Below are 144,179 nucleotides of genomic sequence, written 5' to 3'. Positions count from 1 at the left end.
TATGGACTTGCAAATGTCTGTGGGACAGGATCCCCTCTGATGGGCATCATAAGACTTGATGGAGCAGGGATCCCCTTCAGAGGACTGTGTATACCAACCCATTGAAAAATTTTGGGCACTCCTTTAAAAAAACAAACAAAAACAAATAAATATGATCGCCCTATATGACCCTTCATCATTCATTACCATCCCCCTCAATTTACACTGCCTATCCAACTCTGCCCACTTGTTTTGTTTTGCAATGGAAATATCCTATTGGATATACACTGTTGATTTTTAAATTGTGTTTATAATGTTCAATAAAGATAGTGAAAGGAAAATAACCCTTCGGTACTTTGTAACATGTCAGAATTCCATAAATATTCTCTGGCAGTGATATGTTGGTGGAGTAAAAGAATCTTTCTCCGGATAGAAGTGGACTGATTGGTCTGCATGTTGTTTATGAAGTGTGGTGATTGTTGTTATGATGGCATAGGTTTACATGTGTATGGCACTGTGATGGGTGTTCACCATACACCAGCACTGAAAATGTTAAGGAAGCTGAAAAAGGGCCAGTTAGTGTGATAGGTCACACATGAGGAATTTAGGCTGGCAAAGCAACTCCTGATCAGAAGATGAAGCTCAGCTGAGCAGGTATGGGCTGGGCTAGTTTAAAGCCAGGCAGCTGGCAACAGAAATTGGTGGCAGGGTGGAAGTCTGCAGCCATCCTCTATACATTAGGGAGGTAACCCTTGGGAGCCTTGCCCTGAGGGAAGGGTGTATGTGGAAGAGAGAAGGATGGAGAAGAAAGCCAATGGGAGCTGGAGTAGGAAGCAGCTCAGGGAGAGAGCAGCAAGATTGGGGATGGAGCAGACCTTGTCTGTGTATTGTAGGGTCCCTGGGTTGGAACCTGAAGTAGTAGGTGGGCTTGGATTCCCCTACCAGCCACTGATGGAGTGGCATTGTATGGACAGTAGGTCTGGTGAGAGTAGATCTGTACCTTGGAAGGGGAAACCACATAGTGACCTGGCTGGAGGGTTGAGTCACAAAGAGGAAGCTTCAGAGTAGCAGCCGTGTTAGTCTGTATCCGTAAAAAGAAAAGGAGTACTTGTGGCACCGCAGACACTAACAAATTTATTACAGCATAAGCTTTCGTGAGCCACAGCCCACCCCATCGGATGCACACAGTGGAAAACACAGTGGGGAGACTCCGTATACACAGAGAACATGAAACAATGGGTGCCACCACACAGACCACAACAAGAGTGACCAGGAAAGGCAAGCCACAGCAGGGGAGCGGGGGGGAAGAACCCCCTGTATTGACAATCAAGGTGGGTCACCTCCAGCAGCCGACAAGAACAGCAGGAGGGGAAACAAACAAGGGGAAATAGTTTCACACCATGCAATGACACCTCCACTCCCAGTCTCCACCCAAGCCGAAGCCAGTTGCATCCAGCCTGCAAACTAACTCCAATTCAGCAGTCTCCCATTGGAGCCCGTTCCTGAAGTTTTTTTGTTGAAGAATCGCCACCTTTAGGTCTGCAACTGAGTGACCAAAGAGTCCGAAGTGCTCTCCGGCTGGTTCTTGAATGTTACAACTCTTGACGTCTGATTTGTGTCCATCCATTCCTCTATGTAGAGACTGTCCAGCCTGGCCAACGTACATGGCAGAGGGGCACCGCCGGCACACAATGGCGTACACCACATTGGTAGTTGCTCAGGTGAACGAGCCTCTGACAGTGTGGCTGATTTGATCAGGCCCCGCGATTGTGTCCCCCGAATAGATTTGTGGACACAGTGGGCAACGGGTTCTGCTGCAAGGACAGGCTCCAGTGTTCTTGCCATGTGGTGCGTGGTTGCCGGCGAGGACCCGCTTCAGGCTGGGGGCTGTCTGTAAGCAAGAACTGGCCCGCCTCCCAAGATCCGCGAGAGTGATGGGCCATCCCTCAGGACAGGCCGTAGACCCCCGATGATGCGCCGGAGGCTCCAGTTGGGGACTGAAGGCGATGGCCAGCAGCGATCTGTCACTCTCCCTGTTGGGCCTGTCCTGCAGTAGGCAACCTCTGGGCACTCCTCTGGCTCTGCCAATCCACCTCAGTAGGTGGGCACCGCAGTTGCAAGAACGCTTGACAGAGATCCTGTAGGTGTCCGTCTCTGTCCGAGGGGCCGGAGCAAATGCGGCTGCATCATAGAGCCCGGCCGTAGACAATGGACCGTGTGGTGTGGTCCGGATGAAAGCCAGAGGCATGCAGGCAAGTACAGTGGTCAGTAGGTTTCCTGTATAGGGTGGTGTTTATATGACCATCGCTTATTAGCACCGCAGTGTCCAGGAAGTGGATCTCTTTTGTGGACTGGTCCAGGCTGAGGTTGATGGTGGGATGGAAATTGTTGAAATCATGGTGAAATTCCCCAAGGGCCTTTTTTCCATGGGTCCAGATGATGAAGATGTCATCAATGCAGCGCAAGCAGAGCAGGGATACTAGGGGACGAGAGCCAAGGAAGTGCCACTCCAAGCCAGCCATGAAACTGCCGGCACATTCTGGGGCCACGTAGGCACCCACAGCAGTGCCGCTGATTTGAAGGCACACATCGTCCCCAAATGTGAAACGGTTATGGGTGAGGACAAAGTCACAAAGTTCAGCCACCAGGTTTGCCGTGACATCATTGGGGACACTGTTCCCGACGGCCTGCAGTCCATCCCCATGTGGAACGTTGGTGCAGAGGGCCCCCACATCCACAGCGGCCAGGACGGAGCGCCACTAAGAGATGGAAATGAGGTGGCATGGTAGTAGACAAGGAAGGATTATGTGGCAGTGGGGATCAGGAAGGACCTCCTGGGCTAGGTTTTCACTACAAAATTCTATACTTTTATAAAATAATGTTGTTTTTCCAGCATCTGGTCTATTTCAAAACAGCTTTTGAAACACTGATCTTTAAACCTTGCTTTGAGAATGAATACACTTGCGCACACACACACAATCACAATTGAAATACAGCAAGCTTGGGGTGGCCGATGGACAACAACCAGCACATACCATAATGTACAGCAATTGGGGGATGAGAAAGTTTGACCAAAGACAACTTTTAAAATCTATTACTAAGTTCCCACTTCTCTTTTTTTCTGTAATCATCAGGGGCCTAAATCTTTCACCACTGAAATGACTTTGAGTCATCAGCTGGTATATATCAACATCACTCCATTGACTTCAATGGAGCCATGCCAGTTTACCCCAAGTGAATATCTTATTTGCTGTTGTCATCCATCAGAATTGGGATGGGCCCCAAAAGTCTTCCTCTCAGTGTAACTTTGGAGTTAGGGATTCTTGTTCGAAGCAATCTGTAAAATGATCTGTTGTTGATGAGATGGGAGCAGGGAGATTTGAAAAGGGTCGGGTGTGAGAGAGAGAGTGTGATACAGGAATCTTTTAAAAATTCTTTCACATGGAAAGAAACTGTCTCTATCTGTGGAATGTAGAAAGTCATGGGATCTTTATAGCTGTGGAATTTACAAAGTCCTGAGGGCTTAGTTAAGAAGTTCCTAATTATCTAAAAGTACTGGGACAAACCTCAGCTATTGTAAATTGGCATAGCTCCTTTGACATCAATGGAGATATGCCAATTAACACTGGCTGAGGAGCTGGCCCACTATTTTTGCTTACCATACATTCTTTCACTTTTCCTTGTGGTTCCAACCCATGTCCCTAAATTATTCACTCAGTATTGAGTGTGGAATATGTTTTGATCTCTTCTGAAAGCAAAGACCTGCAGATGAGTGTTGACTGGTTCCTTGGAGAGAAAACCAATTAAAAAGGAAGTTTGCTGAACCTAGATGGATTTGTTGATCCATTCATAACAATAGGTGGATTAATCTTCCTTTCCCCCACCTCTTCAAACTCCTCCTCAAAACATTCTTTCACAGTTTTTTAAAACCACTGCTACCAATAGAGTTTTACATCACCTCCATGCATACCTGAATGGTTGTGAGCTACTTGTGTCTGATCTGTCCTGTCTGAAAACTAGACTGTAAGTTTGCTGGGGCAGGAACTTTGTGGACTTCTTTATTTTTGAATCATCAAACTTGCTGTGAGCAGTGCGTGAATAATAACCTAGCCAAATTCCAGGCTGGTAACTTAAATGGAATGCTGACCCCTCAATGGAGATTGGTATCTCTGTTTAGATGCACTAGCAGCTGTTAGGTCAGATCTACATTTAAATGAGATCAATGTAGTTGTGCTGTTCAGGGCTTTGAAAAATTGTGCGCCCTGTGCGTCTCAAAAAGAGCGTCAAATGGAAGATAAAAGACAACAAGAAAACAAAATGGTGAAAATCCCCAACAATTCCCCTCTTTGACAGTTAGAATGGCTTTAGACCTTCTATGCTATCATACCTCTAACAATGTTGTATATAGACTTACTAACTTAACCTAGGATTACAATTAACTTTTACACTATTCTTGAAGGAATTAATTTTTAACAGTTATAGTTTACTGCTCTTACCCTTCTTCTAACCCAAAATGTTAACAATATTACATACACAGCAATTCACACTTGAATTATTAATAATACAATGACAGAGTACTGTAAGATTTCCCATCCTCTGCTGAAATTTGTAGGGCTGCCAAAGAGGTTTACCCACCAGTGGGAAGAAGCCGTTTCCCTCTGTATCCTCCTTAAAATTCTTTGGATTTGCTGTGAGGAATGATGAACAGTCACCATAACCTCCTTACTATCTTTCTGTAATTGCTTTAGGTGCCGTCTTAAATCAGGATGCTGCACTATCTGCCTAAGCACCAAAATGTTGACACTTAGATGGATTGGTACAGTATGCTGATACAACAGGTAATTGGCTTGGACAGTTTGTACATTAACCTCATGCATTGTAAAGTTAATATTGCACCCAACGATAGAAAATACTGAACATAAACATATATTTGCATATGGGTCATGGGGTATTTTGTAATAAAAATTTACCACAAATTCTTTACACCAACTTCATAAGCATATCCATTGTGAATCTATTAACACAAGGGCAGATTAGTTAAAAATATATGGTCGGAGCTGATAATAGCACCTTCCCTTTGTGGGGTTTAAACAGATATGTGAGTCCTCTATCACCCCAGAGCCACACGAGTAGCCTATCCCTTTTTCCTCCACACATGATTGCAGATTGACACTAATGTATATACTGTTCTTTTCCCCACTTATTTAGTTCCATGGGAAACAGGATAGAGTCATTAAGGTTTAGCCCAATTGGCACCTATGGATAAAGATGCACCATTCCTTTTGTGCATCGGCTACTGTTAACACATAGGCAATGATGGTCTGGTTGCTGTGGATATAAGAGAAATTTACCAGCTTCCACCAAGCTTCGTGGTGTTGCTTAAATGGGTTTGTGACGTTTCTCCATAAGATGTTTCTGAGCTCAGCCGGAATTAACCTGTTGAGTCCATCCCTTATTATGCTTTTGGCCACATCTAATATCCATGCCTGAGCTTGGGCACAAGCAAGTGCCATTGAGAAGTTTGACTGAAATGTGCCTATTGCATTAATAATGCAGCCACCCTGGTAGCACACTAGCGATTTTGTACTCGGTAACACTGAGCTGGTTGAAGGAGGTGGTTAGTGGGTTGGACAAGGAAGCAATATCTTTTCCTGGCGCTCCTATTTTACTAGCTAGGACTTGCTCACCAATAGTATTTAAAACTCCTAGTCCAGTTCCCACCCTTCTAGAATAGTTGCTACTGTATTGCTTTTATAAATTCTAGGGGCAGATGCTTCCAGCACCACAATTTTTACCCATGCATTCCAACCTGCCGTGAGTGAAACTATGAAAGCTAAGCATTCTAAATGAACTGCAGGCAAAGTTAACCCTAGGGGCATAAAGACTTTCTTGTGATTGGTGATTCCAGCTTATTAGGGTCTTCGAACAGCACTGCACACTTGTAATCCTCCCTGTGAGTTAGCAGCGCATAGGGCAGTGGCTCTCAAACTTTTTTACTGGTGACCCCTTTCACATAGCAAGTCTCTGAGTGCGACCCCCCCCTTATAAATTTGAAACACTTTTTTATATATTTAACACTATTATAAATGCTAGAGGCAAAGCAGGGTTGGGGTGGAGGTTGACAGCTAATAACCTTGCAACCCCCTGAGGGGTCCTGACCCCCAGTTTGAGAACCCCTGGCATAGGGGACTACCTAGAGAGTTTGTGCCTTATCCACTTCAATGCCTCTGTTTAAAAGACTTAAAGTCTAACCAGCCAACCGAGGATTTGGCATCCTACCTTCGTTGATTTGTCCTGATAGTATATAATGGATAGGTGTGTAAATAGTTTTTAATACAAGGGGGGACATACCTATCAGGTCTTCCCAGTGTCTCAATACCCATGTTAATGGCAGCAGTTCTTTTTCACACGGCGAATATCGTTTTTCAATTTTCCATAGTGCCTTTGATCCAAAGGCGACTGGTTTTAGTCCCACTCTGTTGTCCTGCATCAAAACTTTGCTGAGTTCCTTCTCTGTTGTTGCTAATTGGAGTTGAAAGGGTTTGCTGGGCTGAGGTTATGCCCAGTGCTTGGACAAGGGCTTGCTTCAGCTGGCAAAATGGCAAAAACCTCTCCTTTTCACCCCAAGTCCATTCCTGGCCCTTTCTAAGCAAAGCATAAAGGGGTTGTGCAACTTCAGAATACCCCTCAAAGAAGTCCCGGGAAAATCCGGTGAGGCCCAGAAATTACCTCAATGCTGATATGTATTGTGGGGAAGGCAATCTGCAAATTAATTTGACCCTGTTGGCATCTGGTCGATATTCATGTATGCCCAGTTCCATTCCGAGGTATGGTACTTTTTGTTGCAATATCTGAGCTTTGGTGGAACTAATAAAAAAGCTAGTTTCTTATACCTTATATAGGACAGCATCCAGGACTTTTTCTCTCTAGCTACAGTGGCAATTAAGATGTCATCCGTATAACTTATATATTTTTTTTTGTCTTTAAGATGTTCCCACATTTTGGACATGAACTTGTGACACAGTGAGGGTGCGTTATGGTACTGTTGGGGTACCCTGCTGAAGGTAAGTTGATGATTACCGTGTAATGGGATGGAAAAGAAAGCGCTCGCTAAGTCTAGAATGGTGAACCATTGTGCACCTGCAGCAATGGACACCATTATTTCACGAAACTTCGCTACTACTGGGGTTAGCCTTGGTGTTACTCACTTTAGTTCTCTATAATTTACTGTTAACCTCCAGTAACTTTGTCCACTTTTAAAACAGGCCAAATAGGAGAGTTGCAGATGCTTGCAATCTCAACCAATACTCCTTGGTTCATGAGAGTACTGATGGTGTCCTTGATCCCCTCCTCGGCTTCCCAATAATACTTGGACTGCTTCTGGGGTTTGGGATCTGGACCCACAACCACCACCTCAGCCTCAGTTCTTCCACATTGGAGCTTATTGGTAGCAAAAGCGTTAGGGTACTGGTTTGTTACCTTCATGACTGCTTCCTGCCACTTGGGTATTTCCATGTTCTCCAGGGCCTTCAAGGCTGCAACTGTGGGGACAGTGAAGCCTCGTTCTCTATCCTTAACTTGGGTTAGCATTCTGTTGGGTAGGTCAACCACCAAATTCAGCCTTTTAAAGATGTCAGCGCCAAGAATACTGTACCCATCTAGAGCTTGAATTCTGAATGTGGCCTCAGTAATCAATTGGCCAATTGTACACATAATGGGTTTTATAAAAGGGGACAACACTTCCTTTTCCGTTGTACCTTTGTAGGATCTTAACTTCTTGTACAGGAAATTCTTTGGCCTCTGGAGTTGCTTTGGTACAGATGAGTGGCACCCGTATCAATTAACGTTACTTGATTAATCTTTCCAAACTCTCTCTGCATGGTGGCATATACCACTGGCCTCCCCCACACATCATTATTGATGGGTGCCACATAAGAGGGAGGTGGTAGAGCTTGGCCCCGTCAGAGCAAGCTTTCCTTTTGCTCCTGCAGCTTTGGTTGTCTGGATGTACTTGCAGCTGCTGCTCATGAGGTACTTCCAGTGCTGCCTTCATATCTGGCTAATCTTTTGAACAGTTCTTCTGTGGGATTCTGGTTGATTTGATCTCTTTTTTCATAACCGCTTTGATAGCACAATTCGAAATCCTTTCATTTCAGCTGCATTGTGATATTCCGATGTAAGCAGTGTCAGGATGAGCTCCACCCTGACATCTGGTGGTGAGGAGTGGCAAGTTGTGGAAAAGAACTTCAGGGGCCAATCTCATTTGCATAGGCACACCCACCCCGCCTAGAATGAGGCCATAGCTGCCCAAATGGTCACTTTGGCTGCTGTGGGATCCCCAGTGTCTCTGTTATTGGGGCAGGAAGAATAAATTGTTATTACCCTGATTATGGGAACTGCGCTTGGAACTGTACTTGGCCTTTTGTTATGATGGAGGGACTCACCATCAACTAAGTAGCACTCACTAGGCAAGGGTCATGGGTTCCAAAACTCTGTGAATTGAGAGAGGCTGGGGACAAGTATTAATACTTGGTGGCATGGGCCCCTTACATGTTAATTGCACTGTCTCCTCTCTCCACTGTGGAATATCAGAGTTAATTTTGATTCCATTAGGAGTCTAGTTACAGGCTGCTGAGCTCACTGTGGGCTAATGGTGCACCAGCACTGAGGCTCCCCTGCTACAAGCTGAATTCACCAAAGAGCTGAACTGACTAAGAGCTGAAATCACTGAGCATTGTGTTAGGTAGTGGGGGAGCCTGAAGATATATTGTGGAGCAGTTTGCGGGACGGCTGGAGTGCCTTGTAGACAGGCTTGTGGAGCAGTTCATAGGACGGCAGGAGCTGCTTGTGGGACGCGGAGCGGAGCAGTTCGTGGGCTGCAGAGCGGAGCGGAGCAGTTCGTGGGGCGGCTGGCTGAGCGGAGCGAAGGCCTATGGAGCTGTGGGGCGGTCAGCTTCAGATCATGTACGGTGCCCCTTACCTCTCTCTCCCCCTCTCCCCCCCCCCCCGTCTCCAGCCAGGTTGGGAGGTAAAGCTCTGCAGATAAACTTTAGAACTCTGGGGCTGCCCTGACCAGGGACAGAGACTTTTGGGTCATTGGACTTTTGGGACTTTGGGTGATTTGGGGTTGCTGGACTCAAGAACCAAAGGGAAAGGGCATGCCCCAATTTGCTTGGGGTGGGTTTTTTTTGCTCATGGGTTGTGTTACGAATCCTGTTGGTGGTGTTTCCCCAACATAATGCCACATTGTTTCTCTCTGTTATTAAAAGGCTTTTTGCTACACTCAGACTATGTGTTTGCGAGAGGGGAAGTATTGCCTCTTGGAGGCGCCCAGCAGGGGTGGTATATATTTGTCCCAGGTCACTGGGTGGGGGCTTGAGCCGGTTTGCATTGTGTTATTGGAATGAATCCCCTAGATACTGAGCCCGGCCCTTGTTGCTGCCAACTCTGACGGGCAGAAGGGTTACACCTGATTTCTTGTTGACTCATTTGGACCAGAGAAGTTCCTTTCCATTGCTGTATAACTCTTGCCTTCAGGGCTGTGTTTCTTCCCTTTTTGTTCACTGGCTCCATTGATACAGCAATCTTCTTTTTCTGCCAGTGTCTCGGGAAGACCTCTCACTGCAGTTCAAAAGCTTTCTGGATTCTACCCTCTAATTCCCTGATTGTTACAGGTCTCAGGTTGATTGGCCCTAACATTATTTTTAAGGTGGGTGAGAGTCCTTGGACAAACACCTCCTTGAATTTGGGTGTGTTGCAGGTTGCCATCCCGTTAACTATTGGTGACATGTTGACAGCCAGTATAACAATCGTTTCCTGCCCAAGGATCTCTTGGGTATTTCGCCCACTTTCTGCCTTTTCTGAATAGAACTTCTCCATCATGGAGAAAATAAAATTTGAATAGAGCCTCATAGATTTCTGCTATTACTCTTACATTAGCTAGCTGTATTTCCCCAGGCAGTACCCCAAATTCACCCCCACATATACACTCCCTTAGCAGAGCTACTGTATCAACTCAGCTGATTGCAGCCATGCTGCTGATTTCAGCTAACCAATCTAGGGCGGTCTCCTTGTTTAAGGGGCCCAGTGTCTTTCCTTGTTTAAGGGACCCAGTGTCTTTCCCATCGCCCTAGCCTGGTCTGGCTCATATGGGCTTGTCTCAGCTGGTCAGTTGGGATCATAATTTACCATAGTTGTGGTAAAGGGCTCTATTGGGGAGTATCGTCCCCTCCTCCATCTCACCAAAACCTATTAACTCCTCTTGAGCCGGAGGAGCAGAGGTTTGAGGATCTTTATTTTCTTTGTTTCTTTATTTCCCACAGGTTTAAACCATGATCGGACTCTTCCCCCTCAGAATCAGAACTCTCAGATTTGTATTCTTTTAAAGGATCCATGTTTAAAGCAGTTGTCATTCCATGAGCTCTTTTTAACTTATTTTTCAAAGCATCAATTTTGTTGTTACAGGAGGAATGATTAGCAGCACCCTCTCGGCTGTTCTTAACCTCCTTAATTAACTACCTCACAGCAGCTTGGGATTTTTCCATTCTTTTTACAACGACAAAGTTTTCTTTGTCCTTCTTTAGTAAACACACATTTAGTTCCTAGACCTGGGATTAGTTAAGCACTTGGGCTGTTAGAGTGCTATTCTGCATTAACTTCTCAATCTCAACCTGTTATTTGACCACCTGCTCTTTTGCTTGAAAAATCACCTTTTCTTTTAACTTTGTGTTCATTTAATTTCCTTGAAACAGTTCTTAGACCATAAACAAGAGCCCCTTTTCTCATTTTCTTATTCAAATTTGGTTTAGCTGTTACAAAACTTTCCCATTTACTGCATAGCTTTTCAAAAGCATACTCCCCCGAAAACAGATCTTTGGCCCATGGGTTTTTACACTTGTCAAATAAATTCACACTATGTTCCAGAGAGTTTTTATTAACCTCCTCAGTCCATCCATGAATACCAAAAGTTCTAGCAGCCATTTTCCTTCTTAAGCAGTATGTGTCTGGCCCACACAGACACACACTAGCTTCCACAGCACTTGCTGCAGTGCTCACCGGACTCATGAAAGTTGGGGCTGACAGCACTCATCAGACTGTGCTGGCCTGTCGCAGAGCTTCTGAAAGCTCTCTTTCAAGCAGTAGCCTGCTTGCGCTCCCTGGGCTTTGCAGCCAGAATGCTAATCAGCAGCGCTCAGCATTGGTGCTGGCCTGCTGTGCAGAGCTGCACAGCCCTCTTTACCAACAATGCCCACTGGGCTTTCCTTAAGGCCGGAACCTAGCAGTACTCACTGGGCCTCAGAGGCCAGAGTCTGCCTGCGCCCATCAAGCCTATGAAGCTGGGGCTTCTCCACGCTCACCAGGCCTTGCGGCCGGAGTGTTAGCAGTGCTCAGCAGTAGTGCTGGCATGCTACACTGAACTGTCTCGCAGCTCAGGTAGCACATCCTAGTGTCTGCCACAACTCTAGCTTGGGTCCAAAATAAGAAAGCCGCTGACCAGCTGTCAGTGCTTCCCACCCTCAAGGTCTATGGACCTTCAATAAACCTTAAGCCGAGCAGATTATAGTAAACAAAAACAGGAGGGAACTATGACCATCAGGGATCGTGCTGTGGTCGCCACAAACTGTTACCACAAGAACTGAAGAAAGGATATTTAATAAGGACCCCCACCTCCCAGACAGGCCTGATCCCCCAAATTAGGATCTGTCACCTATGGTCACAGCAGAAATTACACTAATCACTCTTAAAGGGGTGAACAAATGAGATTTATTAACAAGGCAGGATAATAAAAAATAGAATAACTCTATGGTTTAAAGACGTAAAAGCAGGCTTCAAGCCTAGCCCCAACTAGAAACCAAATGGGCTCAAATAATATAAAAGAGTTTCAATGTTACTCAATCTGTTGAAAATGGCTGGAAACTGGATGGAGTCAGCTCACTCAGGAACCCTCTTTCTCTCTCGGGAACCAGGATCAGGAACTCGAGGACTATGCCATCAAGGGATCAGGAACCACTCATTGACTGGAACAGGTAAGCCTTCTTCGATGGAACAGGTGGGTGGTAGGTGTCTTCTCTCAATATCACGCAAATGAACGCAGGCTGTCTCAGTGCTCCATCCTGCTGTTTTCCCTTTTCTCTAACCAACTGTCCTGCCAACTACCCTGGAACCTTCTGGGCCAACATTCCTTTAAACTTAGCCAATCAGAATAAGCATCTCAAAAAGAGTGTCAAACCAAGCAACAAGACAGCTAACCAAAATGGAGGGTAAAAGACAACAAGAAAACAAAATGGCTGAAATCCCCAACACGCCAGAGTAGACGTGGCTAGCTCAAGGGAAGAATTCCATCGACCTAGCTACTGCCTCTTGGAGAGGTAGATCAACTATATAGACAGAAAGGGTTTTTCCATCAATGTGGGAAGCATCTACACCACAGTGGCTACAGCTGCAGTGCCGTAGCTGTGCCACTGTAGTGTAAACATACTGTCATAAATATAAAGGGAAGGGTAACCACCTTTCTGTATACAGAGCTATAAAATCCCTCCTGGCAAGAGGCAAAACCCTTTCACCTGTAAAAGGTTAAGAAGCTAGGATAACCTCGCTGGCACCTGACCAAAATGACCAATGAGGAGACAAGTTACTTTCAAAGCTGGAGGGGGGTGGGGGAACAAAGGCTCTGTCTGTCTGTGTGATGCTTTTGCCAGGGCCAGGTCAGGAATGCTCTTCAGAACTTCTGTTAAGTTAGTAAGTAATCTAGCTAGAAATGCGTTAGATTTCCTTTTGTTAAATGGCTGGTAAAATAGGTTGTGCTGAATGGAATGTATATTCCTGTTTTTGTGTCTTTTTGTAACTTAAGGTTTTGCCTAGAGGGATTCTCTGTGTTTTGAATCTGATTACCCTGTAAGGTATTTACCATCCTGATTTTACAGAGGTGATTCTCTTACTTTTTCTTTCTTTTTAAGATCCTGATTGCTTTTTCCTTGTTCTTAAGATCCAAGGGTTTGGGTCTGTGTTCACCTATGCCAATTGGTGAGGGTTTTTATCAAGCCTTCCCCAGGAAAGGGGGTGTAGGGCTTGGGGGGATATTTGGTGGGGGAGGGGGGTGGGAAGACGTCTCCAAGTGGGCTCTTTCCCTGTTCTTTAACACGCTTGGTGGTGGCTGCATAGGGTTCAAGGACAAGGCAAAGTTTGTACCTTGAGGAAGTTTTTAACTTAAGCTGGTAAGAATAAGCTTAGGGGGTCTTTCATGCAGCTCCCCACATCTGTACCCTAGAGTTCAGAGAGGGGAAGGAACCTTGACACATACCCTTAGCCTGTGTATAGCTGAGATGGTAATTTAGTTCCATATATTCTGAAACTACTCAACTGGGAGCCTTTGAGGACTGTGTATAAAGCCTGGTCTACACCTAACACTTAGGTCTACCTAGCACCATAGCTCAAAGCTATGAAAAATTCACACCTCTGAGAGATGTAGTTAAGCTGCCCTAAGCCCTGGTATAGAGACCGCTGTGTTAATGGAAAATTTCTTCCATTGACCCAGCTATTGTCTCTTATCAGACTGGATTTACTACAGTGACAGAAAAACCTCTTCCACTGCTGTAGCAAGCGTTTTCATCACAGCTCTATGTCAGTGTAGCTGTACCACTGTGGTTGTAATGCTTGTACTGTAGACATATTCTTGGTCTATATTTTCTTAAATAACAAAAGCAAAATCAGGAAACTGCATTGAAGCTGTTTTTCTTCTGGGAAATAGTCTATTATGACTTAAAAAGAGAGTTGTCTTACCACAGCAAATGTGTGAAACTATTCATTTTTGTTTTGCCATTGTGTGCTTGCAAAAACTGAAATTTAGTCAAAGGCAACCAAAGTGGGTGTCTCGTTTTATTGTATTTGATTTTAAAAGGTCAATAATTTAAACAAGAAACAAATTACAGATTTGTACATGATGGCTCCCAGGAGAAAAGGAAGAAAATAATTTTGAAAGAATTGTTACCTTTGAAACTGTACCACTTAATTTTTATTTCTTGCTGCCAAAAACCTAGCCTTTATATTTGTGGAGAACAGCCTAAAATTAGAGACTAAAAGGTGTTATGGAGCTAAAAATGTTTGTTGTATGTTAATGGGAATTCCAGAACACTTGTGCAGTTTAATGGTAATGCTTACTGGACAAGTGCTGTTACTGTAATGGCCCAGGATAACAAGGGCTTAATAGTTAGCCTTGCTGTAGTGAGACTTGCAGGAGCCAGTAACTTCCTAAGGGTGTATGTCAAAGGGATAATTTTTTCTAGATTTTGCTCCTAAATTTAGATCTTTAAGGGATCCCAGAAGTTCAGCAAGCATGGAATGTTGTTGTTGGAGATGGCTGAGTGAGCCTTTGAGGTATGTGAGTTACTCCAACTTAAACATCCTGAGATTCAGTGGGCCAAATACTAGAGGAGAGGAGAGGTGAGGTGTAGTTGGGGGGCGGGGGAGGATATGTAAGTTGCATGTAGCCCAGCCAGGAGTTAACTCAACAGTAGAGGACTCTAGGGGAGTCTAATTTGATGTAACATTCACGTTGAGGGATGGGGGCTGCTGGAGAGGTAGAAGTAGGTATGTGTTACATCAGCTTAGGGTTTATCTAGATTCACCTCTGAACTTGGCCCCCAGTCTCTTGATTTTGGCTGCACAGGGAAAAGGCATGTGGCTCCTCCTTGCTTCCCCACTGTTCTACATACCATTCCCCTTCCTCACTTAGAATGCTCCCCTAGGCTCTGTGCAGTTGTGGTGGTCTTTAGCCAGGTGAATCTTCAAGAAATTTGCTCCCTAAAATCTTCTTATGTCTTAAGTTTTGGAAATAAAATTCCTACCAATTGTGTTTGAATTCAGTAGGGCATTAAGTCCCAAGTCCTCTCCTCTCCTCCTCCTCCGTGGGCACAGTGAGCAGCTGACACAGCAGAATTGCATCCTAGAGCACAGACTTGCAGGGACACCCATCTGGTCTGTACAGAGCAGTTTTTATGGGAGTGGGCAGGAGGATACAGTGTGACTGGAGCTGGTTGAAAATTTTTGACAAAGCTTTCTCCAGCCCTGTATTTGATGGGGGTTGAGGGAGTGACTCATGCTAGAATAGCCAATAGCCAGGTGGTTAGGACTCACACCTGGGATGTGGGAGACCCATGTCGCTGTTGCAATAACTATCCAGTGAAGCTGTTCTACTGTGAATAAACAACCAGGAGAGATTGAGGGAGCCCCACATCGGACTATTCCCTCAGCCCACTGGCTAGAGAAATGTCCTGCTATGTGGGACATACAAATTCAAATCCCCTTTCCACATCAGGCAGAGAAGGGACTGGAACTTGGGTCTCCTACATCCCATGTGAGTGTCCTAACTACCAGGTTATTGGCCATGCTGGGGTGGGTCTTTTTAATCCCAATTTTTGGTTACATTTTTCCAAAGGGTGGGTTTCATTCTGAACTGGAATGAAAGCAAATTTCAAAACACAACATATTTTTTGCATAACAGAATTGTTATTTTATGCCCAGCCCTGGTCACAACACGGAACTTCTGGCCTTCCTGCCCTGTAGCAAGGGACAGGGAGCACTGGTAAGTAGATCAGGAATGTGCAAAATATATTTACCAAGCAAGGCTGTATTTCAAGGAATCCCTGTTGAGGTTACAGGGACAAACCATCCCAATGAGTCGAAAGAATAGTAAATATGGCAGGCGACCAGCTTGGCTTAATGGTGAAATCTTAGCAGATCTTAAACATAAAAAGGAAGCTTACAAGAAGTGGAAGGTTGGACATATGACCAGGGAAGAGTATAAAAATATTGCTCGGGCATGTAGGAATGTTATCAGGAGGGCCAAATCAGGAGCTGCAGCTAGCCAGAGATGTCAAGAGTAACAAGAAGGGTTTCTTCAGGTATGTTGGCAACAAGAAGAAAGCCAAGGAATGTGTGGGCCCCTTACTGAATGAGGGAGGCAAACTAGTGACAGAGGATGTGGAAAAAGCTAATGTACTCAATGCTTTTTTTGCCTCTGTTTTCACTAACAAGGTCAGCTCCCAGACTGCTACGCTGGGCATCACAAAATGGGGAAGAGATGGCCAGCCCTCTGTGGAGATAGAGGTGGTTCGGGACTATTTAGAAAAGCTGGACGTGCACAAGTCCATGGGGCCGGACGAGTTGCATCCGAGAGTGCTGAAGGAACTGGCGGCTGTGATTGCAGAGCCATTGGCCATTATCTTTGAAAATTCGTGGCGAACCGGGGAAGTCCCGGATGACTGGAAAAAGGCTAATGTAGTGCCAATCTTTAAAAAAGGGAAGAAGGAGGATCCTGGGAACTACAGGCCAGTCAGCCTCACTTCAGTCCCTGGAAAAATCATGGAGCAGGTCCTCAAAGAATCAATCCTGAAGCACTTGCATGAGAGGAAAGTGATCAGGAACAGCCAGCATGGATTCACCAAGGGAAGGTCATGCCTGACTAATCTAATCGCCTTCTATGATGAGATTACTGGTTCTGTGGATGAAGGGAAAGCAGTGGATGTATTGTTTCTTGACTTTAGCAAAGCTTTTGACACGGTCTCCCACAGTATTCTTGTCAGCAAGTTAAGGAAGTATGGGCTGGATGAATGCACTATAAGGTGGGTAGAAAGCTGGCTAGATTGTCGGGCTCAATGGGTAGTGATCAATGGCTCCATGTCTAGTTGGCAGCCGGTATCAAGTGGAGTGCCCCAAGGGTCGGTCCTGGGGCCGGTTTTGTTCAATATCTTCATAAATGATCTGGAGGATGGTGTGGATTGCACTCTCAGCAAATTTGCGGATGATACTAAACTGGGAGGAGTGGTAGATACGCTGGAGGGGAGGGATAGGATACAGAAGGACCTAGACAAATTGGAGGATTGGGCCAAAAGAAATCTGATGAGGTTCAATAAGGATAAGTGCAGGGTCCTGCACTTAGGACGGAAGAACCCAATGCACAGCTACAGACTAGGGACCGAATGGCTAGGTAGCAGTTCTGCGGAAAAGGACCTAGGGGTGACAGTGGACGAGAAGCTGGATATGAGTCAACAGTGTGCCCTTGTTGCCAAGAAGGCCAATGGCATTTTGGGATGTATAAGTAGGGGCATAGCGAGCAGATCGAGGGACGTGATCGTTCCCCTCTATTCGACATTGGTGAGGCCTCATCTGGAGTACTGTGTCCAGTTTTGGGCCCCACACTTCAAGAAGGATGTGGATAAATTGGAGAGAGTCCAGCGAAGGGCAACAAAAATGATTAGGGGTCTGGAACACATGAGTTATGAGGAGAGGCTGAGGGAGCTGGGATTGTTTAGCCTGCAGAAGAGAAGAATGAGGGGGGATTTGATAGCTGCTTTCAACTACCTGAAAGGGGGTTCCAAAGAGGATGGCTCTAGACTGTTCTCAATGGTATCAGATGACAGAACGAGGAGTAATGGTCTCAAGCTGCAGTGGGGGAGGTTTAGATTGGATATTAGGAAAAACTTTTTCACTAAGAGGGTGGTGAAACACTGGAATGCGTTACCTAGGGAGGTGGTAGAATCTCCTTCCTTAGAGGTTTTTAAGGTCAGGCTTGACAAAGCCCTGGCTGGGATGATTTAACTGGGAATTGGTCCTGCTTCGAGCAGGGGGTTGGACTAGATGACCTTCTGGGGTCCCTTCCAACCCTTATATTCTATGATTCTAATGATTCTATAAGCAAGCAACAGTTAAAATTTGTCAGCAATTTTTTGAATATTTTAAATCAAATGTAGTTAATCCCCACTTCTGCACCCCATGTTTTCAATTTCACTGTTCCTGCTGCACTTCCTCACAGCCTTCTCTTCTCCACTACTGATTTTACTGGCTATCTATAGTCCATGTATGGTGCAGTTTACAAGTAGCAATATCAGCAGCAGAGACTGTCACACTCTGTTTAATAACAAAATAGAAACTGACTGTGCTCTAAAGTGAAGTGGATAGAGCTGTTTATTTGAGAGAAATAATGGGTCAAACCTTCATAATAGAATTAGGAACTCAAAACTCAGCTCTTCTTCTCTGGGTAGTTCAGCACAGCTTGTGGTTTCACTACCAAACCTGGGCTGAGTTTAGGGCAAACCCCTTCTTCCCTGCTAGGTGACTGTGAGGGATTTGTGTTGCTCAGGTGGCTCTATTTCCAGTAGTTCCCACCATGTTGGCTAGGGCCATCCCAACCACAGATGAAAGCATGGACCTTGTCCCATGGAGCTGACAGTCATAAAAACTACTGAAATCCAAACCCAGGGTAGCAAACTCATTTCACTGTTACCAAACCAAGAGATTTGCTTAACACCTGACAAATCAAAGCATCCACATTTTACAGTCTTCATTAAACAAGAATGGGTTGCAGTAACAGGGTGGTTTGCCTTTTTAAGGGCCAGAGACCCACTAATAAGATGCAGCTGAGAAGGGGACAGGTATTCCTTGTAAAGAGCTGCAAGAGAGAGGGGACTAGAAGCCATGCAATCTGCAATGGAGGATGGTCTCTCTTAGGGACACAGAGACTTAATTTTGTGGACTCTGAGTTTGGGAGCTTTGAACCAGGAACTGGAAGTAAGGGCCTTATGAATTGTTATAGCTGCTCCTTCTCTGAGATCTTATTAAAAAGGAACATGGTTACTCTGTGAGTTTGTTTTTTAGCTTTCCACTCGCCCAGATCCTTTGAAGCTAACTTATTGATGCCCCAGTTGGGGGAATTAAGGCAGGGCTCACCTGCAGGGCCACCCCTTGTGCAAGGCAGTATGCGGGTCTGGCAGATGCCTTTTATAGTCACTTATTCCACCAAGCAGAAGGCAGTGATATGAATGCACATAAGCCAGTTTGTTAGTGTCCATATTCCTGTCATTTATCAAGGTCTCCTGTTGATTCAGTGTCCTCTAGTGGCAACTTCTTGTCACTGTCATGAATATTTTTCAGAGTAGCAGCTGTGTTAGCCTGTATTTGCAAAAAGAAAAGGAGGACTTGTGCACCTTAGAGACTAACCAATTTATTTGAGCATAAGCTTTCGTGAGCTACAGCTCACTTCATCGGATGCATTCAGTGGAAAATACAGTGAGGAGATTTATATACACACAGAACATGAAAAAATGGGTGTTTATCATACACACTATAAGTATGCATCCGATGAAGTGAGGTGTAGCTCACGAAAGCTTATGCTCAAATAAATTTGTTAGTCTCTAAGGTGCCACAAGTACTCCTTTTCTTTTTGTCATGAATATATTTCCCAAAGTAATGGTAAATGTTGAGTAGTGCATTGGTCCTTTCTTTGTGTATATCACAGGGGACCAGTGTATTATTGTATTGGATCAAATACGTCGGGGAGGTGACTAGGTTGAATGTGTGCATTATTGTGTGTGCGAATATTCAAATCATGCTCTAATGGCAATAGCTTTTGGCATTTGCTGCTTAAGGATCTAAAGAAATTGCTGAAAGTTGTTAGGACCAAGAGAGTCTCATACCTAAGCAAGCTAGCCAAGATCTTCAAAAGTGGTTTGCCATGCACAGCCCACCTTAGAGCTGCTGGCTTTAGATAAAATAACCTTTTCTTTAAAACCTCTAGATTGGAGAAACATTGAATTGGAATTCAGTGGGGGTAAGGGCTGGTGTATATTTCAATGGGAATGCCACCTATGAGGTTATATGCAGTGTTGATGTAGCTGTGTCAATCCCAGACTATTAGAGAGACAAGGTAGGTGAGGTAATATCCCTTATTGGACAAACTTCTGTTTGGAGAGAGAGACAAGCTTTCATGCTTATGCAGAGTTTTTCTGTGTAAGTGCAAAAGCTTGTCTGTCTCACCAGCAGAAGTTGGTCCGATAAGAGATATTACCTCATCCACCTTGTCATCCATTAGGTTAGTCATTTACTCCCTCTTCTAGCTCCTTCCCCTTGCACTTGAATGGGTAGCTGCTTTTGCCTTTGAGATCTTTCCCCCTAAGTAGTAGTAATAAATTAGCATTTTACATCTTCAGTGTGCTATACAAATATTACTTACCTCACTGGGGAGCCCTGAAGACTAATTAAGGAAGCATTATGACCAAGTTGCACTTGAATCACATCCCTTATTCTTACCTTCTAACTTGTTTCTTGCTCTCCTTTCCTCTTTCATTTACTCTCATTCTTCTGAACTCTTCCTCATTTTATTGTTATTTGTTGCTTCCTGGGTTATGACATCAAATTACCTCATCATGTTTGTCTGAACTCTGGCTAAGCTCACTAGCAGTGATAGGTGGGCATGCTATGCTATCTTGGGCTGCAGTGCAACAAAGCAACTGTATTACGGTAGGCAGCTTGGAAGAAAATGTGTTTTTAGTTCCTATAACCACAAGCTTCCAATTTAAAAAAGAATATTTCATGATATTACTGATAAGGCAGCAGAATGATTTAATTTTTCAGATAAACAGGGAACATGTTTCTCCTTGAAGTTCTTCATTTCAGTGACTGCAAATAAAGACCCAGAACGTTTCCCCGTGCTGTAAAACTTCTGTATCAGACTTCTGGTGTTAGTCAGGAAGAGACAGCAGACCATGACCTAGAATTCTCTTAAAGGTTAAGGAGAATGTCAAGAGAAAAATAATGTGCCATTAATCCTCCCCCAATAAATAATGATCTATTACCATTGGCATTAAAAATAGCAATTGCAGCTGTCTAGCCTACACAGATGGACACGTCTTCTAAACACTTGTGTCTGCATCTTTCATGTGGGATTTAATCCAAGCCTATACTATATTTGATTCTAATATACTGGCTGGGTCCTACAGGTGCTACATATTGGTGTATATGTCAGCCTTTGTATCCTTAGATCTTTTGATGTATCTTTCTAACATAAGAGAGAATGTACTGGGCCAGATCTTCAGCTGATGTACGTTGGCCTAGCTCTGAAGTCAGTGGCTATATGTCAATTTGCATCAGTTGAGGATCTGTCCCATAAGCTGTCCTATGCAAAAAGTTCAAGCATCATAGGGCTACAATATAAATTATGTCTATTCTGGACAGGAGATATTCATAGTCTCCTTAGAGTTTTCCTTCAGTCAGGGTTCATTTGTTGTTGGTTTTTCTTAGGAGAGCCAGTCCTGATGCTATGATGAGAACCATAATAGACATACTGATATAGCAGTAAGAACTCCCTTGTGCTGCAAAAGAAGCTGTCTGTTACAAGTTAAATTATCTAGAAAAAAATCAATGTCCCAAAGAAGTTCTGTTGTGACTGTTTTATCTTGTCAAAGCTTAGATTGTGGGATGATGATCAGCTCTTCAGCAGCCTGGGTGGGGGCAGTGAGGAAGTACCATGTCCCTGAGACAGCAGCCACTCTGTTTTCCAAGGGGAGGCTCACAAGTGATGGACCTAGAGGGTTGGATAGATCAGTCCTTGTGTTATGGCCTGCACAAGTGGAGCAGGACAAGCATGAGCTGAATGAAGCTCTGAATCTTGACTGAATCTGAGTCTTGTGAGGTAACTCTCTTCTCTTCATGTGTCATTATATAATGCCTGCATCTGTAATTTTCACTCCATGCATCTGAAGAAGTGTTTTTTTTTACCTACAAAAGTTTATGCCCAAATAAATTTGTTAGTCTTTAAGGTGCCACCGGACTCCTTGTTGTTTTGGAGCTCTGAATGTCTCTTGAACCCTGGTTGTCTTGGACCAAGAGAGACAATCTGCTAAGGAAAGGGTGTCAGAAACTGATGGGGATGGTCAGATCTAGTGGTTGGACCTAGGAAGTTAGAGCTGGAATCAAGTGTCCAGAGCAGGGTTGGAGCAAGGCCAGAGTGAAAGCAAGGCTGGAGCAGGATTAGGAACAGGGCTAGAGCAAGGGCAAGGCTGGATCAGACTAAGGCTTGGCAAATCTGTTGCCACCATCATGCAGGGGAGGGTTCAAAGTCCTAAAGTGATGTGGAGCAGACTGAGCTGCTGTTCCTCCTGCGAGGCCTATGTACCTTTCCTGAGAGTCACCTGACCAGTTACTGACTTGTGGATTGGCTGGAATCTAGCACAGGAATAACTCCTCAGGGTATGTGACTTAATCCGGCTCTGATTCAGGGATGACTCATCACCTTACAAGAGGAAAATCAGAGGAGTTTATGGGAATATTTCTCAATTACTTGAGGCAAGCATTTTGGCTATAGTGGTAGAGTCCAGACTTTCAGTGTGAAGGATCCTTTTGCCCCTCACTTGATGTCACCTTAAAGGTTCATGTGAAATACTCATTTGTCCAAAAATGTGACATTTTCTGAAGTCTAAATAGTGATTTAAAACATGTAATCAAAACTCTTATTTACTCTGAAGATTGTTTACAGAAGACATGAGGTTTCTTCCTTTATTCTGGGACAGATAAAAAGGGAATTTAATGCACAAGAAAAAGAATAACAGAAAGTAATAAAAGTTTAAGCCAGAGTATAGCAGGACCTTGATATCCTGTGTCTCTGTTATTAGATCAGTGGTGGTGATCGACAATTCATGTGCCTTGTGACAATACTGCTTCAAAAAGCCTTTATATAGTCCATATCAAGTGGCTATTGAGAAAATTAAGTGATATGGCATGAGAGAACTCTCCATCATAGTTATTTAACGCGTTCGGAAAGAGGGTAAGAATGATTGGTCAGTTTTCCAGATGAAAGGAGATTGCTGGGATAACACAAGGATCTATACTATGGCTAATGTTTAATGTTAATAATCCTTTGAATGAGGGAGCAAACGGTGCAATGCAGCAAAACGTGTGGATGACAGTTTATTTACATCAGTCACTTCCAGTTTTGACTAAGGAACTTATAGGACCTCTAACAAAGCTTGTCAATTAGGTGACATGATAGCAAACTAAATTGAATATAGACACATGGAAGATAATGCATTTTGGGAAGGATCATTTGAGTTAAAAATTAAATGTAGCCACTCAGGAAACTAATCTAAATATCATTGTGGCTGGTTCAATGAAAACATCTAGTCATTGCACACTAAAGATAAAACCAAACAATATGTTAGAAAGGGATAGAGAGCACTATTGAAACTATTATGCTGCCATAATATTTGAATCAATAGTGTACCCTGAGCTGTACTCAGAATGCTGAGTTCAGTGTGAGTTACTCTATTTCAAAAAGCATGTAGCAGAAAGACAAAAATGGGTGAGAGAAGCATAATAGAAACAATCGCCTCTTCAGAGGCAGTGTGGTTGAGCGAATTGTCTGTTTGACCTGAGAATTCAGGAGACCTGGGTTCTATTCCTGGTTCTACTGCTGAACTACTATGTGACCTTGAGAAAATCAGTTCACCTCTTTGTGCCTGTTTCCCCTTCTATCTGTTGTCTGTATTCTTCATTCAGACTATACATTCTTTTGTGTCATGAGTTTTCCTTCACTGGATAGACAAGTTTAGACTGGAGGCACAAACTTTTAACAGTGACAGTAATTAACAGTTGGAATAATTTACTGAGGGCTATGGTGGATTCTCCATCACTCAAAATTTTAAAATCAAGACTGGATATTTTTCTAAGATCTTGATCAAATAGGAATTAATTCAGGGAAATCATGTGGTCTGTGTTATGCAGGAGGTCAGCCTAAATGATCACAATGGTCCCTTCTGGTCTTAAAAAAATCTATGAATTTCTATGTGTTTGCACAGTGCCTAGCCCAATGAGGCCTGATCTTGATTGGGACCTCTAGGTAGGCACTACTGTAATACAGTCTTCCCAAGCCGTTATTTGTTTTAGAGTAGCACCTAGAGCGGAGATGAAAAATACTAGGACTATTTTTAGGGCAGTGACATGGCAGAGGAATGTGAAATATTGATAGGCACAGAGAGGTTCAGTCACTTATATTTACCTTTTCCATATTACAGAATGCCTCTTGGCATGTCTTCTGTTGTACACTGCATTACCGAATCGATGGCAATGTTGAATAGGATTGCAGACTTGACACCCCCTGATGTACTCCTGTTTTGACTTCAAATCTGAGCCACTCTGATCAACACTTCATGTAAAGTTGAAATAGAAGCTTTTGATGACGTTGATTATACAGAAAGGAATTCCATATGCCCACAGAATGTGCATAGGCTGGTCCTATGAATGCTCTCAAAAGCCTTCTCAAAGTCTGTGAAATTTATGTAGAGTTGCCATTGCCATTCTAAGCACTGTTCTATTATGTTTTGTAGAGTGAAGATCTGGTCTGTGCATCCATGCCCTTTACGAAAACCAGCTTGCTCTTTTCTGAGAATGCTATTAACTGTCTCTGATATACAATGGACTATGATCTTACACAATACTTTGCTTGGCACAGATAAAAGTGTGATACCATGCCAGTTATTACAACCACTGAGAGTTCCTTTCTTTGGTATCTTCACTATAACTCCATTGGTCCACTCATCTGGCACTTTTTCCCTTTCCCAGATGGATGTAAATAGAGGGGCCAGGATGGATGCTGCTAATTTAGGATTTACCTTGAACAATTCTGCATTCAAGTTATCCTTGCCAGGAGTTTTCCCATTTTTTAAGGATTTGATGGCTTGAATGATCTCTTTCTTAGTTGGGGTGTCTGTTTATATCAAGATCTTCTGTCTTCTGGATGTTTGCTCCCTGTTCATCAATTCTTTGAAATGCTCTGTCCAGCGCATTTCTGTTCTTTTTCAGTTGTTAATAGGTGTCCTTGTTTGTTCCTGATAAGAAGACCTGGACTTCGCAGATGGTGTCACTCTCGAATCACATACCCAACCATATACAAGAAAAAACAACTCGACTCAACGCATTCAGCCAGAAAATTGGACTGAAAATCAATTGCAATAAGACAGATATCATGACCTTTAATATTGCCTCACCATCACCACTACGGATAGAGGATTATGTTCTCACCCACATAGAAACATTCACATACTTGGGCAGCACCATCAGCTAGGACATCCGGAACAAAATCAATAAAGCCAGGAAAACCTTCAGGAGCTTAAATACAGTCTGGAAATCATCAAAATACAACACCAAAACCAAACTCAAGATTTATCAGAGCTGCTTACTTTCAACACTACTTTATAGTACAGAATGCTGGGGAATGAGAAAGTATGACATGTCCAAACTGTCTTCATTCCATACAACCTGCCTCAGCAAAATCCTCTGTTTCTTTTGGCCCAGAACAATCTCAAACCAATATCTATTGACACAGTGCAGCCAACAGGATCTGAGCACCATCATTGCAAGGAGGCATTGGAGATGGATCGATCATGTGCTTTGGATGGAAACTGATTCCATCACCAGAGTAGCAATAAGATGGACACCTGAAGGCAAATGAAAACGAGGCCTTCCAAAAACAACATGGTGAAAAGCTGTGGAATCCAAGCTGAAAAACCTGGGGCACAGCTGGGGAACCATTGAAAGACTTGCCAGAAACAGAGAGGAGTGGAGGAGCTTCGTCACTCCCCTAAAAGCCAGAGGCGTAACAGGAACATGATGATGATGATATTACAGAAACAAGGGGACATTCACAAAGGTTGAAAAAAGCCAGTGATGCTAAAAAGTGTGGTAACTAATTAGCCCATGGAACTCACTGCCTCAAGATATTATGGAGACAAAGAGCTTAGTAGGAAAAAAAGAACTTAGACTTTCTATATAGAGAATAAAAACATCATTCACAGTTCAATATAATTTTTATAATTAGTATTTTGCTCTCATATTTCATGAAAAACCAGCTGCCTGAAGCTAGGGACTAGTGTTCCATAACATAGCAGAGTTGTCTATTATGGAAGTATTACACTTTCATCTGAAACATCTAGTATTGGATAAACATGCTTAAAGACTGGCCAGTGGTCCGATATGGTATGATTGATAAATTTCATGGGACAGATGGGACCATTGTAGTCATTTAGTCTGACCTCTTGCATAATGCAAGTTGTAGAATTTCATGCAGTAATTCCAGCATCATGCTTGATAACTTGTGATTGGTTAGAGCATAATTTGTAGAAAGACATCCATTCTTGATTTAAACTCTTTGAGTGATGGAGACTCTACAAACAAATAAATAATATTCCATCCCTTGTTACGCTGTTCCAGTGGCTAATTCTTATGTTCTCTCCCAATGTTTTTCTTCTTTGCAAAGATCCCCTTATTTCATAAAGGTTGCAGGAATGCTAACCAATCTTTTTTTCACTTTTTAAATAGTGTATCATGCATTGCAATTCAAGTTGGCATTTGAAGTTTATAACTATGTAGTTGGAGAATGTAAGGTCTGTAGTAACTTTTCTCTTTGGTACATTGTTTGGACCAAGCACTGTCCTTGGATGCACATGCATAGCTCCCTCTGAAATCAATCAGAGCTCTTTGTAGGCAGCCAAGGGGCCTGGGTGTGCATATTAATTCTTCAAGGATTACTTCCAAAACAAATTGTTCCCGATCAAAAGTTCTTTATAAGGTAACACAGGTTTACTGCCAAAGAAGTCTTAATTTTACATGAAGTATTTTGCTTGGTATATGCTGCACAATTTATAAATGGCATGTGCAGTATTTGGTGCACTTTATAGAAAACTGGAAATCTACTTTTGCAGTGATGTGACATATTGATCAATGAGCAATGTTAACATGCTGAAGATCAGCACTCTTTATACAGTGGTTCTGTTAGTTTCTTGGCGGACATAAGCCATCACTAATATGTGACTTTGTATTTTCAGTCTGTTTAGACCCCTTTGTGTAAAGGGATCTAATGATCAAAGTGTAGGATGTGCAAAATGGAACAGGCTGCTTGGCTTTCACATCACTGTTTCAGCACTGGATGGCCATGGCCTGATCATATGAAAAAAAAAATCTTTAAAATGAGATTACTACCCACATATGTGTGCGGTGACCAAAACTGTCCTGACAACGTCACAGGCAAAACTCCGGCCTGCCCCTCTCATGAGGCAGCCCAGGAGAGGGCTAGGTACGGAAAATGGCCTTAAATCACCTTCTTGCCTCCTGAATTAAAGGAAGGTGACATGCCCAGAACAGCGACTTATCCTGGCTTTCAACAGCCCTGCTATAGACTGCTCTGAGAATATCCCATCCTGCCTTCAACATGGTCCCTTTCTCTTCTGGCCATGCCCTTATCCTTTGGTTATGGGAGTGGGGAGTGGTGTAGAGTACTTAAATATGGGGATGTGTGGACGCAAATTCAGCTGTGTTGGCTTCTGGGAGCTATCCCAGAGTGCTCCATTGTGACCACTCTGGACAGCACTCTCAAATCAGATGCACTGGCCAAGTAGACAGGAAAAGGCCCGCAAACTTTTGAATCTCATTTCCTGTTTGGCCAGTGTGGCAAGCTGCAGGTGAATGCAGAGCTCATCAGCAGAGGTGACCATGCAGAGCTCATCAGCAGAGGTGACCATGATGGAGTCCCAGAATCGCAAAAGAGCTCCAGCATGGGTCGAACGGGAGGTACAGGATCTGATCGCTGTATGGGGAGAGGAATCCGTGCTATCAGAACTCTGTTCCAGTTTTCAAAATGCCAAAACATTTGTCAAAATCTCCCAGGACATGAAGGACAGAAGCCATAATAGGGACCCGAAGCAGCGCTGCTTGAAACTTAAGGAGCTGAGGCAAGCCTACCAGAAAAAAACAGCCGCTCCGGGTCAGAGCCCCAAACATGCCAGTTCTATGATGAGCTGCATGCCATTTTAGGGGGTTCAGCCACCACTACCCCAACCATGTGCTTTGACTCCTTCAATGGAGAGGGAGGCAACACGGAAGCAGGTTTTGGGGACGAGGAAGATTATGATGATGATGAGGTTGTAGATAGCTCACAGCAAGCAAGCGGAGAAACCGGTTTTCCCGACAGCCAGGAACTGTTTCTCACCCTGGACCTGGACCCAGTACCCCCCAAACCCACCCAAGGCTGCCTCCCAGACCCGCCAGGTAGAGAAGGGACCTCTGATGAGTGTACCTTCTTAAATAGTATACATGGTTTAAAAGCAAGCGTGTTTAATGATTAATTTGCCCTGGCATTCGCGGCCAGTACAGCTACTGGAAAAGTCTGTTAACGTGTCTGGGGATGGAGCAGAAATCCTCCAGGGACATCTCCATAAAGCTCTCCTGGATGTACTCCCAAAGCCTTATCAAAAAGTTTCTGGGGAGGGCAGCCTTATTCCATCCACCATTGTAGGACACTTTACCACGCCAGGCCAGTAGCACGTAGTCAGGAATAATTGCAGAACAAAGCATTGCAGCGTATGTTTGCTGGTGTTCAAACAACATCCATTCTTTATCTCTCTGTGTTATCCTCAGGAGAGCGATATCATTCATGGTCACCTGGTTGAAATAGGGTGCTTTTCTTAAGGGGACATTCAGAGGTGGCCGTTCTTGCTGGGCTCTTTGCCTGTGGCTGAACAGAAATGTTCCCCGCTGTTAGCCACGGGGAGGGGGAAGGGGTTAGCCACACGGTGGGGGAAAGCAAAATGCGACCTTGTAACGAAAGCACATGTGCTATGTATGTAATGTTAACAGCAAGGTTTACTGTGAAAGAGTGTACCCATTGTTCTATAAAATGTCTTTTTAAATACCACTGACCCTTTTTTTTTCTGCACCAGCTGCATTGTTTCAAGGATCACAGGATCTTCTCTTTCTCAGAGGCTAGCAAAGATTAGAAGGTGAAAAAAATGCACTTGCGATGAAATGTTCTCTGAGCTCACGCTGTCCTCACACACTGACAGAGCACAGAGGAATGCGTAGAGGCAGACAATGTCAGAGTGCAGGAAAGCACAAAATGACTGGGAGGAGAGGTGGCGGGGTGAAGAGGGTAAGTGGCAGGCTGAAGAGAGGGCCGAAGCTGATAGGTGGCGGCAGCGTGATGAGAGGAGGCAGGATTCAATGATGAGGTTGCTGGAGGATCAAACTAATATGCTCCAGCATATGGTTGAGCTGCAGGAAAGGCAGGAGCAGAGACCGCTGCTACAGCCCCTGTGTAACCAACCACCCTCCTCCCCAAGTTCCATAGTCTCCTCACCCAGATGCCCAAGAACGCGGTGGGGGGGCCTCCGGCCACCCAGCCACTCCATCCCAGAGGATTGCCCAAGCAACAGAAGACTGGCATTCAATAAGTTTTAAAGTTTTAAACTTTTAAAGTGCTGTGTGGCCTTGTCCTTCCCTCCTCCACCACCCCTCCTGATGCTTCTCTCCTCCACCACCCCTCCTGAGCTACCTTGGTAGTTATCCCCCTATTTGTGTGATGAATTAATAAAGAATGCATGAATGTGAAGCAACAATGACTTTATTGCCTCTGCAAGCGGTGATTGAAGGGAGGACGGGAGGGTCGTTAGCTTACAGGGAAGCAGAGTGAACCAAGGGAGGTGTGGTTTCATCAAGGAGAAACAAACAGAACTTTCACACCATAGCCTGGCCAATCACGAAACTGGTTTTCAAAGCTTCTCTGATGCGCACTGCGCCCTCCTGTGCTCTTCTAACCACCCTGGTGTCTGGCAGCATGTAACCAGTGGCCAGGAGATTTGCCTCAATGTCCCACCCCACCATAAACGTCTCCCCCTTACTCTCACAGATATTGTGGAGCGCACAGCAAGCAGTAATAACAATGGGAATATTGGTTTCGCTGAGGTCTAAGCGAGTCAGTAAACTGCGCCACCGTGCTTTTAAACGTCCAAATGCACATTCTACTACCATTCTGCACTTGCTCAGCCTGTAGTTGAACAGCTCCTGACTACTGTCCAGGCTGCCTGTGTATGGCTTCACGAGCCATGGCATTAAGGGGTAGGCTGGGTCCCCAAGGATAACTATTGGCATTTCAACATCCCCAGCGGTTATTTTCTGGTCTGGGAAGGAAGTCCCTTCCTGCAGCTTTTGAAACAGACCAGAGTTCCTGAAGATGCGAGCGTCATGTACCTTTCCCAGCTATCCCACGTTGATGTTGGTGAAACGTCCCTTGTGATCCACCAGTGCTTGCAGCACTATTGAAAAGTACCCCTTGCGGTTTATGTACTCGGCAGCTTGGTGCTCCGGTGCCAAGATAGGGATATGGGTTCTGTCTATGGCCCCACCGCAGTTAGGGAATCCCATTGCAGCAAAGCCATGCACTAAGACCTGCACATTTCCCAGAATGACTACCCTTGATATCAGCAGATCTTTGATTGAGTTGGCTACTTGCATCACAGCAATCCCCACAGTAGATTTGCCCACTCCAAATTGATTCCTGACTGACCGGTAGCTGTCTGGCATTGCAAGCTTCCACAGGACTATTGCCACTCACTTCTCAACTGTGGGGGCTGCTCTCATCTTGGTATTCTGGCGCTTCAGGGCAGGGGAAAGCAAGTCACAAAGTTCCATGAAAGTGCCCTTTATGCATGCGAAAGTTTCACAGCCACTGGGAATCTTCCCAGACCCGCAACACTATGCGGTCTCACCTGTCTGTGCTTGTTTCCCGGGCTCAGAATAGGCATTCCACGGCATGAACCTGCCCCATTAGCACCATGATGCGCACATTGTCAGGGCCCGTGCTTTGGGAGAAGTCTGTGTCCATGTCCTCATCACTCTCGTCACTGTGCTGACGTCGCCCATGCGCCCGGTTTCGCTTTGGCAGGTTCTGGTGCTGCATATACTGCTGGATAATGCATGTGGTGTTTAATGTGCTCCTAATTGCCCAAGTGATCTGAGCGGGCTCCATGCTTGCCGTTGTATGGTGTCTGCATGGAAAAAAGGTGCGGAACGATTGTCTGCCATTGCTCTGATGGAGGGAGGGGCGACTGACGTCATGGCTTACAGGATTGGCTTACAGGGAATTAAAATCAACAAAGGGGGTGGCTTTACATCAAGGAGAATCAAGAACAACTGTCACACAGAATGGCCCCCTCAAGGATTGAACTCAAAACCCTGGATTTAGCAGGCCAATGCTCAACCCACTGAGCTATCCCTCCCCCCTGTATTCCAGGCAGGACTGAATCTCCATTAAACTTTTCAAGGTGCCCCTGACAGACGTCACCGAAATGATTGTCGGCTGTTGATTTCACGGAGAGAGGGACGGGGGAGCAAATGAATACAAAACCAATCTGGTCTATTTCTTGTTTTGATCCACTCTATCTATCTTTGACATATTTGGCTGGCAGCAGATGGTGCAGTAGGACTGCTAGCCATCCTCATCTCCCAGCTGCTCACCAGAAGACTGTGCAATAGGACTGCCGGCAGGACTAAAGAGAATGACCTGGTTGAGTGACTCCTGTTTTAGTTCCTGCACCCATGTCTGCCCAGGCACTCCTGACCGACCTTACCAAGATGGCCAAGAGCACCTCGGACATGATGACAATGATTATCAGGCCTATTGCACCGTCTGCTGCCAAAAGGCAATGAGCTGCTGCTGTGTAGGAATGCAGGACCGTGTCTGCCAGCACCCAGGAGACGTACGGTGAGCTGAGCGGGCTCCACGCTTGCCGTGGTATGGCGTCTGCACAGGTAACTCAGGAAAAAAGTCGTGAAACGATTGTCTGCCGTTGCTTTCACGGAGGGAGGGAGGGCGGGCATGACGATGTACCCAGAACCACCCGCGACAATGTTTTTGCCCCATTAGACATTGGGATCTCAACCCAGAATTCCAATGGGCGGCAGAGACTGCGGGGACTGTGGGATAGCTACCCACAGTGCAACTCTCCGGAAGTTGATGCTAGCCTCAGTACTGTGGAAGCACTCCGCCGAGTTAATGCACTTAGCGCATTTTGTGTGGGGACACACACAGTCGACTATATAAAAATGATTTCTAAAAAAACGACTTCTATAAATTCGACCTAATTTCGTAGTGTAGACATACCCTAAGAGAAAAATATGCCTAAAAGGTTCCTTGTTTGTCTAAACACCACCTTATTGCATGTGACCTTCAGTAATAACCCCTCCAAAACAGCCAACGTCACGACTGTCTTTTTCTGTGCCAGACCAAATGCAAGATTGGTGAAGTGGGCTAGTCTGCTAAGTATTTGGGAAGAATTATTTTTCTATTTTGTATATGTTCAGTTTTGTCTTGCCTTCACGATTCTTCTTCTTATTTCCTCAGAACTAGTACCATCTTGGCTGATGGTACTTTTAAGATACGTTAAATTGTCCACCTTCTCCAAGTTCTCTTCTTTAATTTTGATTTCTGTCCCTATAGTCTCCATTAACATGACTTTACATTTCTTTGCATTGTATCTCAAACCTATCTTCTCCATTACTTCTTTTACTTGGTTTGTGCATTTTAGTAGTCCGTTGGCATCTGTATTGACAAAAGCGATGTCGTCAGCAAAATCTAAATCAAACAGCCTTGAATTGCTCCATTTTAGGCCATATGTATCACTGTTGCATTGTTTTAATCCATAGTCAATGACTAGCATAAACAAAAAGGGAGACAGGACACATCCCTGCCTTACACCTATCTTGATGCTGAATGGCTTACTCAATCCATTTTCCATTTTAATGCAGCATTTTAAGTTTGCGTAGAATTCTTTCATAATGTTAATTAATTTTGTTGGCATTCCATATTGTCCCACAACTTTCCACATTGTTTCTCTGTTTACACTATCAAGTGCCTTTTGAAAGGCATGAAAAACATCTCCCTCAAGACAAAACTGAAAGTGTACAAAGCAATTGTTATCACCATCATAACATACAGCAGAGAGACATGGCAACTTACCAAGAAAGGTACACAAAAGCTGGATGCATTTCATCACATATGTCTGAGAAGAATATTGGGAATAACATACAGAGATAGGAAGATGAATGAAGAAGTCAGAAAAATTACTGGACAGGGCACCCTCTGACAAATAATCAACAAAAGAAGACCTCACTGTCTGGGACATGTGCTGACAATGGAAAAAGAATGCCTACCAAATACTACCCTTGAATGGAAGCCAGAAAATGCAAGAAGAAAAAGAGGAAGACCACGAATAACATCAAAACAAACAGTTCTGAACTACAGGAAGCACCTCAATATGAAATGGGAAGATTTGGAGAAAAGGGCAGTTGACAGGCAAGGATGGCGAATGTGGGTAGCCCAATGTGCAGCAAAGCATGGGGACAAAGATCTAAGGTAATTTGTCTATTACAATATATGATATAGTGGTTGCCAATAAAAGTCAACTTCCCTTGCACCATACTTATTAAATTTAACCGCGATATTTCCTATAATTAAAATAGGATGTACTGTAGTGTGAAGCCAAATACCAGAGAGTAGATGTTGTGAGTGGTTGCTGGTTTCTTCTTTCGCCATGACTGCTATACTCTCTGAGTGTTGCATGGTGCTGGATTGCAGACTCTTTCCCCCCGTTCTGTAAACACGATTTAAGCATGATTGCTATAGTTTATACTCAGAAATGAGGTCTATAGCTACAACGAATGAGACACAAAAGCCTTTAAAATTCATGGATTATGTTGGTACAGTTCCTAGCAAAATGGGGCCCAACCTGGCAAGAGCCTTTAGGTGCTACTACAACATAAATGTTAAATAATACATTAAACTGATAAACAGCAGAGAGAGTCCCTTTCTTTTGTGAATTGTTCAAAACAGGTGACTCCAGCCACACTGTGTGTGGGAATCTTGTGCTCTTTCCTCAGGAATAAGGTCCCTTTCTATGTGGCCATGGAGATGAAAATCTCAAGCCTCCACTCTTTTAGGAAGGTAATGTTCAGAAGGACTGCTGTGTTTCACCCCAGAGGTAGCTGCATTTCAGTGGTAGGTGAATGATCCCTTCTGATATACCCTATTTGAAGAACACTCTAGGATGCTTCAGAATGAAAGGATCTATATAAAATATTTGCAAATATTGAGCCAGACCATCTGATTTGTTTCCACATGTGGAATGGTTCCAAGCTGGGCATGGAAGTGAGGAGTCCTGGCTTTGTTGCAGCACATCTTTCCCGTCCCTAACTGCCCACCCCAGGACCCCACCCCTTATCCAACTCCCCCTTCTCCCTGTCCCCTGACTGCCCCGACCCCTATCTACACCCCTGCCCCCTGACAGCCCCCCCGGGACCCCCGACACATCCAATCCCCCCACTCCTTGTACCCTGACCGCCCCCTCCCCGGACCCGTGTCCCTAACTGCTCCCCCAGGACCTCATCCCCATCCAACCCCCCCCCCCCGCTCCCTATCCCATCCCTTATCCAAGCCCCACTGCTCACTGTCTCTTGACCACCTCCACCCCATCCAACCACCCACTGTCCCCTGGCTGGCCCCCGGGACCTCCTGCCCCTTATCCAACCCACCCCACCCTCCTCCCCTTGCCCCCTTACCATGCCTTTCAGAGTGGCAGGACAGGCTTATTGGAAAGCCTGAGAGGTGGGCGGGCGCAAACTGTTCTACCTGTGCGGCTGCGTGGCTGTGAGGGAGGGGGGACAACAGGGGAGGCACCGGGGACTAGTCTTCCCGGCCGGGAGCTCAGGGCCAGGCAGGATGGTCTCACGGGCCAAATGTGGCCTGCGGGCCGTAGGTTGCCTACCTCTGGCTTCGAGCCTCTTCACCAGACACACAACAGCAGTGCAGCTGCATCGGTGCAGCTGTGCTGATGTAAATTTGTAGCGTAGACCTGCCCTCTGAATAAATTTCCTAGACATGAAGAGCTGTGTTAAGGTTGAAAGTTTGTGTCTGTCACCAACAGACATTAGTCCAATAAAAGATATTACCTCTCCCATCTTCCCTCTAACATTTTATGGATATTTCCAGAGTACCGGAGCCTTCCAGCAGAGGGGAATATTGTTTCAGCTGCTTTGGCTTTGAATGCTTTTACTAGAGAATTAGGAAAATATACAAAGAGATGATCAATACCATATAAAAATATACAAGAAGACTTAAAGAAATAATCTAGGTCCTGATTCTGCAGCCACGTGTGCTGAACCTTATGCACATGAGTAGATAATGAAATTAAGTATGTGCATAACTGTTTGACAGATCAAGGCCCAAATCTTTTTAGAATGGTAGCTCTGTTAGTCTGTATCAGCAAAAACAATGAGGAGTCCTTGTGGCACTTTAGAGATTAACACATTTATTTGGGCATAAGCTTTCATGGCTAACAAATAACAAATAAATGTATTAGTCTCTAAAGTGCCACAAATCTTTTTACAGTGCAAAGTTAAATTTAAACCAATTTGCCTGAATAAAAGTACAGCAATGGAAGTTGACAGTTCAGTTTAAAATTTTATATGCCACCTAAGTGTTCTCTGGAATGACAGCCAATTTCCTGGGCTTCCATTTGTTCCTTTACTGTTGCTAAAATGTACTTTGTTCAAACTTCCTCTTAACTGATGAAAGACAAATAAAGACTAATGTCAGGTCACAGAGCCATTATGTCCTAGTTCACCTACAGCCTTAGTGGTCACTTGAACTTCCCTGCCAATGGACAGAGGGTGATATGGAAAGACACTCTTTTATTTCTGAATACCGGATACTTGCAAAATGGTTAAAATGGTTAGTTTTAACTCTGAATCTTGAGCTGAGTCCCTTAGCAATTCAAGGAGCTACAGTTTTGTCAGTAAAGGCAAAGTCAGGATTTTAATAGACTTGGATGTAATTGTTCCATGCTTCACTCTCTTTCATGCTACTCATCACAGCAGCAGTTTAAAACAATACAACTTCAGCCTTCAGGCCAACAGAACTTCAACCTTCAGGCCAACAGAGGCGCCCATTGTTCTGTATCTGAGGTCGCCCATCCATAAGACTCTTAGAACAGATTATTTTCTTTGCATCTCAATCAAACAACTGGAAACTGGTCAACAGTAGCAAGTCTGCATGCTGCTCGTGATAAATGGATGCTTCCTCTTTCTCCACCACAGACACATTAAATTTAGCTCAGTCAATGGTGGTCTTGACTTCTGTCAATTCTAAAGAGTTAGAAGAGACACTGTAGGTTAGGGAGGGAGTATGGCGTGTAGTGATTCATGTCTAAATCTTCATTAAAATCTGACTTTTCCTTCTACCTTTCTCTCTGGGGCAGGGGCGGCAGGTTTGTATAATTTTTGGTGGTGCCCAGAATGGGTCCAAGTCCTGCCCCCACATGCCTACCTTGTAAGCCGATAAATATATTTTAAAATAATGTAAAAATGTGAGGGCTCTGGGGTGGGGCTGGTGATGAGAGGTTTGGGGTTTAGGAGGGGCTCAAGCAGAGGGTTGCGTAGGAGGTGAGGGCTGTGGGATGGGGCTGGTGATGAGGGGTTCATGACACACGAGGGAGCTCAGGACAGGGGCAGAGGGTTGGGGTGTGGGAGGGTGAGGGCTCTTGCCGGGGGTGCAGGCTCTGGGGTGGGGCAGGTCCAGGGATGAGGAGTTTGGGGTACAGGCTGTTACCTCAAGGGGAATAAGGCAACGCTTCAGAAAGGAAAACTTTAGAAATGGTAGAGGGGATATAAAGGGAAAGCCCCTTTTCTTAGAAGAGCAGATTTGGCTCCCTTTCGTGTCTGTCACCGGTGGATTTAGCTTACAATAAAGGTGTTCTTCCCTCCCTGTGCGATGTAATAAAAATGAAGAAAAGACAAGGTAATATGGTGCAAACAAAGGTAAGTGTATTAAGGGTAAAGGTACAGAAAACTGGGAAAAATGGGGGGAAAGAAACACAAACTTAACCACACAGTGATTTAGTGACTGGCTTTAGGAGCGTGAAGCTCAGACTCACAAAACCACCCTTGGCATTTAGAAAAACAATAAACAAAACCCCAATACAGAAACCTTTCCTATGATTTAGGTGCAGTGGACACTATGAATGGATGCGAGGCACAGGACCTTTTTCTCTTCGGCTAATTGGAAGCCTGTGAGGAGGGCCACTGGGGAGTCCTGATGACTGCTGGATTTTGTCGCAGGCGGAGAGAGGCTCTGGGATGATGGACACCAGGAAGAAGGACCCTCCACAGGTAAGATGGATTTGGTTCGCTTTGGCGGGGATAGTGATGATGGGCCTCTCCTTTCTCAGCCTTGCTGCGGGATAGATGGTACTCTTCTCTCTAGCTCTGGAGTGTTGGGCAGACCTGACCATGCACGTGCTGCGCTGGAATGGACAGCCCCGTGCAGGCGCTGAGCAAGATCTTATATAATCTCTAACACGGGAAAAGTTTTGAGGGAATCGAATATTGGGGGTTGGCTCTGGTGGGAAAAGCTGGTTGAGTCCGGTTTGAGCCAAAGGACTCCAGTGTCTAAGTTGTAAACAAGTTCGCTTACAAAGATGGAGTCCGAGGGTCATAGTTCATATACTCCATATTAGATTCTTTTAAAGCCAGTGATTTACTTAACATTACCTCAAGATACATTATTAAAACAACTAATTAAACATATTAAACAGTACCAACATTTCTTTACTTCTTTATACCTAACAAGGCAGGCTCCCCACAGCCACACATTCACCTTGCACCACTGTCACTGCATGTGCTCCTAGGGCCCCTCTCAGGTCCAGGAAGCCCCCTCACCTCCCCTGTGGTTGGTGCCGGGGGGCGGGGAAGGGGGCTGCCATCACATGTGTGCCTCCTCCCCTGCTGCTGCCCCTCACTGTAACCTCACTGGGGTGGGGAATGGAGCTGCCCCTTGCCCAGGGTAGGGCAGAAGCAGTTACTATGGGCGGGGTGGCCCCCTGTGCTGGTGGAGGGTCTCGCTGGAAAAGGGAAGGGTCTGTCCATCCAAGGCAGAAGGCCGTGGCCAGCCTGGGTCAGCCTGCCCTGGTGCTAGCGGTTGGGGGGTGATAGGACCCTGTGGCAGCAGTTGATGCCGGGAGCCAGAAGAGTGGAGCGCACCATGGAGCTGCAGGGGGCAGCCACCCGCTGCCCAGGGGAGGCATGCAGGCGTGGCAGGCAGGGCAGGGGAGAGACCCAGCCCTGAACATTGGTGGAGCCGGGTCCCCGTCCCCTGAATATTGCTGGAGAATGGGCACCATGGGCCCATATAACTCGCCACCCCTGCTCTGGGGAAATTACATTTTGTGTCAGCTTTGGAGGCCCCTTGTTCCATGCTTTGTTTAAAGCACACGGTTACACTCTAGTACCAAAACATTCTAGCCCTGGTTGTAGAATAGAACATCCTAAACACAGGATCTGGTCAAATCTCCTGCTTGCTGGAGTGCCTCTATCCTGGAACTCACTGCTATGGCTTTGCTAGCCATTTGTGTGTGTGTATTGACATCCAGTACAGTACTATAGCTGATTGTCTAATCAGTGGGTATTGATCTCTTCCATAGTGGTATCTCCTCCCCTTCCAGCCATCTTTCCCATCTGATGGCTGGAAGATGGGAGTTGGCTGATGTGATAGCAGAGCGCTGATTCACTGGCATGGCGCCTCCTGCTGGTCAGTCCAGGAATTAGCTTATTCAGCTCAGGAGCTCCTTCTTCTGGCCAGTTTCTCCTGCCCTTACCTGCCCCCTGCAGTCCCTTTATCTCCACCACATGTCGGCCCCACATCCCTCCCGGACCACGGTGCCCCTCACCCAGTGAACCCCACTCCTCTGAGCCCACCTCGCCTCAGTGACCCACTGCCAGTCCTCATCCAGCCCCTTTACTCAGGGGAAAATTGCAGTCTGCAATGGTCACTCATCATTGGCTAGGAGGTTGGACCTGTTGCCTTTCCCCTGAAGCCCTAGTACTTCCTAAGGCCTTCCTGTCAGGCCTCAGGTCCCCAGCTCAGCCTCCCCCTCCCCCAGCACTGCTCTTCCAAGGCACCCCAGTCCTTCTCACACCAAGGCTGGAGTGAGACTGCCTGCCTCCTGGTGCACAGCCCTTTTTATAGCAGCCCTACAGGGCCTGGATTGGCTGCTACCTGCCTTCGCCTGATTGGCTCCTCGGGGCAGCCCTTTCGCAGAGCTGGTTATAACCCATTTTTCCCCAGAGCGGGGTGCTCGCCCTGCTACACAGAGCCATTGGCCATTATCTTTGAAAACTCATGGTGATCGGTGGAGGTCCTGGATGATTAGAAAAAGGAAAATAAAGTGCCCATCTTTTAAAAAGAGAAGAGGGAGAATGTGGGGAACTACAGACTGGTAAGCCTCACCTCAGTCCCTGGAAATATCATGGAGCCGGTCTTCAAGGAATCCATTTTGAAGCACTTGGAGGAGAGGAAGATGATCAGGAACAGTCAACATGGATTCACCAAGGGCAAGTCATGCCTGACCAACCTGATTGCCTTCTGTGACGAGATAACTGGCTCTGTGGATATGGGGAAAGCGGTGGATGTGATATACCTTGACTTTGGCAAAGCTTTTGATACGATCTCCCACAGTGTTCTTGCCAGCAAGTTAAAGAAGTATGGATTGGATGAATGGACTATAAGGTGGATAGAAAGCTGGCTAGATTGTCGGGCTCAACGGGTAGTAATCAATGGCTCGATGTCTAGTTGGCAGCCGGTACCAAGCGGAGTGCCCCAAGGGTCAGTCCTGGGGCTGGTTTTGTTCAACATCTTTATTAATCATCTGGATGATGGGATGGATTGCACTCTCAGCAAGTTCATGGATGACAGTAAGCTGGAGGGAGAGGTAGATAACCTGGGGGATAAGGATAGGGTCCAGAGTGACGTAGACAAATTGGAGGATTGGGCCAAAAGAAATCTGATGAGGTTCAACAAGGACAAGTGCAGAGTCCTGCATTTAGGACGGAAGAATTCCATGCACTGCTACAGGCTGGAGACTGACTGGCTAAGTGGCAATTCTGCAGAAAAGGACCTGGGGATTACAGTGGATGAGAAACTGGAATAGAGTCAACAGTGTTCCCTTGTTGCCAAGAAGGCTAACGGCATATTGGGCTGCATTAGTAGGAGCACTGCCAGCAGATCGAGGGAAGTGATTATTCCCCTCTATTCGGCACTGGTGAGGCCACAGCTGGAGTATTGCACCCAGTTTTGGGTCCCCCACTACAGATAGGATGTGGACAAATTGGAGAGAGTCCAGCAGAGGGCAACGAAAATTATTAAGGTCTGGGGCACATGACTTATGAGGAGAGGCTGAGGGAACTGGGCTTATTTAGTCTGCAGAAAAGAAGAGTGAGGGGGGATTTGATAGCAGCCTTCAACTACCTGAAGGGGGGTTCCAAAGAGGATGGAGTTAGGCTGTTCTCAGTGGTGGCAGATGACAGAACAAGGAGCAATGGTCTGACGTTGCAGTGGGGGAGGCCTAGATTGGATATTAGGAAAAACTATTTCACGAGGAGGATGGTGAAGCACTGGAATTGGTTATATAGGGAGGTGGTAGAATCACCAGCCTCAGAGGTTTCTAAGGCCTGGCTTGACAAAGCTCTGGCTGGGATGATTTAGCTGGGGTTGGTCCTGCCTTGAGCAGGGGGTTGGACTAGATGACCTCCTGAGGTCTCTTCCAACCCTAATCTTCTATGATTCTATTATCTAACTGGACTCGAGGTAGGTTCCCTCCCAAAAATGGGAAAGGTTGGGTAGTTACAACTCCCTGACACTTGTTTAGGACCTGTGTATTACACAATTGCCTTCACTCTCCAGCAGATACGATAGGTATGTACAGCAGGTCTCTTAAAAACAAACAAATGGCATCTGGCTATGGGGCCACCTATTGAGGAGATATTGTGGAGGATGACTTTTCTCATTAAAAGGAGGACAGCATGCATCATCTGGCAAGACTAGGACCATTTGGTCTTTCCTTTTAGACTAGAAGACATGCAAATTCAGCTTCTGTGTCAATCTACTTACTCTTTCCTTCAGCCTCACTGCAGGAAATCTCCCCTCCTTTTCCTCCTCCAGGGCAAAAGGTGCAATTTGACTCCTTGTTGAGTCTTGGATGCTCCCCAGCTTGAGAACTAAAAGATTAGGGGGCTAAAGACCTATCCATTTTGTCTGGCTCTTCCAAGGAATTACTATTTGCCTACTTATCTGATTACACAGAAAATTCTAAGTGATATGAATTCAAGTACAATCATGTATATTTCTCCTTTGAAATAAACCTGCTGGGCTGTGTTCTAGCCATCAGGAACTGAACAGGCTCCATTCAAGTACATTTCAAGTACATTTTGTGAAACATTCAGAGGACAAATTCACAGACAGCTGATTACCGTGACCTGCTCTGCTCATCATCAGATCAGCAACTGGGCTGGAGATTCTTACACCCTCCACATGTCAACCAGACTTACAATAAACTAGAAGTGGTATCTTTGATCATACAGCAAACATGCCCTAATGATTCAAAATATCAAACTAGGGAAACAGATTTTGGCTCATCTTGTGCCCCCAGAAAGGGATGCAAGGTAGGGGCACTGAGAACTTGCCCTACACTGGCTATTTGAATCTCACAGTTAGGCAGGATATGGATGCAGCTTACTTTTCTTTTCCCCTCTCCCCCTCCCCATGAAGGGGGCTGCAGAGCTGTGCTGGGATACCAGGTCATGTATGCTGCAGTAGGTATAGGGCTGGCACAGGTTACACACTGGAGCAGGGGAGAACTGGAGTCTGCTTCCCAAACTGCTCCTGGCTTAGCATAGTGACACATTACCCCATACACAGGGCTTTTGGCAAAGCCACAACTTGTCCTTAGTTAGAGGTGGAAAAACCTATTGGATCAAATCTATGTCCCTGCAAATGCAACTGATTATCCCGGATAGAGAACATAAGTGTCAGATATCAAGACTGACAGTACATTTAATCTTACTTAAAAGAGCAAGGGGAAAGTGCTACAGCTTTTCAAACAATAAATCTGGATTTTGATATGTTTTTGAGCTTAATTTCCAAATTTCATCTCATCTTGGCTAGTTTAGCAAACCTGCCTAGTGTTGACTGTATCGGATATAATGAAGTTGTTGCTGTGAATTATTCTTTGATGCATTTTACATCAGTGTATTTATGGCCTCTCACTCATAACATGAGGATTCTTGATGTGTGTGTGAATGAATTTGGTGGACAGCTGCAGAAAAGAGGTCAAAAGCAGGCTGGAAGGTGGCATAATGTTATGGAACAGTGTGAACTGTATCATTCATTCCCATACCCAGATTTTTGTCCAGCAGTTTGAAGGGGACACTTAAAGGGACAGAAGTTCATGTGGTGGCTCACGAAAGAAATTTCTTGCTCGCTCCTTTGTATTGGATATTAGGATTAGATGTCATGTTCTGCAGGAACTCTCAAGCTTGTCACTAGAGCTGTATGACTAACTGATTTTTTGTTTGTCAGTTCCAAAAAATTCAGGGAGGGGAAGAGATTTGGTTCAGGGCAAACTGAAACTGAATTTCTTCAGCAAATCCAAAAGGTTGGAGAGGTCATGTGTCTGGTCAAATGAAACATTTCGTCTCAATTTTAGGTGTTTTAAGTCTTTTGTTTAATAAAAACAAGGAAATGAAGGACTAAATTCAGAAACACAAGGTGGTGGGCACCCTCTTTTGCCCGATAGTCCAGTGGCTGGGCCTTTACCTGGGAGATCTGGATTTGAAGTCCTGTTCTGGAGCATGGACTTGAACACAGGTCTGCACACTTCCGGGTAATTGTCTTAATCACCAGGTTCTTTTGGTGGGAGAGGGGAAAGGTGGCCTTTCGATTTCTCCTGTTAGTACATAGATCTGGCAATCTTTCCTCATGGTAGTGACACAGTAAGCTCTACCTGTAGAAAGAGACATACAGATGTTGTGCAGAGGTCAGTTCCCCATTGAAGACACTGTGGAGCACAAGTTCAAGTGTTGCAGATTCCTTCGCTAAAAGATATCCTCTTGACTTTAGGAGGTTAATAGTTTATATGGAAATATTGTGAGCAAGCAATGCATATTATGAAAGAGCATGTATCACAAAGATCTAATCAGATTGTATAACTGAGAGACATCTTTCCTTATGTCAACAATTACATCTCACACAAGGATAAAATTTACTCCAAAATATGAAACAGCAAAATAATTTTCATAATGACATAGAAAGTACACTTCTAAAGATTGCAGGTAATGCCAGGCTGGGAGGCATTGCAAATGCTTTAAAATTAAATAGGATAGGATTAAAATTGCAAATGATCTGGACAAACTGGAGAAATGGTCTGAAGTAAATTGGATGAAACTGAGTAAGGACAAATGCAAAGTACTCCACTTAGGAAGAACAATCAATTGCTCACATACAAAATGGGAAATGACTGTCTAGAAAGAAGTACTACAGAAAGCGATCTGGGGATTATAGTGGATCATAAGCTAAATGAGTCAACAGCGTAACACTGTTGCTGAATAAGTGACCAGCATTCTGGGACGCATCAGCATGAGTGTTGTAAGCAAGAGGAGAAGTAATCTTTCCACTCTACTCCGTGCTGATAAGGCCTCAACTGGAATATTGTGTCCAGTTCTGGGTGCCATATTTCAGGAAAGATGTGGGAAAATTGGAGAAAGTCTAGAGGAGAGCAACAAAAAATGATTAAAGGACTAGAAAATGACTTATGAGGAAAGGTTGAAAAAAGGCTTTGTTTAGTTTGGAGAAGAGAAGACTGAAGGGGCAAAACAGCTTTCAAGTATATAAAAGGTTGTTATGAGGAGGAAGGTGAAAAATTGTTCTTAATCTTTGAGGATAGGACAAGAAGCATGGCCTTAAATTGCAGCAAAGGAGGTTTAGGTTGGACATTAGGAAAAATTTCCTAACTGTCTAACCTGTTCTTAAAAAGCTTCATGACAGATTCCACAACCTTCCTAAGCAATTTGTTCCAGTCCTTAACCACTTGACAAACAGCTGTCACGAATGGCATATTCTTACTTTGCCCTGCCTTGAATGCAGGGGACTAGACTAGATGACCTATCAAAGTCCCTTCCAGTCCTATACTTCTATGACTCTATATGCAAAGTTGCTTATGCTATTCCTTCAGAGGCTGCTGGTGGTCTTGAAAATGCCATTTCTCTAAGGGAGAGGATCATTAGATGAAAGACATTGTCAGAGGAGGGATTCCCAGAGTTGGGGAAGGGGTCCCAAGTCCCAGCCACTGGCCACAACACAAACACCAGCTCCCTCCTAGAGTTAACTCCTGGAACAAGTACAACATCTAACAATAGAATAACGCTTTTATCTAATCCAGGCAAAGCCGGGAGTAGATCTAGGTCAGGATCTCTGGCAGGAGTTGCATGGACTCCCTTGCTTCTGATGCTCCTAGATCAGTGATGGGCAACCTGTGGCCCACGGGCTGCACATGGCCCGTCAAGGTAATCCTCTGGCGGGCTGCAAGACAGTTTGTTTACAATGACTGTCCGCAGGCACAGCCGCCCGCAGCTTCCAGTGGCCGTGGTTTGCCATTCCCGGCCAATGGGAGCTGTGGGAAGCGGCACAGGCCACAGGGAAGTGCTGGCTGCTGCTTCCCAGAGCTCCCATTGGCTGGGAACAGCAAACCACGGCCACTGGAAGCTGTGGGCGGCCATGCCTGCAGACAGTCTGTGCAAACAAACTGTCTCGTGGCCCACCAGTGGATTACCCTGACGGGCCTCATACAGCCTGTGGACCACCGGTTGCCCACCACTGCCCTAGATAGATACGCACAGGCTCTCTGCCCTGCACTCTGCTGCTGCTGTGTGCTCATCTGGCAGGTCTTTCTGTGTGGTCAGTCTCAGCTGTCCTGTCATCTTCAGGCTGTGCACTTGTAAGAGTCCCCTTTTGCAAGCACCAATGCAGCAGCTGGTTCTTCCACCAAGCAACTTCTAGTTCAGACTCTGTCTCTGCCCCTCCAGCTCAGGGCTGCCGCCGCTCCGTCTCTTTCTTTGATCTTTCTCCAAATCCTCCTAGGCTCAGCCCCCATCTCTGCTCATTGGCTCAACCTCCTCCCATCACCCTAGTGGTCTGTAGTTTATTCTGTGTCCTTGCTTTGGAGTGGCACTCCCCACTGCATCCACAGCCAATCTGGATTTTACAGAATAGCAAGGAGTAGCTCTGCCCATTTCCACAGTTGCAAATAATAAGGGTGCAAAGAAAACATCTTTGAACTATGTGGTTTTTAGAAGTAAGTTAAGTGGTCTAAATTCTTATCTCAATTACACCTGTACAATCTCTAATAAGGATGAAATCGATGGGTATAAATGAAGGTTGAATGTAACTTTCTGCTCCATGTACTTTCTAATAAGGGGGCAACATTTCATGAAATGTTAAAACTTCTCATTTTTGTCTGTTTTTTCTCTGTTCAGAAATCTGCCTGCCAGAGTTTAGGTTGTGTCTGAATTTTGGGTATATCTGAACTGTATGTGATTTAAAGGAGTGTTGTTATAGTCATGTTGGTCCCAGGATATTAGAGAGACGAGGTGGGTGAGGTAATATTTTATTGGACCAACTTCTGTTGGTGAGATAAGCTTTTGAGCTACATGGAGCTCTTCTTCAGGTCCGGAAAAGGTAATAAGGCACAGCTAAATACAAGATCTAACAGGAAGTTTAACATAAGTAGTTAGCACATATTCTAAGGGAACATGAAAGGTGAAGTGGCCTGTTAACACCCCTGTAGTCATAGGACAAGAAGGGGGGTTAGTGAGTTACAAATTGTAAGACCATAAAGGCCTTTATTAAGATCATGACTTTTAGTGTTTCTAGCAAAGTTATGAATTTAAGCGCCCAGGTTCAGCTTTGGAAAGAGTTGTGCAGGTTTTCTCTGAGGATGAGTACTGAGAGGTCAGATATAGAGTGATCGCTTTGTGAAAAGTGTTCACCCACAGATGATATGGTGTTTTTGTCTTTTATTATTATTTATTTATTTATTATTCCCTATAACTCAGTGATAAAGTTAGTAGGATCACTTTGTATGTTTAACTCTCTCCATGCAGCTGCAATATCATACAGTCGATTAAGCCTTATGACACAATACATTTTGGTGGGTTCAGCTTAAAAACTACTCACATTGGCTTCTCAGCGCATACCCTTGAACATATCTGCTTCTTAATATCAAACAAAAACCTTGTTATATTTGTCACAGATCAGTAATACATTGCAGCATAGTTGAATGTAAAATAGAAGAAAAAGGTAAAAGAGTAAGCTACCTCACAACTTACCAAGAAGTTCTGGTTAAGCCTAGCTTGTTAGCTGTTGTAGTTACTCAACCTGTGTAAAACACAAACAGCAACTACTATTAGACCTAAGGCTTTAATACATGTCTAAGTTATGCTAAGATTATGGCCTGTGTATAAATGTGCATGACATTAAGAGGTGCCATATTTTCTGTATTGTCACAACTAGAACTGGGGGTGGGTGAGAACATGGGTTTCATGGCCTGCAAAAATTGGAGATTTTAAGAACTTTTACCATTCCACATCATGACAAACGTAAGACCTTCCAACAAATTTTGGAAAGATCTTGCACCCCACTCCAGTTTCTCTGGCCCAGTGAATATTTATATAAAATGGAACAGCTCCAACAGGAGTGACTGAGAAAGACCTGCCCCAGAATAGCCAGGTGGTCAGGGCACTGACCTGGGAGCTGCAGATTCAAGTCTCTACTCTGAATCAGGTAGATCAGAGACTAGACTCTGCACCTCTCTTTTCCCAGGTGAGCACCCTAACCAGGGGGGCAATTGGCTATTCTGGGTAGGGTTGCCAGTTTTGGTTGGATGTATTCCTGAAGGTTTCATCACATGGCATAATCTTTAATTACTGGAAACTCCAGGTAACCCTAATTGGGGGGTTGGGCCAATCTCTCTCATCTTGACCACGAATTCCATCATGGACCTGAGAAACCTTCCTGATGAAAGTTTGTCAACCATTTCAGTTCCTACAAAAAGTTTCAGTTCTGACAAATTGGCATCTTCTGATGAAAAGTCATTTTGTCAAAAAATTCTTGATCAGTTCTAGTTACTATATGATACTATTTTGAAACAGGGACAGTCTGGTTTTTGCATACTATCCATCAAGGAGCATGTGCATTTCCAAACAAATAGTGGTAACTCTCGTGAATGCATCTCTACATCAGCTTTCTCAAGGGGAAACAGGTTCCCCTCAATTTGTATGCCTGCTTGTGGCTGGATCTGGGAGTTAGCTCTCACCCCATCTGGCATACCTTTCTGTTAGTTGCTCACATTGCAGCCCCTCTTTCTATAACTCAGGGTTCTCCCTCTTCATGATTTAGCCCTCTGACCAGGTCACTTTATAGTCCTTTCCTTCCAGAGTAACGAAGTCCCACCAGACAAGCTGTCTGGACATTGTCCCAGATGGCCTTCGATTTCACAGGTCCTGTGGCACGTCCCAGTGGCTGGTAGGGGAACCTGGGCCCACCCACTATTCCAGGTTCCAGCTCAGGGACCCTACGACTAGTAACCTGGGTCTGAGACTGAGCAGACCTTGTTGCTGTTTCCCTGAGCTCCTTCCTACCCCACCCCTCTCTCTGTTTACCAATCTCTGGAGTTGCCCTCAGAATTTCCTCCACTCCCCAAGGCTATTTTACCCCTCTAAGTCTCTTGTAAGATGCCCTTGTCCTGGGAAGGGCCCCAGGGCTTATTCTCCCTCTGGATCACCTCCTTGTCCCTGTCCTTTCCCTCAAGCGAGTGAGTACAGATCTTATTTCTGCAGATTCTTCCTGGTTTATAATCCTATCCCAGCTTCTCCTCCAGCTGGTCTTCATCTATAGTTAGGCTTTATCAATCCCTGGCTTCCCACCAGGTGCAGCATAAACAGTTAATTGGTCCCTTGTGACCCATATTAATCCACTCAGAGCTTGTGTGGGGTGGATAGAATTCTTGTGAACAAGCAATTGCAATTTTGCAAACATTTGTAAAGCAAAGAAAAGGCATCATGAATACCACTGGAGCACATTTTTGGTGGTTTTTTGAACAAATGTTTAAATACTTTCAGTATTTGTCCAGCTTTACTCATTCTGAACTCTAAGCCATTTAGCTGAAAGAGGGCTGTTATTAAATAATGGGTGTAAAGAATTTTCAGATGTTGTCCCTAAACTAAGGGTCAGATTGTAGAATCCTTACTCATGTTGGTGAGTATTTAATCCTGCAAGTAATCCCATTGATTTAATTGGGATTTTTCATCTGAGTAACTATTCACCAGCACAAGTTCAACAGTTTAGCCCTATGTATTAATAGTTCTAATAAAGCAAATATACAAAAGAACATGTTACTCGTTTGGATTTTTCTTATGGAAGCAGAGGTAAATACGGCCTTTTTAATAGTGGGTTTTTTGGAGACCTCCATTATAGACAGGCTTTGAAATTCTGATTAATAAATGGCATGGACCTCAATTTAGAATGTTAAGTAATAGCCAAGGGCTATGACAGGCCAGGAGGAGCTGACAGAAGAGTTTCCATTTCTATTATTTAGATGAAAGCTAGCTTGTTACTAGGTATTTTTATTGTACCATAGCACACACAACCTGAAAAGCAAAACAATTGGAACTCTGGGTTCCTGCATATTTAATTCTAAACTACAGACTTTTGAATGAACTTAAAAATGTCCCCCAAAATCACTGATTATATTTTTTAAAATTTCCTCCCTATTTCAGAGTCCTGTAGTGTCTTACTTACAGAACTGATTTGTAGGGGTGGAGGGACAAGTAATTACAGGTCTCAGCTCACAGAAAGAGGAAGCCATTGTTTCTAGATTTAACTTACATTGCACTTCATTGTATCTCCCAGTAACCAGAAGATGGTAACACATCACCATGATAAGAGTGGAAATATACAACAGAAACAGTAGTGGGAATGTTCAGACATGCTGGCAATGAGGCTGTGCTATTAAGCTCTTCTTGTAGGAATAGTGCCAGAGTGCTTGAAAAAAGATGTTTATAAAATGCCAGTTTGAAGGCATTATGAATATTTTGCTTTGGTCACATATCACTTTTCATTTTTTATTTTTGTTAGGTGATACATGTTTATGAGCAGTTTTAGGGACTGACTTGTAAAGCAGTGAATATATGACTAGTTGAAATATTAAAGGAGGTCTTCATTAAGCTGTGCAAATTAATCATGTTGTAACAAAACCTGAAACCAGGGAAAACTTTATTACAAACCTGAAAGTCAGGCCAATTTTACCAAATAGTTCCTTCAGTTTCACAAACTTTATGGTGAACCAGAGATGAGTTTAGAATGAACCTGTGCTGATTTATAGTTTCATGTTCAGCTCCATTTAGTTTTGACTCCAAACCAGGCAAAACTTGGCAGTTTCAGTTGGCACTAGTTTGAGATGACAAAATTAATTCCATGTGTGGATTCATGTTGCCAGAGGAGAATATTCGCACCCCTTTTGGGCCCTTCTAATGAGAGGGTTCGATGTCTAGTGTCATTTCACACTCACTATTGAATTAATTTTTTTCATTATTCATAAATCCTTAGAATTAAAACTGAAAGTAAAGATGAAATTTAAAATAATATTCTACGTGGGTGCAAACAATCCAATTTCATTAGCTCATCTGTTATAGGAGACTCTTCTTTTCTTGTTTTAATTTTTGTTTTTTCCACAATTGAAGAAATTTGTCAAGCCAACCACAAACTCTATTAAACTATTCTTACTATTGTAAAATCAATTATCTAGTATGCACATAATTGGTGGGTCCTCCTCTGAGAATGTAGGAAGCTGGTACTGCATCAGAAATGAGATGCTAAATGAAGGCTTTTGTATATATGATTGGATTTCAGTGTTTTAGCAAGGAGGTTATTAGCTTGTCACCGTTTATTATTTGTCACAGAAAGATATATGTCTAGTTATTGTTATTAATCAGTGGCTCAGGACTTCGTGGTTGTCACTATGCTGCACACCTTGGATGCTCAAACTTTATGGTGATTGTGTGGCGTTAACCCAGACCTTGCTGGTCTAAAGTCCAAACCCCTAATACCTGAGTTAAAGGACATGCTTACAAAACTGTTAGTAGTACAGGGCAGTAGTATATACAATTAACTAATTCTGATTCCATACAAGAGAGAGCAGTACTACATACTAATGAAAGAATTACAATACTATTTTTAACGGGAACAAAAGAATGGCCATACTGGATCAGATGAGAGGTCCAGCTAGCTCAGTATCCTGTCTTCTGACCATGGCCAATGTCAGGTGCCCCAGAGGGAATCAACAGAACAGATAATCATCAAGTGATCCATCCGCTGTTGCACATTCCTAGCTTCTGGCAAACAGAGGCTAGGGGCACCATTCCTGCTCATCCCAGCTAGTAACCATTGATGGACCTATCCCCCATGAATTTATCTAGTTCTTTTTTGAACCGTGTTATAGTCTTGGCTTTCACAACATCCTCTGGCAAAGAGTTCCACAGGTTGACTGTACACCGTGTGAAGAAATACCTCCTTTGTTTTGTTTTAAACCTGCTACCTATTAATTTCATTTTGATGACCCCTAGTTTCTGTGTTATGAGGAGGAGTAAATAACACTTCCTTATTTACTTTCTCCACACCAGTCATGATTTTATAGACCTCTATCATATCCCCCCTTAGATGTCTCTTTTCCAAGCTGAAAAGTCCCAGTTTTATTAATCTCTCCTTATACGGAAGCTGTTCCATACTCCTAATAATTTTTGTTGCCATTTTCTGAACCTTTTCCAATCCCAATATATCTTTTTTGAGATGGGGTGACCAGATCTGGACACAGTAGTCAAGAAGTGGGTGTACCATGGATATATACAGAGGCAATATGATAGTTTCTGTCTTATTATCCATCCCTTTCTTAATGGTTCCCAACATTCTGTTAGCTTCGTTGACTGTTGCTGCACATTGAGTGGATGTTTTCAGAGAACTATCCACAATGTCTCAAAGTGGCAATAGCTAATCTAGACTCCATCATTTTATATGTATAGTTGGGATTATGTTTTGCAATGTGCATTACTTTGCATTTATCAACATTGAATTTCATCTGCAATTTTGTTGCCCAGTTACCCAGTTTTGTGAGATTCCTTTGTAGCTCTTTGCAGTCTGCTTTGGACTTAACTATCTTTTGTATCATCTGCAAGTTTTGCCACCTCACTGTTTACCTCTTTTTCCAGATCATTTATGTATATGTTGAATAGGAATGATCCCTATACAGAACCCTGGGGAACATCACTATTTATCTCTCTCCATTCTGAAAACTGACTGTTTATTCCTACCCTTTCTTTCCTATCTTTTAACCAGTTACTGATTCGTGAGAGGACCCTCCCTCTTATCCCATGAGAGTGTACTTTGTTTAAGAGCCTTTGGTGAGGGACCTTGTCAAAGGGTTTCTGAAAATCAAAGTACGCTATATCCACAGGATCCCACTTGTCCACATGCTTGTTGATCCCCTGAAAGAATTCTAGTAAATGGTGAGGCATGATTTCCCTTTACAAAAACCATGTTGACTCTTCCCCAACAAATTATGTTCATCTATGTGTCTGACAATTCTGTTCTTTACTATTAGTTTCAACCGGTTTGCCTGGTACTGAAGTTAGACTTACTGGCCTATAATTGCTGGGATCATCGCTAGAGCCCTTTTCAAAATTGAAGTCACATTAGTTATCTTCCAGTTATTTGGTACAGAAGCTGATTTAAATGATAGGTTGCAAACCACAGTTAGTAGTTCTGCAATTTCACATTTGAGTTCCCTCAGAACTCTTGGGTGATATTTCAAAGCAGTCATACCTGGATCTGGTTATGTGACATCCCCATCCCCATGTGGCCCTGCAGCCCCCTTCCCATTCAGCCCCGGATCAGTCCTGTCACCCCACTGGCTCCTGAGCCCGTGCTCCAGTCTATCCCCCCCAGCCCTTCTGAACAACAGTCTGTGACCCCCCAGCAGCTCCATGTGCCCCACTCTGTGTGTCCTAACCTGGCTCCACAGGTAAGGTGCTCTGATGAATGCAGCGGGCTGCTGGCTATTCTGGTACCACAGCAGACTCTGGTGGGTGAATGGCAGAACTGCAGCATTTCTCCAGCAGAATGTGTTTTCTGCGGGGGGAAAAATTCTGTGCCAGACATGAATTCTGTGCCTGAGCAGTGGTTCAGAATTCCCCCAGGAGTTCAAGGGCAAAAGGGAACTTAAATCATCTACTCTGACTTCCTGCATATCACAGCCTATTATATTTCACCCAGTTACCTCTGTACTGAGCTCAAAAACTTGTGTTTGGCTTATGCATATCATCCAGAAAGGCATTCAGTTTTGATTTGAAGACCTCAAGGAATGAAGAATCTACCACTTCCTTTAATAGTTTGTTTCAGTAGTTAATGACTTACTGTTAATGTGTACCTTATTTCTTATTTGAAATTGTCTGGCTTCAGCTTCCAGCCATTGGTTTTTTATGCCATTTCTCTGCTAGATTAAAGAGTCCTTTGTTTTGATTTATGCCTCTTTATTCCATGCAAAGCATAGACCCTTCACCATTGCCTTCCATCTTTGACAGTCTCTTGCTGCAAGCTTCTTCCCATGCCATTTTGATGGTTTTCAATTCTGCTTCTATTGTGCATTTCCATGTTGTCCCTCATTGCCCTCTTGCCCTAGGGGGTTCCAGTCCAATGCCTGTCTTATGATGTTCGGGTCCTTCCTCCATGTATATCCTAACCATCTCCATTTTTGTTCCATGATGTCCTGTTTCACCCTCCTCCAGAGTTCTTTGTTCTTTGTTTTTTCTGGCTATCTGATATTGCAGAATTGTCTGAGGCACCTGTTTAGGAAAGTGTGGAGTTTATTGACGTCTTAATAAATCCCCACATTTCAGCACCATATAATAAGACTGATTTTACAATGGTGTTAAATAGGCAAAGTTTCATTTGAAGGGCAAAATTTCTGTTTCTCCAGATTGGCTTTATAGTTATGAAGGTACGCTTGGCTTTTGCTATTCTGACTTTAATGTCTTTGTCTGTTCCACCTGTCATACTTACAATGCTGCCAAAATATGTGAAATATCAGACCACTTCTATGTCAGCCCCAGAAAGTGTTATTGGTGGTGTCCTCCAAGTAATTGGAGATATGAATCCTAAAGTAGGGAGCAATAACACTGGCAGGGAAGTAATTATGGGGAAACAAGGCACTGTGAAATGTTTGCTGATTTTTGTGGAATGATGTGCTGGGAATTGATGTCAGGCTGACCTGCCTCTAGTTACCTGGGTCATCCTGCTTGAACTTTTAGAACATTAGCACTCTTGCCGTCTTCTAGAATGCCCTCAGTATTCCAAGATTTATTGAAACTTAGCATCTTAAGAGAGATCAGGAATGTGGGGAAGGTGAGCTGGTAACAGAAGATGATAGGAAGGCAGAGCTGCTCAATGCCTAGTTTGCTTCAGTCTTCACACAAAAAATAACATGTGACAGGACAACTAATGAAGTTATCATAGACAACAAAGGGGACAGATTAGGATAAGTAAAGAACACATCAGAGATCTTCTGACTAATTTGAATGAATTTAAGTCAATGAGGTCTGATGCCATTCATCCCAGAGTGCTTAAGGAATTAGTTGAAGAAATCTTGGAGCCACTAGCAATAATAATTGCAAACTCATGGATGACAGGAGAGGTTCCACAAGACTAGAGAAGGACTAACATAGTGCCCATCTTTAAAAAGGGGGGAAAGGAGGATTTGGGAAACTATAGACCAGTGAGCCTGACCTCGATACCTGGGAAGCTACTGGAGTAAAGTATAAAACATTCAATTTGCAAATACCTGGAGGCTGAAGGGGTGATCACTAGCAAGCAGCATGAATTTACTAAGAACAAATCATGCCAAATCAGCTTGATTTCCTTCTTTGTCAAGGTAATTGGTTTGGTGAATAGTGGGAATGTGGTAGACATAATATAGCTAGACTTTAGCAAGGCTTTTGACACAGTGCCACAAAACATTCTGATAAGTAGTGGGAGAAATGTGGGCTTAGTAGAATTATCATTAAGTGGATACATAATTGGTTAAAGAACCACAAACAAAGAGTAACTATTAATGGAATGATGTCAGATTGGAAGGAGGTCTTAAGTGGGGTTCCACAGGGATCTGTTTGGGGTTCTGTTTAACATCTTTATTAATGACCTGGATATAGGACTAGAGAGCATATTGATCAAATTTGCAGATGACACAAAGCTGGGGATGGAGGATAGAGCTAAAATTCAAAGGGATCTTGATAAATTGGAGAACTGGACTTTAGACAACAAAATGAAATTCAACAAAGACAAATGTAAGGTGCCACATTTAGGGGAAAAAAAGCCAAATGCACAAATACAGAATGGGGAATAGATAACTGGCTTGGCAGCAGCACTGCTGAGAAGGATCTTGGAGTTGTGCTGGGTCACAACCACGATATAAGTCAACAATGAGATGCTGTTGCAAAAAAAAAGAAAATGCAATTTTGTGCTGCATTAACAAAGGCATAACATGCAGATTATGGGAAGTGATAGTACCACTCTATTTGGCACTGGTTAGGCCTCAGCTGGAGTACTGTGTCCAGTTTTGGTCATCACTGTATAGAAAGTATGTAGAGAAACTGGAAAGGGATGGAATGCAAGTCATATGAGCAAAGGCTGAAGGACCTGGGTATGTTTAGTTTGGAAAGGAGGTGATTAAGTGGGGGCATAATAGTGGTCTTCAAATACTTGAAAGGCTGCCATAAAAAAGTTGGAGAAAAATTGTTCTCTCTTGCCACACAGGCAGGACAAGAGGCATTGGGTTCAAACTACAGCATAGCAGATTTAGATTAAATCAAAGGAAAACTTCCTAAATGTGAGAACAGTAGGATAATGGAACAAACTGCTTAGGGAAGTTGTGAAGCTCCTTCACTGGACATTTTGAAAAAGAGGCTGGATAGCCATCTGTCTTGGATGGTTTAGACACAATAAATCCTGCATCTTGACAGGATGACCCTTGCCTTCCTTTCTAACCCTATGATTCTATGATCAGTGAGACAGAGATCTCCTCAGTCGGCTCTTTTAGGACTCTTTGGTGCAAGAAATCTGGGTCTGCTGATTTTTAAAATGTTTATCCCAAGTAAACATTATTTAACAACCTCCTTGGTTATTAAAGGACTGGAAAGTACTTCATCACCTTCATATGCTATGAGTACATCATCCTGCTTCCTTCCAAATACGGAACAGAAACATTTATTGAACACTTCTGCCTTTTCTGCATCAGTATTAACATTTTTACCATCTCCGTCTACTAATGGGCCTGTACCATTGCTGAGATTTCTTTGGTTCCTAATAAACTTAAACTCCTCATTGTCCTTAGTCCTGCCAGACATGGATTTTTCCCTGATGACTAGCTTCCATTATCAATCTGCTGCGCTCCAGAACTTACAATTTCTAAAGTAAGACACTTTCTTTGCCCCAAGGAATTTACATCATAAGAAGCACCAAGCCAGGACAGAACTTCAGGTGAGGGAGAGTATGTGGTCACTGGTCAGGAGAACAAGCCTGGGAAAAATTCTGCATGAAGTGTGAGGGAGGAATTTGAAAGAGGATGATGCCAGAAGACTTAAAAGGGAGAGTGTCATAAACATACAGCTAAGGGTAGCCTAGAATTCCTCCTTACCAGTAAGGGGTTAAGAAGCTCAAATAGCTGGGTTGGCACCTGACCAACAGGACCAATGAGGAAAGAAGATACTTTCAAATCTTGGGAAGGGGGAAGGTTTTGTTTGTGCTCTTTGTTTTGTGTGGGGGTTCTCTCCTGGGACTGAGAGGGGCCAGATGGAATTCCATCTTTTCCAACCCATCCCAATCCAATATTGCAACCAGTACAGGTAAACCAGGCAAGGTGGATTAGTTTATCTTTTGCTTTTCTTGTGCATTTTCCCTGTGCTAAGAGGGAGGTTTATTCCTGTTTTCTATAACTTTAAGGTTTTGCCCAGAGGGGAATTCTCTGTGTTTTGAATCTGAATACCCTGTAAAGTATTTTCCATCCTGATTTTACAGAGATGATTTTTACCATTTTTTTTAAATAAAATCCTTCTTTTAAGAATCTGACTGATTTTTCCATTGTTCCAATACCCAGGGGTTTGGGTCTTTGATCATTTTGTAACCAATTGGTTAGGATATTATTCTCAAGCCTCCCCAGGAAAGGGGTTGTAAGGGCTTGGGGGGATTGCTGGGGGAAGAGGAACTCTAAGTGGTCCTTTTCCCTGGTTCTTTGTTAAATCACATGGTGGTGGCAGCGTTACTTAAACCAAAGGTACAAGGGAGAATTTGTGCCTGGGGAGTTTTTAACCTAAGCTGGTAGAAATAAACTTGGGGGGGGTCTTTCATGTGGGTCCCCACGTCTGTACCCTAGAGTTCAGGGTGGGGAGAAAACCCTGACAGAGAGGATTTTTCATATGGCTTTAATCACACGTGTTTTCTTTTCATTGAATTGAAACTCAATATTTGCTTTACCTAAGTGGCAGATCACAGTGGGCTACTTATTTTTCTTATGTGTATAACTATTTATGGCCCTAATCCATGGGTACTCTACATGCCAGAAAGAGGCCCAAAAAGCTGTGAGTAGTTTCAGTTGTGTATAGCACCAGAGATGTGGAGCTCTGTACTGTGTGTGGAGGATTAGGGGCAATCTAAAGATGAGGAGAATTGATGTTTACACTAGGTGAGTCTACCGTGGGTTTTTGTTTGTTTGTTTGTTTTGACAAGCAGACTGGTGTCCAGACAAAACCTTTATTGTGAACAGGAACTATGTATAGAAATGAGGTAACAGAACTTTCTACTATTCTGTGTAGCTACACCCTCCAATTGCCCTGTCCTGGGCTTTTTATTTTCCTACTTCAAGCAGGAAGTGTCACAGGAAACCAAAGAGTGCATAAAGAGTATACAGGAAATGTGGCATCTCCATGCTTTCTAGAGGACTTACTTGGTAGCATATCTTTTCTGTTTAAGATCCCTTTACTGCATTAAAAAACTATTAAATTGAAGTAATACAAACATTAACAAATAGACTAGAATAACTGAATTACCAGCCCTTCAGGTTGCTTTAACACAACTTTGAATGTGTCTCCATCAGTCTCTTAGGGCATTCCGAAACTGCTTTATTGCAGACCCCCATGAGAAAAGTCCTTATTGTGACAGACTCTTCAGTCTCATGGTCAATAACAGGTTCAGTTTGTGAATTGTTTTTGCCTTGTAAGTCTGCTTTCATTTCACTTATGTTGGCCAAGTTGCCGGGTATCTAGAGCAGATGCTTTTGATTTCTTCTTAAGATTTTTGCCTTTGTCTGTGATAACCTAGTATGAGCAAAGAGATTCTTCTTTGATCACTGTAGCTTTGATGGGCCAGTTCCCATCTTGCCAAATTCTCAGTCTGCTTTTAAGTGCAAAAGAGGTCTTGCTCCCTTCTTATGATGTAAGCAGGATCTGAATGAATTCCTCCCTGACAGCTAGCTGGGAGGTGGAGAGACTTTAGGTGTGTTCATGTAAATACAGTTTGCTCCTGCTGTGCTTAGAGTGATGTTTTGCTCAAAGTAATCAACTTTGGCTGGTGTTGGGTTACAAATCATTTTAGTACTGAATGCAGGGGTAGTGAAATGCTGTTACCAATGTTGTAATTATGGTATGAATAAAAGGGAGCAGAACTGTGCTTAACCTGTCCCAAATGAGGGAGTCACCCTCAGCTGAAAGGACCTCTTTAAGCCAGGGGCTCGAATGCCAGAGTCCTGTGAAAGTAAAAGGGGTGGGGACAGGTGTCCCAGCCAGGAGGTGTGTGGACCCTCCCCAGGCTGGTTTAACCAGTTCCTCCCCACTGTTCAAAGAAAGAGCTAAGTAGGCTTCATTAGGAGCCTCTTTGTTACTTTAAATGTTCAATCAATGCTGAAATCAGTTGTGGTGGGGTAGTGTTTCTGCCCTTCCTGCTAAGAGGTAAAAATCACTGAGAACTGAAATCACTTGAGATGGGGGCAGTGTTTCTGTCCAGCCTGCAAAGAGCTGAAAATTACTAAGAGACCGATGTGCAGAGGTCACGACAGAGAGGCAGGTGGCAGCAGAATGTGACTGACAGTCAGCTGGTGAACAAGTGGCTGGTGAGGCGGTGAGCAGAATGAGCAGCTGGCGAGGCAGCGAGGAACCTTGGCTGGTGGGACAGCCAGCGGAGAGGAGCAGCAGCTGGTGGGGTGGCCAGGTGGCGAGGAGCAGCGGCGGGTGGGGCGGCCAGCCAAAGCTAGTGCTCAGATGCTGGAGCAAGCAAGGTGCCTTCTTCCCTCGTTGGGAGGTGAACTCACAGAGATGCGCCTCTGAACCCTGCGTCCTCGCTGACCAAGGACAATCACTGTGAGTGGGATATGGTGAGGGAGTAGAGAGGGGCACAGAAAAGGAACTTTTGGTTGTAGAACTCAAGAACATGAGGTGGATAACACTGCCTCACACACTCTGGGGTGGGCTTCCTGCTCACCGTTTTATGATTATGAATCCCGCTTGTGGCATTTTCCGTAATTAATCAGCCTCAAGTGTCCATTCCTTCCTCCACAAGGAAACCCCACTGAAATGGCTCAGATTGTTCCCACACCCCCAAATCCTCTTTCATCTCTTTATAACTGTTTTATAAAATGGTGAGGCCTAGATATTCCTGTGGTGGCCTGTGAAAGCTGGGTGCAAAATGCCCACCTGACAAGCAAAGTTAAGATGACCTATAATAGATTGCAGCTCATGAAATGTAACTTTCTCGGCCTTTACACAGCTGCTAATCAAGCCCAGTAGCTCCCAAGGCTTATCCTGAGGGAGTTAAGATATACTCATTAGTGTGTCTAGCTGAATACCCAGGTAGGTCACCTTATAGGACGGCCCCTCTGTCTTTTCCCCTGCTAGAGGTATGCCCAATTTATCCAACAAAGACTGGAAGGAGTCCATCAGTCTCTCACGCTTGTCCGAATCCACCCTGCCTGTGAACAAAAACTAATCTAAATAGTGCATTAGCTGCCATAAACCAGATTCGCAAACCACTGCCCAGTGTAGCATTGAACAGAATTTTTTAAATGCTGAATAAGCTATTGAACATCCCCTGGGCTTACAGTTATCACAATAATGCAGTCCTTAAAAAGAAACCCGAAAGGTTAAAGTCAAAAAGGTGCATCGGCAGCAATCAAAAAGCAGACTTGATATCACATTTCACCAGTGGAACCCTGGGCCACAAGATCAAACCATGTGCACAGCCTCATCAAAGGAGGAATAGCAAATGGAACACTGATGGAAAAGACCCGGCTTTAACTGAGCTGCCCCATGGTTATTGTAGGTGGTCCATCAATACTTGCCTGGGACTGCCTTAGGACCCAAGCCTAGGGGTGAACCCCAAGTTCTTTATAAATACATGATTAGGGTGCTACCAATTTCACGGCTGTGAAAAACATGTCATGGACTGTGAAATAAGCCCTTCCCCATGAAATCGGATATCTCCGAAATCAGCCAGGCTGGGGAGGGACCACCTCACTTCTGCAGTGCAACAGCCCCAGAGCTGGGCTCTGGGCTTCTGCCCCCGCCCCCACAGGTCTTTTTTGGGGCTCGGGGGGCCCAGGCTGGGGGCTGCCACCTCCCCCCGCCACAGCTCCTGCCAGTGCTTGGGGGACCAGGCTCAGGGCACCTGGGCTGGGGCCTGCTTCTGCCGCCTGCAGCTCCTGCCGCGGCTCAGTGCTGCTGCTCTCCCCACCCCACCCATGGCCCCTGCCAGGGAGAGGGCTGAATTTTTAAAGTTTTAGTGATGCTCCAATGTGCAAATCCTTCTGAGCACCAGAGTTTGTAATGCATGCTGGGAAATACTGCAGATATGGAAGCAAGCCTGGCTGATTTTTGTCCGCTAGAGTAATCTTTATTTAATATGAACTTTTAAAAACGTCTTTTATTCAAGCCTTGATTCTCTGAATTTAGATGCTCTGTAAGCTTCATTTTATTCAAAAAGAAGCAATATCACTCAATGTTATTAATCACATGAAATCATCTGTCTATTTGAATAAGCGGCAAAGAGTCCTGTGGCACCTTATAGACGAACAGACGTATTGGAGCATGAGCTTTCATGGGCAAATACCCACTTTGTCGGATGCATATAGTGGAAATTTCCAGAGGCAGGTATAAATATGCAAGCAAGAATCAGGCTAGGGATAACGAGGTTAGTTCAATCAGGGAGGATGAGGCCCTCTTCTAGCAGTGGAGGTGTGAACACCAAGGGAGGAGAAACCATTTTTGTAGTTGGCTAGCCATTCGCAGTCTTTGTTTAATCCTAAACTGATGGTGTCAAATTTGCAAATGAACTGAAGCTCAGCAGTTTCTCTTTGAAGTCTGGTCCTGAAGTTTTTTTGCTGCAGGATGGCTACCTTTAAATCTACTGTTGTGTGTCCAGCGAGGTTGAAGTGTTCTCCTACAGGTTTTTGTATATTCCCATTCCTAATATCTGATTTGTGTCCATTTATCCTTTTACATAGAGACTGTTCAGTTTGGCCGATGTACATAGCAGAGGGGCATTGCTGGCACATGATGGCGTATATTACTTTAGTGGACATGCAGGTGAATGAACCGGGGATGATGTGGCTGATCTGGTTAGGTCCTGTGATACTGTTGCTGGTGTAGATATGTGGGCAGAGTTGGCATCGAGATTTGTTGCATGGATTGGTTCCTGGGTTAGAGTTACTATGGTGCGGTCTGTAGTTGTTGGTGAGAATATACTTCAGGCTGGCAGTGGGTGAGGACTGGCCTGCCTCCCAAGGCCTGTGAAAATGGGGGATTGTTGTCCAGGATGGGTTGTCCAGGATGATGCGTTGGAAAGGTTTTAGCTGAGGACTGTATGTGATGGCTAATGGAGTTCTGTCGGTTTCTTTCTTGGGCTTGTCTTGCAGCAGGAGGCTTCTGGGTACATGTCTGGCTCTGTTGATCTGTTTCTTTATTTCCTCATGTGGGTATCGTAGTTTTGAGAAAGCTTGATGAAGATCTTGTAGGTGTTGGTCTGTCTGAAGGGTTGGAGCAAATGTGCTTGGCTGTAGACAATGGATTGTGTGACTAGACTTCAAAGAGAAAATGCTGAGCTTCAGTTCATTTGCAAATTTGACACCATCAGCTCAGGATTAAACAGAGACTGCGAATGGCTAGCCAACTACAAAAGCAGTTTCTCCTCCCTTGGTGTTTACACCTCAACTGCTAGAAGAGGGCCTCAACCTCCCTGATTGTACTAATCTCGTTATCCCTAGCCTGATTCTTGCTTGCAAATTTATACCTGCCTCTGGAAATTTCCACTAAATGCATCCGATGAAGTGGGTATTCGCACATGAAAGCTTATGCTCCAATACGTCTGTTAGTCTATAAGGTGCCACAGGACTCTTTGCTGCTTTTACAGATCCAGACTAACACGGCTGCCCCTCTGATGCTATTTAAATAAGTTCAGCATTCCTGATTCCATCTGGATAATCAAAGTCTGACTTTTATTTTTGAGCTCTGTGAGCACTTAAGAGAGATGGCTAAATAAAGCATGCGCAAGAAGCAAAATCAGCAGTCAGAGCAATTTCCCTGGGGTGGCTCAGTGATGAAGGTAGACAACATCTATAGCTGAGTGACACATACCCCCACCTTGATATTAATGTATAATGACACAGTGATCCACTAGGCAAGGCAGTAATATTCTCTATGGGGGATGCAGAGGAAGGAAAGGGCAGTATCAGCCAGAGTGCTGCAAACAGGTAGAAGGCAGAATTTTCCCAAAGCCTGATATAAAATAAGACGAATAGAGGCTTTTAATGTGAGTAGGGTATTTTAATTATTATTTATTATTGGATAACAGCTTGAGCTGGTAGTTCAAGGAAAAATTATTTAGTTTCAGTCTCCATACATTCCACAAGGGGACAAGTCACGGTAGGCAGCATGGTTATGCTACTGCAGTGGATGTTCAGTCACACAATCCATTGGGTTAACTAAGCAGAGAAAGTAAATACATGATCAACCTTGTATGTGCATCCCAAAGGCCAATAAAGTCATAAATATTTTTGTATACTATTAGCAGCACAAAGATTAGGTTAAACATATGCCCAAGATTTTAAAAAATGTTTAGTGATTTGGGGTACCCAACATGAGAGACCTGAAAGAAGCCTCATTTTCAGAAAGTTTTAAGCTCCCCCAAATCAGGCCCCTTTAAGGAATCTCAATTGGGCACCCAAAATCATTAGTCAAAAACACGAGTCTTTTTTGAAAAGCATGGCCTGTGACTTTGATAAACTAATACTATACACTTATATGGTGCCTTTCATGCAAATATCTCAAAGCACTTACCAACAGTTGCTAAGTATTATCCTTATTTTACATACGGAGGAAACTGATAAATAGAGATGTTAAATGACTTCCCCAAGGTCACCTGGTAGCACAGTGGAAGAATTAGGACTAGAACCCAAGTTTCCTGACTTCCAGGCTGCTGCTCTAACCACTAGATGTGCTGCTTCTAGCTTTGCTTCTTGCCTCATTTAAAAAAAAACAAACCAGATCATACCAACTTAAAAAAAAAAGTCAGCAGGCTTTTTGAAAAGTTAATTTATTATGCATCAGTATACATTTTTGTAATAAAAATCCTCCCAAGGCCTAAATATTACAAAATGGACAAGAAAATTCAACTTCAGCCATCCCCAAGAGGTGCTAAATAAATTAGTGTATAATACTATGCCTATCCCACAATATGTGTGGCAGCTAACTCTGCATATAGTGGGAATATGCTGTAGCTTTAATGTTTGACATTTTATCATGCATTTGAAAACTGTTTCTGAACACAGTTATGGCAGGTTCAAGTTAACCACTCATTTTTCATGTGAAACCAAATACTGTCCTGCAGTGAAAAGGCAGTAGATTGCACTATTTCCCTATAATTTTTCTGGTTGTATCTTTACTGCAGTTCTATTTTAGGAGCGTTAGATTAAATACTTATCAAATATCTGAATGTATTTCCAAGTCCTCGATTAGCAGCCCCTCCAAAACCAAACCACAATTATAATTCAGTGCTGCAGTCCTTTTACATGCACAATTTTGACTGATGTCAATGGGAATTTTGTGTGTGTGAAAGGATTACAGCATCAGACACTGATGTTAAAGATGTTATGTATCAGTACAATCGCTGCCCTGTTTGTGTTAATCCCCTTAAAATCCCAACCAAAATAATATTGCAGTTTTTTCTAAATAATGAATACATACATAGAAATGTGATCCAGGATACCAAGGTTACAGTACTTTTATACAAGAATAAAATAGTACACAGAAAGATATAACTCAATTGGGACCATTTCTTTGAGACATTAAAGGTCTGTCTGTGTGTACACACACACACAGACACAGTCAATTCTATATCAAACTAAATAGATTAGTCAGACAAACCATAACTCTGCATGGCTTTACTAATTAATACACGGCTGAATACATCATAGTTTTTAATTTTCAAATTTAAACAGTTGGCTGAATTGTACCCTGATTCTTCACTCAGTCACATTTTGTTTAGAGCTAATCTGATGCCATTGACTTTTGATTTGCACTGGTGAGAATGGAGAGCGCGTGTGGTCTAAATTAGGTCAGAATTTACCCCACATGTCATAAAGTAAGCAGCCAGAGCCCCTAGGATAATGAGTGCTAACTAACCACCCATGTAATATATAATTTCTCTTTGTTTTGCTCAACTGCCTAGAATGATAAACTTGCTCTTGAATTAATCTTTTCCTTTGTATTAAATTATATAGCTTAATTGTATATGCTGACTTAATACTAATGCATACATATGCAAGCTAAAATATATTAACAGAAGAAACTACCTAGTTTTGTAATCTAGGGCAAAAATACAGAATTGTACAGCATATATTGACAATTCTTAGGAGAAGAGGGGCCTGTATTGTTGCAATTTTTTTATAAGATGATATTGTAGTAAACATCAGAGTGTCTTGTTACACAGGTAACAGCTTGGGCTTTCACAAGTATTTGTCAAGCACTGATACATAAAAATGAACTTTTTACAGACCCAACAACCCAATCTGTTTTCTTCAAAACAGTATAAAGTTTGTGGCTATAAAAACAAAGAACTACCCATATAAAAAATCAAAAATAATGTACCATACATTAACATTCTGATAGTTAGAGAAAAAGAATATATACATAAATATATATATAGTAAATCACAGTTTCCTGCACTGAACACATCAAATAAAAATGTATCAAACAATACTGGGTGGTGTGCTTTCACATGCCTTGTGGTCTCCTTAAATCTCTGAGTTATAATGGAAGACGAGTTTATAGACAGATTACAAGTTGTTCAGTCACCTAAATTCACACATGTTTACAAGAATTTAAAAAAAACAACCAAACCCCACACCAGAACCACCTGCTGCTCCCAGCACAGATATATATATAATAACAGAACAATAGTTATGTAGAAGTCTTATTTAAATATAGGCCCCAGCCCTGCAACTTGATCCAGGCAGGTGGAACCCTGCTTCATATGGCAGTCACATCCGTGCAGGAGTCTGCTCACTCAGATCTGATTGTAGGACTGGGGCCCATGTTAGCATGTTTTCTTGTTTTATTTTGAATGAGGGTTTAACAGCTCTAACACACCTGATACCTGACAGTACAGGTAACAACAAATTTAACATTCAGCTTTGTTGACTGGTTGGTCAAAGTTGTCATCTTCCTGACTTGAAAGATCAATGATACTTAGATTTCAGACCACCTAGGTAGCTCCTGTCTTTTCTCTTACATTCTGCCCTGCTTTTAAGCCATGTCCATGTATTTCAGTTATAAAAAGGCACTAGCTGATTTTTTGGACACTGCATTGTTTTCCTAGGAACTGTAGTTATCAAAATAATGGGGAAAAATGGATTTTTGAAGACTATATGGACAGTTACCCTTATTGTGCTTTTGGGAAAAAATTCGCAACACACATTTTATTATAACCCAGCTAGAAATGTTCAGCACAGGTTTTTAATGTATAAATAACTATCCCTTGTAAGAAGGATGATTTAGTATTCCATAGGGTTCTAGTGGCATTACTAGTCACAGTCTTTGGAATCTTGCAATTATTAGCTAGGAATAACACTCCCATCTAGGTGTCAAGAGTCTTTTGGAGCATGTATATCCAAGCATTTTCTGTCTGAGACGTACTTTCACGACTGCACAGGTTAGTGATGTTTGGAACTTGAAGAGTGGTAAATCCAGTCCAGTGCAATTAGAGTCATGCTTCCGAGCATAAAGATTATGCCAACTATGAGAAATATCAGCGCCTGCAATTGGGGAAAAGACCATATTAATATTGAAAATATGTTAGGTGACAGAATAATTCTACTGGAATCACATTCTATATCTGTCACCTACTAGGGGCCCTAACCTATGAAGTTCTACTTGCATGAGCAATCTTTGATAGTCCCTCAATGAACCTATCTGGGTGAAAGTTACTCCTGTGCAGAGGGCCAGCATGAAGCCAGTTCACAATTTAAGTGCCTCTGCACAGGGGTGAATGTCACCACATGTGAGCAAGGCTTTGCCGAATGGGCCCTAAACAACCACTTGCTAGTATTTACTTGCTTCATTAATACGAACACTAATATGATTTATGTATCTTCTGGTTTTGTTTTACCTTTAAAAATGGCCACACATAGTCTGATAGCAGCTTCTAGTATTAAGCCCTTATGCCTTGACTAAGGAAAGCACTTATGAATGTGCTTCAGTCTCTCCCTCTTCAGGACAGTACTTAAGTACCTGCTTACATTTAATTATGTGGTTAAGTCCCAGTGACTTCAATGGGACTTACATTCTCAAATTCTGAACTGGGACCTTTAATGAGCATGATCTTAGGACATTCCAACTCCTGCCACAAAAATGAACGTATTCAATCTCAGTGCAGGATGATAAATTCTGAATGTTTCAGTCATAAAGAGAAACACCAGTGAATAGACACAACTGTGCTCCAAAATTTTGCAAAAATATATCTTACGTAGTAATGTAGTTATTGAAAAGTTTATTCTTTTTATCTCTTTAATATGTATAAATGAAACTTTTTCCATGTTAAATATTTCAAATAATTATATTTATGTGTATATTTTATCAAAATCTTTTCTGATTAATTTTCAATCTATACTTTCCCAAAAGATATTTGTTTAAAGAAATTATAGATCTTAGTGTTCAGGAAAAGAAGATATTAATATCACTCGCTAGAGCCTAGCATGATATGGATGCATGCTGTGGATATGTGATATGCCTCCTGTATGTTTACTAACCTACCTCAATCAGGATCTTAAATACCTCTATTAATCAGTGTTACAATATCCCTGTTAACTGTGATGTGCAATCTCCCTCCTAATCCACTGCTGACTACTTCTGTGAGAGACAGCCACTTGTTCTAAAGTTATGTGGCAGTTGTGTGTTATGTCTCGATGTTAACTAGGGGCTGCTTTGAAATGAGTAAATGCCTTTTACATGTGGTTTAAAACAAATGTTAATTCAGCCACGCATTGCCATTTAGCCCATCACAAAACGATGGTCCATTTATTGTTTCTCAAACAGGTGCCTGTACCAGGTAACTTCCACTATGCCATGAACAGACAGATGCAGCTTTAACACAAGTAGCATTGGTACAGGGTCCCATGTACTGTCCTACCAAGCCTCCTTATGCCTACACTGATCATTTCTTCTAGCATAAAAAAACAGAGACAGACCTCATGCATATACAGATTATAATCTAGTCAAGTTTGTGTGCTTAATTATTGGCCACTCTGGAGCAGATGCTGCAGTGACAAATCTTGTTCTGTTCTAATTTTATGATGCTCATCTAAAGCCAAACTAAAGTAATGTCCTTTATAATTGCTAGTTCTACCCTGTCCCAGCCAGGATTCCAGCAGCCAAAGGCTTATGTAGTTAAGACTACATCTTTTTTTTTTTTTCCCTGCAATGTAGGCATACCCTAAGGGTGAAATCTCAGCCCCATTGAAGTCAATGGGAATTTTGCCATTGACTTTGGTAGGGTTAGGATTTCATCTTTTGTTCATATATTTTGTACATTCTCCTGAGATTTTCTGTATTGTGTTTTGTGTGTGTGTATGGTGAAACTGATGTTTACTGGCATTTACCAATTAAGAATCTAATCCTTCCAAGCCTAGCTACAATGAAGTGTGTCTTGTGTACACAAGCGTTTTCAAACTGGATTAATTTTTCTTAATCTGGTTTAACCCCCCCTGTGTAGACAAGCCCAGCATTTCTCAAGAGTACTAATGTACTGAACACAACTAGTCAAGGACCATAGGATTCCACTGCTCTTTTGAGGGACTTTAGAACCATCTACTGGTCAGCTCCATCCCTTGTGTAAGAGCCAGTGTTGCAGTTCATAATATAGGACAAAATCCCACAGACCTTATACAGGTTATTAATTCTAATGAAGCCAATTTGGGCTCATAATTGTAACAACCAATGTGAAACAACAGCTAATTGTACCTAATTTGTACATAATTGTAACAAAATAAAACAAAAAACCCTCCTCTTGTAATTCCCCCTACTTTACTCACCCCAATCTTCTGGGGTGACCTCAAAGGTTCTTTCTTAACAAGCCGTAGATAGAAGGCAGCAGGAAGAATGAAAATCAACATTGTGGCAGCCGATGCACCTGGAACAGAAACCATAATTGAGTTCTGGTTAATATGTAAATATGTACAGCATTTTACAGAAAAGAAAGTATACCTGGAGTGGTAGCTACAGGCTCAGCTACAGTTCAGGTTGTTCATTATAACATCGTGTTTTCAGTTAGTCATAACTTTTTTACATGTTCACCCTTGAAACTGAAAAAAGTATCTCTCATTGGGAGCGAAGGCTAAGGTATACCAGTGTTGTTATTTCCTTGGGAGGCATAATCTGCTTTTTTCCTATAATTATCTGACTTCAAAAATGAGCTGCATATCAGAGAGAGGCCAGTCACTTTGTACTGTCATGTTTTCCTCCTTTGTTTTTTAGAACAACTAAAAGACACTCTCTTTATCCTAATAAATTATCAACAATATGGCAGTTTTGTGGAATTTCCCTAAGTCTACATATTTCTGCTTTATGACTTTTTGTAATTTTCAGTCTTTTAAAAAGGTTACAGTAAACTGTGGGCTTGTGCTATGAATTCCATCAGATAGTTCAATTCAGATTATTTTAGTGAGTTCCCAAACTCTGGACAGGAAAGCTGTTCTTTTAATCACTGGCAAGGTTCTGTCCACTGTGGTTTAACTTACTATACAATTATTCATATTTATTTTCATAGTAAGATTCATTCAGAGTAGAAAGTTTTCTAACCAATAATATAATGAAAAAGAGACTATAAACTATATTGGCAATTCTGCTGAGTGACATAGACCTTCTTTACAGACCAGGAGTGGGTAAAAAACATAAAAAATGAAAAGGAGGCCAGTACTATAAATGCAGGGGAAACTTCCTCCAGGAGTATTTGGATCTCCTGATTCCTGAATCAACACTTTCAAACTGACAGAAAACAAGTGTGTGTGTGTTGGGGGATCAGGGGAAGAAATCTTTTTCCTGATTCTTTTTTTTAATCCAATTTTGGAAATTCAATACATCTTGACCAGTTCTATAGATGGTGGAGTTTCTTAACTCTCAAAATTTGAAAAGAAACTTATTGACGTTTTTTTGTTCTCTGTGACTTATGTAGGCTGCCAACTAAAGTCTGGTACCATTTAGCTTGGATGAGTCATTTTCAGTCTTTTTTTTTTCTTTTAACCCTTATAGTGCAAAATCAGGAATAAGTGCACTGAAGCTACTGCATTGTAAATGAGACAAAATACACTTCCAATATATGAATGTAAGGCATTCTGTTTTGATACAGATTAACATAATAAACTGAAAATATTCATGAAACCTACCAATGAATCCAAAGATGTCTTTAATAGCAGGCACAAAAATTACAAGTGTGTTAGTAAATGCAAGAATTACTGCTGCAATCAGGAAATGCCTTATCCAACTGAATGGCCTTTTGGGAAACAACAGTGCGGTGACTGATGAGCGGATCTGTAACAGGAAAAATAAAAGCAGAAGATAGTGGATTTTGGAACTCATTGTTCCTTTAAGATCTGTGCTAGTATTCCAGTGAGAAATTTTAAACAAAGAAATATATTTTAATTCATTTTCTTCCCTTAATGCAAACTCTTTTACCACCCGGATGTAGTTTTGAGGCTTGGGTTCACAGTTTATTGCAGAAGCCCCAATATTTACTGGGCAGAAGACAAGTAAATAGGGTGTAAAAATCAGGGAGAAAAAAGTCTCTTCCACTAAAAGGTGCTGCTATCAGGAAATTTCAAAGAACCCCATAACTAATACTAACTAACAGAGGAAAAATGTATGTATCTATGAAATATAATCAGATGAGTTATTTGAAACCTGAACCTGATTCCACTGAAGTCTGTGGGAGCTTTACCACTTACTTCAGTGGTAGCAAGATCATGCTGTAATTTTAAAATACGTAACAAAATTAAAAAATAAACAGATATGAAGATTATAATATTCCAAATTGTATTTATAAGACATATAGAGAGCGGATTCTCTTTGCTCATTGTGACTTCATCACAGATTTGAACATAGTTTCTTTGCTTTTATACAAGCAGAGATAAGTAGGTAAAAGGTCAACAGCAAATCCATTTGGCAACAGCAGATAGTGTTACACTGCACTATTGCACAGCGATGAAGAGATCCTCAGGGTGGAAGTAGAACAGTATTCTGTTCATATACTTTTAAAAAACATATGCTCCAAATCATTCCCATCTTTTAAAATAATAGCTGATTCTGAAGTAGTTGGGTAATTCAATAGGAGTATGAATTTCTGTCAAACTTGGGAGTCTTTACATTTTAAAAAATATTGAGAGATCTGCATTTTAGAGTTTCAGGTCTAAGTCTTGTGAAGAGATAAGTAGGTTTAAAATAATAGATTTTGAATTTAATATTGAACAGCTTTAAAAATTCTAGGCCAGGCCCTCATGCTGATTTATACCAGCTAACGCACTAGTCTCTTTCTCTCTACTCAGTTATGTGACACTTTCAGTATGTTATATCTGGCATGTGGTTCCACTTGAAATTAAACCCGTATTTAAGTTTCATTGGTGATTAATGCCATACAAAGGTAAATTTAAAAACTCTGATAGGCGAAGTATATTTTTTTGTAAAAGAATAAAAATGCTGAATACTTCAAATAATTAAAGGTCATCATACAGCAGTAGCCTGAGAAACCCAGAACTGCTGATAGGATCAGTCAGTTGCATGGGAGCTGCTGGAGCATGTGATGCAGATAGAGCTTCAACTATCAATAACAGGATTTGGATTTGGTTCTGTACGGCTGGCTGCGTTTACGTCCCAGAAGCTAGTACATCCATTACTTCAAATATGAGCATAAAGAGCAGGGCTGTCAATTAATCGCAGTTAACTCGAGGAATTAACTAAAAAAAAATTAACTCAATTAAAAAAATGAATTGTGATCACTCACACTTTTAATTGCACTGTTAAACACTTATACTAATTTAAGTTTATTATAAATATTTTTGGATTATTTTCTGCTTTCAAATATATTTATTTCAATTACAACACAGAATAAAAAGTGTACAGTGCTCACTTTATATTGTTATTTTTATTACGAATATTTGTCCCAAGAAGGTGTTCAGGATCACTAACACTCCAGCCTAATTTTGCTAATCTTGTTAAATACAGTACACAGGAGCCCACAGATACACTTGGCAATAATCCTTTGGCTTTGATATGCTTCAGTTTTTAAATGTTCAGTACTCCGAGTTACCCAAAAGTGCAGCTGTTTGTCTCAGGTGAAATATAAATGAGAAAACAGAAAATGTCATAAAATCCCAGAACTTAGTTCTCTTAAATGTTAAAGTATGACAAAATTAATGTAAAAATAGATAATTACAGTCCATGTGTATACGCTGCTCAGATTTAATCTTCAGAAGCTATATTTACTTACAGGGAAAAGGACTATGGGCACAGTTAAGGTGACAGCCACAAGCACTGCCAGGCGAACCAGCAGAAGAGGGGTGTCGAAGGTGTACACTTTGGTGTATGTATGAAGTAATTCATCTTCAACTTCTCCTACAAAAGAAAATGAAAACAGGCTAAGCTCATTCAGGCATGATCTATACTTTCAAAACTAAGATTTTATAACGTAGCAAGATGAAAGAGGGTGTGTCCCTGCAGTTGTCGTCAGACACATGCTACTGATTAGATACAAGCTTTCCTCAACATCAGTCCCTCTGTGGTAGAAATGTTGGTGGTAATAACATTCAGCATTTATATAATGTGTCTCATCCAAGGATCTCAAATTACTTTACAAAATGTGCTATATAAGCCTCAGATGGGGAAACTGAGGCACGGAGAGGCAAACTGACTTCCCCAAAGTATGTAGAACTCCTGGCTTTCAGTCTGGCACCCTAACCACTGGACTAAACTGCTTCTCTAAAAGGGACAGTGGACACTTGTTTTGAAAATATTCCACATGCAGTTATTATGTGCAGCACTAACTGTTATGTGCCATATGCTTCCGTGTCATAATGGAGGAATTAATAAAGTAAAAAGCAGTGCAAGTTTAAGCTGAGGGCAGCAGCAGTAACATATGGTCTACTATGTCTACAGACTAAGTTATACCAGGTAATCCATCCCTATGGCCTTTTGTACACTAGGATGTATTGCACCTGTTTTCAGGAAAGGTGAAGCTGTAACAGTGGTGTAGCAGTGGTGTAAGAGCTAGAGACAGAAGTGCTCCATTGCATTGCGAAAACCTGCTGAGTATCGCCAGCTTTGCTTCCTTTGGCCATGTGGAAAGTGTGACATCTACAGCATCTTGTTCTCTGAATGCATGCAGTCATGACCCACACAGCTGTTCATTCTCACCACTACAGATAACCTCTAAAAGAATTGAGAAACTTCTACAGAGAATATGGCTCTGACTCACCGTAGAAGGTAAGATAACCAAAGAGAGCAGCAAGCAGATACATGATCAGCATTCCAGCAATCGAGATGTTTGAAACATTCTGCATCCTCTTTCGTGACCGGCTGGGTAGGAAGGGAAGAATAACAGTGTAAATAGTTTATAAAGTCTATATTTGTACATACCTTCTAGTGAACTAAGAGTCCAAGCTGTATTCTGCTAACATTGTCACTAGTTAGTGAATTCAAAGCAACTAACCCTAAATCAATGTTACAACAAACTCAAGTGAGTTTTAAAGCCCTTTGTTTCAAACTCCAGTGTCACACAGTACAGAAAAGCTCAGAATGATTTGTATATATAAAAGTTTTACATTGCTAACCTGATAGTGTTAAAATTAACTATTTACATTTTTATAGAACATCAACTTCAGACTGAAGTTTAAGGAAAAATGTAGGTGCTGAAATCTAAAAGCATTGTTTCTAATTCTAGGCCCCAATCCTACCATCCGATTTGCATGAATGCACACTTGTATCAGTGCAGAGCTTCACTGAGGATCAGGGACCGACAGAAGAATAGGTAAGATCAATTCTTCTTTAATATATACATTGGTTAAATATTTTTACAAGAAAGTCCTGAATTAGGATTGGCTGGATATGGGCATTAAGCATCCGTAAGTTTACTTCCTCAGAGCTCAAAAATGCTAAGATATGGAGTAATGTAAACTGGCTAGTGTGGATGTGTGTGATAAATTACCTCACCCGATTGGCTGTAGCATAAATTTGGAAGAAATAATTACTGACTAATGAGAATTCAATCAGACTGCATGAGAAAATCTTTGCTACATGATACAGTCCTTATTCCTGCAGCCAGATCCTGCAGCGCAGATCTTTGCACCCACCGAGAGTCAATGGGACTCCGGGAGATGTAAACGTGAGCACTGACAGATACAGGTGCAGGACTGGAGTCTCACTCATCAAAATATTTTTGGTGTTGTGCAACACTTGAATTCATGACCATATCAGAAATGTTTCCAAATATTTCTGGTAATTGATATTTCATAAAATTTCAGTTCATTTCAAGGAATACCAAGATTTATTGCCTCTTATGAGGTAAACCTCAGGTCAGTAATCTGATGTATGTTTTATCATCAATATCTGCTTATTATGGAATGCAACAAACCATTAGTGGGAGAATTTGTACATCATTGATTAAAGCTGGACACTAAAAAGTGATCTGATAATTGCTACCGGGTTAACTATGGAAGTGTGTGACAATTGTTTTTAAAAGTAAAGTTAAGAGCCTTACTCTTTAAGTTCACTGTATATTGGTAGCACCTCAGGGTGGCACACGAATGCAAATGCCAGGATGGGTATTGTATAGGCAGTCTGAAAAACAAAGGTGTTTAATATGAGTATTCACTACTGAATCATCCGAATGTATTGTGTTTGGCAGCAGTTTAGGTGTGGAGTTAATGGCTATAGACAGATTCTGCGGAATCTCCCTTACCTGTGAGTTAAACACAAAATATTTGGGTTGGCACATGTCATCACTATCACTGTGGGCTTCATATTCCACTCCACTTGTGTGTAGGGTGTCTTTTGCCTCCTCAAAACCCGTGGTGTGCCCAGGTGTATTGTCCATCATGAAATTCACTTTAGAATTAACAGACTCATTTGGTAACATCACTAAGTGCATTGGAACTGAGTTGTTGTTGTAGGTCCAGTTTCCAACGCTATTTTCCGGGACAGGGAGAGGGCAAGGTATTTGGGATTTCTTGTAGATAACCTACAATAAGAATAGAAAATGTCAACACAAGTCTATAGCTTTGAAAAGGTGGCTTCTATTTACACCCTTGACTGAAAACATCAGTGGCTGAACATTTAATGTTTTAAGGTAGCAAATTGTGATTATTGCCCCTGCTTGGCTAGGAATTGAGCATATCCTATTAGTTTTGTTACTCTGCCTCCACCTTGCTTTTTGTCTCATCTCCCTGTTATGTTTTGCTTTTTAGATGGTAAGCTCTTTGGGATAGCGACTGTCATGTACAGTGCCTAGCACTATAGGGTCTTGACCAGGCTAGCCTCTAAACGCTAGTAATAATAAATAAGTACAGAGAAGACAGCTAAAGTTTCTTAATTATTTAAAGATTCTGTATTTCCTACTTTTGGTTATAGCTAGTGATATATTTCATATAGTCACATACCACAGTGAGAAAGAAAACCATGCAGGTAAGTGAAAATCCACTCGTATAACCAAGGTAACCTTCAAAGAAAGAATAAAAAAAAAAACACATGCAGTTAAACCACACATAAATTCAGATGACTAATCAAGATAAGAAACAAAATAATATATTTTAAGTGAGGAAATAGTTTTACCTAAATTTTTTAGAAGGGAAAGTGGAAGAATAATTCCAACTGACACAAATATAACGAGGTAGTTACCATTCAGGTACCATTCTCTAAAGAGGAAAAGAACCAAATCAAACCAATATTAATCATTTCTGCCAAGGTTAACTAGAATATTTTCACTGAAGTCATAGGTCGTGCAAAACAAACATACCCAGAATTCTCTTCAAGATGCAGAAATGCTCGGATTACTTCAGGAAGTTCATATTTAATAATAAAGAGGTAGCTTGACATTGCTGAAAAAACAAACACATCAGCTAAGTAAAGTAGAATAATATGGTTCCAATGCAGGTATGCATTTTTTAAAGAATGCTCATTACTGTCAGCATTCTTTAAAAAAAAAAGAGAAATGATAAACTATGCATTATTTTGAAAATGCAATATATACATTGATTTTAGTCAAACTTGCTTAACTATATGAACATGTAGATGAAATGAACTACATCGTCCAGTTTTTAGAATTGGGTATCTAAGTTATGGTACCTAGACAGTTCTGTATTTTGGTGCTCAAATCACCATTTACGTACCATAATTGGCAGTGTGAATAAACAGATGATAACTTGACCATGCTCCCTATTAATAAGGTAAGAGCCATATTCTGAACTAAAAGTAACTTTGAGTCTTTGAATATGATATAGTTATTATTGAATTAACAGAGCACTCGAGTTGTTGTTATGCTGAAATACACATTTTTACCCCTTGCATAATGACAGGTTTCAGAGGAACAGCCGTGTTAGTCTGTATTCGCAAAAAGAAAAGGAGTACTTGTGGCACCTTAGAGACTAACCATATAATCAGATAACGGTATACATCTGATGAAGTGAGCTGTAGCTCACGAAAGCTCATGCTCAAATAAATTGGTTAGTCTCTAAGGTGCCACAAGTACTCCTTTTCTTTTTACATTTTTACCCCGTCTCTTGGCTTTGCTATTGTAAATCCTGCTGCTCTAATGGACCGTTTTCCTCAGAACTGTCCATCCATTACTCATAATAAACTTGGCTGCCTCAACTTCTGACCCCTCTTCCCAAACTGTCAACCTATTTAACCTTTGTTTTCCCTGTGTTATATTCCTTTCTCATCAACTAAGTATAATTCCTTGCCTAGTTAAACTGTATTTGATATCTGGGCTTCAGTAAGGAAGGACAGAAGCTGAGACACGCATGTTTGTTACGCACTCATAGATGGGGTCTTTGAAAAGTCATAGTAGCCAATCAAAAGAGAAGGCCTGATTGTGAAACTCTCTCTATTGCGAATGGCTACTATTTTAGTATAGTTATTATGAAATTGCTATACGATTGACAAGTTTCTTTTGCTCTGGATGGCTGATTGTGCTTGGCAGCCAGATAATAGAGATTTCCAAACAGTACCAAGTTTTAAAACACTGAGCCCATACACATTTCCATTTCATTTCCAGTGAGCTAAGACCCAATCCTGCAACTTTTACTTATGTGGAAAATAACTTGGGACTGGTATGCATGTAATGGGGATGTCTCATGTGAGTAAAGTCTACTTGTGTGAATGATGGTGGCAGGATCGAGCTCTTGGGGAATGGGAGCTGAGGGTGCTCAACATCTCATAGGATCAGGCCCAAAATAAAATATGGTGTCAAGAGATAACTGATCTGGCAAATCAGTTGCTGAGCACCTTTCTCCAGTTTTCTCCTGTTACTGTGAAAAGCAGTGTGTCTGCCTATTTTTGCTATGCACATCACTGGGGACCATTTACCCCACTGTGCTCAGTCCGTGATGGCATCCACATCAGCCTGAGGACATGTGCTACCAAGGGAGACCAGTGTTTATTTTTAAAATATTTGTTTAGAAGAACATTTTGCCCTTACCACCAATATTCTGCATTATAATCGAAACAAAAGCACCATATTTTCCAGGCCATCCAAATGCCTTTTCACCTAGTTTTTCATATATTAGGGAGCCTAGAAGCAAAAAGAAAACATGGTGGACTGTAAAAAGGCACATTATTAAACATATTTAAAGGAGAAATATGTGCATGCAACATGAACATTCAGTTAACCAACAGTGTCCTCATACCTCCTTCTTTTGAGGTCTTCAGTAAAAGGTGAACTGAATAGAGTGATAATATTGCTATGCTGAGCAGTAGGATTCTGTAAGGAATAACGGAAATAGAGATAATAAATTATCAATAGAGATAATAAATTGACTTAACAGAACATATATTGAGTTGCTCTCCATCACTTTAATATGTACATTATCCCAAAACCAGTTTGAGTGCTGGCGTCATTGGCCAGAAGGCAGAGGTAAGCTTTGGCTGTAATTTATTTATACATCCTCTGGCAACCTGAACATGCATGTTACACCACCTTAGTTTGCCTCTAGAGACTTACTTAGACTCACTGAGGCACTAATTCTGCATTGTCCTGCAAAGGCAGATTCCTGCACCCACGCAGAGCCCCAGTGAAGTCAACTGGATTCCACATGAGTGGGCCTTCCAGGATCTGGGGCCTTAGACTCCCACTCATTTACTGACATTGTAACTTAACCCTCTCTCCTTACCTAGCACCTCTGAACCACCTGAAAACCATAACAACTTCAATGGGAGCTGTTGGCTACCCCCTATGTTTGAAAATCAGAGCATTTGGCTGCCTGTGAACTGTGGAGCCTGAGCTTAGGAGCTCATATTTGACACTATGGATATATAGAGAGATCTCACGTAATGATCAGGGATAGCAAAGAGCACTGTATGACACTGGAAATCTTGCTTTCTGAAAGCATACAGCACTAGCTTCTAATCCTGGCTGGCAGGCTGTGAGATACTGATTCTTGAATTCATATAATTCTGACTACCCTCAAGCTTCCTCCACATACTATTTCAGTTCTACATGATTTCAATGGCTGGTATTTTGAGAACTACTGATGCAAGAAACTAATGCTTTATGTGACTTTTTCAGGGCAAATATCTACCAGCAAATATTTCCAACAGCTGGTGATGGGACACTAGATGGGGAGGGCTCTGAGTTACTACAGAGAATTCCTTTTCAGGTATCTGCCTGGTGGGTCTTGCCCACATGCTCAGGGTCTAACTGATCACCATATTTGGGGTCTGGAAGGAATTTCCCTCTGGGTCTGATTGGAGGAGATCCTGGGGTTTTTCATCTTCCTCTGCAGCATGGGGCACAGGTCACTTGAAGGTTTAAACTAGTGTAAATGGTGGATTCTCTTGAAATGATTATTTGAGAACTTCAGTAACTCAGCCAAGGTTATGGGTCTATTACAGGAGTGGGTGGGTAAGTTGGTAGCCTGCAATGTGCAGGAGGTCAGACTAGATGATCATGATGGTCCCTTCTGGCCTTAAAGTCTATGAGTCACTATATTCTGGGCAGCATACTACTCACCACCTTGCCTTCAGCCTGTGAAAAGCTCCTATAAACACTGCATGACTGAATTGTACATAGTTTGGGAGAGATATTCTGGGGTGCTCTATGTAGCCTACTCCCTTATTAACCAGAAGATTTGTGTGAAAAATCCACATGGGAGTTAATGCTGATCATTCTACCCCATTAAGAAAGGTACGTAAGGAATCGAATGATAGCAAGGCTCCTGAATTAGCTATAGTACAAGAGGAAAGAGGAACTGGGGTCGGTGTAAAGGTGCTGGTCCACCATGCAGATCCTTAAGATCCGTGTGGTGTTGGGACCTGAGTTCCTTGTGGATTTTGTAGAGCTGTGGAATTTCAAAGCCACATCCCCTGTCCCCTCCAAGCAGCTGCAAACCATTCTCCCATGTGGGGAGAATGCAGGGAGGGTGCTACAGGATTAAACTTTCTGAACTTTAGAAACCTTTCTCCCCTCCTCTGTAAAATCTCACTGAAAGGGAGCATTTGGGCCATCTCTGAACAATACATTAATGACCGTAAATATAACCTGAATTAGGATTAGTACAGTAGTTTTCATTTGGCAAATGGAATTTTTCAATCCTTTTGAAAGCTAAAGTCAGAATCTATAAGTACAGGATTATGTACAGCAAGTATATGTCTGACACTGAAGTAATGATATCCTCCACAAACTTGTCTGCTTTTAAATTAGATGCTCCACCACAAGAAGGGAGATTGTTCTCATTCCCAAAGTATGAAACTGTGATAGGACAGAAAGTGAGCTGCTGGGTGGAGAAAGGGGTTTGTTTGTTTTTTATTAGATGGCACTATTTAAACATTATCCCAGTCTAAAGGTGACAATTTTTACTTCTGCCAAAGTTAACATGACTAGGCTTCTGATAGCGTTTGTTAAATTTAAGATTTGTTAGGGTTCCGCACGTTGAAAACTGTGGCTAACAGTTAGGATTTAGAAGATGTAGTAGAATTTTTTTAGCCAGGGCTAATATACAATGGAATAGAGATACTTCATAGCTGGGTTGGTTATTATTGAACACCCTAAGGAAGAAGAGTTTTTGAACTCTAAAGAGTTTTTTAAAAAGCCTTTCAAAGTTTCTTGGCTCTAGAGCACTCCCTTTTAAAACCAGTTTCCATTTCTGTGAGAGCAAATGCTCCCACTAAGACATTTAACTACCTGATTTGCAGGTGCTGTCAGCTAGTTAGCCATCCAAGTGGTAGCATCTGCACTCATAATTAATTTCAGGCAAAAACTCTGCATCCAAAAATAGGAGATGCCATTCTCTCTTGGGATCTAAGTATACAGTTTCAGAACCTGCTGCAGAGTTTTTGTTACACAGCTTCCAAAAGTCAAGAGGAATCACACAGAGAAAACTCTGCAAGTTGATCTGAAGGTTTACTATTTTTCCTGTAATGTAAAGCAATCACCCACACTGCATTCTAGGCTTCCTACTAAACAAAGGAGGATTAACATTAAGGCCCACATAAACAACCAGATTATAAAACTAAAGCCACTTACTAAAGTGGGACAACTTTTAAATGTTCTCTCTCAACCTGATAGGGGTAGCCAGGGATGTCTGCACATAGATGTCTGTTGGTGTCCATCAAAGCATATGCTGTGTACATACTGTATGTCAGCGACATGCCATTTCTGTCTTCAGTGGTACAGACAGACTTTAGAGAGAGTGGCTGACATTAAATATTGGTAAATATGTAGCTATATTTGCATTCAGCCCCTACTTTCTGTTTTCAGGGCTAGAGTTATATGGGCATGAAGTATTTTTCCTCGGTCTCGACAAAGTTATAATTATAAACATATAAATAAATATATACTTTACTGCTTGTGTGGAATTGCCTGTGCTGAAATAGTGGGAATGCTGTTGTTATTTTAGGAGAAAGAAGTACACTGTCCTTCCAATTTTGGTTTTTGACTGGACAATATAAATTCCCAGCAATGAATCTAATACAAAACACAGCTGAAATTAGGGTGGTTTATCATCATTAGACAGAGTCTTGCAATGCTGTTAAAATGTTTTCATTACTGGAGACCTTAAAAATCTCTTTATCTATAAAATGTGGTTCTTCACGTAAGCATTTTTCTCTAATCACAGAAACACTGATAGCTCGCTAATTATATTCTCCCCACTTTTCTGACCACTTTTTGAATACTTACACAAAAAGTATAATTCCTGTGTTGGCCATGGCATATGACAGCCCTAAGATGCCACTCCCCATGATGGCATTGCTCAGGTTAAACGCTGACATTCCAAAGGAAGTAGTTCCTGGATGCTATAGAAAATAACAAAAATGGTAGTTAAGTTGTGCCTTAATGAGTGCAGTGTAAAACTGTGCTTTTTCAAGTTGCTGGCTTTCCCTTCCTCTGTTCTGTTGAGTACTATGGATGTTGTCTTACCACGCTGCCTGATCTTACCAACATTTTTTACTACAGAACTAGTACTTACCATTTAATACTTGGTTTCAGAGTAGCAGCCGTGTTAGTCTGTATCCGCAAAAAGAAAAGGAGTATTTGTGGCACTTTAGAGACTAACAAATTTATTTGAGCATAAGCTTTCGTGAGCTACAGCTCACTTGCATCAGATGCTTATGCTCAAATAAATTTGTTAGTCTCTAAGGTGCCACAAGTACTCCTGTTCTTTTAGGAGCCCCAGCTACCTCAGAGGGCTTACAATCTAAGTATAGTACTATTATGAGAACTCCCTTCACTTCAAGTACTGTCACGGTAGTATGTGTTTGCAGCATCAACACCAGAGCTTTTCTTTTGTCCAAATGGGGTGTAGAGTTATGTCCATACTAACAACCCTTCAAAATGAAACTGCCAGCAATGACTACAGTTACCCAGCGTCACTAAGAACCATAAATGTCATCTTTTTTGGTCATAACAGGCCTGAATAAAGAAAAACACCAATATATAAAAATGAAAAAATCTAGCTCTTTGGGCTGTATTCTCATTTACACCAGTAGAGTACCTTCACTGTGCAGTGAATGACTTGGAATTTTTATTAAATATTTATACTATAGTAGGGTTCAGGTTGTTTTATAGACCACAAACCCACACGAAGAAACAATCCTCCCTCAAAAAGTTTACAATATAAGGTCCTGATCCTGTAAAAACTTAGACCTAGATTCACAAAAGTATTTAGGTGGCTAAACTGCAGATTTAGGCACCTAAGTCTGGGTTTAGCCATCTAAAACCCAGTTTTAGGCTCCACAGTGATTCACAAAGCTCCTACTGAACTCCCTTGGCACCCATGTTGCTCCAGTAAAAGTTCCTGAGTCACCTGTGTTTCTGTCTTTGGGCATTTGCACTGCTGCCTCCCTCTAGGTGTCTAGTGCCTGTCTCCCAGAATGATTCACAAAGCAGGGGAAAGATAAGCATTGCCTGGATAAGTCATGTTCAGGGACTGATCTGGATCAGGCCCCTCAAATGAGTTCACACAAGCAGCTGGGACCTCCCTCTCATAGCTTTTAGACCAGTAATTAGGGTATTCACCTAGGATGTGGAAGACTCCAGAGGGGGAGAAGGGATTTGCCACCTTTCAGGTGAGTGCTCTAACCACTGGGCTGTAGGATGCCCTGATGTAGGGCTCCCTCAGTCTCTCCTGTTGAATCTGTTCCACTCTGAATAAATGATTAGAGTCAGTGGAGCAGGGGACTGGATCCAGGGTCTCTCACATCATGGGTGAGTACTCTGCCCACCAGGCTACAGAGTCATTCTCACTCACTTGCTCTCTCTCTGCTCTACCTCCACCCCAATGACTCTTTAATTTTTGATCCACAATGGAATAGGTTCAACAGAAGAGACTGAGGGTCTCCCACATCAGGATAGCCTGATGAGAGTGCTCCATCCTCCGCCCTCTAGCTTCTTCCAAAAACAGCATAGGCACCTGACTCCAAAGCGGGTTCCCCAGCTCTGAATCACTAGCACAGGGGGCCTCCCTGCAGTCTGGATTTAGGCACCTATCTCTGAGAGAGAGGCAGGACTTAGTGCACACCTTTCCGTTCAGCATCTCCCATTGGCTAGCTTAGACGGCTTTCTGTCTAGCATGCTGGCTTTTGTGAATCACAGTCTAAGAGCCTAACTCAGGCTTTCTGGATTGCAGTGTGTTCCTGTGATTTTCTAGATGCCTAAAATATAGGTGCTGTTGTTCAGCATCCCAATGCTTACCTCCCTTTGTGCATCCAGGCCTTAGACACATTCCTAACTTTGCCCATGGGAGAAGTCCTTTAGAGTTCAGTGGGACTACTTGTGTGTAAAGCTAAGCATGTATACACTTGCATGATTGGGACCTAAGACTGGTGTAAATAAGACACATCTGGCCCCACTGTTTTAAACTGATCACATTAAAGTCTGGCTGTAAACTGAAATGTGACTAAAACTGGAACTGCTGGGTGTGTGTTTATTTGCTCCGTTTACAGGTTACAAGATTTCTTTCTAACTACCTGAAAGCTTGAACATGAGATTTAAAATTCAAGCTTCTCTATCATTAGCAGTAATAGATATTCTGTGGGCCAAACATTACCCTCAGTAACACCTGTGTAAGTCAATTTAAAGCTAATAGTTGTTACTGGACCTTCTGGGCCAATGGGCTGGCACAGAGTTATTGAGGGCAGCATTTAGTCAAAGGAACCTTTACTATTGGGGTTGGCAGGGAAGAAAGAAAGACCCCAGCTCAATTATCAGAGGCTAGAGTGAGTTTGCAGGGCTGGTAGTTGGAAAGAAAATGCCTGTGTACATGTAAACAGAGCATATTTTATCTAGAAATCACTGAGACACAATCCATGTAGAAGCTTGTGATGCCATGTTTATAGCAGAGTAGAGCCACGATTTAATACTTTAAACGATCCAGGCAGCCAAATCGTAACCACTCGACTAAGGCAGAAATAAACAGAATATGCTGGTAAGATTCTTTGGTGAGCTTTGCAGTAACGCTGTTTACATTTGCAAAGAGACTCATGTATATTGTCCCTACTTTCTTATATTCCTGTTTCTATTACTTAAAAACTAATAATAAACTTACATATTCCTCCTGATAGTCTGCCAATTTCTTTTTGCCCAGAAATCCATTTGGAAGGAACTTCTGACTTTCTGCATCATTGTTAGCAAATTGACTGAACACAAAAAAAGAGCAAAATAAGAAAACAATAAAATAAGTTTACTACGCACAAGAGACTAAGGGTCCAATTCAATGCTCACTGGAATCAATGGAAAGACTCCAACTGCATCAGTCAGGCCCTGTATTCAGAAGTCCTTACTCAGTTTTATTCAGTGTTTCCTCTAGCAAAATTCCCACAGATGTCAATGGGAGTTTTATTGAAGGAAGCACTGAATTAAAACTGAACGAGACACTCAGGATTGGGCCTACGAACTTTGTTTAGTTTTAAAAGAATCTAAACCACACACGGCAGATTCGTAGCTTTGAATGCACTTCCCAACTTCTGTCAACAGTGCTGTCTTCCTTAGCAGCATTTTCCTTCCCAATATCATATGTCCTGTTCATTTTATTTACATTCTTACAGGCTACCCTTTACCTCAGAAGCCCTGTATAGCCAAGTATCCACCTCTCCATGTCTAATCCCTCCTCAAAACACATTTCTGTGAACCCTATTACTGTTAACCCCACCCTGGAAGAATTGCTATTATTTACTGATATAAAACAAAACCACTTCCCACCAACAAAATGTATGTACCATATCTAAACTCTTATGTATTATTTGTCTTTAGATCTCGATCCTATACTCAGATCTGCTAGCATAGAACCCCTAGAACACTCTAGAGGTACAGGGATCAACACTAGCAGATTTAATTGCAAGACCAGGGCCTTAAAATAGAAGATACTGATATGAACCTAAATGGAACTACAGGATCAAACACACCTGGGGAATATTTGAGTGGACTTTCTAGGTAAACCTTATCTTTACAGAGGATCAGTGTGAAATCCTAGATCTCCCCTATTTGCCAAAGTTTGGATCCAGACCTGAACTTTGGCTCATGACTGTGTTTAGGGGCAATGAAGAAATATCATATTATTTAAGAGTTAAATTGAATTCTGGAGCCATGTGTGTCATCTAAGAACAATGGCCAGGATTTTCAAATGTAGGTTCCCAAAGTTATGCTCCTACCTCCATATTTTGGCACTTAATGATGCAACCTGATTTTCAGTGTTGCTCAGAACCCTCCTGTTCCTACTGATTTTTACTGACGTTTTGCCTCAGTAAAGCAGGACTTAAAATTGTGATGTTTCTTAACACTAAATATTAACTTTAGCTCAGAGAATCATTGGATTTCTATTTGATTTCTTGGTCTTAACGGAGACATTCTCCAGAAATTTTTCTATTAATAAGGAGTAGAGTAAAAGAAGAAATAAACTGCTTCTCTGTATAAAACTTTCACATTGAAATTGTATATTTAATAGGCCATTGCTTTGTCTTGAAATTAGTTTGAAGACTACATGTTTTAAAACTAAGAGACCTCTGATCATATAAATTGCAAACAAACAATTTTGAGTGAAAACAATGTGCTAAAACTCAGTAATTATATGAATCTAGGTGTCAAAGAACCCTGTAATTGCCTTTATAAATATACAGGTATTATGAGAACTGAATGTTTATGATATTGGACAGCTTGTGTTCAGAGTCATGAACTGGACAGTCAGTGCTGGCAAATCTCAGCACAGATTTTTACCAATGCATCTCACTATTGACCTTGAATATCTCAGCTATTCTACCCACAACGATAATCATGTCAAAGAGTGCAGTGATTTTGTGATTTGGGGAATAGCCACTAAACAATCAAACCAGTTTTAATTTGTGACCTAATCTGAATTTAATTTCAGGATGCCATAAGTGAAATCCTGGTGTATCGCATGTGTTAGTCTTTGATTACCTCTTTTTAGTCTGAACATAAACCCCTTTTTATTTAAGTACATACCTGCTAATAGTAGCTTTTTCTGGATCTATTATATCCGTGTAGCTGTCTTCAATGCTTTCTCCGCTATTGCTCTCCTCATCAAGTTTGATGTTGACATTTTGCAGTTCCATGCGATCCATTTGAGTGGTCAGCGCTTTCTAGCTTCTACAGTGTAAACAATACTGTACCTTCTGCTTACAGGTTCTCTCCACCATGTGTTAACTTTCAGAACACTCTGTTCTGCAAACAGATCACAAAATAACTCATTAGAATTTTCCTCAAATTAGATAAATGAGTGTGATTCCCTCTGTTTGTGTTTGTTCTTCGTAATAACATTAAGGGAGGCAACTGCTGCAGCTTGGGAAAATTCTGGATAAATACAAGCAAAATATTCTTTTTTTTTTTTTTATACAGCATCTTTCCACTCAGTCTTTCTCAAAATGCAAGACAACAGACCTACACAATAGGTTTCCAAGCTCTCCTAGAATAATAATAAAACACAGGTATATATAGTCTATCTATAAAAAAACTATCACTGTAAACAGATTTAATGTAAAATCTGGGAAAAATTATTTTGTTTTTTAATTGATATCGTGGATAATCATTAAGATGCACCCTTAACCTGAGATTAACTATATCAGGGTTGGGTTGTAGATAGGGAAATGCTATATATAAACTTTACTGACCATCGTATGAAGACATTACAGTCAAATTATTTTTCTGAAGGAAATACTTGGTGTCTTGAAACATATATTGCTAGATAAGTATGGCTACATGTTAAAAATAATCAAGCTGCTGCTGGCTGCACAATGCACTTCACCCTATCACATCTCAGTTTAATACTTGTCCATCAAAACTTTTAGATAGTTTTAAATTATATAAACTATCTCTCAAACAGAATTATTACATATTTACATAATTTAATATGCCTTTAGTCTCATGAGAGGGTCTGGATAAATAATAATAATCATCTGGATAAATAATCATCTTTTTATATGGCCCAATATAAACCATATACTCTATAATATAAATAGTATGATGATTTGTCTTTGGCATTAACATGAGTTTATACTTACAATCTCAGTTTACAGATACACTTTTACATTTGTTTACTCATTCCCAAGTTTCATAATATACCACTAATATTATGCAGTTGTACAGCATTTTTTTTTCTGAAAGTGCTTTACCAAAATGACTTAATAATAGTATCCCCATTTCACAGATGGGGAAACAAAGGCATAGAGAGATGAAGGGACTGGCCGCAAGTCATATAGCTGGTTACTGAACTATGGACCCCGACTCTTTATCCTTGTGCCTCCCAGTATAACACATTAAAAGAATCCACCATATATTTCCTGAGTTGTGTACCAGAAAATAAAATACTGTATTCTTAATGCTATAACTAAATGCCTAGAAACATTGAAGAATACAAATTAGTATTAAAAAACCCAGCACAAGCAGCATTCTATTTTTGCTTTACTCTAGCCCTAAGCATGCAATTACTTATTAAAAATTCTCCAGTTTTTCCATTCATGGATGTTTAGTTCCTCACTTAATTACCAAACCTTCACTAGTCTATATAGCCATTAATATGCCATTCCTAACATCTGCAGTCTCAAACTTATTTTTAGCAGCACAACATTAAAATGTGTGTGTAAAATGTAAATGTAAACTTTAAACACCAACACTGGAGCTAAAATTAACCTTGTGTCAAAAACTACAATAAATTACCTTACTCTAGTAACATTTATTTTTATCTAATAATTGAACAGCAAAAGAATATCAAGGTGTTTTTGCCAATTTCCTACCAGAGATAGCTGCTCTGTTTATTCCTTTCTGCTGCCACTCCAGCACTTAGACTGAGACTGATTACTGAATCTGGCATTAGGTCAGAGATAGCTAGGCAGGCTTACATTCCAAGGGTCTGATTTTGCCCACTGAGGACATGAATAACTCCAGCTGAAGTAAAGAAAAGAACTGGGTCCTTGCTGAGACAATGGTAAACTCATTCATAACAGTACCTCTAAAACCAAACTTTTTTGCGTTCCAAGCAGCAGATTCATATAGTATCCAGATGCTTATTTTAAATCTATATCTAAGAAAATCAGGCAATCGAACACAACCTGCCAGTGATGAAGAAAATCTCTGTTGTGAACACTAACAAATGCTCACTTTAGCAATATTCTTCCAATTGTATCACCCCTGCTATACTGACTATTTTAGTGTTGAGGAACAAAGAGAACAGTGTAGCAGAAACATTACCATGGATTAATTTACACAGAGATTAGGTTAAGAGAGAAATTCTGTATTGCACAGTCTGTACTATATTTGGAAAGGAAAGAAGAATATGACAGAAAATATGTATTAGGGTATAGGTTCTATTTTAAAGGCTGATCCTTCAAACACTTACTTAAGTGAGTCATTTTACTTATTGTCTCAAAGGACTATAAAATTATTTATGTTTTAAGGATCAGGCGCTTGGTACTGAATCATCATCAATTTTAGGTCCCAATCCTGTAAACACTTACTAATGAGTGTAGTGCTTATTACCCCAAGTAGTTCCCTTAATCTTCATCAGTGTTTGGGGGATTGGACCCTTCATTTGTTGAAATCCTTCTCTCCAGGTCACCAGTCTTGCAAACTCTTGCGTACACACGAGTAACTTTGGGCATGTGAGTAGTTCCAGACTCCATGGGAATATGCACATGCCCAGAGCTACTCTCATTCATAAGGGCTTGCAGGATCAGGGCCTAACTGAAGACTAGCACATTGCTGCACCTCAATTCCATGGGCATTTATTTTGAAAAATTTTAATCGGTCACTCTGTCAGGATAGCGTTCCTTACTCTGAACACTTCTCATACCTAATGAAATCTTAAATTGTAGTTTGCAGTACTGTTGTAGCTGTGTTGGACCCGGGATAGGAGAGAGACAAGGCGTGTGAGCTAATATCTTTTATTGGACCAGCTTCTGTGGATGGAAGAGACAAGCTTTACAGCTGAACAGAGCTGAAGAAGAGTTTTGTGTAGCTTGACAACTTGTCTCTTTCCCCAACAGAAGTTGGTCTAATAAAATATATTACCTCACCCACCTTTTCTCTCTGAAATTGTATACATCTTTATTTAATTAAAAAGACTACTAATTAATATGTGTATATATATTTTGTTGCTACCATGTATGTTGCAGATTACAGACTTTTTACAGTCCAATCCTTAGGTCCCAGTCCTGCAAATATGTATATGTAACTTTTTACTCATATGAGAAATTTTGTTGAAATCACTGGGAATACTCATGTAAGTAAACTTGGGCACTTGCATAAGTATTAGCAGAATCTAAGTTATTTATTCACATAATTGGAAGGTCAATTTTTTTCAGAAATTTATAAATATTTCCAAGGCATGTTTTATGCAAGGCACTCAATGCATTGAAATGTTAGTTAATCTTACCCAAATCTGTGTGGAATCAGTTATTTATTGAGCAAACTTCTGAAATATGATCACCTCAGACAAGTAACTACAGGCAAACCTATTTTTAACTTGTATCTAGGGTGGAAAAAAATCCTGCATGTTCAAAATCTCTGATGCACTTCACCTTCAAAAGAATCTATTCACATAAAATACACTGTTCACATAAAATCCCAATCTTCCAATAGCTGGCCAATATGTCAAAGATGTAAACCAGATTTCACATACTCGGCTGCCAGCCACCGCTGTGTATTGCTGTTGCTACCTTAAGAAGTACAAGCTACAATGTTTAGAAACAATGTCTTTTCCCCCACAAAGCACTTCTAAAGGCACAGGCATAAAAAAAGGGAAGAACTGCAAATGCTATGCTAAGCGGCAGTATTATAAACCAGCTCCTTTTTCTGTTTTAGACCACTACTATTTTTTCCCCTTAGGTATAGATGTCAGAAAAGTCTACTAGCTTAACTACGTTCCTTAAATCCAGCTATAACATGCCTAGGCTTTTGCTGCTTCTTGTGGAACAAGAAGGCAGACTGAAACAAAAGGATGATTTTTTTCTTTTAAGATATTACATTAAAATGAAAATATTGGACGCACAAAGCATTACCCCTCTAAAGCAATATTTCTCTCAAAACCTCATGTCAAGTTCATCTGCTTTGCTTTAGAATAGAACATAATTTTTAAAAGGTACTCAGAAAATGTGTTCAAATTGCTTTTTAATATGTAATGAAACAATTAAGAAAAACATGAACTTGTTTTTCCATTTTATTTCATAGCAAATTTGATTTACTTTCTGTGGTGCATCTAGGATTATGAATAAGTTGAGGTTTATCAATTAGGTTTATCTGTGACCTTGCCTTATTTGCCTAACAGTTGCATTTTCAAGCATTTTTGCAATGGCTAGTACTTTTATGTCCTATCACTGTATATGAATCAGTAGATTTTCCTGACTCTTAGTCTCAACGACAATGCATTTAAAGAATTAATGTTGTTTCTAAAGCAATTTGAAGACGAAAAGTGCCATAATTGCTACCTTAAAATAAACACACAATTAAAATGAACAATTTATTTTCATATTCATTTACTTACTTGAATATTAGCCAGGTAAACCAAGAGTCTTGATAAAAATTCTCAATAGTTAACCAGAGGCCCTAAAAGAACACGAGCATATCATTCCTAATTAACTGGTCAACTTTAGAAACCTCCTGCTGTTTCATTTCTTTCTTAGATTTGATTTTCTGTCCAAAAAAGGGGACTGAATTTCATGCCTCATATAAAAACAAATACACCTGCTAATGCCAATTACAACTACAGTATAGCAAATCTTAACTGCCAGTTCTTCACTCTTCATTTAAATTTACAAATGAATTACATTTGCACAAAGTTTTCTCAAATTCTTCAGCTTAAAATGTGTTAAGTGGAAGAAGTATACAATAAAATGAATAGACATTGTAAAGGTACATTTTTAGGTTTACCTCCAAATCAAACACGTTATCTTGCTTGCTTGCTTGCTTTCTAAGCAAGTGATATCTTAACTTGCACCTGTAATAGAAAGTTGGCTCATCTGAGTCCTTGTGCAGCTGGACAATCATTTAAAGACAAATGGGAGTGTATCAGATGAACCAATCAGCAACAACGATACCCCAACACCTCCCATTGTCAAACTTGCGTCAGCTCTTTTAAAAAAAAAAAAAGGTAAATCAATTTACTGGTGCAATCAGTCATCAGAGGTATTTGCTCTCTGAGCTTGGCGTTCTAACAAAACGCATATCTGCAGAAAGTTTTACCTAGACTTGTGTCATAGTCAGGATGATGTAGATTACCTTGTTATTTTAGTTTGCTAATCTCGATGCTCAAGGAAGAGATACAATATTTTTAAACTAATTTTTCATCAGCATCAAAGTTACAGTAACACAATTTAGTTATGAAAGTGAGTGACAGTATGGTTTAGGACCTATAGCCAGGGCGTCTGTGTTCTCATTCCCAGTCTACCACTGAATTAGGTCCAGATCCTTAACTGAGTTCTCCCTAGGCAGGATTGGGGCTATAGGGTGTGGTCTTTGACAATTTGTTTGGCCTGTGTTTGTGGTAGTTTCCCCATCTGGAAAATGGTGACTATTTACTGTAATTATTTACTTCCTAGGGCTGCTGCAAGGATTCATTCTAATATATGTAGTGCACTATATATGGGAAGTATTTAATATTATTTATTTATTTGAAACGCATACTTGAGGAGAAGCTACGTTTCAATATATCAGTTACACAGTTTAGGATTTGTGCTCCATTATCTAACTGAATAATAATTATAATAATTCTTAATAAACTATATGGGCATAGTGATCAAACCACTGATTGTATGTTAGAGAAGATGCAAGTTGGAATGGTTTTTCATTATTTTAATTTTATGGAAAGGATTACACTCACTCGATTAAAATTGGCTTTGTAAATACACACACCCAGTCTCTCTCAGTCATTTTTGATGGGGGAGAGCTAAGTCATACAAATAAAAAAACATTATTGAAAACCTGTCCAAAAGAGCTTATGTCATTTAAAAATTTAATAGGCCTCAGTCAACTTAAAAATCACAATTCTGCCCCAAAATGTTGTAACTACTATTGTTACAAGTAAACCCTATTATTACTGTAACTGAAAGAGATTAGAGGAAAAAAGTATTGATTTTCAGTTTGTTTACTTTGTAAACTGGGTGTAGTCAGTTTTACCATTTCCCCCTATTGTTTATATGGTGTTTTGTGCAGCAACAGGGGAGAGAAAAACATTTCTTTAAACAAATGAAAATGTGATTGCAAACCACAAAATCTGGCAGGGGAATTCAGCAATAAACATAGTATCAACTCAGGAGCAGCTGTAAAAATTACTTTTAATTATTTTTTGACCTAACGGAAAAAAATATATATCAAGGTTAGCTTTCATTTATTTTTTAAATACCAAGAACATGAGTTCTACCATTTAGTAATTTGCCATGACCTTCTATTTATAGCCAAGTTCGGAGGACTCAAAAGAGTGACTTTCTTTTCTTTCTCCCACAGTCATAGCGATGCTAGCCTGCCCTTATTAATGGGTGCATTATCACTGGATGGAGCCCCTAGGACAGCATCTGGTCAATTAACTCCAGGACCAACTCCCAGACCTACCCCTGAAAAGATGAGACAAGGTGGGTGAGGTAATACCCTTTATTGGACCAACTTCTGCTGGTGAGAGAGACAAGCTTTCGAACTTACACAGAGCTCTTCTTCAGGTTTGTCTCTCTAATATCCTGGGATCAACACAGCTACAACAACACTGCATACAACCCTGAAAAGATGTCCTTTCAGAGAAAGCTTGTCTGGTGGTCATCAACAGTCCAAATATCCATTACAGTTCTTATCTGTTCAGGAGGTTTGAAGTGGGCCCTCAAACATGGAAAGGCCAGAAGATGGAGGCATCAGCTCAACTATCTTCTGTACTTGCAAGGTTTTGTATGCGGAAGAGCTCTGTTTCTCTGTTTGAAAACCGAGTTAGTGCTAGTGGTGGTAACCAGTGCCAGTTGGTAAGCCTTAATACTTGACAGCACGTACAGTCTTCAGCTGGGTGAAGGATCAGGTGGGTCCTCTCAGCCGATATTAGCAGTACTTGAAATGAGGAATGGCTTGCAAGTGCAAACAAAATGCCTCCCACACATTCACAACTACCAGGACTTTCAGTTTATGTAGGCCAAACCTCATTAAAGGACCTCACAACAAAACCTAACAGCCATGTTTAATAAGATAAGAATTTGTGCCATCATTTGAATGAACCATTGGCCAATCAAAACTTGCTTTGATGACAGATGATGATATATAATATTGATGGGATAAACCACATTATAGTTTGAGCTTGTGGGGGTCCTAATGGTGCAGGAGGTGTTTTCACCAAAATACAAACAGTTTGTCCTTGCTTCCAGAACGTTGCATTTTGTTAAATGTTTTAACTATTATTTCATTAGCATTTTCACAGGACAATCCACTCTCACCTGTAATTTCTTTTTCTTTTAAAATTCAATTAAAATATGCCCATTTTGGGCCAATGTTGCACTTCTGACTCGCATGAGTAGTCCCATTGCTAAACAGCACTGCTTGTGTGTGCAAGGCAAGCAGCATTTGACCCAGAATGAAAATGAGTCATTAGTTACTTTAAGTAAGGTACCATTTTGATAAAGACTTGGGTCCCAAGTCTGTGGTTCTTTGCACTAGCAATATTCCCACTGAAGTCACAGGAGGTTTCACTGGACAACAGAATTGGGCCACCACTTTCTAACAACTGTCATCACACAAATGACCAAAATAAAACTTTAAAGAAAAAGCAAACTTTAATTTTGTATAATAATTGGTCCTGTTCATTAGTGAACTATAAGCCTATTTGGATATTAGTACAGATGTCATAAAAGGATCTCTCTCTCTCACACACACCCCAATCCACATTTTAAAAGGATTAGAATACATTCTCTCTAGAGGGTGTTTCAGTCCTAGATAAATCCCATTCTATACTTTATGTCAAGCAATATATAAAGAAAGGGCCAAATCATGTATTCCTTATTGAGGAATTCAATGGTCCATTGATTTCAGTGGGAGTTTTGCCTGAGAAAGAATCACAGGACACAACAGATCTTCTGATCTTGGTCTATACAGTTATGTACATAACAACCCACACAGTGAGAGGGAAATACACATTTATTTAAATGAACCCCTGTTAATACTTACAATTTTGAGGAACAAAATCAAGAATACTTGACAAGTTTCACTAGCTTTTCTGTCACAGAATGACCTTCAGATATTCTGAGGGAAGCAGCAACATTGAATTTCTCACACTGAAAAAGTGAGAGACTTTGGTGGAACTCAGAGTCTCCTGTAGAATATTAGTCTTTTCATCACCAAGTTTGCACCAGTCCCTTTATAACTGGTTTCACAAAGCAAATGAAAAGAAGAAATATCCAGGAATATTCCAAAGTTCATTGAGGAATGTCCACAACAGATAATATAAAATTTGCGTGATTCACCTTTACTTAAGAAAGCTGGTTTCTCATATTCAGCACTAATTCCTGAATTGTGCTATTATAGTTATATTTCATATATATTAATGTATTTGCCAATAGACCTTTGGCAGTTAAGTTTCCATTTTAAGTGTGATATAGATGGCCTACAATATTTGTTTATGACATTACAATGTCTCTGCATTGTAATGAGCCATGATGTCACCAATTATAAGGATTTATTGTTGCTAGATTCTTCAAGCAGAAGTTAAAAGCAGATAGTGAGGACATACATTAATAAATGCAAAATATTTAAAAGCATATTCAGAAAATAAATTGTGACTGAATGCAAAACATGTTCTTGTTTGAATGCTTCCAGTAACAGACATAAATGTACTCTCTAGGTTTTCACCCCAGGGCTTCTTGTTGTTCCATCCCCTAAAATAATAAAGACTACTTCAGTGAAGCCAATTTTTCAGATAACTTGTTACAAAAATATATTCTTTTTGCAGCACACTCAAGAACATCCTACATTGTTAGGATGATTATTATTGGCCCTGATCCTGCACTGAGAACTGCACAGATGCAGGGGGTCCTCCCAGGGGATTCTCATTGCAAGCTTCTGGCTATTATTTGTATTCTATAAGTGTCCATGATGTATTAGGTGCTTTACAAAAAAGAAAGAAAGCAGTCTCCGTTCTACAAAAAACAGACATAGCTGTAAGGTATAGGAACAATCAACAAGTAGCATAGCTGGGTGGTAATTGGGCAGTATTTCTGTAATTATTTTATTTATAAAGGTATGTAAATAAAATAATTACATAAATACTGGTATATGATGTATAGGGAACCCCAAATTACCCTACAGCCATGACTTGATAGTTACTTGCAGATATTACAGGCCTTTTACATCTGTCTATTTTGAATTGATACTCTAGCTCCCCATTCACCAAATCATTTCACACTACACCATGTATTTATTCCAGAGAGCTCCCTTTTGTGGTAACAAGAGAACAAACACCTACGTTTTTCCCTTGACCCCTTTCCCAAACTCATGCAATAGTTATGGCTGAAAGCTAACTTGAAGAAATGATTTCAGCAATTGAAGGGAAAGGACTATTAGATAAATGAATTTTTTGGAATGACATTTTGGGCTAAAGTGTGGCTTTTAATCAGTGTCCTTGGTAGTGAGTGGTGTACAGACCCAGTAACTCAGCAGGAGCATTTTGTCTCATGCAAATGTAATGCCGACAGACCCCCCGTCATCAATGGGCGGGATCAAACCTGGGACCTCTGGAGCTTAGTGCATGAGCCTCTACCACCTGAGCAAAAAGCCAACTGGCTGTTTGCTAAGGCTGTAGAACAGACTCATTAATTGCTTTCTCTCTCTCTAAATGGTTTCGGTGCCACTACAGGGGACAGAACACCACACCCAGGAGGTGCGTGGGTTACATACTTCCTCTAGCTGAGGAAGCGCGTCCCGAGCTTCAGAGACTTCCGAGTTGAAATCCTGGACGAGCCCCCTCTTGTAACACTGACAGACCCCGGTTGTCAAGGGGAGGAATCAAACCTGGGACCTCGGGAGCTTAGTGCATGAGCCTCTACTGTGTGAGCTAAAAGTCAACTGGCTGTTAGCTAAGGCTGTAGAGCAGACTCATTAATTGCTTTCTCTCTCTCTAAATCAGGGGTGAGCAAACTATGGCCCGGAGGCCACATCCAGCCCTTCAGATGTTTTAATCTAGCCCTCGAGCTCACACCGGGGAGCGGGGTCCAGGGCTCTGCGTGGCTCCCAGAAGCAGAGGCATGTCGCTCCTCCGGCTCCTAGGCATAGGCGCAGCCAGGGGACTCCGCACGCTGCCCCCACCCCAAGTGCTGCCCCTGCAACTCCCATTGGCCAGAAACCTCATTTCTGGCCCCACCCCAGAGCCCTCACCCCACCCCCCAATTTTGTGAGCATTAATGACCCGTCATACAATTTCCATACCCAGATGTGGTCCTCGGGCCAAAAAGTTTGCCCACCCCTGCTCTAAATGGTCTCGGTGCCACTACAGGGGACAGAACACCACACCCAGGGGGTGTGTGGCTTACACAAGCTCAGTGTCTTTGGGAGCAGAAGGGAAATTGCTGCTATGCCTTTCGAAAGGGTGCAGCTTGGATTCCTGTCCATGTGGGGCAAAGTCTGCTGGCTGGTAGAGAAGTGACAAGATCGTCGCTGAATATTTTCTCTTCCATCATAGACTCACCAGGCTTTAATGTCATAAGGGACCATCATAATCATCTAGTCTGACCTCCTGCACATTGCAGGCCACAGAACCTCACCTACCCAATTTATAAGGGCTAATAACAAAATTTTGTGGCAGACTATTACCCTGAGCAGTGCTTGTGCCTCTCTGAATGCAAGGACTGTAGTTATGCCTACATGTCATCCTCTATCCCATGTATGTGCAGGCTATCCACAAACTGGCCTTTTCTTTTTCAGTCCTACTGTGAATCAGATAATTTTTTGCAACTTACTAAAACAGATAACTATTAGTCTGACCATTCTTCTCCTTGAAGACACTGACCTACCTTTTCTATTTAGGACTCTTTACCTTTTCTATTTAAGATGAAATGAGATCTAAATCAGTCAATGGAAACAATCTGAATTCCTTATCGTTAGCAAAATCTGCAGTAGAGTAATACCACTGTTTATACTGATTTAGCATTTTGAAAGTGTAATATATTGTAGCACTTAAGATATAGACATACATTAAAATTATTAGAACATAAGAATGGCCGTATTGGGGCAGACCAATGGTCCATCTAACCCAGTATCCTTTTTTCCAACAGCAGCCAATGTCAGATGCTTGAAAGGGAATGAACAGAACAGGGCGATTATTGAGTGATCCATCCCCCTGTCTTCTAGTCCCAGCATCTGGCAGTTAGCGGCTTAGGGACAGTCAGCATGGGGTTGCATCCCTGACCATCTTGGCCAATAGCCATTGATGGACCTATCCTTCATGAACTTATCTAATTCTTTCTTGAACCCAGTTATAGTTTTGGCCTTCACAGCATCCTCTATCAACCATTTCCATAGGCTGACTGTGCCTTGTGTAAAGAAGTACTTCCTTTTGTTTTAAACCTGCTGACTATTAATTTTGAGTGCCCTCTATTTCTTGTGTTATATGAATGCGTAAAAAATGCTTCCTTATTTACTTTCTCCACACCATTCATGAATTTATAGACCTCTATCATATCCTCCTTTCCTCCCTCTGTTGTCTCATTTCTAAGCTGAATGGTCCCAAGCTTTTTAGTCTCTCCTCATATGGAAGCTGTTCCATACCCCTAATTATTTTCATTGCCCCTCTCTGTGCCTTTTCCAATTTTAATGCATCTTTTTTTGAGACAGGATGATCAGAACTTCAGACAGTATTCAAGGTGTTGGCGTATCATGGATTTGTATAGTGGCATTATAATATTTACTGTCTTATTATCTATCCCTTTTCTAATGATTCCTAACATTTTGTTAATTTTTTTTATTACTGCTGCACAGTGAGTGGATGTTTTCAGAGAACTATCCACAATGATTCCAAGATCTCTTTCTTGAATTGTAGGCAACAGCTAATTTAGACCCATTCATTTTGTATATATCGTTGGAATTATGTCTTCCAATGTGCATTACTTTGCATTTATCAACATTGAATTTCATCTGCCATTTTGTTGCCCAGTCACCCAGTTTTGTGAGATCTCTTTGTAACTCTTTGCAGTCTGCTTTGGACTTACTATCCTGAGCAATTTTGTATCATCTGCAAATTTTGCCACCTCACTGTTTACCCCTTTTTCCAGATCAGGACCCCACTATTTACCTCTCTCCATTCTGAAAACTGACCATTTATTCCTACCCTTCTCCTGCCCCACCCCATCTTTTAACCAGTTACTGATCAATGAGAGGATCTTATCCCATGATTCCTTACTTTGCTCAAGAGCCTTTGGTGAGGGACCTTGTCAAAGGCTTTCTGAAAGTCCAAGTACACTGTATCTACTGGATCACCCTTGTCCACGTTTGTTGAACCCCTCAAAAAAATTGAATAGATTTCTGAGGCATGATTTCCCTTTACAAAAGCTGTGTTGACTCTTCCCCAACAAATCATGTTCATATGTGTATCTGATAATTCTGTTATTTACTATAGTTTCAATCAATTTGCCTGGTACTGAAGTTAGGCTTACCAGCCTGTAATTGTAATGGAGTTACATTAGGTATTCTCCAGTATCTGGTACAGAGGCTGATTTAAGTGATAGATTACATACCACAGTCAGTAGTTCTGCAATTTCAGATTTGAGTTCCTTCAGAACTCTTGGATGATTTAATCTGGTCCTGGTGACATATTACTATTTAATTTATCAATTTGTTCCAAAACCTCCTCTATCAACAACTTATTGTGGGACAGTTCCTCAGATTTGTCACCTAAAAAGAATGGCTCAGCTGTGGAAATCTCCTCTGCAGTGAAGGCAGATGCAAAGAATTCATTAGCTTTCTGCAACAGCCTTGTCTTCCCTGAGTTCTCTTTTAGTACCTCAATCATCCAGTGGCCTCACTAATGGTTTCACACTCTTCCTGTCTCTGATGTACTTAGATTTTTTTTTTTTTGCTGTTAGTTTTTGTGTCTTTTCCTAGTTACTCTTCAAATTCTTTTTTGGCCTGCCTAATTATACTTTTACACTTGATTTGCCAGAGTTTATACTCCTTTCTATTTTCCTCAGTAGAATTTGACTTCCAATTTTTAAAGGATGCCTTTTTGCCTCTAACCACCTCTTTTTATGCTGTTTAGCCACATTGGCATATTTTGGGGTCCTCTTGCTATTTTTTTTAATTTGGGGTACATGTTTAATTTGAGCCTCCATTATGGTTTTTTAAAAAGTTTCCATGAGGCCTGCAGGCATTTCATTCTTGTGACTGTTCCTTTTAATTTCCATTTAACTAGCTTCCTCATTTTTGTCTAGTTCCCTTTTTTGAAGTTAAATGCTACAGTGGAGGGCTTCTCCCCACCCAAGAAGGATGATATATTTAATTACATATGGTCACTACTACTGAGCAATTCGGCTATATTCACTTCTTGCACCAGATCCTGTGCTCCACTTAGGACTTAATCAGGAATTGCCTCTCCCCTTGTGGGTTTCATGAGTAGCTGCTTCAGAATGCAGTTATTAATGGTGTTTAGAAATTTTATCTCTGCATCGTGTCCTGAACTGACATGTACCCAGCCAACATAGGGACAGATGACTGGGTACATAGACAGTGATAGTGCTTCAGCTCTGTATCAGGCGTGAGGGCTTAGACGCTTACAATCTAAAATAAAGACAAGGGGAAAAAAAAAAGAATGGCCTGAGAGCCGTGTGGATTGTGGCAATTTACAAGGTTTCCTTGTTTACTTAAATTAATAATTAGAGAGGTGAAAGTGGGGCTTGATTCTCATTTACGGTACAACTCCTTTACACTGTTTTGGCAGTTCAAAGGGGCCTTAGTGCAAAAGAGATTCACACTGTTGATCTTTACCCTCTGGGAAGGATAGCCCAGTGGTTAGGGCACTAACAGAGGACTTGGGAGACCTAGGTTCAATTCCCTGCTTAGCTACAGACTTCTAGAGTGACCTTGGGCAAGTCACTTAGCCTCTCGGTGCTTCAGTTCCCCATCTGTAAAATGGGGATAATCCTACCTCACAGGGATGTTGTGAGGATAAATACATTAAAATTATGAGGTGCTTAGATACTATGGTGATGGAAGCATATATGTACAGAAGATAGATTGGTTATTAATTAATAGAAATAATGATAAAATTTAAAGTCTTGTAAAAATACAATGGGGAAAAAAAACTACCCCAGAAAATGTAGTCTAATGTGAAAATATTCTATTATGTTTCTTGTTTAAACTTTTAAAATTTCAGTTCTGGAAAGAGTATTTTTCCCTGTCAGTTCCATGTATTTGTATTACCCAACAATCTCTAACTCCCATGGTTAGTTGCTTTATGTAATGCTTCATCAGCTTTTACAGCAATAACAGAGAACCATATGGCTTATAACAAAATATTATTCATATTATTGTTATTGCTCATTATTATTATTGTCATAGGAGACTATCCCTGGATGTGCATTTTTTCCCTTTAAAAAGAGAAATCTGGCTCAGCTCTTTAGACTCTACATCACATTTAGTATACTAACGTGTTTTTTGTATTCTTTTTCTTAACCTGTGAAAACATGTTTTTGCTCTGATCAAACTGAACGTACTATGAGGTTTGCCATTCCTCATCCAACTATTGATCCATCAACTTCAGTCACCTACCTTGACGTTGGCCAGTGTCTGATGTTTTAGAAGAAGCAATCTTGCTCTTAAGATCTAGTAGTTCCTCTAATTCTGAGAGGTTCGGCATGGGGGCAAGTTCCTTCCTGACTCCTAGACCTAAAACATCAAATCTTATTCCACTGTGTTTCTCCGTTCCTTTTATACTATAGGTCCTTAAAACTCTTTGAGGCAGGGACTCTCATGTACTGTATGTTTGTACAGTAACTATCACAGAGGTGGGCAAACTACGGCCGGTGGGCAAACTACAGCCTGCGGGCCACATCCGGCCTCCGGGACCATCCTGCCCAGCCCTTGAGCTTCCGGGCAGGGAGGCTAGCCCCCGGCCCCTCCCCTGCTGTTCCTGCTCCCCCACAGCATGGTAAGGAGGCAGGGAGCGGGGGGACTATAAAAAGTTTATGTGGCTTTGTAGTAAAATGATTAACTATTTATTGATGTTGTCACAGACACACAAGATTTCATAGATTCCAAGACCATTGTGAGTCTGACCTCCTGTACAACACAGGTCATAGATCTTCCCCAAAAGAATTCCTAGAGTATATCTTTTAGAAAAAAACATCTAATCTTGATTTTAAAATTGACAGTGATAGAGAATCTACCTTCTAAATTGCTGCAGTAGTTAATTACTCTCAATTTATGCCTTATTTCCAGCCTAAATTTGTCTAGCTTCAACTTCAACTTGCAGAAGCGGTTGACTTATTGCACATGTGGTTAATATACTGAGTCAATTGGTTTAAGTTTTTTAAAACATTACTGTATCTGCATTGGATATTGGAGTCTCTGCCCCATCTGAGCTCTGCTTGGATACAGTGTAGTGTCAGCCAAAAGCAGCTTTAACTTACACCACCTCAGTGACCTTACCCCAGGAGGACAAAAGTAGGCAGCATAGCAGCTGGCTCTACTACCTTCTCCAGCTTTGCACTACTGGGGAACTTCCCAGCGCTGCGGGGATTTTCTGCTGGCTATTTATGACCAGTCTGAGTCCACTTTCAACAGTACAACGTGGATTTAGTGACTGGAGGATCTAGCTCATTACATCTGGATTGGGTAAATAGGATCAAACTAATTTTCAAATGCCTTTGTGTCTGAGATAGAGAAAATGCTAATGTGAGAGTTTAAACCCATCTATGTATTGCTAAAGTGCACTTAATTCATAACATATTTTATCTTATACATGATTATATTCAAAATTATGTAGCAGTAATTCCTAATGAAACATGATCCAGCCGAACTGTTCTTTTAAATCAAACAGTTGTCTCAACCTGTTTTAACATTAAAATCACTTGTCTCATAAAAGTTTTAAAGTTTCAGGAAATTATATTAAGAATAATGATCAGTATAACAGCATTATATAAAACAACGACATCAGTTCGTTCAATAAAATTCTTCAACTTAACTGCAATATTTTGGCACAGTGACTGAGATGATTGTTTTTCTAATTAATTAAAGACCGGTTCATTTAAGCAATTACATTCTTTGTCCACAACAAGCACATTTTTAATTGGTGAGCCCCTACTGCTATCAAAAGGCCTTCATTATTTGTTTTTCATTCTCTCTCTAATCCTAAAATAACAAAGTCCCTGCTCACCAGAATTCTTGAGAGAAAGTTGATTTTGGAATTTTGTTAATGCTGTGACTTCCTGGAGATCTACAAATCTTTTCTTATCCAAAAAGTACCATCACTAGCTATTAGGGAATAATCTAAATTAGACCTGTAATGTTTTAGCTTTTCCATCTATATTATTTTTCTCTTCAATGGCCTCTCTAGTCTCTTGCAATCTAGGAATAACATGGACTGGTGGGCCTTTTAAAAAATGTAACTAGCTGTCAGATAGGCAGTGATGAGGGAGCACATATTTATTTTAATGTTGGGGTATCACCTCGAAAGGTATTTTCTTTTGCCTTATCAAATGTTTCTGTTCAGTTGTTGTTCTTTGTCATAGCTTTAAAAATTTACAGTTTTGTTTGCATGTCAAGCCGTAGTTCTTTTAGTAACAAAAATCAGGGCGGTTATTGCTCCTGACACTTGTGACAGTGTCTTTAGCTCAGTGTCTTTAGTTGGTGGCTTTCGTCCACTGGGAAGGCAATTTACATGGGGATTTTGGTTTGGCATGGATGCTCTGTCTAGTAAGTTGAATTTCCAGTCAGACCACATACTTTCTCTTCCATTGATCCCACTAACAACGCTAAAGGCAAGGCAAAGCAAAAGTGATCCTTTATCGCAAAATGCTCAAGAGAAGCCTAAAGAATTTTTGATTGCCCAACTATCAGGCTTCTTTCAAGGTGAGAGATGTTGTCTGTCAAGGTCTAATCATACCTCACAATTTGACTGCCAGATGCTGGGACTGTATGACAGGGTATGGATCACCTGATAATTTCCCTGTTTTGTTCATTCCCTTTGAAGCATCTGGCATTGGCCATTCTTGGAAGACAGGATACTGGGATAGATGGACCATTGGTCTGACCCAGTATGGCCATTCTTATGGTCCTATGTTCTTAACATAGACCGGCCACTTAAAAAATGGGTCAAATAAAGACACACATTTCACTGAGATTTGGAGCACGCTACTGCAAATCACGAAGTGTACTGTATGCTAATGATGATTCAGTCTGAAAGGCCTTTCTGGACAAAAAGGTTAGAAAAATATTCACAAACACAGAAAAGAAATACAGATCTTAATGGTCTGAATTTTTAATCTGTCTGAAATTGATTATTTAAAAAAAAATTCATACTGGTAGAAACGGCACCTAATGAGAAAACCTGTTAACCTTTTTGTCAGTATTAATAAAATACAAGTTAGTAACTTTTAATATGCATTTAGTGTATATTTTTTATCAAATCCCATTAGTAATCATAGTTCCTGAGTCAACTGGCTGTGTTGACATTCTAGAGAACACAGCAGGTACATCACATCAAACATTAGGGCCTCAATCCTGCAAACACTCGTGCATTCGAGTGACTTCACACAGGCGAGCAGTAGTTCTACTGTGTGTTTAATAACTGAATATTCCTCAGTATTTTTGTTTAATAACTGTCCTTTCATCTGACTGTGCAAAATGTCCTCATTAATTTAAAATGCCTATTTTCTTACAGCCAGCTATAATTTATTCAATATAATATAAATGTTGTTACTTCTTCAATTTGATTGTACAGTTTAAATGTAAAATCAGAAAGCCAACAATTTCAGCAGTAAATGAACCCTCACTTTTTTGCACCACATGCTTTTATGTTATGTTTTCATTATAATATTGTGTAGTTTTGTAAAAATGTTGATTAGCAATTTCACAAATCTGAAAAACACAATTCACAGGTTACGACCATGACCCTTGAAAAAATGTGAGAGAACAACCTCATTACGAGATATACCTTGCAAGAGATATTTGTTTAACTTGAACTCTGCAAGAGCAGTTGCCCAGTGCAACTGTACATATTTGCTCCTGAATCCTTTCTGAAAGGCACTATTTAAACATGTTGATGCACTGCATTGAGATTTTTTTTTTTACCCATTCCAGCAGGGTTGACAAAACAAGAAGACTCAGAAGATAAACCTGTTTTTTTATTGCAAGAAGCACTACAAGGTAAGTGAACTACGTTTTACATTATCTATTCCCATTTAAATAAAACATGGAAGGAATGCAAGCTCTTGTGGAGGTGCATGGTATGGTTGTATTGCTCAGTCAGATTTCTATTTTCAATTGTATTAATGTATTTGGACTCTAGTTGTCAATCTTTGGTTTAATGGCAATGAGTTTGTTAGTGTAGATTCATTGATCTGTTAGGAGGGAAGGAGAAATTTGTGTGTATGGAGAAATTTGTGGTTCCCTCAATCTAACCCATGCCCAGAACCCAGGACGTATTTCTTGTCTCTGATTTAGATGAGTCTGCAAACAGGTGTCTACAATGACATGGAATTTTATGATGTAGGCACTTGGATTAGCCATCAAATCATTTCACATAAGCTACTGAACAGCCACCAGGTGGTAACAGTGACTTTCAGTCACTGCTGCGCTGGGCTAGGTTCACTGCAGTGACCTATAGGTGAAAGTTTCTGTCTCCTGAACCAGTCACACTTTACATGTCCCTTCTGAGCTCTGTTTTAGCCATTCTCCAGCCAATGTCAGGATGGGACACCTTTCAATCTGCCAATACTATCCTTAATTAGCTGGAGAAGTTAATCCTAAGCAACCCAAAGCACTCATCTCCTTAGGATAAATTTACGCCTTCTGCAGCAATTCCATCTTTGAAAGCCGAAAACCATGAAAGTTCATGTTAATGCTAACAGAACATAGCACCTATGATGTGCTTTCACAGGAGCTGTAGCATTAGTCTTCTTTTTCTTAATTCTCTTTGTTTGCTAGATAAAGACATAACTACAAGCTAATATCCAGATCCTACAAGCCCTTAGTCATGCAAGTAGCATTTATGCATATGAGTAACTCCACTGACTTCAGTAAGGCCCTAGTTCAATGCTACTAAATGCCCCAACAACAAAACACTCTGCACACATGAAATGGTGTTTTCAAATATAAACTAAAAACAGAAAATGATCTAGCACTGGAGAGAAAAGGCATTTATGTGTCACTCTACTGAAAATCAAGTAGTAATTATTGCATTATCTCCTTTGCTTTGTTTCTCGGTGCCTGTATCAATGTACTTAGGCAGTAAATTGCAAAGTAAAACCATGAGCCCAATCCTGAATTTCTTATTCAGGCTACACTGCTATTTTGCCTGAAGATGACATGATTGGGCCCTAATATTTACTCTTTCTCTCTTAAATCACAAGAAATGTATGGTCCTGCAGTGGGTAGCGGTTTTGCTCCTTGCTATTATTACATTAGTCAGATCATCACACATGAATTTTTTTTAAAAGCGGTATGAAATATTACCTTAGTCTAGGGAAGCAATATAGTGGGCTTGTGAAATAAAGATTCATTTCCTGACTGTGAAAATTCACAATATAGACATTCAGGGTTGGGCTGAAGCCTGAGCTCTGGGACCGTGCAAGGATGGAGGTCCCAGAGCTCGGGCTCAAGCCTAAATGTCTACGCAGCTACTTCTAGTCCCATGAGCCAGTCACCTGACCTGGGCGAGTCGTGGCTGCTGTGGGTCTTTTATCCCTGTGCAGATATACCCTTACTTTCAGTGGTATTTTCTATCTCTTGTTAGCTTATCACATGACTCCTCCCCTTCTCTGCAATTCAGTTTGCATTCATTTCTGAAATATGCAACTTTTATTTTGTCCTTCAAAAATTATAAAAGGAAAAGGAAAAAGCGGAATGCATGAAGTACGGTAAGGCTGAAAGTGTTCTATAACTTAGCACCAGTCCAAGGTTCAGGACTTGCTATTTATTACTGCTGGTAGAAAAAAAATTATTTCCTTTTTTTCCGATCAATATTTTGAAAACCTTGGATCATCTCTACTCTTTTTGTTAGGAGAGTAACAAGAAACAAGACTATTAGTGATAGTTTTAAGAAAGAGCATCATCACAGGAACCATCAAGACTAAAAGCAAATTTTGGACACTAATGATTGCAAAGCTTTTCAATGGAATATGAAGTATACCTTTCCAATCCTTATATATAAAATATGTATAATGATACTTACTTCCTACATAAGAGTTTTTGTTATCATTAGACAACTTACTTTAAAATATCAATGCTGATTACTCTCTTGCTTTCCAAACTTCACGCCCTTTCTCTCTGATGTGATTTTAGCATCTGATACCTCATAAGCAGCTAAAGTTAGTCTAACGTTTTACTCTACTTGAAAGCTGGCCTTCCAGACATTAAGGATCAAATGATGCCCCTTCCACACTGAAGAGTAACTTACTCAAAGGGTTATCCGTTCAATAGCAAATTACTACAAGTAATTCCAAGTGGTTTCAATGTGACTAGGGTTATTATAATTTGTTCCTAAAGGAATAAATCACTGGTTTCTGGATATAGTTGTTCTCCATAGCAACTAAAATCATGTCAAAATTGAGGTGGAAAAAATCCAAAATGATAAACAGAATGACATAATTTTTAATGTTTAATATCTCACAACCTGTCAGGGTAAAAACAGTTTAATAAACAAATGCTCCTAGGAACGATAAATTTTCCCAAGAACTGGAGCACAGATCAGAAAGAAAAATATTTGATTCCTTGGAGAAAAGTATAGTTCCATAAGGCATGGAAATTGCTCGTGTAACCAGAAAAATGGAGTAAATGCTACAGGCTATATCCTCATCTCTTGAACATCTGCACATGGAACACAAACCAGTCTGCAAATCATTGTGGCCCAGCAAAATTGAAAGAGAATCTTCTTCTTCCAGCTAATTGAAGGTAGCAGGTGTGGCTGTGGAATGGCTTTCAAGATCTACATTCTATTGATGTAATAGAGGAGCAGGTATTTCTAGAACCAATTTATAAAGTATCTATAAAAAAAAAAGAGAAAACTAACTGCAACTCTTCCAAAGTAACAACTATATTTATGGAATGCCAATCTTTCACAAAATGAAGAACAAGGAAATTTGTAGTTAAGACCGTCTTAAACTCAGTCCATTGTTCCTCAAAAATGTAATATATGCCAATGACATCAGATATTGAAAAACACAGGTACTGCTAGGCAAATTATGGGTTGAATTTCAGCTATAAAGATAACCTGCAATGTATATTTTAAAAAAGTAGTTAACTGTAAAGATGTATGTGTTGAACGCACCAAATAGCAAAGGTAGGTGAGGCCTTCAGCAGGTAAGTGAATTTAAAATTACAATTTTTTATGTTTTAGGTGCCATGCAGTTTGGCTGACACATGGAGCTAGCCTAGAGAGGATCAGGTAAATGGTTACTTTTCCCAGTATATGGCACCACTTTGCAAAGTCTTATTATTTTGATTGGTGCATAGAAACATATATTTTTTTAAATGGCAAAATCACTTTATCAGCTAAAAAGAATAATGCTTACCTCACTTCCCTCCCTGCCCATGTATAGGTGAGCTCTTTGATCTGGTAGGGGCATAAATTGTTGTATTGTAGAGTAGTGCATGCTGGGAAAAATCACATTTAAAGCTCTAACTATGGGAATGTTAAAGCACACACAAAACCCAATAGACTTGGTAGGTTTTGTTTGTCTATTAAATGAATGTCCCTCTGACCTTTGCTGTAAGAATTCAGCACATAGGAATGAGAGAACCTAGATAATTGTGTTGAGTGATTGCTCTTCCTCCCTGCAGGTTCTCACATGTGCAGTCTCACAAGGTTGCATTCTTGCTAAACCCCCGTTGAATGTACTTGTACGAATTTAGTGGTGTACCTGCTGTCTTGTGCCTAATGAGGTAGAGAAATGCATCAGTATAAAGTAGCTAAAACTAAAGCTGGATAATATGAAAACAATGTTTGCTGGTGAGAAAAGCATTAAACAGAGTGGGTGAAGGCTGCACCTGTTTGAGGTGTGTATCCACTCTTTGGCAATATGGTCTGCAGCCAATGAGTCATACTCAGTTGTACATACAGCCAGACTCCCTGACAGAGGCCATGACTTGTTATATGTTCTGTAGGCCTGCCAGAGAGATCCATGCCTTTGTCACTTCAAAGGGAATGCACTCTAGTTGGGATTGCCCTTAAGGAAAACAGGGAGGCTTCAGCTGTTGCAATATGTAACTGCTTGCCTCCTAAAGCAGAGGTGGTGGGGTTGCTGTGAGCACATTACCCTGATGTTTCATACTCTGCACTTTTGTCTGCCTGTTTCTGAGTACTTATTACCTTTAAAGACTTCAATGTTCTAGGATCCACTTACATGAGGAATTATCTATGCCCTGTCACAGTGATCAAGACTTGCTGGGTTGCCCTGCTGATGCTACTTGGGATTTCTCTCTCTAGAACTGCCAAAATAGTCAGTAGAAGACCCTTGCATAATGGAACTCAGTCTGTCTGACAGTTGGCCAGACCCCAACCCCTCATATGACAACCTTTAGAGCAGAGTGCATAGAATGTTTATTTACACATATCTTTGATTAACCATTCCGGAATGTCTGAAGGTTATGGGCAAAATCCTGGTCCAACTATCGTAAATTGCAAAACTCCCATTGATTTCAATTCCAGAATTTCATGCTATTCAGACCAATTTTCTTGAATGGAGACTCTTTTATTTTGTTCAAAGTTGTCACAGAACTCAGATGCTAATGCCACAGAGCTGCACAATTATTATATATGAGTGAGAGAAAGAGAGAGACAAATTGTCCTGTTTTAGAATGATATTGTTGAATGTTACTGAGCATACAAATAACCCTAAAACTGACTCCTGATGAAAATGTAAATATAGAGACTGTTAGGCAAAAAAAGGCTAATTACCCATACCCTCACTGTGATGTCCTTTTTGAAGAGTCTGCTGGGTAAAAATCGCTCTTCGTTGATGGATCAGTGGCACTACAGAACATAGAATCCATTCTTTTCTATATTTTATACCTATTTATTTATTTAGGAAGTATATTCTATTATTTCTATATGGCTGCAGCTCTTGGTCCCTGAATGCTGAATTCTCAAACTGCACTGCATTTGAAAACAGTATGAAAGAATCCCATTGCCATAAAGCGTGGAGCTGCAGTGCACATTCTACTCCTGAGAGCATTATGCACCAAAAAAATAAAAATTCTGTGCACAATATTTTAAAATTCTGCAAGTTTTATTTGTCAATAAATAAATATAAAGGCTTCAGCATGGCAGTGGGTAGCACAGGCTACCTGCATGAAGGTGGGAGACTGCATGAAGGTGGGAGATCATCCTGCAGCCTCCCCACCCCCATCCCCAGGACATGGACTCAGTGGTGAGGCTGCATCTGACCCTGACACAGCACAAGGCCTGCCCCAGAAACACTCTGGGGCCATGCCCCTCTGTGCCAGGTGCATCAGGTGTGGGGCAGGCAGGCTCAACTACGCAGGATCCAAGTGTGGAGGGGCTCAGAGTGGGAGAATCCAGGTGTGGTGTGAGAGGATTCTGTGTGGGATAATCTGGGTGCCAGCAGCTCAGTGAGGGGTCTAGGTGAGGGGGGATTTGGATGCCCAAAGGCTTGTTGGGGGGGTTCCAGGAGCTGGGGCAGGTGAAAATGGTTGGGGCTCAGCGGAGGAGTCTGGGTGTGGGGGTCTGGGTGCCGCTAATTGGGATAAGTGGCATGGGAGTTTGGATGTGGGGGCTTAGGATGGTGCAGGGGGTGGGGGTTTGAGTGCAGGGAGCTCAGTGGAGGGGGTGGTCTGGGTGCAGGAGTGGGGGTCAGGAGGCCTGAGTGCAGGGGGCCCCAGGTGCAGGGCTGAGGTTCAATGAGGTGGGGTTTGGGTACAGAGGGCTAGGGGGGTTCTGGGTGTATGGGGTGAGGCTTGGTGGGGGTGTCTAGGTATGGGAGGTCCAGATGCATGGGGGTTGGGCAGATGGGGGAGCAGCTCCCTGTACACTGACCCCTCCCCCTGCAGCTGAGGAGCGATGAGGGCAGAAAGCAGGGGAGGATGCTGAGCTTCCTGCAGCTGGGAGAGGTTTCTGGGGGTGGGTCTGACACAGCCCCAGCCAATCCTTGCAGGGGAAGAGGAAGTCCCATCCTCTCCTGCCTTCAGCCGAGCCAGGACTCGCATCTGATCCTGGCTCAGGATAGGAGCCACTGGCTGGAGTGTTCCCAGCTCTGCGTTGATTTACCTCTCCACTGGCTGCTCTGGGTGCCTGAAACGATGTATCTGTGCAGCTAGCGAGTGGTGTGTGACTGCTCTTGCAGCTTCCCTTTACTTCCCGGTCAGAAAGTCATTTTTCTGCGGGGAAGCAAAGAAATCTGCGGGGGACATGAATTCTGCGCACATGCAGTGGCGCAGAACTCCCCCAGGAGCAACATTCTATTTAATACATTCTCTCTGTCATCTTTCTACAGCCCAATGATGTTTAACCTTGTAGCATGGGACATCCATTACATCAAATGGCATTCCAGAGACTGATCAAATAATGGAGGAGTGATGTCCTGATATTATAACATATCAAAACAAACATTGCAATGCCAGGATATCACAATTTTTCTGGACGCTTCCAACAATTCCATTTTCATCATGGGCCTTGATTTATACCTTAAGCAAACCTAACATATGTGGCATATGGCATAAGACAGGGCCGAATCTGATGCCTTATTTCCTCTCTTTCTGGCTGTGGCACTGAATAGTCAGAAAAATAGCTTTTCCCCTTCTTTGCCAGTTAATGAAGTGCAGACAGGTTGGAGGTATTTATTTATATCTCCCTCCCCTTTTCTCCTGACTGCTGGGAAGGATGTGTTTGCTCAACCTCAAATGTTCAGGCAGGAGAAACAATCTGGTCCTGAAAACTCCATTCACTCTAACTGATAGGAGCAGGAATAGGGCCAATCAAACGTATGGACTCTACAAGTGCTACACGTTAGCTCATATGCAAGTGCCAGTATTACACATACAAGAATAAGGTATAATTAGGTCTTACAAAAAGAGCTGGTGGAAAATAGCAGGTGAGAGGTTTTCCATGGAAAATGTTGACTTTTACTCAAAAACCCCCAAAACTTGAAAGATGAAGATTTTAAGTTGAAAATCAATTGTCGGGGCTTTTTGGTGGTTTTGTTTAATTATTATTATTATTTGTTGTTGCAGTTTCTGGCTTAACATTTCTGATTGTCCAATGAGGGATTTTTTTTGAGGAAAAGACTTCCTGCAATAATTTTCAGTTAGTTGAAAACCTGATTTTCTGTCCCCCGCAAAAAAGTTGATGGAAAAATTTCAGTCAGCTCTACTTACAAACTAATGTGTGAACACTGATAGAGACATACCAAACACAATGTGAGATCTCACCAAGTGCTAAGGGTAGAAAGTTATTTACTTTTTTCCAGAGCTAAAGATTAAAAAAATAAATAGATTTATAAAAGATTTACTCTTATCAATGCCCTGCTGTATTATATGTTATGTTATCGTGGAAAACAGATCAAATAATTGTTCTAAAACAATGGACTGTCATGTCTGTAAATTAAATTCTAGTGCCATTTAGCTAAACTGAGTCATTATGTAGTTGAAAGTCTGATTCTCATTTACACAAATGTCCCTTTAGCTTCTCTAGCAGTACAAAGAGGCTGTAAATTGAGTATGATGTATTTTACACCCATTTGAGGGGGCTTCTTATGCTGCCAGGGCAGCGTAAAGGGGCCTTAGTATAAATGAAAACCGAGCCTCAAATAATAAAAGTTTTCCTAAATACAAAACCTTATAACCAACATATTGTATTAATAGCCTACACATTTCAGTAAAGTAAACAAACAAAAAAAGAAGCCATTTTGGAGTGAGAGGATTTAGAAAAGTAAGATTGACACAATAAACTTCTAATCTTTTTTAAAAAACAAAAAATCTGTCACTAATATTTCTTCACTTTATGTCGACACATACATCCATATTATACATATAAAACACACGCATTCAAAAAAAGTACGAAATCTGTTGGTCTGGTTTTGAAAAGCCTACTTTTTTCTCCTTTAGCTTAGACCTTTTAGGCCAAGTTTCAGCATGAAAACAAGTATTTATGAGAAAAATGCTGACATTGCCTTACTAATAGCAGCATTAACAGAGATTGTTACAATGTCTATTTACTCTGGTACAGTATTAAATAAGATATGTGAACTCACCATAGCAACCCCTGCATCACATAGCAGATATGCTGCTTCTAAGATACAGCGGAACCTTTCTGAAGAAATACATTCAGACAAACATCTATCAATTTCAAATTGTATTTTTAAAATATATTGCTATAAAGTACAACACAACACAACTTGTTGCTATTTAATTTATCTGTTCTTGCACCTTTGCTTTTGATTGACGGTGTTTCATCTTTATTGTCAGGAAAAAAGTAGACTTGGATATCTACCCAATATCCTCTGAGGTAAAAACTGCTGCAAATAAATTATTTAGCATCTCAGAAATGTCATATCCTTAATGGCTTCCTTTGCTCCCTGACAGTCCAGAAGACCCACTATTTCTCTTGCAATCTTCCTCCTTCTGGATATCCCAAGATTCTGCAAAGACTTACATATGTGAGCAGTCCCATTAACTTCCATGAGGGAAAATGACTTCAGTGGAACTACTCTTAGGAGTAAAGTTAAGCACGCTATGTTTTTCCAGAACTGGGGTTATCAGAATGTATGGTTTACTTTTAAGTCTTTGGCTATGTCTACACTATGGACCTTAGAGCAGCATAGCTGTATAGCTACAGCTGTGCTGCTGTAGGGTCTCCCATGTAGTCGCTCTTCGCTGGTGGGAGACAGCTCTCCTGCCGGCATAATTAAACCACCCCCAACGAGCAGCGTTAGCTGTATCGGCAGGAGAGCTTCTCCCATCAACATAGCACTGTCCACACCAGCACTTTTGTTGGTGAAACTTATGTCAGTAAGGGTTGTGTTTTTTCAGACCCTTGACCAACAAAAGTATTGTCGACAAAAGTGCTAGTGTAGACAAAGCCTTTGACTACTTGCAGTTCATTTTCCTTCTTACTGCTACTAATTTTCATCATGCATTTTATCTGCCATACTGTATGCTCCTTTTAATTGTCTTGATTGTGCTGGGTTTCCATTTTTGTGTAAATGAAAAATCTCTTGTACTTTGCCCTTTAACCAGGCAGTGGGTTTCTTCCTTTTTGTTTAGGGGTATGCATACTTTCTCTCAATCTACTAGGCTTAAGTAGCTTCCCAGGTGAATCTAATTTCCTCACTTTCATCTATGAGGTCCAAACCTTATCATACCATAGGCACAATTTTGTATGTCAAAAAATCCAAAATTCTTGGCAAACTGCTAGTTCATAGACATGAAATCATTCATGCTGCTGCTTTCCAGTTATGCCTAATGATTATTCTTGATCATGTTCCTGGTTTGGCTAAACTGGTACCCAAGCCTCATCCAACCAAACTACATCCTTGCTGCCAAGCCATCAACATACCTTCAGCCCAAATAGCTCCATGGAGGAATTTTCTGTAGGATTGAGAAGGAAGCCCTCAGTTTGTTTTGGTCCAACGATGGAAGTGGGGTGGCCATGTATAATATGGATGTATGTGTACACATAAAGTGAAGAAATATTAGTGAGAGATTTTTTTGTTTGTTAAAAAGCATGACAGTCCAATCATAGTCTGATCTTTCCTGGGAAATGGGTAGCCCTACATGCTCTCATATTGCTAGATGAGACTGCCAAAGGAAATGCTGACACTGCATATTGGTACATACCTTCCACTTTGAACCTTCTTGCACTGATTACCTAAGCAATTATTTGAATTGCCATTGGCAATTGCATTTTTTTTAATCTCTGCTGTATTTAAAGAAGGGTGAAAGATTATACTGGTCAGTCTTCTTCAAAATACTAGTTCTACATTTAGCTGTGTACAGGATATGCTACTAACTGGGATTCAGTGGAGTAGGACTGCCAGTTTACTTTCTATAGAAATATAAAGCAACAAGGGTGATGTCATGGTGGGCATCTGCTATAGACCACCAGACCAGGAGGATAAGGTAGACGAGGCTTTCTTTGGAGAACTAACAGAAGTTTCCAGATCACATGCGCTGGTTCTCATGGGGGACTTCAATCACCATGACATCTGCTGGGAGAGCAATACAGAAGTGTACAGGCAATCCAGGAAGTTTTTGAAGAAGTGTTGGGGACAACTTCCTGGTGCAAGTGCTGGAGGAACCAGCTAGGGGCCGTGCGCCTCTTGATCTGCAGCTCACGAACAGGGAAGAATTGGTAGGGGAAATAGAAGTGGGTGGCAACCTGGGCAGCAGTGACCATGAGATGGTCGGGTTCAGGATCCTGACAAAAAGAAGAAAGGAGAGCAGCAGAATATGGACCCTGGACTTCAGAAAAGCAGACTTTGACTCCCTCAGGGAACTGATGGGCAGGATCCCCTGGGAGGCTAATATGAGGGGGAAAGGAGTCCAGGAGGGCTGGCTGTATTTTAAAGAAGCCTTATTGAGGGTGCAGGAACAAACCAGCCTGATGTGCAGAAAGAATAGCAAATATGGCAGGCGACCTGCTTGGCTTAACAGAGAAATCTTCAGTGAGCTTAAACACTAAAAGGAAGCTTACAAGAAGTAGAAACTTGGACAGATGACAAGGGAGGAGTATAAAAATATTGCTCGAGCATACAGGGGTACAATCAGGAAGGCCAAAGCACAACTGGAGTTGCAGCTAGCAAGGGATGTGAAGGGTAACAATGGTTTCTACAGGTATGTTAACGACAAGAAGGAGGTCAGGGAAAGTGTGGGACCCTTAGTGAATGGGGGAGGCATTCATAGTGACAGATGATGTGGAAAAAACTGAAGTACTCAATGCTTTTTTTGCCTCAGTCTTCACAGACAAGGTCAGCTCCCAGACTGCTGCACTGGGCAGCACAGTATGGGGAGGAGGTCAGCAGCCCTCAGTGGTGAAAGAACAGGTTAAGGATTATTTAGAAAAGCTGGATGTGCACAAGTCCATAGGTCCGGATCTAATGCACCCTAGGGTGCTGAGGGAGTTGGCTGATGTGATTGCAGAACCATTGGCCATTATCTTTGAAAACTCGTGGCAATTGAGGGAGGTCTTGGACAATTGGAAAAAGGCAAATATAGAGCCCATCAGTAAAAAAGGGAAGAAGGAGAATCTGGGAAACTACAGTCCGGTCAGCCTCGCCTCAGTCCCTGGAAAAACCATGGAGCAGGTCCTCAAGGAATCCATTTTGAAGCACCTGGAGGAGAGAAAGGTGATCAGGAACAGTAAACATGGATTCACCATGCCTGACCAACCTGCTTGCCTTCTATGATGACATAACTGGCACTGTGGATATGGGGAAAGTGGTGGATGTGATATATCTTGACTTTTGCAAAGCTTTTGATACGGTCTCCCACCATATTCTTCCCAGCAAGTTAAAAAAGTATGAATTGGATGAATAGACTATAAGGTGGATAGAAAGCTGGTGAGATCGTTGGACTCAACGGGTAGTGATCAACGGCTCAATGGCAGCTGGTATCAAGTGGAGTGCCCCAGGGGTCTGTCTTGGGGCTGGTTTTGTTCAACATCTTCATTAATGATCTGGATGATGGGATGGATTGCACCCTCAGCAAGTTTGCAGATGACACTAAGCTGGGGGGGAGAGGTAGATATGTTGGAGGGTAGACATAGGGTCCAGAGTGACTTACACAAATTGGAGGATTGGGCCAAAAGAAATCTGATGAGGTTCAACAAGGACAAGTGCAGAGTCCTGCACTTAGGATGGAAGAATCCCATGCACTGCTACAGGCTGGGGACCAACTGGCTAAGCGGCAGTTCTGCAGACAAGGTCCTGGGGATTACAGTGGACGAGAAACTGGATATGAGTCAACAGTGTGGCCTTGTTGCTAAGAAGGCTAATGGCATATTGGGCTGCATTAGTAGGAGGATTGCCAGCAGAACGAGGGAAATGATTATTCCCTTCTATTGGGCACTGGTGAGGCCACATCTGGAATACTGCGTCCAGTTTTGGGCCCCCACTACAGAAAGGATGTGGACAAATTGGAGACAGTCCAGTGGAGGGCAACGGAAATGATTAGGGGGCTGGGGCATATGACTTATGAAAAGAGGCTGAGGGAACTGGACTTATTTAGTCTGCAGAAGAGAAGAGTGAGGGGGGATTTGATAGCAGCCTTCAACTACCTGAAGGGGGGTTTCAAAGAGGATGGAGCTAGGCTGTTCTCAGTGGTGGCAGATGACAGAACAAGGAGCAATGGTCTGACATTGCAGTAGGGGAGGTCTAGGTTGGATATTAGGAAAAACTATTTCACAAGGAGGGTGGTGAAGCACTGAAATGGGTTACTTAGGGAGGTGATGGAATCTCCATCCTCAGAAATTTTTAAGGCCTGACTTGACAAAGTCTTGGCTGGGATGATTTAGTTGGGGTTGGTTCTTCTTTGAGCAGGGGGTGTACTAGATGACCTCCTGAGGTCTCTTCCAACCCTAATATTCTATGTTTTCTAAATTTGAACAAATATCCTTTGCAGAATTACCACAACCCACTCAAATCTTAGCATCCCCATTACGTGTCAGCCACAGAATCACATCCCTGCTAGAGCTCTAAAATATCTAAAAAGCATAATCACAACTGTTCATTATTAGTTAAGCTCCAGCAATAAGTGCAGTGGTCCACATGGAACATCAACAATAATACTTGATAATAGTTTTACACCTCACTAGTGCCTTTCATGCAAGACTCTTACAATGCTTTTACAGACATGAATTAATTAAGCCGCTCATGTGAAGCTGGTAGTTTTATAACTTATTTTACAGATGGGTATGCTAAATGCTCCTCAAGGACATTGAGGAGTTAGATGAACTGGCCATTGTCAAAGATGGAGACAGTGACGAAAACCAAAGAAATAGATCCTCTACCCTCAAGAGCAAAATAAACCCTAACTTCTAATTTATGGAGATGTGCTAACTACAACAAAGGTGGTACCTCTGCCCATTCCGTTACCAATAGCAGACCAATAATGAGATCCACCTATATGACTAGAGTGACACATCCCCTACAATAAGCCAGTGGTGTGAGATGGTAGCCATTAAATCTTGAGCCAGCCCAGAAGAGCTATTGTACACAAAAATGTTAAAGTAATCTAGAATAAGCATGGGCAACCCCAGTGTCACAGGTGGATGGGAACTCTGATGAGGCAGAGTTTACACTATAAGTATTCTCATCTTAAACCTATCCCCAGACTCCCAAAACAGGATAGAATATGTTACATGAAGAATGTAACCCCCTAAAATTTAGAAACAAAATAAAGATAAAAATAGATACATAATGGAGTGAATTAATGAAACGTTCTTCAGTACAACAAGTAAAGGAACAAAGAGTTTCACCTGGTAAAAAATACTGAGGCATCTTCAATATTTGAAATTTCTCTTAAATGTTTGTTTCTAGCAAATATCCAACAGATTTACATTGCTGAAGTGTTCCAGGTTGACCCACTTAATTTTAATATTCCAAATGATGTGCTGTAATTATTACATAAAATAAATATCTTTCTCATGCGTGAATAGAGAAAAATCCTGTGATATATTACAAAAACAGTTACATCAGCAAAAATATAAATTTAAAATTATGGGCATATTTCTGTTCTTTCCTGAGAGGAAACATAAAAATCAGGCAGCTTCACATCAAAGCTACAGAAATGCCTAGGAAACACCATAAAACTGCATACAAATAAATAAATATGACAAACTGTATACTTGCAGGTAAAACAAGTGTTCAGAGAGCTATGTAATAATAATTAATAAACTGATCCTTATTAACCTGGAATTTCTGGTAATCCTCAAAGGCTGTGAATATACTTAGATGAAACAGGATCTTCCTCATTAGGCTTGATAGATAGACTTGTTTGAAATAGACTCAGTCAAAATAAATTACTGCTTAGGAACTCTGCCTTTGTTAGTGCTGAGGGAAGTAAAATAACAGTCACAATAATAAAAAATATTCTCAGTTGCCTCTATCCTTAGAAACCCTGTTCTTATTATTGAGATGTACATGTTAACTGAGATCGTTTAAGCTCAAAATGACACTGTTGTCAAATGGCTGAAATATAGTTTGTACGCAGGTCTTTGTACATACATCTTCTCTTTCATTGTCACAGAAAGGAGATGGCATTTCTCCTCCAGAGCAAAGCCAAATTCTGCTTGTCTCCATATAAATTCATAAACAGTTAAATCTTATTTTCATCTTATTGATGTTGTCATTTATCCTTTGATAAATATTTGTTACTGACTCTACAGTTATGAATTTTTTAACATGCAAGGACAAAGTGAAATTCTAGTCAAGGAAATATCTTTTTTCTTTTTAAAGAAATGCTTCTTTTTCAAGTTTGCTCCAGTGCAAGAATTCTTCTTTAACACCAAATGCAATGTTAATGGTTTCTGACCAAGGCCTCGATCTTGCAAAGACTTGTACGCACGTGAATAGTCCCACTGACCTCAGTGTAATTAATTAAATTAACTTTATAGGACCCATGCATAAGTCTTTACAGGAGTGAAGCTAAACTATGTCCAGGAGGAACTTGAATAATGCTAGTATCTTTCTCAAAAACAACAATCAAATTGCCTTATGGGTTGTTCATCACACTGATTCACTTAGGGCCCAATTCTGCCACCCTTGAATAGTCTCTCAGACTCGAAACCTATTCAGTCTATAACTACCTTAAATCATTTAATAATGGGTTTTCATCTAATTGGTTTTAAAATAGGTTTAGCTGAACTGATTTTAAAACCAATGTATACAGGCCATAAAGGCCCGTCGAAACTACAAAAGGTTATCATGTCCAAACATGATTGTGGAAAGTTGAATCAATTAACATGATGCTGACCAGTAAAGACCAGTCAATCAGGCCAGGGCAACTCATATTCAGTATTCTGTCAGCTAGTCAGGATTAAATTCCACTACTACTATGCTCCCCACCCCAGCATTTTGGGGCAAGGATCATGTAGGTCTTAACTGATTATTCAGCAGAATAGTGCCTAATCTAGATTGGGGCCTCTGTAGTACAAATAAAATGCTAATGACCTAAACTAGTAGTAAAATATATATACATATACGTACACTGTGGATGAATTAATGTTACTATGGAAACATTAACTTTTCATGCTCTAACTTTTCAATTGTACCCTCCTCCTCAATAGTGAACGAAGAAGTTTTTTCTTTCTTTTCTAAGTGACTACAGTCACACCATTCACAGGTTAGTGTTATTCCACTTATTTTTAAAGCAATACCAATTAATGGTCACCTGCATTCGGCAGTACACCTTACTCCCAATTTTCTGAAACCCTATTATCCAAACCTCTACATCAGAGGTGAGCAAAGTACGGCCTGCAGGACTGTCCTGCCCAGCCCCTGAGTTCCTGGCCGGGGAGACTAGCCCCCAGCCCCTCCCCTACTGTCTTCCCTCCCCCACAGTCGTGCTGCCGCACGGGCAGCACAGCTGGCTCCCTCTGGGCAGCGGGGCTGCGAGCTCCTGCCGCTCTCAGCTGCATGGTAAGGGGCAGGGAGGACGGCGGATAGGGGGTCCTGGGGAGCAGGCAGGGGGCGGTTGGATGGGGCAGAGGTTCTGGGGGGGGCAGTCAGGGGTTGGGGAACGGGGGGGGGGGGGTTGGATAGGTGTGGGAGTCCAAGGGGCCTATTGGGGCGGGGATGTGGATAGGGGTCAGGGCAGTCTGGGGACAGGGAGCGGGGGGGTTGGATAGGGGGTGGGGTCCTGAGGGGCCTGTCAGGGGGTGGGGGTGTGGATAGGGGTTGGGGGAGCAGTCCGGGGACAGGGAGAAGGGGGGTTGGATAGGTGTGGGAGACCCAGGGGGCCTGTCAGGGGGCAGGGGTGTGGATAGGGGTCGGGGCAGTCAGGGGACGGAGGGGATTAGATGGGGGTGGGATCCCGGGGGGTGCAGTTAGGGGTGGGGGGTGCTGGGAGGGAGTGGTCAGGGGACAAGGAGCAAGGGGGGGGTTGGATGGGTTGGGAGTTCTGAGGGGGGAAGTCAGGGGGCGGGAAGTGGGTGGGAGCAGATAGGGGGCAGGGGCCAGGATGTTTGGGGGGCACAGCCTTCCCTCCCTGGCCCTCCATACAGTTTCGCACACCTATGTGGCCCTCAGGCCAAAAAGTTTCCCCACCTCCTGCTCTACATTATCCAAATCCTTTTCTTGTCCCCCAGCATGGATTCATACAATGCAGAGGTTTGGATAATAGAGCAGAGATTCCCAGCCAAGCGGGAGGCCACCTTGCTGTTGAATGGCTCCTGCAGCAGAGCAGAGTCCTGGCTCCCTAAGCTGCTGCAGGTACAACGTGCAGGGACGTCTGAGACCCTGGTGGAGCAGAGAGCAAAGTCCTGGCTGAGGGTCTCTGCTCTACCTTGCTAGGACTGCAGCCTTCCCCTCCACTTACAGTAATCGAGAGGGCAGGACCACTGTGAAGGAGGTCGCCGCAGCCCTGCTGTCAGAGGAGTGAGTGAGTGGGGCCATGACAGCAGAGCTGCCATGCGTGTCCCTGAGCTGCCACTCCTGCCATCTTAATTATCTGAACTCCTGAATAACTGAATAAAACCCATGTCCCGCCATGCTATTTGGATAGTTGGGAGAATACTGTATATATCATCACCCTAAAATGTCCTGTCACGTCTCAGGAGGACTTTTATAAATCCTGAATCATGGGGTCCAGGGAGCGCTTATCAATACACTACAGCGTTGTCAAAATGTTCAGCCAAGTAAGCTGAGTTTTGGTGACTGAGGCACAGATTCAATGTCCTAGCAATTTTAACAGAGAAAGAAAAGGACTGACCTTCAGTTTCTCCTTTATCATCAGACGACACCTTTCTTCCTCAAAGAATTTTACAAATTATACACAGAAATCACTTGATTAAGACACATGGTCTAGCTAGTACAAGCATCTCAATTATCACACGTTTCAGTTCCACTGCTATCTTCCTTCCTACAAATTTGGTGTTTTCTGACTTTTCTTGTTGAACACTATTTACTTTTGAAATAAAGAATTATGACAGTGAAGCTGACTAAAGGAAGGAATCCTACAGCATTTTAAGTTTCTTGCACAAATAATTCTTTTATGTCCCTCACTTTGGGCCTTTGTCACGTTACTTCCCACATTTTGCTCCTGCATTATAATTCCAATTTGCTGTTCAACCTTGGCTAAATCAGTTAAACTCCTGGTGTCCTGATTGCTTCAGGTGTAAAATGGAGATTAAAACCCCTCTTCACAGCACTGTTGTGAGCACTAGTTAACTAGTTTGGATGCTGCTTTAGAGAAATAAAGTACCAAATATGTTGTTATATGCAGTGTAGTTGTAGCTGTATTGGTCCCATAATATTAGAGAGACTTTAGAGATTAGGGTGCGGTAATATGTTTGACTGGACCAACTTCTGTTGGAGAGAAATAGATGCTTTCAAGCTTACACAGAGTTCTTCTTCAGGTCTGGGAAAGGTACTCAGAGCGCCACAGCTAAATCCATGGTGGAACAGATAGTTTAGCATAAGTAGTTTGCACAATTGTAAGGCAGGGATTCTCAACCTTTGTCTTTGAGCCCCCCCGCTATAAAAATTCCATGGCCCACCTGTGCCACAAGAACTGTTTTTCAGGAGACTAAAAGACAGGACTGGCATTAGGAAGTAGCAAGCAGAGCAACTGCCCAGAGACCCACGCCACAAGGGCCCCCGTGAAGCTAAACTGCTCTGGCTTCAGTTTCAGCTCCAGGCAGGGGGGCTTGGGATTTGGCTTTCTGCCCTGGGCCCCAGTGAATCTTAACGCTGGCCCTGCACTCCAGTTTATTTTGGTGGACCCCTGAAACCTGCTTGCACCTCCTGCCCCAAGGGCTTCGGTCTCCCGGTTGAGAATCGCTGTTGTAAGGGACCATTCAAGGTAGAGTGGCCCATTAACACCCCTGCAAGTCATAAGCCAAAAAAAGGTTAGTGGGTTACAGTGTTGTAATAAGCCATAATTCCCCTACCTCGAGTACTTTACTGGCAGGGTGAAACACAAAAGTACAGGGATGGGGCTGAAGGGTCTTTACCACTGGAAACTGCAAGGGTACCAAACTGTCCAGTGCAATTACTCAGCCGGAGATGTGGGCAGACCACCAGGATCGACCCCCGCCCCGCTTTCTCTGGATGAAACGCCGGGGACTGTGTAAGGGCCACAGGTGCTTAGAGCCGCCAAGGCCCCTCTTCCTGCTGTGGCCTGGAGCATCCCTTCAACACTGACCCCCCCGGCGCCGGGGCTGTCCCTGGACTCCCCCCGGCGAGGCCTGCCCTGCAAGAAGCGCTGCGCGGCGCTCCGAAGCGGCTCGCTCTCCCTCACCGCTCGTGTGGAGAACAGCGGCCCGCGCCTCCCGCCTTGTCTCCGCCCAGCTCCCCGCAGCCCCCCGCCGCCAGGCTGCGCCCAGAGCAGACAATGGAAAGCTCCCCACCCGCCGGGCCAGCCGAGCTTCCGCCCCGCCCTCTAGAGCGGCCGCCGAGGGGAGCGGCGCGCAGGCGCCGGGCGGCGAGCCCCGGCAAGCAGGGGGGGTGCCCCGGCTCCCGTTACCGCCCCTGCCCAGCTGCCGCGGGCCCCCGCTGGGCCGGTGACAGGTGGCGCTGGCTGCCAGTGAGGCCAGCGCCCGACGCAGCCCAGCGGCCAGGAGACCCGGCGGCTGCGGCTCGCACGGAGCTCGCCACCGAAGCGCGTGGGTGGGGCAGCAGTGCACGGAGACCCCCTGCCGGGGGGTGCGCGGAACAGCCGCCCCCGCCTGGCGCCCCCTAGCTACAGCCAGTACCTCCCCCCGCATCCACTGCCCCCCGGCTGCGGGAGCAGCGCGGCGCCCCCAGGGCCCACGCCACGGGCCTCACAAGCGGCGAGTGCCAGGCGCCATCAGAGCCCAGCCAGGATCCTGCGAGGCCAGAGCCGGTGCCCCGGGCTTCAGCCGGGGAGCTGCTCAGCGTGGACACGGTCCACACCTGGTCACAAGCGTCCCCAAGAGCTCGGACAGGCGGGCTCCCTCCCTCCCAGGCACTGGCACAGCAGCTGCTCTGGTGATAGGGGGACGTCTCTGTTTTCGACGCTGAACGTGGCAGGGGTTATCTCTTCTCTTCCAGGCTGCATACACATGAAAACTTCTACACTCCTGCCTTCCTATCTAGCAACTCGTATTCCCCGCCGCCCGCAGCACCGTCTCCTTCCTCCCCTGCCCCCTCTCTCTCGGGCACTGTGAATTACTGCCCCTCCCCAAGTTCACTAACCCCTTGTAACACACACTCTAGCACAGTCCCGGTACAGGGCCACTTCCCTCCCCCGCAATCCGATCCTGTGCAACCCTCTCCCAGTGGAAGCCTGCCACCCTTTCGGTGGGGTGCAACCCGCACCCTAATCCCATATTGCACTGTGCACCCCCCCATTCCCCATCTCCCACATCTCACTTTGCAAAACGCACGCTTAATACATTCTGCCACCCTTCCTAGCAAACCCTCTCCGCCAGCCCCCAGCAGCTGCACGACGCCCTCCGTGCACTCTGCAGCCCTTCCCCACAGAGCCATGAATAACTTCCCTCCCGCACTAGTAGAGTGCTTTCGCTATGCACACAACGACAAAGAAGCGCAATGAAACCACGAGTAAGACACAACTCGCTGGATTTCGTTTGCACTTCCAAGAACCGGGGTCACCGTTCCAATGCAAACGCCCACACATACAGTAAAAGCCATCCCCAGTCATCCTCGGTAGTTTGTGCCGTGCCCACAGTTATTACGGTCATTACACTTCAATCCACTCAAAGCGGGCTCATTTGAAATGGTGAAAGCCAACATGTTAAAAACAGCCGCTCTGCCAAGCATAAACGTAGGCTGTACTCACACAAGGATGTGAGTAAGAGATACCTGTAGATCCATATGTATAAATAGCTACATTCGTATTTAACAAGCTTTCTAGGTCTTTAGAAATCACGTAGAATTGTATTCAAAGAGCTAGAATTACCCACCTTGCTTTTGGCAAATTCGTTTAGGATGAAGCACATGTGAAAATGGCATGACCCTACGAGGAGTGTTAGAAAGTGTGGATTGAGACCCTCTCTTTCTTTTCTTTTCTTTCCTGCTTTCTAAAGAGTGGAAATTTCCATCATGTGATAGGGGGCAGCATCCCCAGCCTGCAGCCTCTCATTTCATCCGGACCCCTCCCTTTCAGAAAAACCACCAATGGTAGTAAACTAGCAACCTGAGATGTAAACAAAAAGCATCCTCCCAGGTGGACGTGTTCAGCTGTTCTGCGCGTGAAAGAGACAGGAGGGAGCCTGGCTATGAAACAAAGTGGCACAATTATTTTCTAAACAGACTAGAACTGACTCTATTCCAAGTGATGTTATTCTGTTATAATTTAATATACAGTTTTTAGGGAGTTGTGTTTTAATGGTTTTTTTTAATGGTTTGCATAATGCACTGTGTTGTCTGTACATATTCAGGGCTTACAAAAGAAAGCACACAATGATGTTGAGTAGGGTGTATTTAACCTCATTTTCAATACTTCATCATAATTGTTTGTCCAGTAGAAGTTGGAACAGAAATGTGTAAGATGCAAAGCCTGAGTTGCAATCTATATATATATCCAATGGCTGTATTATTTATCATTTTAGACGTTTAAAAGAATCCTTTAAAACTGATCCCATGTACAAATTTTTGACCATCCCTCTGCTGAGTCATAATGCCATTAAACTTACCTGTTTTTGAAGGAAAACTACTAGTTGCCAAATAACCCAGCGAGAGTTGTGTCTGCTTGAATTTGGTCCCCTTTGTTTTTTGATATTCCTGTGACAGCACAGTTTGGCATATAGCATATTTTAGCTGTGGGCAGAGTCACAAATTGTTTAATATAGGACCACAACTCATTGATCTACATATTCTCCCTTGGAGTGTGGTGATCTCATTAATAAGAAGTATACTAAGTATTTACATATTATTAATATAACATAACTACCATTTCGCTATTTCAGATGAGCTCACCATGCCCTGAGACAGTTTGCCATTGCCATTCTTTGAGCTGGTGCCTCTGTTTTTATTTTCCCTTGCATGCTAATTGGACTCAGTGTAAATTAAATAGGTTGATACAGTGCATGGCCCCAATATGAGGACACCAGGGCCTTACCCACTCTTGACAATGTATTGCTAGGAAGGGCCCCCTGAGATTATTGAAACTGAAATAATTTTTATAAATCTAATGTATTTTTCAAGGTTTATATTGTTAGGTTAAACTTTTCATTCTGTTTAAACAATGGAACTGATTAGTCAGTTTCACATTTGTTCTAGTAAGTTTCATCAGGGCCAGCCCTAAACCAAATGGTGCCCCAGGTGAGGAGCATCTTTGGTGCCTACCCCCTCCAGCACTTTCCTTACATGTCCATTCCTTATCTTCAGGAAAATCTGCTTCAGGGCATCTTTTATTTTCTATGGGAGGGGAGGGGGACAGGCAGTATGAGGGAGAGCAAAAGTCTATGTTCTACAGTCTTAGAAAGTCATCAAACATTATGTGTTAAGCATGGCAAAAGAAGTAACAGTCTTTTTTTATATTGTTGCATAGATAGCAGTTACATAGATATCTCTGGTATCTCATTAAATATGTCCTTTATTAGTCTTAAAACACAAGTACACTTTCACAATTACACAATAAAACAAGGTTCACAATATCACAGCTGGGCTCTCACTTCGTTCTTATATCTCACTGACTGACTGGTGACGCCCCGCCACTTATATATCCGCGAGGACATGGTTGATAACATTCTAGGAGGGTCAAGGAAAGTCTGGAAGGTTCCACGAGATTCTACAAAGGTCCAGAACATTCTAGGAGATTAGTGATAAATAAATCCACATATGGAATATCTGAAACATTTTACTTCAAACATTCTATTTTCCCTTTTGTCACTAACAACAAAAACAGCACCCTGGCCCTAGCACCCTCCAAGCCCAGCACCCCAGGCTGTTGCTTGGGTCACCTGCCCCTAAATCCAGCCCCGAGTTTCATTTTGGTTGTTATACATAAACAGCAGAGCAGGCTCTTTTGATTGAATTCACAGATACTTAAATCCAATCTCCATGACATAGCTTGCCCTTTTTTTTGTTATAAAGTCAACAAAGTATTTCTTTCAACACTAAGTGTTTTTAAAAGTAGCCCCCCCCACATCCTACCTCAAAAAGTTAAACCTAAATAATGAGCCGTTAAGATCTGTTTTGACAACTTAGTATGTATTGTTGTAGATATTAATTGAATAGTTCCAGTCCTTGAAAAGTCACATCCCTTTGCCTTAATATCCTCTCTCCTCACAACAATATATTTCCTCTCTCCTTTTCCTCCACCTGCATTACCATGATGGAAACAATCTATTCCATAGATCATTTGATCTAACATAATAAGTTATTCTTTTATAGTTTTATGCATGTTTTTTTCTCAAAAACTCAATTCCAATTTACTTTCTGAAAAAGAATTCACCACCTTAGGATTCAACTTTTTCAAGGGAAATTCTTCAGATAACTACAACATGTTGTCTAAATACTTTGTAATGGTGTACCTCTAGGTAGATTAAAATTAAATTTCACACACGATGTAGTTCAAAGCAGTATTAACTTTTTCATCATTACTATGATAGCTACCTGCTATTTTAGATTTTTGGTATACATGACAGATTCTTCTTTATTTTAATTCATACACCCACAAAAGTAATAATTGTTACTGTATTTTTTATATTTCTTTTGATTGCAAAATATTAAGAGAGTGAGCTCTCTTTCCTACAGTAGGTATTTCTAAGATTCCTAAGCACTGATGATGCATATATCAAAGTGAGGTATATTATTTTTATTTAATATTCATGTTGAGGTAGCTAATGGCCAACCAGATTGGGACCCAATGATGCTAGGTGTTCCACAAACACAGAAAATGGCAGTCCCTGCACCAATCTGCTTATTGAGATAGCCAGTCAGTTTCCAAATGGTAATCCAATGTAAAGTTAATTAATTAAAATTTGGTTACTTAAGGTACTGGAAGCATTTTAAGTAATTTTTTTTCATTTATTCTTACCATTTTCCTCACCACTAAATTAACCTTTATATATATCATCAGTACAATAATTACAATATATTTTTCAATAGAGTAATAACATCGCACAGTTCAGTTACATCCATAACCCTGATTGAAATGAAATGTTTTCTTGGCTGAATCAAACAATAAAACTTTTATAACGCAAAATAAATTACATAAAGGATTGCTTCTCATCCAGAAAGTGACTATAAAATGGCATTGCAGGGTTCCATAGTTATTTTCTTTCAGTGACTTACTTACGAATCTTTTCTCAGTTTACAAATAAAAACAGTTTTCCTGACTGCTAGCCCTGAAAACTCATCCTGGGACCTGAAAGTCAAGCTGTTTTCTTTGTGGCTCATGCCAAAATAGACTCCAGCTGACTGAGTTGCTCTGCAGTATTAACAAGAATGAAAAGCAATAACACATATTTTTGTCAGTAAAATGAGTAGATGTAACTCTGAATACACAAAGTGACCAAATTCTCTGCGAATAGTAGGATAAGAAGTTTGTAGTCAGTTTGTAGAGAAGAGCTGTGCTTTAAAGCAAGTTCTGATACTGTTATGTTACAGGGGAGCTTCTTAAATCAAGACACTAAGGCTCATCCGTGAGGTACATAACTAGGTATTTTACTCACCCTTTTTGCATTGTATGAGTATTGACACAGCACTAAGTAAACTCACATCCTTCTGTCCCAGCATGCTATGAGTTTAGTATAAAACCTGAGATGGATTCCTTGGAAGACAGTCTCTCCACTGGTTTTTCCAAAGTCTTGGTCTGGAATAAGAAGATCTGTCATAAGAACAGCCATACTGGGTCAGACCAATGGTCCATCTAGCCCAGTATCCTGTTCTGACAGTGGCCAATGCCAGGTTCTTCAGAGAGAATGAACAGAACTGGTACTCATCATGTGATCCATCCCCTGTCGCCATTCCCAACTTCTGGCAAACAGAGGTTAGGGACACTTCAGAGCATGGTTTTCCATCTCTGCCCATCCTGGCTAAAAGCCATTGGTGGACCTATCCTCCATGAACTTATCTACCTCTTTTTTTGAACACTGTTGTAGTCTTGGCCTTCACAACTTTCTCTGGCAAAGAGTTCCACAGGTTGACTGTGTGTTGTGTAAAGAAGTACTTCTTTTTGTTTGTTTTAAACATGCTGGCTATTAATTTCATTTGGTGATCCCTAGTTCCTGTGTTATGAGAAGGAGTAAAAAACAGTTCCTTATTTACTTTCTCCACATCAGTCATGATTGTATAGATCTCTATCATATCTTTAGTCATCTCTTTTCCAAGCTGAAAAGTCCCAGTCTTATTAATCTCTCCTCATATGGGAGATGTTCCATACCCCTAATCATTTGTGTTGCCCTTGCTGTACCTTTTCCAATCCAATATATCTTTTCTGAGATGGGGTGACCACATCTCCACACAGTATTCAAGGTGTGGGCATACCATGGATTTATATAGAGGCAATATGATATTTTCTGCCTTATTTCTATCCTTTTCCTTATGATTCCCAACATTCTGTTAGCTTTTTTGACTGCCGCTGCACAGTGAGTGGGTGTTTTCAGAGAACTATCCACACTAACTCCAAGAATTTTCTTGAGTGGTAACAGCTGATTTAGACCCCTATCATTTTATATGTATAGTCGGGATTATGTTTTCCAATGTGCATTACTTTGCATTTATTAACATTGAATTTCATCTGCCATTTTATTGCCCAGTCACCCAGTTTTGTGATATCCCTTTGTAATTCTTTGCAGTCTGCTTTGGACTTAACTAGCTTGAGTAATTTTGTATCATCAGCAAATTTTGCCACCTCACTGTTTACCCCTTTTTCCAGATCATTTAGGAATATATTGAACAGTACTAGTCCCAGTACAGACCCTTGGGGGAGACCACTATTTACCTCTACATTCTGAAAACTGACCATTTATTCCTACCCTTTGTTTCCTATCTTTTAAGCAGTTACCGATCCCTGAGAGGACCTTCCCTCTTATCCCATGACAGATTACTTTGCTTAAGAGCCTTTGGTGAGGGACCTTCTCAAAGGCTTTCTGAAAATCGGCGTACACTATATCCACTCTTGTCCTCATGCTTTTTGACTCCCTCAAAGAATTCTAGTAAATTGGTGAGGCACGATTTCCCTTAATATTTAGAATTGTATATTCCTCCCATACTTTCCCCCTTCTAATTATACTTGTCTGTTCCATCCAAAATTTCCAAATTCTCCCAGGTGGATACTAGCTCATTTACATTAATTTCAGACATTATAAATATTTCTAGACAACACATTTTCTGGAAGGTTTATGTATACATATATCAGTGCACACACATATATATGTCTGTATAATCCCATTTCTGACATATTCTAATTAGTAATTATGGGTTCTTTATTGCATGCCGCTGAAAGAAATGTAGAGAGCTAAAGCTATGGCACTGAGAAATAAAGTTCTGTTTTTTCAAATGACTCTACGTGATGCCTGTTGCCGGGGTGAGGGCTATGTTTTTGCTCAGTAGACAAATTTCCACGAGTCCACAGAAATATGCATAGTACAGAGATAAAACATTAAGAACAATGCAGCAAATGAAAATAATGTGTTATGGCCATTTTTAGCATTTTTGGTTTCTCCGACTGCCAGCCAGGAATGGTGGTTCACGTGAATGTGCTTAAGAGCAGCATTCACAGGACAGTGAAAGCAGGTGCAGATGGGGGCTGGCCACTGACAGATGCAGCCTCCCAGCGTTTTGGGGGTAAGGGGAAATTAAATTGAGCCCTTCCTTCCAAAATGGTTACCTATGAGGGGAGGCCCAAATCAAGCCTGCCCCACCCTCACTCAGCAGTGATGGCTCCTTCCTCAGGAGTGGGCCCAGCTCCTGCTCTGAGCATTGTGACCTGGCATGTGGGGTTACAGTGCCATTGAGGTTTGGCTCCACGGCCCCTCAGTGAGACACAATATCTTCAATATCTTGCAACTTTGGTATTTGAGGAATGGTGAATAATTTTCTTCCATGTGGTATATCGACCCATAAAGAAAATAAAGACTGGAAGCAAATCCTGGGTTTTTTTTATGTTTCCTAATATTATACACTCCACTGTAAGAGAGAGAGACTGAGTCAAGGACTGTGTTCCCTGCCATTTACAATCCCCACTGTTTCCACCTCTCCTGTCTGTAATTTGATACCATTACAAGTGACCACTCCAGGAAAGGCAGTATTAGAAATCCTGTTCAGTATTGTCAACCTCTTTGATTGTGATGTTGCTGCTGGAAGTAAGAAGGGAAACAAGTCAATGTGATCCTGGTGGAACAGTAGCAAGTACTACCGGACAAGTGGAAATGCTTGTACTCCACTGAGAGGATCTTTGGACTGTATGCACCGAGGTGCTTTTGTGCTAGTGGTGTTCTGTTATTTTCTTTGTTGGGCCTGTCCTGTAGTAGGTGACTTCTGGGAACTCTTCTGGCTCTGTCAATCTGTTTCTTCACTTCCGCAGGTGGGTATTGTCCTACTACAGGACAGGCCCAACAAAGAAAATAACAGAACGCCACTAGCCATCACCTTCAGCCCCCAACTAAAACCTCTCCAACACATCATCAAGGATCTACAAGCTATCCTGAAGGACGACCCATCACTCTCACAGATCTTGGGAGACAGGCCAGTCCTTGCTTCCAGACAGCCCCTCAACCTCAAGCAAATACTCACCAGCAACCACACACCACACAACAAAAACACTAACCCAGGAACCTATCCTTGCAACAAAGCCCGTTGCCAACTGTGTCCACATATCTATTCAGGGGACACCATCATAGGGCCTAATCACATCAGCCACACTATCTGAAGCTCATTCACCTGCACATCCACCAATGTGATCTATGCCATCATGTGTCAGCAATGCCCCTCTGCCATGTACAGTGGCCAAACTGGACAGTCTCTATGTAAAAGAATAAATGGACATAAATCAGACGTCAAGAATTATAACATTCAAAAAACAGTCGGAGAACACTTCAATCTCTTCGGTCACGCGATTACAGACCTAAAAGTGGCAATTCTTCAGCAAAAAAACTTCAAAAACAGACTCCAACGAGAGACTCCTGAACTGGAATTAATTTGCAAATTGGATACAATAAACTTAGGATTGAATAAAGACTGGGAGTGGATGTGTCATTACACAAAGTAAAACTATTTCCCCATGTTTATTCCCCCCCGCCCGCGCACTGTTCCTCATACGTTCTTGTCAACAGGTACTCCTTTTCTTTTTGCATATAGTGGCAGTGTTTGTTATGGAGGGTTGAGGTACTAATCCCGAGTTTCTAGTAGCATCCCTACAGGGGTAGACTTAAGCTTAGTTTAAGTTAAAGTAGACATACACCTTTTTCTGTCTTCTCCACATGTGGGTTACATTTGCTTATATTCCATTAGGCACTGGTGGAGTAAGTTTAGAGACATTTAAGTAAATATAATGTAATTTAAGTTAATATTTTGGAGCCTGACTTACCATCTTACACATCACTCTGAATTTGGCCCAATGTGTGCATATATTAGACACTTTGACCTACACAAACATACTTTGTAAAGACAGGTAAGATAATAAAAAAAAGAATATTAAATATTAAAATAAGCTCTGAGTGAACCAGCAGGATTTATGCACAATGTATTTTAAAGGAAAAAAAGTCACTCTTATTTCAAGATATTTTAGCTTTGGGTGGTGTTGTGGGGCCCTTTAGTGGCATCTAATTTTTATTTTTCTTAAAGTATTTTCACTGAATAATTATTTCTGAAAAACTAAAGTTGAGACTTCATTTTAACAGTCACAGCAATGTGAATTTACACTTGCCTCTGCCTGGGGGGTAAACAGTTTCACTTAGATAATGTCTGCGCACTGGAAAATGTATCCATGGCATAGAACTCCTCTCTCGTGCAAAAAGCAACCATCCAAAAACAAAGTTAATTTATTATTAGTGGCTGAAACTAAATGCACAAAAGTGAAGAAATTCAGAGTTAAGGCATCAGCTTTTTTTCTGTAACTCAACATGCTCTGTTTATGTATTGCAGCATCTGCTGTCGGTTATGTAAGATCTGTTGCAAGCACTTGCAGTATGTGGTGAGTAAAGGACAGAGTTCATGTTTAACTCTGAATTTTCTGGGTTTTAAGTTTTCAAATTTAGACATTTCCCACCTCTACTCATTGTAATATAATTTAATTTGATTTATTAATGATTATTATTATCAGTGGCAGTAATAATACCGAAGTAGTGCCTACAGATTCCAGTCCCATTGTACAAACATAAGTAAAAGATGTTCCCTGTATGAAATAGTCTACCATTTAAGTAGGGTTAAAAAGAAGCCTATAGATAGGTTAGCAATCAATGGACTTAATCCTGTTCACCGTATTCAGATGAGTAGTCAACTGAACTACTCATAAGAGTAAAGTGAGCATGGTTTTGTCCAATATTACTTATTAGTAGCTTATTTAGTAGTAAATAGCAAGTTACACCACTATGTAGTGAATTCCTCCTTTAACAACGAAACCAAGAAGAGAAAACAGGAACTCAGTATCTACCTATGAGCCAGGATTGTTTAACCTGAAGCAAGTTGCAGAAGGTTAACACAGAATTTTTTTTATCAGTAATATCTGGCAGCATTTAGCATCAGAGAACAGAAAGGCTAACACTGCTGAATTACTGTAATTGATTAAGTCAACATTTTTAAAGTCTGTACTGACAAGTTGTACTTACAAAAACACTGAATTCTGCACTTGAGTCAAGTGTTTTGTAAACAACCTGTACATTCACCCTTTGAACTATGTAGACATTTTTCTGAGAAAAATCTAGCATACGATCATTTAATTAAAGACAGCTACAGCTCACTTATGCTCAAATAAATTGGTTAGTCTCTAAGGTGCCACAAGTACTCCTTTTCTTTTTGCGAATACAGACTAACATGGCTGTTACTCTGAAACCTGTTAATTAAAGACGTTATCCAAATGCATACATAAAGGGGAAGATTTAACGAAGCATGAGCAGCCTTAATTCGAGCATTTTCTAACTTTTCAGTGCTTGGCTTTGCTATCTTAACATTTTATAAAACATCATCACGCTTTACACACAAACTATAATATCTATGCATTGTGGTAGGGAGGATAATATACTCTCCATTGTTTCTCACTGTTTTATGTACATATTTAGGGTTGGTAGAATTCAAATTTTATTTTTTATAATGTTGACATGTAATGGTAGAAAAAGTATGATAATATCTTCTAATGCTTTAGAAGGAGTATATGATCACATAATTAAAGGCTATCTTACTACATATGAACAAGGGATCAGAGCAAAGGTTACGCACACAACGTTAACTTTGACATTTCCTTGCTTCTGACTTTTTATTTGTATTTGCAGCTATAACACACCCTTAACTTACTGCATGGAATTTCCTATGTTTTGTTTTAAAGATATCTGGGGGAAAATCAATAGAAGAATTTTGAGACTTTAGGAACTTGCTGCTGTACTAATTTTCAGGAATAATGGATTGTTTTCACTCTCTTCATGCTAAAAACAGCCAAATTGTTTTTGCTTAAACTTTGCACAGTATTTCACCTTCAGTCAAAGCATGGAAATTTTCAGCCTGAATAAGGAAAATTTCATAAAGTTACCAGCTGTGAGGTAATATACCAACATGAATGTTGAAACAATAGATCTTTTACATATTAGGTTCCTGTTGTTCCATGATTTATGATCCATCACGGTTGTATGTCCAAATCAAAAACTTCTTATATTTTTTCCTTGAGAGGCTACAAGCCTCATTTCCTCCCTTCTCTCCCTCTCTCTCTTTCTCTCCCCTTCCTTTGATTCCCTCTGTTTCTCTTTAAGACAATGATATGGAATGAATGAGAAGGGAGAGTGAGTCAAGGGAGAGGGAATGAACGAATAAAGAAGTAGATGAAATGAAGGAGTGAAAAAGGTGTGAAGAGTGAAAAAGGAATAACCTAAATGTGGGAGAGACTGAACTTACAGGTTTTAAACTTGAACTCAGGCAGACATGCATTCTGCACACAGGACATATACAGAGGGAATATTTATTATATGCACGTTTATTAGTTATAAAACATAAATATATGATGACTATTGTAGTATAAACCAGGAGGATACAATCTATCATATAATTTATATAAACTAATATTTACAGTCTGATTAATTTAAATTCTTATGTCAGTGTTTATTTAAATACTAAGAGTAGAATAATGAATCTTTAATGGTGGGTGAGTAATTATATGTCAGAATAATTCAAGGCTTAGACACAGTGGTTCTGTTTATCTAACAATGAAGTTGATTTTGGCATCCATTCAGCTTTTTTAATACAAAGTTCTAATGCAAAGCATTTGAAGCACACCATTGTTAGGAAAGATGTTAAAAACAACCCATATATGATGGGGACTTTCCCCCCTCAAAATGGCCAGAACTTATTTTTATAGTCAGAGTTCACTTTTGATCTGTGAAGAACCAAATGATGAGCCAAACAAAACCAATAGACACACAGCAACCCTAATAGTCTTCTGAGAATGAAAGGGTGAGACACTGAGTGACTCTTTCTTCAGGAATGTTTTCTTAAATATTCAGAAATGCCATTTCTGAAAGAAATATACAGTTTATAACATCACAGGAAATGGAATCACTGTTCTACTTTAAATACAGGAGTCCCAGAGTGTAGAATGAAGTAGAAAATGCATGTTTATGCATTAATTTATTTCAGTTTCAGTATATAAAACATAAAAGATTGCCTATCCCAGACTATAGGCAATCTGGAAAGTAATTAAAAATGTAATTCAAAGACATATATAGTAGTAGCAAAACAACAACTTTCTCTACACAAAAGAAGTCAGACCACAAAACTGGAAATCCTCCACCTCAGCCCCTACAAAACTCCAATTCTCTCCCCCTCAAATAGAATCATAGAAATGTAGGGACCTTGAAAGGGACCTTGAGAGGTTATCTAGTCCAGCCCCTGCACTGAGGCAGGACCAAGTATTCCTAGGCCATCTCTACTAGGTTTTTGTCGAACCTGTTCTTAAACCTTCCAGTGACAGGGATTTCACAACCTCCCTAGGTAACCTGTTCCAGTGCTTAACTATAGTTAGAAAGTTTTTTCTAATATCTAACCTAATTCTCCCTTGCTGAAGATTAAGCCATTTACTTCTTGTCCTTCCTTTAATGGACATGGAGAACAATTGCTCACCATCCTTTTCATAACAGCCGATAACATATTTGGAGATTCCCCCTCACTTCTTTTCTAAAGACTAAACATGCCCAATTTTTTTAACCTTCTCTCAGAGGTCATGTTTTCTAAATCTTTTATCGTTTTTATTGTTCTGGACTCTAATTTGTCCACGTCTTTCTTAAAGGGTGGTGCCAAATACTTCAGTTGAGGTCTCACCAGTGCCAAGTACAGAAGAACAATTACCTCCCGTTTCTTACATATTACACTCCTGTTAATGTATCTCAGAATTATATTTACCTTTTTTGCAATGCATCACGTTGTTGACTCATATTCAGTTTAAAGAAAAGGAGTACTTGTGGCACCTTAGAGACTAACCAATTTATTTGAGCATGAGCTTCTGTGAGCTACAGCTCACTTCATTGGATGCATTCAGTGGAAAATACAGTGAGGAGATTTATATACACACAGAACATGAAAAAATGGGTGTTATCATACACACTGTAAGGAGAGGTTTCAGAGTAACAGCCGTGTTAGTCTGTATTCGCAAAAAGAAAAGGAGTACTTGTGGCACCTTAGAGACTAACCAATTTATTTGAGCATGAGCTTTCGTGAGCTACAGCTCACTTCATCGGATGCATACCGTGGAAACTGCAGCAGACTTTATATATACACAGAGAATATGAAACAATACCTCCTCCCACCCCACTGTCCTGCTGGTAATAGCTTATCTAAAGTGATCATCAGGTGGGCCATTTCCAGCACAAATCCAGGTTTTCTCACCCTCCACCCCCCCCACACAAATTCACTCTCCTGCTGGTGCTAGCCCATCCAAAGTGACAACTCTTTACATAATCAAGTCGGGCTATTTCCTGAGTGATCACTTAAGATGAGCTATAACCAGCAGGAGAGCGGGGTGGGGGGGGGGGGGGGTTGGGAAGAAAATCTTTTGTAGTGATAATCAAGGTGGGCCATTTCCAGCAGTTAACAAGAACATCTGAGGAACAGTGGGGAGTTGGGGGGGGAATAAACATGGGGAAATAGTTTTACTTTGTTTAATGACCCATCCACTCCCAGTCTCTATTCAAGCCTAAGTTAATTGTATCCAGTTTGCAAATTAATTCCAATTCAGCAGTCTCTCGTTGGAGTCTGTTTTTGAAGTCTTTTTGTTGTAATACTGCGACTTTTAGGTCTGAAATCGAGTGACCAGAGAGATTGAAGTGTTCTCCGACTGGTTTTTGAATGTTATAATTCTTGACGTCTGATTTGTGTCCATTTATTCTTTTACGTAGAGACTGTCAAGTTTGGCCACTGTACATGGCAGAGGGGCATTGCTGACACATGATGGCATATATCACATTGGTAGATGTGCACGTGAACGAATGTGGCTGATGTGATTAGGCCCTATGATGGTGTCCCCTGAATAGATATGTGGACACAGTTGGCAACGGGCTTTGTTGCAAGGATAGGTTCCTGGGTTAGTGTTTTTGTTGTGTGGTGTGTGGTTGCTGGTGAGTATTTGCTTCAGATTGGGGAGCTGTCTGTAAGCAAGGACTGGCCTGTCTCCCAAGATTTGTGAGAGTGATGGGTCGTCCTTCAGGATAGCTTTTAGATCCTTGATGATGTGTTAGAGAGGTTTTAGTTGGGGGCTGAAGGTGATGGCTAGTGGCGTTCTGTTATTTTCTTTTTTGGGCCTGTCCTATAATAGGTGACTTCTGGGTATTCTTCTGGATCTGTCAATTTGTTTCTTCACTTCAGCAGGTGGGTATTGTAGTTGTAAGAATGCTTGATAGAGATCTTGTAGGTGTTTGTCTCTGTCTGAGGGGTTGGAGCAAATGCGGTTGTATCGTAGAGCTTGGCTGTAGATGATGGATCGTTTGGTGTGGTCTGGGTGAAAGCTGGAGGCATGTAGGTAGGAATAGCGGTCAGTAGGTTTCCGGTACAGGGTGGTGTTTATGTAACCATCGCTTATTAGCACCGTAGTGTCCAGCAAGTGGATCTCTTCTGTGGACTGGTCCAGGCTGAGGTTGATGGTGGGATGTGATTCACTGTAATGTCCTTTTCTGCAGTACTACTGCCTAGCCAGTTATTTCCCATTTTGTATCTGTGCACTTGATTTTTGACTTCCTAAGTGTAGTACTTTGCACTTGTCTTTATTGACTTTCACTCACTGAGTTGAGACCAATTCTCCAATTTATCAAGGTAATTTGGAATTCTAAGTGCTTAAAAACCCGCCCTGCTTGATGTCATCGTCAAATTTTATAAGCGTATTTTCCACTTCATTATTCAAGTCATTACTGAAAATATTGAAAAGTACCAGACCCAGGACAGATTTTACAGTACTTGACTAGATAGGTTCTTCCAGTTTGACAGTAAATCATTGATAACTACTCTCTGAGTGTGGTTTTTCAACCAGTTGGGTACCCATCTCTAGTGGGGCGATCAACCCGCTTGAGTCAGAAAGGGGTTAAAAGCTGTCAAGGTAGGCGGGTTGGATAGTCAGCCACAGGTGTGGTTGCACCCAATTAGGGCACAGCTGGCCCTGATAAAAGGGCAGGCTGAGAGAGTGGGAGGAGAGACTCTTGCTCCAGCTGGGGAGCAGAGAGGACCAGGCTGTCTGGGAGAGCAAGCAGGGTACCTGAGGCAGAGCAGGGCTGCGGAAAGGCAGGCAGAGTTGAGGAGCTCTGGCCTGGGCAGTCCCCAGGCTGAGGCCTTGCTAAAGGTCAGGGGAGGTACTAGGGCTACAGGGAGGCAGCTGGGGCTAGAAAGGCAGCAGGTCCAACCCCCTTGCCAGTGATGAGTGGCCATTACAGACTGCAGATTGCCCCTGAGAGAAGAGGCTCGATGATGACTGGCAGTAGCCACTGAGGCAAAGTGGATATAGGGGTTTGGGGTTCCCCTGGGAGGGGAGACCCAGAGTGTGGTGGCACTGCTGTGGGGCAGCATCCCCAGGTAAGGGACATTGGGGTCTGGGAGGAACGTGGGGCCTGAAGTTCTACAAGTGGTGGAGATTTACAGAAAGCAGATACCAATAGGAAGACACCGGACAGCAGGAGGCACTCCGAGGCTGGAATTGAGCTAATTCCCAGAGGACCAGCAGGAGGTGCTGCGCTGGTGTGTTGGCGCTTTGCTACACCACCTTATAGTAATTTCATCTAGATCACATTTTCCTAATTTGCTTATGAGAATGTCATGAGGTATTGTGTCAAAAGCATTACTAAACTCAAGACATATCATGTCTACTGCTTTACTCCTATTCAGTCGGCCAGTAACCCTGTCAAAGAAGCAAATTAGGTTGATTGGGCATGATCTGTACTTGACAAATCCATGCTGTTTATAATTTATAACCCTATTATCCTCTAGGTACATATTAAACTGATTGTTTCATAAGTTGTTCCAGTATCTTTTCCAGGTATCAAGTAAGCACGACTGGTCTATAATTACCTGGGTTCCCTTTCTTCCCTTTTTGAAAGATAGGTATTATATTTGTTCTTCTCCAGTCCACTGAGACCTCACCCATCCTCCATGAGTTCTCAAAGATAGAGATCTAGAGAAATCTCAAGATTTCTTAAACTAGTTCTTTAAGTAACCTAGGATGAATTTCATCCAGCCCTAGCAAATTGAATATATCAACCTTATCTAAATATTCTTTAACCTGTTATTTCCCTATTCTGGCTTGTGTTCCTTCCCCCTTGTTGTTGATATTAATTGTGTTAGACATTTGGTCACAATTAACCTTTTTAGTGAAGACTGAAGCAAAATAGGCATAAAACACCTCAGCCTTCTTGATGTTGTGCATTTTTTGCTCTCCTTCCCTGCTAAGTAGAGGACCTACATTTTCCTTCACCTTTTCCTTGCTCCTAATGTATTTATAGAACCTCTTCATATTGCTTTTCATGTCCCTTGCTAGGTGGAATTTATTTTGGGCTAGATTCACAAAGGGACTTAGGTGCCTAACTGCCACTTTAGGCACCTAACTCCGAGATATAGGTACCACTGGTATTGACAAAACCCCCACTCAACTGCTGCCTAAACTTGCTGTAGGTGCCTAAGCTTGCGTGAGGCCTGAATTTTTGCAGTGAAAGTTCCTTAGGCATCTGTGTTTCTGGGAATGCGCACTGCAACCTCAATCTAGGTGTCCAGACACATGAGCCCCAGAGAGATTCATGTACTGGGGGGAGATAGATATTCTTCTGCCTAACTCATGTGAGATGCCCAATCTGGTAAGCACGCTCAGAGGCTGCCTAAGTCCACACAAAATGGGGGAGGGAGAGGAAGGGGAAGAAGGCCTTTCCACATAACTGTTAGCTCTGTGGTTAGGGCACTCAGCTGGGATGTGGGAATCCACTAGTTCAGGTCCCCAATCTGCTCAAGGATACATGAGTGTCCTAACCACTGAGCTATGGGATATTCTGATCTGGATCTCCCTCAATCTATGCTGTTGAAGCTGTTCGACTTTGATAAATAAATAGCCATTGGAGAAGGCAGAGTGGATCCTGGGTCATCCACCTCAGTGCTGTTCCCACCAGGCTAGTGTATTTCTCACTCTCTGTCTGGACCGCCCATGCTTCTTGCAAGAAACACAGTAAGCCCCTGACTCCAGGAGGGGGTTCACAGGAGAAAATCCAAATCAGAGATAGGCACCCTCCCTCCAGCCTGTATTTAAGCAATGAACTCCCTGAAGGGGTGGGGCTTAGGACACACCGTTCTCATTGGTATCCCCCCCCCCCGCCTGTGGCTACCTTTGACAGCTCTGTTCAATATGCTGGCTTCTGTGAATCCCATTCTCAGGCACCTATCTCCCTCCCTCCTGAGCCCCTAATAAGGAACCAAAAGAACTCTAACAGTGGCATTGGTCCATTATAAGATGGAAATGGTACAGATATCAATAATAATGCTGAAAAGGCAGAAGTGTTTTGTATTTGGGAAGAAAAAAGATGATATAGTCTCATCATATAATTATACTCCTGCCATTCCACCAGCATATCAGGAGGATGTGGGAGTGGTAAATAATGAAGAGGGTCGCTCTGTATCATGACCTATCTGGAGCATTTGGTAAGTTGGTTGCAAGCAAACAATATGCATTTTCATATGGCTAAATGTATAAATCTAGGAATAAAGAATGTAGGCCATACTTAAATTCTATCCAAGGAAGCAGAGACTCTAAAAAGATTTGTGGGGTATGGTGGATAATCAGCTGAGCATGAGCTCTTAGTATGATGCTGTAAACTAGTACATATTGTAACTAGTACATATTAATTCAAGACAGGCTTATTTATTGCTAGATCTAGTAGTAGATCTTTGTTGCTAAACAATATATTTGGCAAATTTAAGTCTTTTTTTTGGTTTATGAATTCTCTGCAAATTATTCACTGTTTTTACAGATTTGTTTAGAAATTGTTTGTCTATTAGTTTTTATGAACATATTTGACCAATGAATGTTTTCAAATTCTTTGTAATGAGTACAGCTGGTTGAAAAGCTTTGAAATATTTCATTGAAATTTCAAATTTCAAAATACAAGGACAAAATCTGTGTGAAAATCTTCACAAAAATTATGTCTTGTATTTCAATCAGTTTGGTTAGCTGGTATTCAGTTCATTAGATATTAGAAATCTGCTATGCATTACTGATCATCTGTTTCATATTTTATTTTTTTCTGTTTCCTGATTAGATGACCTAATGTTTATAAACTTCTTTCCAAAATTAATTTTTTCATTATAAATCTGATTTTATTTCTTGATAGTGGTTATGGATCCAAAATTTGTTGCTTGTTAATATTTCTATAAACAAAATTTTAGTCATAATCTTTTGTAAACAGGAAACAAAGCTTAGCGAAAATTATTATTATTACTACAAATAATATCAGTCCAGTATAAATCCAGTTGCTAGTTCACTGAACTTTTCAGATACATATTTTTATTCTATTCCATTAGCCTTCTTTGTTGCACTTTCCCTAGGATGATATGAAAACATTATACTAGAGCAGCATGATAAAGCGGTTGGTTTCTAGTATTGTGAAACAGAGGGACTACATTTCTAGATATTCATGGATAATTTTAGTTCACAGTGACTGTTACTTCATTCCTTTGAGGGATGTGGGAGGTTTGTCCCTGTCATAGGCTGGCTGCTGACATTTTAAAGCAAGTTAGGCTCGGCCATAAGAACATAAGAATGGCCATACTGTGTCAGATCAAAGGTCCATCTAGCCCAGTATCCTGTCTTCCAAGAGTGGCCAATGCCAGGTGCCTCAGAGGGAATGAACAGAACAAGTAATGATCAAGTGATCCATTCCCTGTGACTCATTTTCCTCACTAGGATTTAACTTCCACTTTTTAAAGGATGCCTTTTTGCCTTTCACTGCTTCTTTTACTTTGTTATTTAGCAATGGTGGCACTTAACTGTGACCTAACATCTATCTCCCAGCTGACTAAGATGGAGACTTACTTATAATGACTGACCCAGCTGCTGGGAAACTGAGAGATGACTATTTACTCATATTAGGGAGGAGACCCTGGAAAGAAGAATAAGGGGAGCTTCCTCTCTAGGAAGGGCCTGGGGAAGTCAGGCTTGAAGGCCCACAGGGAGCAGGGTAGGTGTAGAGATCGTCTCTGCAAAGAGCAAGGAAATCCTGTAGGGAAGCTGTCAGAATCCTGGGAGGATGGGAGGGAAGGGGAGGGGAGCCAGTGGGGGGAAGCCTGCTGGGAGGAAGCCACATGAGAGAAGCTCTATGGGGGCAGGAAGTAGTGAACTTCAGGAGCCTGAGGGGGCAGAAGACTTATTAGTTTGGGTATTTATTTGGGTTTATAGTGGGACTTTTAGTTACTCTGGAAAGGAGCTGTAATTAAGAGGTGAGCTGGCCAGAAGGCCAGGCCATAGGAGACCCAGAGGCAGACAGGCCAAAATGCAGGGCTAAGGCAGTGGTCAAAAGATAGTGCAAGGAAAAAATTGCCTGTAATGCTGTGACTTGATGTAAGGGGGCACTTTGGTGGTAAGAGAAACTGATAAGTTCTACACAGCAGACCCATAAAGGTATGTCTCCCAGGTAGGATGACCAGATGTCCCGATTTTATAGGGACAGTCCTGATTTTTGAGGCTTTTTCTTATATAGGCACCTATTACCCCCCACCCCCTGTCCCGATTTTTCACACTTGCTATCTGGTCACCCTACTCCCAGAGGATCTACTAGAGGTAGTAGTAGCATTCACACTACCAAGGGGTCCACAGTGCAAAGGATGAACCTGATCAACCTGCATGAATTAGGCCTTACGCCTGCAAGTGCTGAGCACTCTAGCCCAGTTCAGCAAACTATTTAATCATGTGCTTAACGTCAGTAGGATTATTGAATTATTTACTCACATACTTTGCTTTAAGCATGTGCTGATGCCAGGGCCAGATTAACCTTTTGTGGGCCCCCATGGAGGCAATGGAGCATGGTGCGGCGAGGTCAGTCCCCGGAGCGAGGGGCCAGCCAGAGGCAATGGGGCATGGCATGGCAGGGGCGGCCCTGCTCTGCTCAATATAAAGGCACTATTTACAAACCGGCAGTTGCCAGATGCACAGTGGCCTGGCCTGCCCAGACCCGAGCTGCCAGCATGCCCCTTCTCCTTGGGGGTGGGCCTACGCTGCGCCACACAGCTCCCCTGGTCAACACCCCCCCCCGACTCCCTATGGCCAGAGGCCCCCCAGACCCACTATTCCCAGCGCCCCCCCGACCCACCCACAACTACCTCACCACCACCACCACAACACCGCCCTGCCCACAGCCCCACCACAACTACCCAGCACTCCCTCACAGAACCCCCACTCCCTAGTGTCCCAACACACATAGATCTTCCCCTCCCCTTCACAGCCCAGCACCCCCCCCCAGACTCCCCACAGACGCACTCCACCAAGCCCTGCCTCCTGGCCAAACTCACTGGCCTTGCTGGGAGGTGACTGTGTCTGTCAGGCTGATCCAGCAGTGCAGTCAGGGCTGGTCTCAGGGCCGGGATTCGCTCCGGCCCCTCAGGAATGGTGCAATCAGCGAGGCCATTACCTGCCCCAGTGGGGATCTGACCCAAAGGGCCTGCCTTTGCAAGCGCAGACTACTGGGTATAATCCCACAGAAGTCATATAAAACATGCAGCAGCGGTACATGTTTTATATGTCTACAACATCAAAGTTGCACTTTCCCACAAGTGACTAATTTATATGCAAGTGACAATTCAGAACATACTTTACAATACTGAGAGCCTGGGCCCAAATCTTATGACCTATTCTTTATAACAAGCACAAAACCTGGTATTAAATGTTTGCAAGAAAGGGCTCTAACAATAAAAAGAACACACAAGCAGTAAGTAATTGTTTGAAGTATCTAATATCTTAGTCCAGTAGATTAGCTGTGATTACATTTTGAACCAAGAGAAATTTAAATTATTAAATGTGTATTTTGTTGAGGTTTAAAAATGCCCTTAAACATATGTATCTATTAAAGATCTGCTAGCTCTCCCCAAACATTGTGAGCCCAATTTATGAGTAGTTTAAAAGATGTTATAAACAATTACATGCATGTAAGTTAGTCTGTTAGGGGGAGGTGTGTAAATGAGGCTAGCAAAATGTAAATGCTGTAAAAATTCAAAGTGGTGGCAACTATGCCAAAATGTTCTAAAATAGGAGTCTAACTAAGTCATATTTAAGTATCAAATGAGTAGCTTTAACTTCAGAAATGCAGGATACCAAACAGTTCCTGTCAGTAGGTGCTTAGGACTATTGAAAATCAGGCCACCTATTAATTTACCTAAACATGGATTTGAGAGTCTAGTTTTAGATTCCTGTTTCTTAAAATCGTATCCCTAGGTGCTAGAGATACAGGATTGGGGGTGCAGGACACAAACGGGGAGTAGTAAATGTCAGTGCCCTTGGCTACACAAAGGGTTGTGGCATTTAGTCAGATTTTAGACACTTAGAGCCATTTAAATCTTACTTGGATCATGATATGTAACCAAGTGAGCTGTTAAATGCTAAATATAATCTTAGTAATCAAATGGTGTTCAATTTGCAGTCTCTAGATCTATTTAACTAAATGTTAATCAGGAATTTTCTTAAATGTGTCAAGAAACAAAATAGGGTTAAGTCCAACCTCTGAAGCTAATAGTCTTCAAGAGTACAGCTGGTTGGTAAATTAGGAAAGAAAATGCAAACATTTTTGTGTTTGTTGAACTTCACTTTCGTCAAAATTTTCTGGCCAGCTCTGTCCAAATGACATATAGATGTTCATAGTTACTCATCTGTCTCCTTCAGGTAGCATCTACTCATTCCTAATTTCTAACAGCACTTAGTCATGATCTAAACAGAAAAACATTTAAAACATTCTTTTTCTGTCTTAAAATTACTTTTGCTCTCTTAAAGACTCTTTTTTTTAATATATTTTTCTGAAAGAGACTTGCTCTCTAGGTGAAGCTATCTTTGACTATGCTTTATGAGTGCCTCATTTCTTTAGCTAGTAATGCCTTACAATACAATACAAATACAACAGTACCTTTTGCAGCCTGAATAAAGGTAAACTTTCATAACATTTATTGGATCTATTTTTAGAACATCTATATATGTTTGACAGAGAAGCCAGCTATTCACTGAGCGTATGCAGCCCTTTTTCTTGGGGCATTTACAGAGCTTTCTTTGTTCATTTCAAGGATAATTTTTTTCAGATTTTGTGCACCATAAGTCATGTAGAGAATGACTGCCTCTCACACAGTGCAACTGTAAAAGTTAATATCAGTCTACTCTTTTGTGCTTGTAATTTAAGGTGAGCACAGGTACAGTAGAGCATTTCCACATACAGTCAGTCTCAAATTATTGTGGTTGACAAACTGGTATGGTAACAAATCCAATTCTCCTAAAATGGATTATTTTAAAATATATATAAAAGGATTCTACCACCTTGAAGCTTTCTCAGAAATTGTGAGAATAGTGGCTGTTATTTTTGGAAGGTCTGAGATGCCAGTAACTTGGTTCTCCTCTTGCAAGACAAAGGGAGAAGGCATGTAAAATCCATGACTAAGAACAATATTGCTTTAATCAATAGCTAGATGTACCTATCTAGTTATGCAACAAATCATCGTACACACACTGTAATACCTTCTGACTCGCTTTTCAGCACAGAATCTGTTTCAGCACAGTCTTCTGCTCTTTGATTGAACACTGTAAAAGAGCAAATCAAACAGAAGCTTATAATTAAGATGTAAAATAAAACAATGTACATCAGTTGATTGACAATAGTAAAAGTTAAACTGGGAAGAAAGATAATTAAATTTACAGGACTGACTTGCTTTGTAAATAA

General features: G+C 41.8%; 1 protein-coding gene and 1 long non-coding RNA gene across 6 annotated transcripts in view; one reads left to right on the top strand and one right to left on the bottom strand.

The window, feature by feature from the left end:
• LOC142070898 (uncharacterized) overlaps positions 1-8,971 on the top strand; it is a 12,663-nt gene extending 3,692 nt beyond the window's left edge. The window contains exons 2-4 of the long non-coding RNA XR_012666815.1: positions 4,728-4,817; positions 6,968-7,043; positions 8,723-8,971. This is a non-coding gene — a long non-coding RNA (uncharacterized LOC142070898). The remainder of the gene's footprint in view (positions 1-4,727; positions 4,818-6,967; positions 7,044-8,722) is intronic.
• A 53,201-nt stretch (positions 8,972-62,172) lies between these two features.
• SLC38A4 (solute carrier family 38 member 4) lies at positions 62,173-122,731 on the bottom strand. 5 transcript variants are annotated; one of them, XM_075124386.1, is made up of 17 exons: positions 120,576-120,929; positions 89,219-89,285; positions 84,302-84,520; positions 82,392-82,482; positions 79,526-79,641; positions 76,038-76,111; positions 75,830-75,922; positions 74,147-74,228; positions 73,963-74,045; positions 73,791-73,849; positions 73,094-73,372; positions 72,893-72,972; positions 71,612-71,712; positions 70,628-70,752; positions 68,532-68,676; positions 67,182-67,279; positions 62,173-64,907 (listed from the first exon to the last, which is right to left on the bottom strand). In XM_075124386.1, the coding sequence occupies exons 3-17, from the start codon at positions 84,418-84,420 to the stop codon at positions 64,806-64,808; spliced, it is 1,647 nt and encodes a 548-aa protein (XP_074980487.1). In that variant the 5' UTR covers positions 84,421-84,520; positions 89,219-89,285; positions 120,576-120,929; the 3' UTR covers positions 62,173-64,805. The 5 variants fall into 5 exon arrangements, with proteins under 5 accessions (XP_074980487.1, XP_048691921.1, XP_048691922.1 ...); XM_048835964.2 differs by lacking the exons at positions 89,219-89,285; positions 120,576-120,929 and adding an exon at positions 122,574-122,731; XM_048835965.2 differs by lacking the exon at positions 89,219-89,285.
• Between the last annotated feature and the right edge of the window lie 21,448 nt (positions 122,732-144,179).

This window comes from Caretta caretta, chromosome 1 (genome assembly GCF_965140235.1).
Source record: "Caretta caretta isolate rCarCar2 chromosome 1, rCarCar1.hap1, whole genome shotgun sequence".
Classification (NCBI taxonomy): Eukaryota; Metazoa; Chordata; order Testudines; family Cheloniidae; genus Caretta; species Caretta caretta.
The sequence above is the reverse complement of the archived record's forward strand: the minus strand, read 5'-3'. Positions and strand labels throughout refer to the sequence as shown.

What these genes read in the sequence shown, in the direction of transcription:
- SLC38A4 (XM_048835964.2), bottom strand. Translation starts at nt 84,420, where the DNA reads ATGGATCGCATGGAACTGCAAAATGTCAACATCAAACTTGATGAGGAG. An exon ending in CAGACTATCAGGAGGAATAT is followed by an intron (nt 79,642 to 82,391) that starts GTAAGTTTATTA and finishes TATTTTCTATAG; the next exon opens with CATCCAGGAACTACTTCCTT. An exon ending in ATATACAGTGAACTTAAAGA is followed by an intron (nt 71,713 to 72,892) that starts GTAAGGCTCTTA and finishes CTTCCTACCCAG; the next exon opens with CCGGTCACGAAAGAGGATGC.